This window comes from Antechinus flavipes, chromosome 2 (assembly GCF_016432865.1).
Source record: "Antechinus flavipes isolate AdamAnt ecotype Samford, QLD, Australia chromosome 2, AdamAnt_v2, whole genome shotgun sequence".
Taxonomy (NCBI): Eukaryota; Metazoa; Chordata; class Mammalia; order Dasyuromorphia; family Dasyuridae; genus Antechinus; species Antechinus flavipes.
In genome coordinates, this window is record NC_067399.1 from 451,777,444 (window position 1) to 451,880,958 (window position 103,515).

Genomic DNA, 103,515 nt, shown 5'->3' on the forward strand with positions numbered 1-103,515 from the left:
CTAGTGGGTTGAACTGATCCTAAAAGATCCTACAGATCTGTGTGTCTGAAGATCTGAAGGTCTGAAAAATCAACTTTTACATGGTTGTTTTGATAAATCACAGTCACTAGAAAGTAATCATATAAGTCTCATAATTGAAGACAAATGGTGGAAAGTAAAATTATCAAATGTGGGCCAAGGGTTTGAGAGAAGAGATCACTGATTTTCTAGTTTAGTAATGTAATATATTCTATATCATACACTTAGATGTATATGGACTCCAGGGACAAATCCCAGGCATCATGAAATAGTATAGCCCCATAAGCATTGGTGGCCAAGAGAAAAAGTATGAATTTATAAGCTGAATGGCCTATGGTGATTAGTGGGAGTAGCCCAGGCTTTTGAGAAGTCAGTGCATGAACACAAAACATTCTTTCTTTCTTTTTTTTTTTTCAGCACCCTGGACAACGCTTTTATTATCCTGATCTTTTTATAGTCTTTTTTTTTTTTTTTAATAACTTTTTATTGATAGAACCCATGCCTGGGTAATTTTTTTACGCATTATCCCTTGCACTCGCTTCTGTTCCGATTTTTCCCCTCCCTCCCTCCACCCCCTCCCCTAGATGACAAGCAATCCTATATATGTTAGATATGTTGCAGTATATCCTAGATACAATATATATGTGCAGAACTAAACAGTTCTCTTGTTGCACAGGGAGAATTGGATTCAGAAGGTAAAAAATAACCTGGGAAGAAAAAGAAAAATGCAAGCAGTTTACATTCATTTCCCAGTGTTCTTTCTTTGGAACACAAAACATTCTCAGAGGGAATAGCTTGGTTGTTAGAGCCAAAGTTGAGCCACCTCATGGCCCTATTCCCCCTTAGGCTAAGCCAGGTTTGACTCTTCATGACCCCATTGGGGGCTTTCTTGGCAAAGATAGCCTGGATTGTTTGCCACTTCCTTCTCCAGCTCATTATACAGATGAGCAACAGGATTAAGTGACTTGCCCAGGGTCACCCAGATAGTGTCTCCGGCTAGATTTGAACTCATGAAGAGTAGTCTTCCTAACTCTAGGCACAGTATTCCATGCATTAGCTGCCAGGGCTAATTGTCTGCTGATGAACTGACAGCCTGCTTTTCTGTCGTTTTCAGAGAGCAGGGGAAAGGAGACACGAGTGTATTCTTTTGCAGCACCGACATCAAGCCCAAACCACCCCTGGTGATGAAGCCTACCTCTATCTCCTTTGAATTTATACCTCCGTATTGGTACTAGTTTAGGATCAGAAAACGCAAGTCTAGAGAAGATTTCTTGTTACGTCTACTGAAAATAAGAATAATACATATTGAAGTTCAAAGACTGTAATTTTACCTTAGTTGATAAAAGTAAAATCATTCTTATAGCAGTCTTTTTTTCAATATACCAAACTATTTGTACCAGAAAAACTCCTAAAGCAACGAAAGTTAAAGATTTTATGTAGGGCTTTAAGCTTTACACAGCGCTTTGCGCGTGTTACCTCGTTCGGTCTTCGCAAGAGCCCTGGGAGTACCCATTTTACAGATAAAACGAGGCAGGAGACAAACTCATCCCGTCCCGAATCTAAATCTAACATAATACCGACCTTACCATCTAGTTGTTGAAATTAATAGGAAGTGATTCTCTGGAGAGCTTTACTTTTTGCACCTTTTACGGAGCTAATGATAACTCAGGTAGAGATGAGGGCTGCGGGATGCTCTTTGCTGCATCCCTCCCCAGGTGGCTGATGCTGCCTTGGGCACTAGTGACCGCTGGGGTCCTCTGCCAATTTACTTAACCAGGGCTCCGGGTGAGTCCTGGCTATCTGGGAGGAGGAGACAACCATTTTCGCCAGTGAGGATTTCAGCCTGATGGGGGCGCCGATGTACCTGCCTTTTTCCAGTTTACACTCCTTCGAGCCTGGAAGGCATCGTCACGTGGTCCCAAAGGCCGTCCCACATTTGTTCCCACCGCCCCGCCCCCAGGCGTGCGACCTGGCTTACGTGCACCACGTACGCCAGAAGCCGTTAGCTACTCGTAGCGTAGCTGCGGTGGTGGCGCGTGCGCACAGAGAAGCTGCTGGGCCGCACCATTGCCAGTCATGTTGGGGCCCGAATCCGAGCGCGTGTTGCGTTACCTGAGCGAGGTAGAGGAGCTGGCCGAGGCGGTGTTGGCCGACAAGCAGCAGGTCCCTGAAGGGCCCGAGTACGAGGGGAATGTGTTTTTTAATTCCTGCCCTCCTTATTCCTTTATTTTCCCCCTTCACTTTTCCCTTATCCGACTCTGAGCCGGAAGATTGGTCCTTATGCAGAGACGGAAACTGAGGTCTTGGGGTGGAGAGGGCGGGCTGGGCCAAAGTTGCCCCTCCGACACTTTCCCCTTTCTTGGCTCCACCGTGATGTCTGACTTTGGGGTTTTTTCCCTAGATAGTGGACTTGGACTTGAAAAGGAACCAGAACCGGGAAGCTCTGAGGGCTCTGCAGAGAGATCCTAGCCCGTCAGGTAAGTCGTGGCGGAGTGGGGTCAGGGGTCATGGACGGCATCGCCTGGCGTCAGCACGCTTTTCCAGGGGTGAGTCTGGAGTCCAGTACCAAGTAGAAGGTGCTTTCTCCTCTGGGTAGAAGCATTTGTTGGAAGCATTTCAGCCCCTTATATATAGTTCTATGCTGAGCTTTTAGGAATGTTGAGTATAAGCAAGCCTGGCTTTACTGTGACTTTTAGGATCAGTATCACTTAATTATCTTTAATTCCACATATAGCAGTGTAGTGAAGAGGGGAGGAAAAGAAAAAAATCAAATCAAGCAAATGATATTTACATCTAAAATTCACATCACTTTTTTATTGGGTCCAGAACATACTATCACAAATAAAAACAGGAAATATCTTTGAGGACATGGTTCCAGATTCTTCCAACTTTTCCTAACTGTATAGTTAAAATAGGAATTTAGGGCTTTTGTGTTTTGTTTTTTTGATAAATTTTTAAAAACAACTCCATAGAAGAAGAGATTAGAGGTCTCTTTTTTTGTTTGTTTGTTTGGCACCAAATTGGGTCTTATATTTTATCACCTTTCTCAGGGAATTAGGAATACGTGAAGTCTTAGAAGTATACTAATAAATAATAGCTGGCATATAGCACTTGAAGATTGTAAAGTGCTATACATGTTATCTCATTCAATTCTTATAATAACCCTGTAAGAGAAATACAATTATCTGACTTATAGATGAGGAAACCGGGGCTAAAAATAGCTAGGTTGATTTGCATAGGTCAAACAGCCAGTAAATATAGGGATGGATATGAGGCCAAGTCTTCCTGATTCCAGATCCAGAAATACTTAGTGTTTTATCAAGCTGACCATGGCACATTTACTATTTCAGATAAAGTGATGGTTTGTTTTGGAAACATGTTCATCAAGCTTCCCCGACCACGGACAAAGGATATGATTCAGAAAGGTAAGGAACCCTAAATTGTTCTGTGAACACTGTGGCTCTACCCCCCCAAATCAAATTTTACATAGTTTAGGCTTGGGTCTTAATTAAAGCTTATCACAAAGTCTCAGTCCCAGAAGTTTAATAGCCTTGATCCTAGAGATCTCATTTTGGAGAATATATCTCAAAAGAGATCAGAGACAGAAAGTTGATATACATATACACCAAAATATTCATACTACATTTTTTTTTATAATAGCAAAAAACTTGAAACAAAGTGGGTATGTGTTGGTTAAGGAATAGCTATAAGAAACAAGAGGAAAAATTCAAAGAAAGATAAGATTTGTTTGAATTGATGCAGAATAGTGAGATGGATCAGTAAAATCATAAACACAATGATTACAATGAAAAAGTCTTAGCCCTCAAAACCTTCTTGGAACCAGTTTTTTTAAGGGGGGGTTTGAGGGAAGAAGTTGTAGGGTATCAATGCAGAAGGATGAGGCCAAGAGCTGTATTCTTCACTGGAGAAGAAGGAATTGGACATCCTACCATCCTGATACAATGGGAAGAGTATTGACTGAATAGCCAGGATCTGGGGTTCCAGGCCTACAAAATTCTGCCTGAATCCGTAAAAAGATATTGCTGTCTGTGTGATCTTGGAGAAGACACAACTTTGTTGGGTCCCAATTTTTTCATTTTAAAAATAGACTAGATAATCTCTGATATTTCCTCCAACACCAACTTTCTAATCACTGCATAAAAGAAGCAGAATTATCAAACAGGGAAGAATAGTTTTGAAATTATTTGAAAACAAAGTAATTGACAGAGTTCTTGGTGTGTAGTCCTAAAAAAGAAATTTCACAGCCTGATCCAACCTCTCATCTCCACACTTGTATACCATCTCTTCATTTTAGCTAGGTCCATTTCTTAGATTTGTCTAGCACACTACAGGTCCTTCTCCTGTCATTGTTCTCTGTAAATTGTATATTTAAGTTGTATTCTTAAAGGTTAACTCTAGTCCTTACTTCTGCATCTTGTCACTTGGTGTGTTAATCTGTGCCACTCAATAGACATTTAAATATTTCCAGCCAGGTGCTCTTTGGATGTTCTCATTTCTTTAGGTACTACATACATAGAAAGTGTTCCTATAATTCTTTGTTAATGGTGACGCTCTTGACATCCTCTCATAAGAAGACATTTCAAAGCTACAAAGAATTTTATGTTGGTTTTTTTGTTTGTTCAGTTTTTGTGAGGCAGTTGGGTTTAAATGATTTGCTCAAGGTTACACAGCTAGGATTAAGTGTCTGAGGCAGGATTTGAACTCAGATCCTCCTGACTCCAGGGCTGGTGCTCTATCCACTGCACCATCTAACTCCCTCTCCACCCCTCCCCCCCCCCAGCTCCCCCAAGGGATTTTAGACAACATCTAGAACAATTTAATTGTTTTTCAAAGGTGGAGTCAGGGAAAGTCACTTACCTGTGATCACCTAGCAAGTTGTATGTAAGCTTTGTTTTATAAGTCTATGGCTTCCTCCATGTTCCAATCCAGTTGGCATTATGGTTCATACATTCTTAGTCTTAACTAACTCCTTTTCCTGTTACACAACAGTAAGCTTCATAAGGCTGATTCCAGCAACATTAGACTGCTTCCCCTCCCACTCCTCAAAACAACTGCCTTTTTTCTGCTATTCTTTGGGACCTTGGTAGAGTATAATAGACCTCCAATTCCCACTCCTCCAGAATATTCTGTTGACAGACACTGTGGTGTTGTGTGGAAAGGTTACACAACTTGTTAGGACACCTGGAGTTGTCATGATATTCACTAGCTGTGTGACTAGTGGACAAGTCATTTGGTCCCAGCTTCAGTTTCTTCCTCTCTAAGGATAATGCTTCTTGCACTGCCTGCTTCACAGAATAAAGTGTTTTTAAAATTGCAAAGTGTTCTGAAAATGTTAGCTGCTATAATTTTTTTGTTGTTTTTTCAGATCAGGAGCATCTGGATGAGGAGATAGAGAAACTCCGGAAACAGTTGAAAAAGAAGGTCAATCGTCTCTTGGAAGCCCAAGGTAAATAGTTCTTCAGTGGGGACTGAAAAGTGGGAAAAGTCAAAACCTAAATCCCAATTGAGCATGAATCTCAAAAGTTGAAGTAGAACAAATGAATGTAGGAATCTGGAAAGAAAACAAGGTGGGCATAGAGTTGGTACTATTTACCTACCTATTACCAATCATCTGTAGTTCCATTAAAATTTCCTCATAAAGTTGTGTTGTGTTCTCCATTTTGGTCACTTTGAATTAGTTCATGATAAAAATTGAATCTTGGAAAGAGAAAGTAGATGATCCAGGGAGATAGATCTTTATGATCTTGGGTGAGTCCCAAACTGGCTCCTCTTCCAAGGTAGTGATTGCAGTTTGAGTGGCCAGGAAAGCCCTTGAAATAAGAGTCTATGAACCCCCTAAGAATCCTTCCAAAATTCAAGCTGAGTGAGAGAATCACTGTTGCTTAGCGCAACAAAACTGTTTTTGCTTAGCTTTTCTTATTAGACCATTAGTCCTTCCCATGACAGTGTGTAGAAGCCAAGTAAGCTTTCTTTTGCCTAGCTAGAATGTGGTGGGACTAGCCAGCACCTCCTCCATATCACTCTTATATTCTCTCTGACTCATTGACTTGATTCTCCCCATAGGTAAACCGGAGTTGAGGGGATTTAACTTGAAGCCGTTGAGCCAAGAGGAGATGAGAGCCCTTAATGTCATCTTGAAAGGATGAAGTTCAGCAATCAAGGCCCAGCATGGAGGCTTAAATCATTCATTCCTAAATGTCCACAGAACTGCTTTACCACTATGCCAATAACGCATAGTAGGAACTAGCTTCAGAAATCTATCAGATTGCAGTTTGCTACTAAAGACTTTTTTGTTTACAAGATTTGGCTGCTTTATTAAGGCCAGGAACCTACAGCCTGTTATTATCCACCCAGGATACCACCAGGGTGGGCTGAAACACCAAGCCTATTGATAGTCCTTGGAGAAGATCCAAGATGAGAGGCTGGGGCAACAGCAGTGGGAGCATTAGAATGACTGCCACAGGCACTTCCAACAATGTCCTGCTGTCTGGGAGGGTGCGTTTTTCCTCTGCCTCAGACCCACAGCTTGACTATTGTTCTAGTTCTGGGGAAGGGAGTGGGAGAGTGTGAGCTCTTCATTCCAGCATAACCTCTCCACTGTGGAGAAAGAATGAAGAAAGATTTCACAGGCCAATGACTGAGTTTATAGCAGGTATGAGTAGAGCAGCAAAGTTCAGTGGTGGTTTTTGATAGACAGGAAACTTTTATTTGTGGTTCACCACACAGTTCATGCAACTAGCGCTAAAGACAGAGTTCACATTTCCCAACACAGCTCCCTCTTTTCAATTCTTTTTGCATTCTGATTACATCAGAGCTTTTAATAGACTCTTGTTAATACCTCATAGATCAGGCTTTGTTGAGGCTTTGTCTCAAAAGGAATTGCTCCGGCAGTTGTTTCTTCCGTAATTTCAGGGCTTAAGGAAAATTTACTATTGAACATTTCTCTGTCTATAGTTCTATAGCTTCATGGAATTTGCCAGAGTCTATTCCTTGAGGTGGAAATACCTCATGATTATACCAAATTAATTTCTAACGAGCCATAAAACAAACAAATTAAAAAAAAAACTGAGCAGAATAAAGTCCCTGGATGGAATTAATCTCCAGTGTCTGTGATTTGTTTGTTATGCTTGAAACAATTTCCAGTGCTTGCAAATGGCATACTCTTCTGCAGAGACATAATGGTCAATGTGATCAGTGGTATCCCATTGTTAGAGATTATTTACCTTGTATGTAAACTACTGCACTTCAAATATGAGATCACTTGGAAAAGGAAAAATACGTAATCATGTAGGAATGTACAATTAAAGAAGCTGAATTGTGGATTTCTATTAAGCCAGATTGGGAAGATAGGAAGGAAAGGCGAGGCCTAGAATGCAACTAGTGGCTCCTGATACTGATTAAATAATGCCCATACTTGCACTGATCTCTTATGACTCCTAGTTGGGGCCTTACCCTTCTCACTTAGGCTCTATTCTCCCCACTTTAGCATCATCATTGGCTGTGCTAGAGAGTGCGCCCCCTGACCTTGAGTCAGATGCTTGGCCTTTTACTGGCATGAGTGGGACTTGGAGCCAGTCACTTCTTTTCCTTAATTTCCTTTTCTGTAAGATAGTGATGATACTTCAACTGTCTTCCTCACAAGCTTGTGAAGAAAGTTCTTTACAAACTTTAAAGCTATATAAATGTATCTATAGCAGGTTTATAAAGTGCATTCTGGAAAGCTGATGCTATAGCATCATCCATGTAGAAAAGAGATTAAAATTGGCCTTTAAAGTTAGCAAAGAATTTTAAGTCCATTAGCATAGGCACATTGGATTACTGCTCTTTTATAGAGAAGGAAACACTTTCAGAAAGGGTAGGTGATACTTTGTCTTTGGATCATAAACATGACCTCCGTGAAACCTTTCCTGATCTCTAGCAGTTCTGATATTTTTTTCATGGACTTTACTTAATTAGTACTTTCTCAGCCCCTCTCAAAGCTTTTGGGTTCATGTTATATTACAATCTACATTCTTGGATTTCCCTTTGGGCTATAAAGAGCTTGAGATGAGACTGATCTATTTATCCCTAACCTTTGCATATATTTTTTTCCTTTGGTCTGGATTTGTGAGTGTGATGAAACAACTTCTGCAGTAAAAATCAATTACTATTTTGCACTTAGCTCCTCAGGAGGGATTGTATCACTGATAGTACTTCAGTCCCCAACATGCATCAATCACAGTGCTTCATATATATAAGGGCATAAAGTGGTGATTGAATAAATGACATGTTCAGGGTCACATAGCCAGTATGTGTTAGAAGTAGGACTGCTCTGCCCTTAGAAAGTGCATAATAAGTAGCTGGTTGGTTGTTGACCCCACTGGGTAGATGTGAAAAGAGGTAGCCTGACATTAAAGAGTTGACCTTGGAAGTCAGGAAAACTTGGGATCCTGCTGCACTTCTAATCCATGATGGCTGTGACTCTGAGCAAGTCAGTTATTCTTTCAAGGTGCCAGGCAAGCGCCTCAGACCATGAAGGAGCTGCCGAGTAGTCACGCTGTATTAGGAGAGGGACTTTCCTAAACAGATGGGAGTTGTTGACACCAGTGAAGTCACGTGTGGTCCATGTAATGGAGGTCCATGAGGAAACGAGTGACTTGTCTGAATTCTTTTACCAAAGCTGGACCTAGTCCTGTAACTGAAGTCTTCTGACTCTGAATTTACACCTTGGCAACCTGGTTGGAGGCAATGACTCCCTTGCCTCCCGGAGCATTTCCCACTTTCTAAAATGGGGAATACCTCCCCTGTCTGCCTGGAGCAAGGAAGAATGTCTTGTGAGTATGTATATAAGTGATATCCAGCACATCAGCCAATAAATCCCAGCCAGATCAGAAACAGAAGTCAAATGACGATTTGCTTTTATTAAGAAAAGTTCTTTTTACGGCTGTGAGGCTCGCTGAATTTCTCTCTATAGGTTAAATCCTTAGTTCCCGATCACAGACTAACCCCTGTCAAGGTCACAAACCCATCCAGTTTCCCAGACTGGCACTTCTCCTAAGCACGCTTCACGGGCAGTGCTCCTTGGAGCCAGCAAGTCCAGAGGCTGATGGTCGGTGACATGCTGAGCCAGCAAAACTGTTGGCAGGCCTGAGAGAAACTGGAGGCACTGCTCCAAAGTTGGGAGGGGTCACTGGGCACCTGCTTGGCTCAATTTCCCCGTGGTCCACCATGATTAGCTGGTAACTTTCTTCCGGTTGTGAAATGAACGGAAGAGCTGCCTCAGCTGTTTCTTTCTATCGTTATTGCAGCCTGAAATAAAAGCAAAAATGGGCAATACTTAAGAGCTGGTAAAGAGAAGAGCATGGCTGTGGACAAGCCTCAATGTTCTCATCTGTCAAATGGGAATATGAATAGCCCATATAGTACTTAAGAGTTTACAAACACACCTCACAAAATCTCCAGGGTAGAGTGTAATCATTACCACCCACATCTGATAGATGAGCCAATAGGCCTAATGTGTCCTGGGACCAAGACCAGCTCTTGTTCCCCCACTCCACCTCATACTATCTTCACAAGGTAATTTTCAGGAAAGCACATTGAAAAGAAAAACTAAGGAAATGTGAGCAGTTGACACCAAATCAAGTTCAAACTCTTACGTGGTTTTAAAGGCCCCTTTTGGTTCTTTTCTCACACTCCTTCCATCCATGGGCCTGTGCTCCAGCTCATTTACATTACCCTTTATCCCACATTTGCCCCATCCCAGGCACAAAAGGAAACCCCACCCAGACCCAATGAACCAGTCTAAACATCTCCAAGAAGCCTTCATTGGGTGTCCTAGTCTTCATGATCTTTCCCTTTCAGACTTCACCTGACTGGAAATACATGGAGACATCCCTACTTTAAAGAATTTAGAATGAAGAGAAAAACGGGCAGTTTGACATGGGTTTGGGAAGACTGCTACAAAGGGCTTCAGAGCAAGGCTAGGTAGGGTACCAGGACTAAGAACCTAGCAGAAGGAGCACACTCAAAAAGAAAAGTACAAAAATAACATTTCTGATGAGGACAAAGGAATGTTGTCTAGAGACACGTGTGTACAGAGAGCTCACGACTGATGGAGAAGAAATGCCCAAATCCAATGGTTTGACACACTTCCCCACTGTCCCCAGACCAGGCCAGGCTGGGAATACAACCCTCTGAGAAAGCCCTACGTACCCAGGTGGGTGTTGGCCACAAAGTTCCCAGTCCCTGATAGGTCGACGCCCTCTTCTCTGCTCACTGGTCCGTCATTCCACATGAGGTCAAAGCCGCCAACTCGCTTTTCTTTTCCCGTGAGCCTAGGGGACAGATGGTGCGGATGGGTAGCAAATCCCAGCATGGAAGCAGCCCTGGCAAGGGAAGCCGTGAGGAGGGGGCACTAGCCATAGACCTCAAGGACCAGTGCTGGCATAAACCACAGACCCAGGTGGTCAGCGGTGTGAGGACCTGGTGCCCATTTTAGAGAAGTCAGTCAAAGCTCAGACAATTTGCTCATACTTAGAAAGCAACATTAGGCCAAAACGTGGGCCTAGGTTTTCAGACTCAAGTGTACGTCCTCTTAACAGGGGAAAGCTATAGAAAAGCTGTAGCAGGGTAGAGTTTGAGGAGAAAGCACTGGGCTTGTAATTAACAGCCTTTAACTGACACCTCTATAGCACTTTAAGATTTCAAAGGCTCTCCATATCATTCCCTTTGGTCTTCATCATAATTCTATGCAATAGGGAGTAAACAAATTTTTTTCCCCAATGGCTGTGGAGTAGGGGCAGGAGGACCCCAATCTGTGATTCCATTGCTGTGTGACATAGGAAACTTACCATCTGAGAATTCCCTCTACCACCGTACCCTCATCTGTAACAAACAGCCTTAGAGAGCTACTGCAAGATTGCACAGCCACTATGTCAGAAGCAGCTTTGGAATCCAGGCTTCTAGTTGCCCATTTTACAGATGGAAAAAGAGGCTGAGTGAAGAAATGACTTGCCTACACAGCTAAGTCCGGCCTCAAACCCAGCCCCTCTGATTCTAGCTGCAGCGTTCTCTCACCGGGCACACTGCTCTCACTGTTGGCTTTGAGTGCCACATTCACCACCTGCCGGACATCACCTCCACGGACCTGTTTGCTTCATAAAGCCTGGGGAGGTGAGCCTTGCCCTCCCCCACTCCCGTGGCTGCTGTGTGTCCGTGCGTGTGGCAAGGCACTCTGTAAAGTGCATGGGATCATCCGTTTTGAGCATTCCTCTTACAGAGACCTCTCTCCTTCCCCAAGGACCTTTCGCCCCAGCTTGCCGCTTCCTTTTGTGTGTTGTCTCCCCCCAGTAGATTATAAGCTTCCTGAGAGCAGAAGCTGCCAGTGCCTGGCCCCCAAACTTCTCTGTGAAGTTATTCCTCCCCAACAATTACTCTTTCCCTAGGAGGAGGAAAAAAGAAGGATCAGTGCTTCTGACAACCTAGTTTTCTGTGCATGTTAGCATCTGTTGAGAAGCAGTGAGACATAATGGACAGGGAGCCTCCCTCGGAGTCAAGACCCCCTTGGCTGGAGTATCCAATACTTGCTGTGTTGGTATTAGGCAAGTCATTTAACCTTCCTCTCACCCTCCTCCTAAGTCTCTAAGACCATAAATTGCAGAGGAGGAGCTATCTTACCAAGAATTCTCTATACCAATGAAATCACAGCTGGGTCTGGTTAAAAAAAAAAAATAGCTCCAGTTGGCATTCCTGAGGGCAGGAGTACCTTGATTTACAAGACAACTGTGTTCTTGAAAAGTGAATAAATCACATTAAGAAAAAAAGAATTGTAAGTTAAAAATGCTAATTAAAACCATTGTGAAGTGCCATCATTCAATTGGCTAAGATAACAGAAAAGAAAAATGACAAATGCTGGAGGGGCTATAGGAGGACAGGCCCACCCAACACATTGTTGGTGGAACTGTGAACTGATCCAGAACAATTTGGAACTATATTCAAAAAGCTATTAGACTGTGTTTACATTTTCAATACTACTACTAGGTCTACATCCCAAAGAAAGACCCATTTGTACAAATATATTTTTAGCAACTTTTTGTAATGGCAAAGGATTGGAAACTGAGGGAATCTCTTTTGATAAACAGTGGAATGACTGAACATGTTAAGGTATATGAATGGAATGGAATACTATTGTGCTAATAAGAAGTCATGAAGGAGAGAGTTTTAGAGAAACCTGGGAAGATTTGAATGAAAGCATGTAAAGTGAAGTGGAAAGAACCAGGAAAACAATGTACTTAATAATAGCAATATTTTAAGATAATCACCGTGAAAGACTTAGCAACTCTGATCAACATAATGATCAAACAATTCCAAAGGACTCATGATGAAACATGTTGTCCACCTCGAGAGAGAGAGATCTGATGGACTCAGGAGGCTCATGGAAACATATTTTCTTTCCTTTTTTTTTTTTTTTTGGTAGTAGTGGGGAGAGGGCTGAAAACATGACTAATGGGAAATTTTTTTTGCATGATTTTACATATTCATAAGTTTTGTTTTTCTTTCCTCCCTAATGGATGAGGAGTAGGGGGAAGGAAAGAATTCAGAACTGAAAATCAAATAAAATTGAATTTTAAAAAATCAAAAATCAGCTGCATCAAGAAAAAATAATCAATCATAAATTTTAGGCACTCTAAGTAAAGTAGAAAGGGCACTGGGTTGGGGGGACTCAGGAGAACTAGATAATGATCCTGTCTCCTAAGAATTAAGACATTATTTTGTGTAAATCACGGTTTTCATATACTTAAACGAGGACCCCCCAGGGGTCTTTAGGTTAACATCAGTGTCCCCACCTGCCCTCCATGTCTACAATGTGCAGTGTGTCTTCCAGAAGGCAAGTCTTGAGTTGGTAGTCCTCCTGGCTGCTGGCAGCGAGGGATGGGGAAGCGTTGACCTCAAGAAGCCACCTGAATATTAGGTGAAAGGAGGTTTGGTGATCTCTCAGCCCTGGAGTAAGATACCAGATAACCCCATCTGGAACTCTTAGTTTACTCTCAACCTGGCCCACAGGAAGAAAATGAAAACCATTTACTTTGGGGTTTTTGCTTTGGGGGAAATCAGCACCATTAGTCATGATGATGATAACAGACCTTTTTATGGCTCTTTCAGCACTTTCAGTATCTATGAACATTTTATTCTCAGAATTCTTTAAAGCCCTGTGATCCTCATTTTAGTGAGGATTAAATTGAGGTGCATAGAAAAGAAAAGTACTTGTCTGAGATTACACAATAAATCAATGGCATCCAAGGCTAGAACCTACACCCAAACCCCTTCCACACTGTGTTGCCTTAATGGTACTCTGAGCTTCTAGATCTAAATTTTTAGATCTTTGAGATGTAGAATGTTGACTACCTTATCTATATGTTCTTTGTACCCCTTACTTAGCTCGTGACCCAGACCAGCTGTTTGCTCACCCTCTCTTGCCTGTGTGAATGGAGAAGGCTGTATTGCAGGGAGTTGTTAGGGACTGGTCTTGGGGATTCTCTGGGTTTGGGGACAATCGGAGCATATTGAGGAGCTTTCTCCAAACTGCATGACACATGCAGACACAAGTTGGGATGGAGCCAGACAGCTCTTACCTTTGGCTAGTAGTGGTTAGACATAGGCATCCTATAAGCTATAAAAGAGTCTGCCTTGTACAGAGGCCATTCTATAGGAAGGACCAATCTGTAAAACATCACTTAGCTCAGATTGAACTGTGGAACTGGCCATCTTCAGGAATGGCCCAATCTGTGGACAGAACACCCTGAGCAAGAGCCAGCCCACGGGATGGACCGTTGCACAGAATGGACTGTCCTTGCCCACACGAAGCCCCTTACGGTTTGAGGTTCTGGTCGATGAGAATGTCATAGCCATATAGCTCAAAGCAGTGCTTATCACTGATGATGACTTTCTGCACACTTTGCAGGCTTTTGATGAAGATGTTGTCCATGTCCTGGAAGAGCGTCTCCACAGCCTCAGGGCCATGCTTGGAAGTCAGGTATTGGCGAAATCGCTGGATCATCCATTTGCAGCCCTGCCACAGAATCAGAGGCTCAATAGAAGGAACCTCAGGCTGCAAAACCCTGCACCTAGCTCAGAGGGATCAGGGAAGATAGATTTCAACTTAATCCAACCCCACTCCACCCCTGTCATTTTATAGAGGTCCCGAGATGTAGAATGTTTGTCCTTTGTCAGATAGGTAACAATTAACAAAGTCTGGATTTGGACCTGGGGGCACTGACTCCCACTCTAGAGCTCTTTCCATTGAATCTTACTATCCTTCAATACCTGGGATAACTAGGGGGTCCTGAATTATCAGGCAGAAGAGCCAAATGATTGTTAAGTGAGCATATTAGGGTTTAACAAAACCAACTTTTAGGAGGTATCCTTGGTTCAAATCACATTTAGTCCCACCTACTAGTTCACAGTAACAGGGAAATCTCAGGTGTAGGGTTTCTGCTTAAACCCTCAACTAACCAGAAAATTCCATTTCATTTCTGTTGTACTAAATCACTGTCTAGTTCTCAGACATAGGCCCTATCTTCTGGGAGCTGATAGGAACAATGGAACCTTCCTTTTTGGTTCCATGGCAGATGAAGTCTCTTGGACTCTCATTTATTGGACTAGATAATCTCCATGGTCCTCATTCTTTTTCTCTTCTCAAGATTTGAGTAAGAAAAAAGTCCATCACCTAGACTCAGCATTTTAACACCCTTGTCTGTCCATCACTGGTGAAACTATAAAGCTGTTTACAGAGTTTGTACAGACTCTGAAAAAAATAACCCAGAGCACAGAATCTTGAATCTAAAGAAGAATGAAGATCATCCATTGTTTGACAGATAAGGAAAAGCAGGTTAGGGGGATGAAGTACTCTGCTTAAGCTTACACAGAAAAGTTAGAAGTAGAAATGAGAAGTGAACCCTTGCTTCTGAGACTCTTAACCTCTTCCTTTATTGTGGTAGGGAATTTTATGGCATATATCTTCATATGAGAATGGCTGGATATCACTGTGGCTACATGGCCCTGTGAGCCTCCTGACACTTACCTGGTTGGGAGAGGGTTCCTGAAGCCTTGCCAGTGGGAAGTCCTGTGTGGGAGGGCCTACGCAGCTCTGAATGGAAACGTCTAAAAGCCTAGGTAGTGAGCAGCTTTGTGTCCTGCAAGGTGACTCGGCCCTCCTGGGGCCATGTGCCAAGAAGCTGTGGCCTCTAGGGCCACATGACAAGTGCCTATGTCAGATTCACTGGCTCAGCCCCTCAGCAGTCAGAGGGATCGGTAAAACAGCTATAGATGTGGGGTTTTACTTGACTTCTTTTCAGTGCTGGTGAACTTTGGGGTTGAAACATGTGTGTGTGTGTGTGTGTGTGTGTGTGTGTGTGTGTGTGTGTGTGTGTGTGAATGAACTAAGGAGAAGAAGCATGGTACAACGGGAAAAGGAGAGAGAAGAGAGAGAGAAAGAGAGAGAGAGAGAGAGAGAGAGAGAGAGAGAGAGAGAGAGAGAGAGAGAGAGAGAGAGAAAGAGAAAGGAGATTTGGAGTCAGAGGACCTGGATACAAATGATCCCTCTGTCATTGCCTATGACCTTGGATTAGTCACAACTTCACTGGCCTTCAGTTTCATTTGTAAAATGAGAAGATTGGACTATACAGACTTAGAGGTGCTTTTAATTTCAAAATTTATGATCTTTCAAATGAATAAATCAACTTTCACCAAACCAGAGACCATCCAATGGCAGCAAGAGAGATAGAAGGTTTTTTTCTTCAATAATTCTTGGGCCAGTCAGGAAAGGACAAGTAAGTGAGAGCAGAAAATAAGTGGGTCAAAACCCCTGATAGGTCAGGAATCTACCTTTCCAGTCTTCGGGGTCAGAGTCCATCCCAATCAAGCCCTCCAGAAGAATGGACTTCTGGGTGGAATAGGCTTTCTTCCTTGTGGGAAATTGTCCCTTGCCCCAAGTCCCCCAAGGCTTCAGACACTGGTTATCAAGGATGTAATGAATTAAGAAGCCTTGCTCCCAGGACCCTGGCCTCCCAGGATGCTTGTCTTTGGTCCATGCCCTTGGATAAGAGCAGCAGTTTCTGATGCTCACTCACCTTCTCTGGATCATAGTCAGGGGATGTCTTCTGCACAGCAACGTTGGTGAGGTGAACATCTGACAGAGGTAAGCAGTCAAGGTCTAGGATTAGAAACTAAGAAATCCTCCCCTCCACAATTGGGTAGGGAGCTAACCATGTCCCCCAACCTCCCACACTTATCTTAGTGGCAAATTTTTCCATCCTCCATTCCAGGATGAAGCTAGGAAAGATACTGCATTTAGGATCTCAGAATCTTATAAGGCCAGAGCTTAGGGGCTTTAGATGGCCATTTTGTGCAATCTATATACTTAACAGATGGGGAAAAAATGGATGTCCAGAGAATGGAAATGGCCAAAGACTGCTGGACAAGATAGAAGTCACTTCTATTCTCTGGTCTCAGTTTCCTCATCTTAAATTGAGGGAATTGAACAAAATAATCTCAAGGGTCCTTTCTAGTTCTAAATTCTTCCCATTTCAAAGTTAACAATCACTATTGTCTTCCGATGATTAATGTGATGACTAATGATGTGACAAAAAAGAATCTAGCATTGTTAATGATCCTAAAGTTCTAGACTAAAAGCTAAAGGCTTTGTTGGTGCACAGGTAGGGTCTCCATTGCCACTGTCCGTTGGAGAATGGTGATTTATAAGAGAAAGACAAATTCTGAACTTCTGGACATGGCTTAAAATATAAGAATAGTGATGGAGCTGATGTCCAGGGATGGAACACACTGCCCAAAGGCCAGTAAAAATGTGAAAAAAAAAGACCTGATCAAGAAAAAATGGCAGGATCTGGGGGATGGGATGGGGGGAAGGAGAGGAAAAATTGGAACAAAAGGTTTGGCAAAATTGTCAATGCTATAAAATTACCCATGCATATAACTTCTAAATAAAAAGCTATAAATCTGGAATTATGCCCAAAAAGTTATCAAATTGTGCATACCCTTTGATCCAGCAGTGTTTCTATTGGGCTTATATCCCAAAGAGATACTAAAGAAGGGAAAGGGACCTGTATGTGCCAAAATGTTTGTAGCAGCCCTGTTTGTAGTGGCTAGAAACTGGAAAATGAATGGATGCCCATCAATTGGAGAATGGCTGGGTAAATTGTGGTATATGAATGTTATGGAATATTATTGTTCTGTAAGAAATGACCAGCAGGATGAATACAGAGAGGACTGGCGAGACTTACATGAACTGATGCTAAGTGAAATGAGCAGAACCAGAAGATCATTATACACTTCAACAACAATATTGTATGAGGACATATTTTGATGGAAGTGGATTTCTTTGACAAAGAGACCTGAGTTTCAATTGATAAATGATGGACAGAAGCAGCTACACCCAAAGAAAGAACACTGGGAAATGAATGTGAACTATCTGCATTTTTGTTTTTTTTCCTGGGTTATTTTTACCTTCTGAATCCAATTCTCCCTGTGCAACAAGAGAACTGTTCGGTTCTGCAAACATATATTTTATCTAGGATATACTGCAACATAACTAACATATATAAAACTGCTTGTCATCTAGGGGAGAGGGTGGAGGAAGGGAGGGGAAAAATCGGAACAGAAACGAGTGCAAGGGATAATGTTGTAAAAAAATTACCCTGGCATGGATTCTGTCAATATAAAGTATTATTAAATAAAAAATTTGAAAAATAAATAAATAAATAAAAAGCTAAAATAATAATAATAAAAAAGAAAGAATGGCAGGAAAGAGACTCAGCAAATCATAGACAAGAAGAGAACAAGCACAAGACTTCTGGCTCAAAATATAGTAGTTAACTTGGCCAACTAGAGATCCTTATATAAAGAGGCAAATTTGATTTCACTGATGTCAATGAAACTTGATAGGACAAGACTCATAACTGGTATATGACTCTGAAAAGATAGTGAATCAATAAAATAAATAATAATAGTGTAATAATAAATCAATAAAAAAGAGGTGGAATTTAGTAGCATTACATATTAAGAAAATAGATATACTCATGAAATTCAAGAACCAGAAGAGGGAATATGATGCAAAGCATTTGTGTTAGGATTAACTGCAGAGGAAGAAGAGCAATACTATAGTGGCTTATAGGCTTCCTTTAAAGAAGGAATTAAAAAGGAGTTTGGGAACAGGTGAAAAACTATGCATTCCAGATATGGTAATATAATATTACAGTTTTAAGGGACTTCAAGATATGCAATATATGCTAAAATTCTTTCTATGCCAAAAGCAGAGCTGCTGATAAATTTGTGATTTGTATTAATGATAATTATATCCTTCAAAAGATGAAGAAAGCAACTGCTGTTCTGAACTTGATTCTGATCAACAAAAAGGAACTGATTGCTGAAGATGAACCTTGAGAACAAGAGATCATAACATAAGAAAGATGGTGATGGAGAAGAAAGCTGGCCATAACCTATAGGCACCAGAGCAGATCCAAATGGGTTCAGGGAAAGGATGGCCTAAATGATATTGAGAGTAGTTGGCCTAAGAAAGATGGGAAATTGTCAAGAATAAGCAGAAATTATTCCATTAGGGGGTTAAAATGGTGCCTTAATGTGGATACACAGGGAATTTATCAATCATCTCAGATTACAAAAGGACAAGCACAGCAAATGAAAGCTATGACAAGTAATGAAGAATGAAAACAAAGCAGCATGGTTCCATAAGAATCAGCAAGTGTGCTAAAACTCTACAGGAAGCGCAAGTGGCAACCAAAAAGGACACAGTTATGTTGGAAGCAAAGGGAAGATCAAAGAAGAGTCCAAAGGGTGAGTAGAAGGATGATAATTGGTAACAGTGAGAAGGATGAACTTTTCAACTCTTATTTTGTTCCTTCATTTTCTTCCAATTAGACAAAATTTTGGATTGACTTAGTTAATGAAGAGTATGGGTAAGCACTAAGGAGCTATCAGACAAGCAAGTCACCGGACCCAGATGACCTAGAAAAAACTGATGTGACTGATGAGCCATTACTAGTGATTTTTAAAAGATCATGGGAGTTTACAACAGTACCTGGCACTTGAAGAAGAGCGAATATACCCATTAAAAAAGGGGAGGATGGAGAACAGTGTTTGCCAACATAGATAAGTAAGCTTGACAACAAAATTGTGGAACACACAATTAAATGTATTGAAGGTGAACATTTAATTCAACACCAATTAAAATTGTTGAGGGTCAACTATATGCAAAGCATCCAAGAATTAATTCTATTAAGGGAATACAATACACAAATGCATAATAAGCAAATACAATGTGCATGCATGGGAAGAAATTAAAAGGAAGGTTAAAGACAGAGAATACCACCATTGGAGAGATAAAGGAAAAGAGAATGAAGGTAAGCTCCTCTCACAGTAGAACTCTATTCATTCATCCCATTTGTATCTAACATAATTAGCACATGGTGTTTGATAATCAAGTCAAGTATTTCTTAATCTTAAAGCATTGTACTAAGCAGTGGGTTAAGAGGAAAGGTAAAGGACATTCTTGTGAAGGTACTAGTGAGCTAAAAAAGGAAACAATAGACAAGTGTGTATAATATATAAGATAAATTGGAGATATAATTGATTGGTCGAAAACTAAAAACCAACCTTGACTTCATCAAATCAAGCCACACCTACTTAAGTTCACTTCCTTTTTTGACAGAGAAACTTAACTGGTACTTCAAGAAAGTGTCATATTTTATTTGTGCTATTTATGCTGCTAGATTGAGTGCCTTGAGAGTAGACCTGTTTTACTTCTCTATTTGTCCCCCTGGTGCTTAGCACTGATGTCACAAATAGTAAGCACGTGGTACATTCTTAACTCATTCATTCTTTGATTTATTCATTTATAATATAATTAGATTTTAGCAAAGTATTTCACAAAGTACTTAAAGTTATGCTTATGGACAAAAAGGAAGATAATAGTACTGTTAGGAGTGTGAGATGGAGGTGATAGTACTATTAGGAGGAATCAAAACTAATTGAATGACTGGACTCTGGATCAATGTTACCTGAGAAAGAAAGTCTTAGTGGAATAATTCATGGATTGTCTGTAGAGTGCTACGGACAGTGGGAGAACTCTGGGTGAGATATAAGACCCTTCAGCCCAGAAGGAACTTACTGACAGTGTCTGGTTCAGCTCCCCATCTCCCCAAGGGCTCTCAGCCTTCCTGAGAAATCAGGGGGCAATGACAACCTGTGTTGTAATTGAACCAGAATGATACCAGGTGAAAGAGTGATACTAGTTGGCAAACTACATATAATGGCAAGTTGTTTATGTGGTCCCATGTGTGCAGTATATAGCACATGCCCAGTGTTTTTGTTACTTAAGGGTATGAGGGTATAAAAAGGGGAAAGAACTGGGAATAAATGGACTCCATATTTCCACCACCCTCAGGAGTCCCGCTTCATCACTTCTTCACTAGGACGGTATATTTTAATCACCCCAGCTTGGGGGCTTTAAAAAGCAGGACCCAACATTTGTCCTTGGCCTTGTTCTACTCATTATTTGTATCAATGATTTGGAGGAAGGCATCCAATTTGATTGTCAAATTTGCAGAGTATGATAGCTAAAACACTAGATGACAAAATACAAATCCAGAAATTCCCATATAGGTTATTACAACGAACCAAATTGATTAATAGGGATAAATAAATGTGAAGTTCTACCCTTGAGCCCAAATAATCAACTTCAAGAGTATAGAATGAGGAGCTTCTGGCAAAACAACATTCTTATGAAAGAGATCTGGTGGTTTTAGTGAGCCACTAGATCAATATGTAACACTAGTGTGACAAAGCAGTCAAGAGAACAAATGCTATTTCATTTAAAAGGTAACAGAACAAGGCAGGTAATAATTTCCTATGTTGTCTCTTTTAGAATAGATTTAAACCTCATAAGACATAAAAAATCTTTCCAGAGAAAAAATGGTAACTAATATAGGTGATAGAATTCTCAAATGTTCCATACAAGGATGATGAAGCAAGGGATGACTAGCCTAAAGAAAAGATAACTTGAGGACATAATCACTGTTTTGCATCAAAGGAAAGAACTAGGAACATTAAGTGGAAGTTGGAGAGGCAGATTTGGTTCAATTAGAGCTGTCCCAAACTGGATGGGTGCGTAAAGAAATAGTGGTCTCCTCTCAATCATTTCAATTCTACAAACATTAAATATATAAGCATTGTTTTAGGTGTCAGACGTCTCTAACAGAGGCTGGACAGCCTCAAAGATGTCACAGAACAGATTCTCAGTCTTGGATTAGATCGCTCCTGAGATCTGTCTAGTAAACTCTGAGATACTCTGATTCTGTGACCTTGGGGATGGGAAGAGGCTCATGGACTAGAATTTAAATGAGGAGAAGGAAAGAACACAGGCCAAGGAACACAGGGAATGGCAGAAAGTTGTCTGGGAAGAAATTCACCAGTCTGCTATACCCAATCCTAATCTCTCTCCTGAACACCAATGTTGCAACTCTAAAGGTCTGCTTCTATAGCCCTACCCTTGAGATTCCTCTGGCACCTCCAACTCAAGATGGATAAAATAGAAATGATCATCTTTCCCCCTAAATTCTTCTTCCAAACTTCCCTATTTCTGTTAAGGGCACTTTAATCTTCCCAATCATGTGGGTTCATAATTGCAGAGTTATCTGTAATTCTGCCATCTCCAATAGAGAATCTTTCATATACAATCAGTGGTTAGGTATTTCTTATTCTACACTTTCACAATATCTCTAGCATCTATCCCACTCTCTCTACTCATAGAGAATAGGCCATCATCTGGCCTTAAATTTGAACCACTGTAATGGAGTCTCCATATAGTCTTCCTATTTCTAGTCTTCCCTCTCTAAGCCATTTTCCACATACTTGAAAAGATGAACTTCCCATGATACAGGTCTAGCAATATCTTCTAGGCAAAAAAGCCTTCCATGGCTCTCTATTACTCCTATGATAAATATCACATTCTCAAGTCTGGTGTCTAAGGCCTCCACAACCTGGTTGTAAACTACATTTATAGCTTTATTTCATATCATTCCATCTCTATTCCAGCAAATCAGCCCTTGAGGAATGTTGAATTCTCCAAACTCAGAATTTCATACCCAACCTCTATGTAATTTAAAGCCATCTCAGATATGTGGGTTCATTTGCACAAATCTGGCCTTTCCTACCTCCATGCCCAAAATATATTCTCTCATATCCACTTCTCAGAATTTTTGAAGGTTCAGTTCATACATCATCTTCCCTATGAAACTTTTCTTCATCCTTTCTACCCCTAGTTGTTAATATTTCTCTTCAATTTTTGAATTTACTTGTGTGCATACATATATCCAGAGTAGAACATAAGCTTCTTGAGGACAAGGCCTCTGTCTTTGTCATAGTATTGCTGATACTCAGTGTTCCAAACAGGTACTTAACCAGTATTTGTTGAGGATACAGTGATCATCAATACTGCTCAGTGTGAAGCGGGTGTTGGAGAATCGAACAAAGCCATCTCGATACAACCAGGCCCGAAGGGGGAGGTACTGTTGAAGAGAAGAGAAGTCATAAAGAGAGGAAGACACAGAGAGGCAGGAGAAGGATTGAGGAAAGGGAGGGAAGGAAGAATGGAGAGACACAGAACAGATGAAGAGAAGAGACAGTTGAGGAGAGCCAGGAGAGGAAGAGACAGTGAAGGAAGGAGAGGAAAACAGTTGGGGTGAAGAAAATGATAGAGACAAGATAAAGAGAAATAATGTAGAAGAGAGTATCAGAGAACGATGGAAAGTGGAAGAAGGAAGAGAGTGGGTGGCAGAAGAATGGAGAGAAGTAAGGAAAGATACAGAGAAGAAAGCATGGGGGAAGAGACAGGAAGACTTGGGGCAAATAGAGGCAAAGGAGAGGGAGCAAAGAAAGGGGAGCCAGGTTTCAGGTCAGAGAAAATTTTGTTCCCATTACCTGGAAAATTTAAGAATGTGCCTCCCTCCAGCTTTTCAACTTACTTCCTTAGTTTACAATAAAACTGGACAAGAAAGTTCATGCTGGTCACCAGGCCTGATCCCCAAACTCACACCACTTCCTACAGCAGCCAATGAATTCAGTTACTTACAGACATCACCAGGACATACACTCGCAGGTCAAATTTGCGCCCTATGGAGCAGAGAATTAATGTTAGGTATATGTCACCTTTTTTATTCCATCCCCATCCCACGCCAATTAATGTCACACAGAGAGCTTCTTATGTTGTACCCCCTAACCCAAGTCAGCTGGCTCACAAGTATGATGCCCTTCTCACAAAGACACTGGACTAGCAGATATGGATGGTTCAATATCCCCCTTGCCACTGCTAAAGACACAACTCGAAGCACAAGTACTACTTACACATGACTTCTCGTTTTTATTTCTTTTAAAATTAGTTTCAATTATTGGTGCCATATTATATTATTCCTTTGCCCAGTGGATGAAGTTAGGATCTCAGAAAAAAGAACCTCAGGCAGGAGTCAGGTCACCAACCAGGGTGTGCCTTGTGCTCCTATCACATAGGGTTGCACCATTGATTGGTTTGGCTTAACTGTTTTTCTTGTTAGAAGGGAGGGCTCATTGGGAATGGGGGTGAGTATATCTGGAAAGAACTGCAAGGAAAAAACAAAAGGCCTTTTTTCAACCAATTTTAAAAAAATATTTTTTAAATTTAAATTTTTAAAAATCAGATAAAATTGTATCTAGGGGGAAAAAAGAAATCTGGCAACCAACTTACTCTTGATGCAATCAATGCAGAAGAGTACATAGACCTACAGAGGCAATAGGAAAAAGTAATCCTACCCTCCAAGAAGACAAGATAATTGATTCTCCATGAGGACAATGCAAGGATTGAGGTTTGTTCTACAGTAGGAGCTTAATAAAGTTTATTGTTGTTAGCACCAGGAGCTATCTCAGTGAAAGAGCAACACACACAGAACTCACACCTCCAATCAATTCCATTTAATTCCACAAACAATCCATCTGTGGGCTCCAAGCTGGAGAGACAAAGAGACAAAGACAAGCTGACCCAATCTCTTTCCTTAAAGAGCTTACATTCTACTAGCATAAGACTGACCGACACTGGGAAGAAAAGGTGGGTTACTATCTTAGGGCATACCAATAATATATTCCCAATATGCACCCAGCAAGAAACAACCTCTAAAAATAACTTTGAGGATAGATTAGTGTAAGCAGCCCATTAGAGTACGGGTTCTTAACTAGAGGGCCATAGAACGCTCACAGGGGGACCTGTGAACATGAATGAGAAAAAAAAATCACACCTTTATTTTCTCTAACCTCTAACTGAATTTTGGAGTTTTCTCCAATTTTTAATTTTGAATTGCTATTCAACTCCACATAAGCCTTTTAAATAGGGGGAAGGGGAGGAAAGGGGGGAATCTCAAAGTCAAAATTTAAAAAAATGTTTTACATGTAATTGGGGAAAAATTATTTTTAAAAGAATTTCAATTGTTTATTTTAAAAACCATCATTCTGAGAAGGGGCAAATGACAAAAAAAGGTTAAGAACTACTCTTGAGAGGAGAGTCAGAGAGAGAGAGAGAGAGAGACAGACAGACAGAGAAAGACAGAGAGAGACAAAGAGAGAAAGAGAAAGAGAGACATAGAGACAGAGACAGAGAGAGACAAAGAGACAGAGAGAGAGATAAAGAGAGAGAGAGGAGAGAGAAAGACAGAGAGAGAGAAAAGAGAGAGAAAGACAGAGAGAGAGAAAAGAGAGAGAGAAGAAGAAGAAGAAAAAGAAGAAGGAGGAGGAGGAGGAGGAAGAGGAGAAGGAGGAGGAGGAGGAGGAGGAAGAGGAGGGAGGGAGAGAGAGGAGGGGAAGTTTCTTCAGAGTTACACGGAGGGCAGAGTCATGGCTAAGTCCACATCTCAGCTCTTTGGAGACTAGTGCCCCTTTCACACAAGCAATACAACTAGTGTGACCAGAAATAAGTCTTTTTTTAAACACGGGTTTGTCTCTGGTCTCTTATTTTCCTTTTTTTATTAAGCTTTTTATTGACAGAACATATGCCTGGGTAATTTTTTACAACATTATCCCTTGCACTCATTTCTATTCCAACTTTTCCCTTCCCTCCCACCACCTCCTCCCCAGATGGCAAGCAGTCCTATACATGTTAAAGTATATCTTAAATTTAAATACAATATGTGTATACATATTTGTATAGTTCTTTTGTTGCACAAGAAGAATTGGATTCAGAAGGTAAAAATAACCTGGGAAGAAAAACAAAAATGCAAGTAGTCCACATTCATTTCCCAGTGTTCCTTTTCTGGGTGTAGCTGGTTCTGTTCATCATTAATCAATTGGAACTGAATTGGATCTTCTCGTTGTCTGGCCTCTTATTTTCTTTTAAAAAAAGTTTTATTTAAAAAAATTATTTTAAAAAGTGCTATTTGTTTAACATCATGTCATTCCTGGAAATAGACCTGCCACCCCCAACCTACCCCTCCAAACCTGGAATTAAACCTCTATTGTAACAAAGAAAAACAGTTGAAGGAAAACCTGCTACTATGACTTAGCTGGACCATCAGGTAGCAATGGGACCCAGTAAAAAAGAGAGAGAAAAAGAGTAGCCCATTTCATAATGCTCTTCTGAACTTTTGCTGGGTTCTGATCACTCAGCTCCTCATCATTTATAGTACTCTTTTCATTTACATTATTGTCATTGTGTGTATTGTTTTCCTGGTTCTACTGATTTCACTCTGAATTGGTTAGTTCATATACATCTTCTAGATTTCTCTGAATTCCTGCTATTCAGTACATTTTATTTTGCACAGTAATAATACATCATGTTTGTGATACCACAATTGGTGTAGCCACTGTAAAAAATACTGCTATAGTATTTAGGTCCATATTCTGATTCTTTGACTTTCTTTGGGTATATGTCCAATAGAAGAATAGTTAAATCAAAGTGCATGAACTGTTGGATCACTTTTCTTGCATAATTTCAAACTGATACCCAGAGTACCTGTATCCAGTCATCACTCTATGAATAGTAAACTACTATGCCTGTCTTCTCATAGGCGTTCCATCCTTGGCTTCCTTTTTTTTTTTTTTTTTTTTTTTTTTTTGTCATCTTTGCCAGTTTGCAGGATGGAAGATAAAACTTCAGAGTGGCTTTAATTTGCATATTTTTGGTAAATGATTTGAATTGTTCTCCTTTGGCCATATTTTGCATTTCTTCTTTTGAAAACTATTCATATTGACTCAAATTTATTAAGAATACAAGCCATTCTCCAACTGATAAATGGTCAAAGAATATGAATGGAAAATTTTCAGATGGAGAAATAAAAGCCATTTCTAGTCATATGAAAAGGTGCTCTAAATCATCAAATTAAGACAACTCTCCGATTGGCTAAAATGACAGGAAAAGATGATGATGAACGTTGGAGGGGATGTGGGAAAACTGGGACACTGATATATTGTTGGTGGAATTGTGAATACATCCAGTCATTCTGGAGAGCAATTTGGAACTATACCCAAAGGGCTATCAAATGGTGCATGCCCTTTGATTCAGCAGTGTTTCTACTAGGCTTATATCCCAAAGAGATTTTAAAGAAGGGAAAGGGACCTGTATGTGCAAGAATGTTTGTGGCAGCCCTGTTTGTGGTGGCCAGAAACTGGAAACTGAGTGGATGCCCATCAATTGGAGAATGGCTGAATAAATTGTGGTATGTGAATGTTATGGAATATTATTGTTTTGTAAGAAATGACCAGCAGGATGATTTCAGAAAGACTTGGAATGACTTACATGAACTGATGCTGAGTGAAATGAGCAGAACCAGGAGATCATTATTTACATCAACAACAATACTATATGATGATCAGTTCTGATGGACGTGGCCCTCTTTAACAATGAGATGAACCAAATCAATTCCAATAGAGCAGTAATGAATTGAACCAGCTAGATCCAGAGAAAAAAAACTCTGGGAGATGATTTTGAATCACCCCATAGAATTCCCAATCCCTTTATTTTTGTCCGCCTGCATTTTTTATTTCCTTCACAGGCTAATTGTACACTATTTCAAAGTCCGATTCTTTTTGTATAGCAAAATAACTTTTGGACATGTATACGTATATTGTATTTAACATATACTTCAACATACTTAACATGAATTGGTCAACCTGCCATCTGGGGGAGGGAGTGGGGGGAAGGAAGGGAAAAATTGGAACAAAAGGTTTTGCAATTGTCAATGCTGAAAAATTACCCATGCATATATCTTGTAAATAAAAAGCTATAATAAAAAAGATTATTGTGGTATATGCTATAAAATATTGGTTTAGGGTCAAATTGTGTCTGATTCTCATCAGGGCCCCTATAACTCTTCACTATCATCACTAAATGAATCTTAGTTCTCAGAACTAAGAAAAAGCTAAAATATTTCTTCAGTCAAATGGAAAGAGCTTCACTTAAGAATTCTACCCATTTCTAGCAGGAATGGGTCATATCCCTATTTTAAAAACCAACTCCACTGCTTGGAGAATCAAGGGCAAACTCTTCTGGCTGGCATTCAAGGCCCTTGGTAGCCTTCTCTCCCATGATCTCAAGCCAGGCTTCTCTCTTCAGCATCTCTTGCTCATGAAATGCTGGTCTTGATTCCTGTGCTTTTGCTAACACTGTGACATCCAGGAATGCCCTCCCTCCACTCCACCAATTTGATACCCACCAGGTTAAGCCATGGGAACAAAACTCATGTGAAAAACACTCAGCAAGTCTGTGCGCTACATTCTCCAGATTAGCCTATTGTGTGCCCTGGTACCCAGGATGAAGGGAGTCTTGTTGTCAGCCCTCTGCCCTGGCTGGACCACCCTAGAACCCTATGTTCAGTTCTCTCTGCCACATTTCAGGAAGGCTCCTGACAAGCCGGAGAGTTTAGAGGAGAATGCCTGAGGTAGGGAAGGAAGCTCTGAATCTGGGTCACATGGTCAACATTTGAAGGAACTGAGGGTGTTGAACCTGGAGAAGAAAAGACCACAGTCTTCAATTAGCTGATATTCTGCCATAGGGTAGGACACATGAAACTCCTCTGGCTTGACTGCAAAGGGCAAAAAGCCAATTCTGGCCCACACCAGAGCTGCACAATTTCCTGTCACTCATGATGATAAAGCAAAGGCCAGATGATATCTTGGGGATATTCTAGAAGGAATTCATGCATGATAGAGGGAGCTGGACCATATAAAATCTGAGGTCTCTTCCAACTCCAAGATTCAGAGGCTAAGACTCTGGCCAGCATATTCTTCCTCCAACTTTCCCTGAGTTTCATCCCACAAGTGACTTCTCCCTTCTCTGAGCTCCTATGGCATTACTGTAAATCATCAATCTACTTGTTTTGCATGGAATTCTGGGAAACTTTGTGTGTCTGTCTGCACTTTCTCTAAGAGAGGATCTAAATACTGTGAGTTCTCTGAGGGCAGAAACTAGGCTTTAAACCAGTCTGTCTTTCGGGAAAGTCCTAGTACCAGGCTGGACACAGAATGGGTCCCCAGTAAATGTCTGTTTCTTGACTAGTCAGAGAGAATGGGGGTGGGGCATAGGGAGCCACTCTACCTCCTATCAAATAAGGATTCTCGATGTAACGTTGGGCTACATAGTTCTCCACCGGAATGTCATCTTTCTGGTCATCGGAGCGGCCCACATCCTGACAGACATAAAGCCCCAACTTCCGTTTTCTTCATGACCAGCACAAGCTAGAAGAGATATGACGGGGAGCTCCCTGTCCCAGCCCGGGCTTCCCTCTCCAGTCCACCTGCCCCCTGCCATTCTCCTTAAACACATGGCTTCCATGGGTTTGCTGGCATTCCGTCTGGCTACAGCACTTGGCTGAGGCATTTCTTGGCAAGAGTGCCCTGTGTTGCCATGCTGGGAGTAAGGGGAACTCCCACACATATGGTGGCCCTCCTGTTCCTCCATGCCTCTGGCAATTGCCCTAGGATGCTAGGCCCTGATGGCTTTAGTTTCCACTGGTGCTCCCATATCCCACACCCTTAGAAAAGGGCCAAGAGGGCAGGTTTTCCAATATTAAGTCACAGGGTGGGAACTTTTGGAAGCAACCACTGTAACCTCTTCCTTTTACAGTGGGGAAGACTGAAACCCCTACAGATGGATGTTTACCAAAGGTCACACAGGATGTCAATGGAAGAGATGGGTACAATGGCAGTCTTCTGACCTAGGTCATATTGTCCCCAGTAGCAAACAATGAAGAATAAGCTGTCAGGGGCCCCAGAGATAAAGGGGAAAATTGTAGATCAAAAGACATAGTGGAGTCATCTCAAACCTAGGAACTAAGGGGAGAAATGTCCTTTCGTTTGGGGAGGGGGGAGCAAAGTTAGTGATAGGGGAGAAAGGAAGAAGGGAACCGTACCTTCCTCCAGTCCATTATGTCCTTGAGCTTCCGGAAAAGGAAAATGCCTTTTCCCTGGGACCTGGCCACCTGGAGCGGGGAAGAGGAGAGGAAAGCAAATAACAGAAAAGAGAATACTTGATTAAATCTTTAAGGAGAAAGATGTGGGAACACATGCTCTATGTACATGAGCATGTCAATGTGTATAAATGAGTGTATAAACAGGATGTCGCAAAGGTCTTTGTGGCTGTAAACTTTAATAAACTAAAAAATTGCAAGTATGTAGTACCAACCCTGCTTCCACCCTGGTTCCACTGCCATCCCAAGATAGCCCGGCCATCCTCATCATCACCCACAATTGCTGACCAACTGTCATTACTTAGCAGATAAGCTCAAGAACTCAAGTATCTCTCAGACCACTGGCTCTGATTCCAGTCTGATCTGAACATGCTATATGACAATTGGGGGAGCAATTCCTATAGGGAAGGTACCAATGGCCTTCACTAACTGCTAACCCACAAACAAGTAGACAGTCTAAGTGATTTGCCAAGCCACCCTCAGGGAGGGATATGCAGTATATTCCTGGCAAGTGTCACTCTCACCACTGCCATCCTGACCACTTTTGTTGTGGTGCAACTGTTTTCAGCTGTGTAGATCTCGGTGTCCACTTGTGTGCTCTTCTTGACAGAGATACTAGAGTGGTTTGCCATTTTCTTCCCTAGCTCAATTTTATAGATGAGGAAACTGAGGCAGAGTTAAATGATTTGCCAAGGGTCACACAATAAACATCTGCCTGATGCCAAATTTGAACTCAGGAAGATGAATCTTCCAGATTCCAACCCTGGCACTCTATCCATTGTACCACCTAGCTGCCACTACACTCTACATCTTGACCATCTCCCCTTAAAGTCTAATGAAACCGACTCAAGACTAAGCTCAAGAGTCCCAAGAACAGTAATGTCATCCCAAACCACCAGTCTTGCTTCTAGTCTATCCCCTGTAGTCATTATTCAGGGAATCAATCCTTGTACAGATGTGACCTGAAAGCTGCTTCTGCAACCCTTGCCTCCTCAACAACCATAGCTTCTGAAGACCAAGAAAATAAAGCTTTTGCCACCAATGCTGAAACCTAGGGTAGTCTTATCAAAGAGAGTTTTTCTGCCCTTTGGGGCAGGCAACAGGTACCATATAGTGGAATATGCTTTTAAAAATAGAGTATTCCCTGGACTACTATAACCTCACATTGGCCCATCAAGTCACTTATTAAGGTCCAACAATGTGCCAGGCACCTGGACAGGTGCTGGAGATAAAAAGATAAATCATGAAATAGTCCCTATCCTCAAGGACCTTCTATTCTGACAAAGAATATAATTTGTATATATGTGATCATATACAAAATACATGCAAAATGAAGACTTGTAGGATAGGAAAGTCAGGATAACCTTCATGCTACCACCTAGATAGCTGCATCTGGAAGAGGACCAGGAATTCCAACAAGTGAAAGTGAGGATAGAGTATCAAACTATCAGAGCAAAGGAATATGAAGTGCACAAGTAACCTCAGGTAAGCCATGGCCTAGTAAGTCAGGACAGTCAGGTGGTGATAAAGAGATCCAAGTATCCAGCAGATACATTTCTATGTGATCCTGGAGATGAGTTAATAGGGAAGTGATACCATTAGAGATATATTTCAAAAAAATTGCTTTGACAGATCTACAGAGAGTGAATTCGAATGAGAGAAGACTTAAAGGTGGGACATTCATGAGGATGCTATTATAATAACGGTTTAGGTGTGAGGTAATGAGGGCTTAAACTGGGAGGGGGATATGTGTGACTGGAGAAAAGAGGACATTCTGAGAAAATGTGGTGGAGAAAGAAATGACAAGATTAGGTAACTGATTTGGTATATGGGAGGATAGGAGTGAGGAAGTGAGAATGACACAGATTTTTGAACCTGAATGATGGAGAGGATGGTAATATCTTCAACAACAACACAGAAGTTCAGAAGATTGATGGATTTGGGGGTGGAAAGGGGGAAGACAGTGAATTCTGTTTGGGGCAAGTTAAGTCTGAGATTCCATTTGAAATGTCCAACAAGTAGTGGATGATGTGGGATTGGAGTTCAGGAGAGAGAATCAGGCTGATGAACCAGCGTGAGATGATAATTGAATCTGTGGGAACTCAGAGGTCAATAATTCACAGAGTCTGGAGAGACAAAATAAGGGGGCTCAGGGAAGAGGTTTGGAGAGCACCCACAGTGAGAGAACTTGGCATGGAGGCAGTAGGGGAGATTGAAAAGAAGTTGTTGGACACTGGGATAGAGCAGTGTGTCAAAAACTTCAGAGAAAAGAGTATCCTGGAAGAGACGATGGTTAATAGTCACCAGCAGTTTTAATTGCATGATAAAGTTAAAAGCCAGATTGCAGAGAAGTGTAATTTTAAAAAATAGCTAAAGAAAGGAGAGAAGCTATAGGATAATGCTTGGGGGAATGGAAGACTATAGGAGGGTTTGCTTTTAAGGATTAAGAAGATCTTGGTCTATTTGTATGATGCAAAGAAAGGTTGTAATAGGGAGAAATTAAAATTACAGAGAGTAGGGAAAATCTGCTAGAGAAGATCAGAGAGGATGGGATCAAAGACACCTCTTGAGAAGTTGGCCTTTTGAGCCTGGCCATCTCATCATTAGAGAATAAAGTAAGGAGGAAATTGGGACAGTGGCAGAATGATTTCAAGGCATGACAATGAGAGAGATGAGAAGAGGGAGCTCTAGGCAAATGATCTAAGTTTTCTTGGTAAAAGATGAGGTGAAGTGCTCAGCTGAGAGGGTGTGCTGTAGTGAGAGAAAAGAGAAGGTTTGGGACAGTGATTGTGGGAAGTAGAATAAAGAATCAATTATCTGAAAGGAATAAAAAGATTGCCTTGCTATACGATAAAGGACCCAGTCACCATGGTTGCATGGTTTCTATCAGTTTTGTTCAACAGCTTATGAGTAGAAGAGAGAAATTGGGCAAGGAATCCAGATTTGGGATTTGACAAAACACGAGCATTAATAAGACAAGGATACAAAGGGTCCACGAATATAAAATGGTGTAGAGTCGAGTTGGTTCATTAATAGAGATCTGTCTTAAAAAAGGAGGAGATGTCCAAAGTAGGAGTGATGAGGCACCGAGGGATGGAAGAATTGGTGGACCGAGTAAGGCATAGGGAGATCTGGATGATAAATTGTGACCAACCCTGAATTTCAGGCTTCTTGAGAGGGGGAGTAAAACACTCATGGGTGATGACAAGATGACCACTCTGGACTGTGGCTGAGGTGGACTGAGTAGAGAAGCTGGTCAAGGCAGTTGAACAAACTGATGAACTGGAATGTCAGAGCACTTGAGGGAACATCGGCAGGTATGCTGATAGCCTAATATGAAAGTAAGAGTTGAGATGGAGAGGAAAACAATGAGCCATATATCAAATTCATTAAGAAAAGAAAAGGAAGAAGGGTCATCCCAGGGGTTATCAATTAATAACCACAATGACCTGAATTGGGTGACAAATTTGGAGAGAGTGATCAGTAATGAATATTGATCAGAATGAAATAGAATGGATGGAAGCAGCTCTGCTAATAAAGATAGATGAGTGGAATATTTTAGATCTCTGATCAGATTCTATACTTTGATAACATTTCATAAAAATTTAAAACACAGAATGTCAGAGAAACCTTAGAGATTATCTAGAGCCAGTCTCTATTTTATGGGGTGGGGATGGGAGGGGCATGGTTGTGGGGAAAGACAGAGGGGAGGAGGAAGGGAGAGATTAGTGCTATCCCCTCCTCTCAACTGTGCATTCCTATGTTCATTCATATACACTCCCTTCTTAGATCTTCATAACAACCTGTGAGGTCAGCAGGATAGAGAGAATTAGTCCCATTTTGAAGATGAGAAAATAAATATCCAAAGAAAGAAATTTTTTGTCTAAAGTCACTTAACTAATAAGTAGAACTAGGATCAGAACTAAGTTCTTCTACTTCCGAGCCAGTGTTTTTCCCACTATCTGCCCCAGACTGTGGTTGGAGGTAGGGGACACAGCTTACCTCAGAGCTTGAGGTATGTCATTTACAAACCATAACTTTCTGGCTAAGAAGTGCAGGAAGGCTCTACTATAAACTTCTTCTTACAGACTAACTCCTCCTCTTAATGATAGTCCCTTTATTGTTGCTAATTGAGGTTCTGAGAATCAGTCTAATGCCAGGTTTCTAAGTTAACAATTAGCACAAATTACCCTTTGTCAATGTGGATAATAACTAGTTGGAATCCTCCAAGCCCCAGATTCCAGTCAGTGCTCATTTGCATAATTACCTACTGATTGTTCTGAACACAGAACCTTCCCTCTATTTCATTCCCGAAGGTCCAGTTTGAGGTCAAATTCTCCTCACCTTTCTTCTGACTATTGCAGCTCAACACCCAATTCCCAATCTTTTCCAATCTGATCATTCTTCTCCCTCACTAACCCAACTGCTTTTGTCACCTTTCTAATACACCAATTTGAACCTGACTCCTGAGAGTCTACAAATTAAAGTCTAAATTCTTTGGAGTTTGACACTCTTCTACCTTTCAGCCAAAGGTTTTGTGAGGTTCAAATGAGATTATAGGTATAAAGCACTTTGCAAATCTATATCAATGGCTAAGAGGAGCAGCAGCAGCATTCTCCAGTCATCAGGCCTCCCATTTAGTGATGATTTCATTCTCTAACCCTTCTACTGCACTCTGTTTATTAAGAAATTCTGGTGGGCACTGATAAATGTTTATCTAGGGGGAGAGGAATGTACGCATTTTTTGTTTAATTTGCAGTAACACTTTCTTATCTAGACAATAAACAAAACAATAAATGATGCCCTGATTTAGAAATTTCAGATTTCTGAAGTATAAATGCTTACACTGAAAATTTAGCAATCTGGCTTTGCAAAGTCAGTTAGATATATGCTTCCAGTCCCCTCTCCCATTACAGTATGTTCCATGCTCCTAAACAAACCAGACAGCTCAAGAGTTTTCTAAACACTATGGGATTTCCTTCTTCCCTACCTGGTGTTACATTATTCCCTTCATTTCTCCAATTCCTACCTATCTCTGAAATACAGCATGGTCCCAAACCGAAGCTCTGAGTTTATAAAGACTGGGTATTATCCTGGAGGGTTTATCGCAGAATTTCTGAATTAAAAGGGATCTTTCAGACATCATTTGATCTAATTAATAACTGAAAAAGAATCTGTACTACCCTCACCTGCAGGCATGTGGTCTTTTCTTGAAGATCTACAATGAGGGAAAATCCACTATTTTTAGTCCACTCCTCTTTGGGACAGCTCTAATTATTTTGCTTTTTTCTTTTTAAACTTTTTTTTTTAGTTTGAGTTCGAAATTCTCTCTCACTTCACTCTTCTACCCATTGAGAAGGCAAATACTATTATATCCATTATACAAGTTGTCATACAAAACATATTTCCATATTAGACATGTTGTTTAAAAAATAAAGAAAAATAAGTAAATTTTTAAAAAAAGTTTCAATCTATGGCTAAGATGACAGGAAAAAATAATGATGAATGTTGGAGGGGATGCGGGAAAACTGGGACACTGATGCATTGTTGGTGGAGCTGTGAACGAATCCAACCATTCTGGAGAACAATCTGGAATTATGCCCCAAAAGTTATCAAACTGTGCATACCCTTTGATCCAGCAGTGTTTCTATTGGGCTTATATCCCAAAGAAATACTAAAGAAGGGAAAGGGACCTGTATGTGCCAAAATGTTTATGGCAGCCCTGTTTGTAGTGGCTAGAAACTGGAAAATGAATGGATGCCCATCAATTGGAGAATGATTGGATAAATTGTGGTATATGAACGTTATGGAATATTATTGTTCTGTAAGAAATGACCAGCAGGATGAATACAGAGAGGCTTGGAGAGACCTACATGAACTGATGCTAAATGAAATGAGCAGAACCAGGAGATCATTATACACTTCGACAACGATACTGTATGAGGATGTATTCTGATGGAAGTGGATTTCATTGACAAAGAGACCTAACTCAGTTTCAATTGATTAATGATGGACAGAAGCAGCTACACCCAAAGAAAGAACACTGGGAAATGAATGTGAACTATTTGCATTTTTGTTTTTCTTCCCAGGTTATTTTTACCTTCTGAATCTAATTCTCTCTGTGCAACAAGAGAACTATTCGGTTCTGCAAACACATATTGTATCTAGGATATACTGTAACCTATTTAACATGTATAGGACTGCTTGCCATCTAGGGGAGGGGGTGGAGGGAGGGAGGGGAAAAATTGGAACAGAAGCAAGTACAAGGGATAATGTTGTAAAAAAAATTACCCTGGCATGGATTCTGTCAATAAAAAGTTATTATAAAATTAAAAAAAATTTAAAAAGTTTCAATCTACACTTAAAGTTCATCAGCTCTCTATCTGGATGTGGATAACGTTTTTCATGAGTTCTTTGCTACTGTCATAGATCATGGAATTGACCAGAGTAGTTAAGTCTTCCACAGATGATCAGCCTTACAATATTGCTGTTACTATGTTATAGCACATGATGTTTTTGTGGTTCTGCTCATTTCATCTTGTATCAATTCACATACATCTTCCCAAGTTTTTCTGAAACCATCCCCCTAATCATTTCTCATAGCATAATAGAATTTCCTCATAATCATATACCACAACTTGTTCAGCCATTACCTAATTGATGCGCATCCCCTCAGTTTCCTATTCTTGGCAACCACAAAAAAGAGTTGCTATAAATGGTTTTGTACATGTACAAATTTTGTTTTTGTCTTTGATCTCTTTGGGACACACAATCGTTGCAGTGGTTTTGCTGTGTCAGAGTATGCACGGTTTTATAGCCCTTTGGGCATAATTCCAAATTGCTTTCCAGAATGATTGGAACAATTCATAATCCCACCAAAAGTGTATTAGTATATCTTTTTTCCACATCTCCTCTAGTATTTGTCATTTTCCTCTTCAGACAGCTCTAACTGTGAAGAAGTTTTCCTTACATAAAGTCTAAATTTTCTTCTTTGCAACTCCCACCCGTCACTCCTACTTCTGTCTTCTGGGGCCAAGCAGAACAAGTCTAATCCCCCTTCCATATGACAATTTTTCAAGTAACTGAAGACATTATATCATATCCCAGCTGAACTTTCTCTGGCTGATGCCCCGTTTCTTTAATAACTTCTCATATGGCATTGACTCTGGGTTCTTCATCATGCCAGATACCCTGCATTGGATGGTCTCCAGCTTATCAATACCCTTCCAGAAATGCAGTGCCCCAATGGAATGCATCCCTTCCCTACTTCTGTTGAGGGTACTCCCACCCATATAGCCACCTGGGACTGCAGGCATTCCTGAAGGTCCCCTTTCTCCCTCAACCACCTCCACATCCAATGAGTTATCAAGTCTTGTTGATTCCACCCACAACATCTCTTACATCCTTCTCTTCACTCACATAGCTTTCACCATAGTTCAGATCCTCACCACATCTCTCCTGGACGATTATAATATCTTCCCAATTATTCTTCAGGCCTCTGCTCTCTCCCCTATCTAATCCATCATGTTTGTAAAACACAGGAATAATCTCATCATTCTATTCAAGAAATTCCAGGGCCTCCCAAGGGTTTCTCTGATCAAATACAGATTCTTTGGTTTGGCATTAAAAGTCTGTCATAATCTGGCTCCAGATGACCTTTCCAGCCCTGCTGAACAATCCTCCCTTTCATGGACTCTCCCTCCTAGCCAAACCAGCCTGGCTATTGTTCCTCATGTTCCACCTGCCAGATATCTCCATGCCTTTGGATGGAATTCACTCCTCCTTCCTAGGTTCCTCACAGAACCCTTTGCTTCTTCTGGTGCTAATTCTAATACAAGGACCAATAGCTGGTCCCCGCAATAATCCTTATGTACAGCAGGTCCTCTGTTCAGGCATTTCATCATGGATGACCTCTGATTAGGAAGACCTGGAGTAAAGTCCTATCTCCGGAATATACTGGCTTTGCCAGTCTGGTGCCAACCTCAGAAGTAGAGGGAGTTTCTTCATCTGGGAATTTTTTATACAAATGAAATCGCAAAACCAGTCTCTATGCCTAATTCTTTTGTACAGATTACATACTTATCTGCTTTTATGTTATTTCTCCCAACAGAATGCAAGATCCTGAAGGGCAGGGATGGTTTTTGGTTTTGTAGACCTAAAATCCAGAATACTGACTGATATCATTGTTATGAAACCAATTGTAGATTTATGTGAGATATTTTCTTTTTAAAATTATATTTCATTTTTTCCAAATTATGACTCTTCACAAGCCCATTTGAGTTTTTCTTGGCAAAGATCCTGATGTAGTTTGTCATTTCCTTACAGCTCATTTTATAGATGAGGAAATTGAGGCAAATTTGAGGCAAGTTGACTTGCCTAGCATCACCCAGCTAGGAAGTGTCTGAGTCTGGATTTGAATGCTGCATGAGGCATTTAATGATGTTTATGGAACAATGACTCTGGCTATGTTCTGCACAGGGTAGACTCTCATAAACCTCTCACCTCCTCCTGAAAATTCAATCTCTCAATGTAATTCACATTACATTTCCTGGATGACCTATCATTGATGACTTCTATTGCGCTTGCAGTCATAAACCATTCTATCAGGCTTAAGTCTTCACCCAGGCTTTTCCCATGAGAAAATCAGATTTTTTCTGCTTTTGCTGAGGTATCCCATGGAAACATCAACATATATAGGTCCTAAGTTTCCACAGAAAGGAAATGCAAGCACTTAGAGTATTACAATGCACACAAGACAAACTTTATTTCAAATTTAAAAAAAATTTAATCCAGCCAAGACAATTCTTTCCTCACTGATAAATCCTGTCAACCTCAGAATCCTAATACAGTTCTTCAGACTTAAAGATTTGTGGGTCCAAATCTCCCCAAAGGAAAACATAATGGGGACGCCTAGAGAATTGATTTTCCTTTCCTCATACCTGCTTAGTTCACAGAATTCAGTGTTCAAATAAAGGGCAAGAGCTGGATGTTCTCTCCACAATATGGTTCTATCTCTTGCTATGTCTTTTCTGGCTCCTGCTTATTAAAGGCATTCAAGTGTAACACTGACCTTTTCTTTCTGGGACCTTGGGCCAGCAGCTTTACTCTGTGCAGGGTCACATGGGTCTAGGAATTCCTCCCCTTAACTCCAGGAGGTTTCGTCCAGGAATCCCTGCTTTTTCACCATTGTTTTTGGCTGTTGTCATTTCTGGGGACCAAAGGGTCACTGGGATATATGCTCTAAAATGGTTTCTCTCTAACCATCTCTGGTTGTCTTAATTCTCTCCTGTCTCTCAAGTCAATTAAACTATCAGCCCAATCAATCATATCTCCTATGATATCACTTAGTCACCATTAATTGCAAGTCAACATTCCCAGAGAAGGGGTACATATCATCCAGGATACTTGAACTTGGACTTTATGTGAGATATTTTCTTTTTTTTTTTAAATTGTATTTTATTTTTCCAAATACACGTGAAGATAGTTCTCAACATTGATTTCTGCAAAACTCTGTGTTCCAAACTATTCTCTCTTTCTCTCCCTCTCCTCCCTCCCCAAGACAGCAAGCAATCTGATATAAGTTAAAAATGTGTAATTCTAAACTTATTTCTATATGTGTCATGCTATGCAAAGAAAAAAAAACAGACCAAAAGAGAAAAAAGCACAAAAATGAAAAAACAAACAAAAGTGAAAATAATATGCTTCAATACACCTTCAGTCTCCACAGTTCTATCTCTGTATTCGGATAGCATTCTCCAATACAAGTCTATGGGAATTAATTTAAATCACCTCATTGTTAAAAAGTACCAAGTCCATCTATGTGAGATATTTTCAACACAGTCCCCCCTTCTTCAACCTTATTAACTTTTATCAAGCTCCCTTTGGCCACTGCCTTTATAGAAATTTTTGCTGATATAATTAGGTTAAAGTGCTCTCCTTTCCTCTGCACTCAGACTACCAAAACTAGAAAGGCACCTTAGAATACAAAAATATAGGCTATCAGAGCTGAATGGAAAATCTTGGAGGCCATTGAGTTCAAACCTTTATTTTATAGAAAAATAAACTAAGATCCAGAGAGAGACACTTTCCTATATGATCTGGGAGTAGGACCAGGATAATCAATTGGCCCACACCACACTGTTTTATACATCTTGGTTTAACCACCAGATGGCAATAATGGCCACTATCCTGGTCCTGTTTAATAAGAAAGCCCTAGTAGTTAGATGGTGTCCCAAGCTTACCCTAATAGTTACATACATCTATCTCATTGCAAATATTGCAAAAGTACCAAGATTTTTATGGTTTTTATAGAACCTCTGAGCTTTTCTCCTGTAGTTTTATACCTATGTGCCAATTTGTCATCTAAGTGGCAAAGTTTAGTGTGCATTTGGTCAATAAAAAACCTCCATTCCACTGCAAAACTCTACCTCCTTCAGTTCAAAAATATTTCATCAAATGCTAGTAATGTGTCTTAGCAAAATGGATTTACCTCTCAACAGGAACAAACAAAACATGATGAGCAATATAATGTGAATTACTCTTGGCATGGAACCAATAAAAACCAAGAAACAATACATAATAAGACACCACCTTTTTAGCTACACCCATGTAGCAGCCTCTCCCATACTAGATCAAAGTTATTCTAACCACAGAAGTTCTAATAAGTGCACAATTTACTTTGCTTGGCCTCCATGGGCACTCCTCTTATAAGCAGGCAATAAAGACAATATAGTTTACAACTGATGTTAAATTCATCTATTCAGTGGGGCCAGTCTTGATATAAAAACTTGGAATTATGGAACTAGAAGTAAAATCTTAACTCCTCCTTAACTTCCTCTTTCTCGGCTGGCAGTGGCCATTATTCATGTATGGATAAATTAATATAGAAGTATTTTATCCTGCTATAGGAGAGTCAAATAGGAGTGTTTGACAAATCTTTTTATTTTCTTTGCTTAAGAGTAACCCTGATTCTTGGAAGGAAAAAAAAACTCCTTTTTGTAGTTGCATACCCCTGACCAATATATATATATATATATATGAATGTGTTTGCTATTTAGGAGTTTTGCAACTATAAATGCCAATATATATGAGAATGTGTTTGCTATTTAGGAGTTTTGCAACTATAAATGCCAACCTTCCATCCTGAATGTAAAAGAGTTTCTATTTCTTGCCAGAGAACATGTATAGTCAAGCAAAACAAATTTCCATATTAGCCATGTCAAAAAGGGAAGGAAGAAAAGAAGGGAGAAGGAAAGAGAAGAAAGAAAGAAAAAGGAAGGAAGAAAAGAAAGGGAAAGGAAAGGAAAGAAAGGGAAAGTAAAAGAAAGGAAAGGGAAGGGAAGGAAGGAGAGAGGAGAGGAGGAGAGAAAGAGAAGAAAGAAAGAAAGAAAAAAAAGGAAGGAAGAGAGGGAGAGGAGGAAGGGAAGAAGGAAGAAAGGAAAGGAGGAAAAAATGAAGGGGAGGGAGGGAAGGTGGGAAAGAGAGAGAGAGACAGAGAGAGAGAGAGAGAAAGAGAGAAGAAAGGAGGGAAAGAAGAAAGGGGGAAGGAAAGTAGAGAGAGAGGGAGGGAGAGAAGGAAGAGATGAAGGAATAAAGGAAGGAAGGAGAGAAGGAGGGATTCTGAGTTTATGGTCCTAAGCAGCTCTCTCCCAATCCCATCCACTTCATCCCAACCCCTTCCAATACCCAAACAGTCATCTATAGTTGAGCACCTGAAGTCTCGGGGGGGGGGGGTAGAGGAGGGTTTGGGGGTTACAAGTCTCTCTCCTTCCTCACTAGTTGAGTCTCTCTCCTTCCTCACTAGTTTATTGCTGAACTACTCCTCTTTCTCTTAAGCTAGCTACTTTCTTCTCCTGGACAATATGAGCCCTGCTATCTCAAACAGCTGGTGGCAATCCAATTCAAAGCAGGTCTGAGGAGCCTGTCACCTGAGATCTACTATCCTGAGACCACTATAGATTACAAAGAATACCCTTCATGAAAGATTTATGCATGTAGCCTTCCTCTTTCTCGGCTGGCAGTGGCCATTATTCATGTATGGATAAATTAATATAGAAGTATTTTATCCTGCTATAGGAGAGTCAAATAGGAGTGTTTGACAAATCTTTTTATTTTCTTTGCTTAAGAGTAACCCTGATTCTTGGAAGGAAAATAAGCATCCCCACCCCAGACAGAATGCCTCTGCTCTGTGTAGCAAGAGGATGAAGGGGAAGAACAGGAAAAGACACAGAGAAGGAAGGTACATTGTTCCTCTCTGCATCCTCCAGGTCATGTATGACCCTTCATGGCTGTCTGTGCTGCTGCAATGGCTGCCCACCTCCACCTACTCCCATGCCTGGAATGTAGTCCCTCCCTATCTCCAGCTTTTGCAAATCCATGGTTTTCTTCAAGACCCAGCACAAGCAACACCTCCTCCGTAAGGCCTTTCTTGCTCCTCCGGCTGCCAGTGCCTCCCCCTCTCCCATTAACTTCATATTTATTTTATGTCTATATATATGTATGCCTGTGCTAGATCCCCATTACATATATTCATGGTGTCTCCCAAAAGAATGGAAGCTCTTTGAGGATGGGGACTGTTTTATTTTTTTTATTTCCACCAAACACAATGCCCAGCACAAATGGAGCACTTAATCATTCTTTCTTTAACTCTGTCCCTGTCTTACTGTCTCTCACCTCTTCCTATCTACTGGCTCCTTCCCTACTGTCTTCAAACTTGCCCAAGTTTCCTCCATTATCATGAAGGGATCTTCAGCCTACCATCCTATATCACCTACTTCTTATTGGGAATTTTGAAAGGGAAGTACAAAAGAGAAGTGATTATTTCCTCTTTAAAACCCAATTCCTTCTATCTGCTGGAAGCACCACTGTTCTTCCAGTCTCTCAACTTTGTAACTTTGGTCTCACCCTCAACTCCTCCCTCATGCATCAGCCTGCATGGCCAATCAATTATTGACTTTTACCATTTCTACCTTCACAACATTTCTCATATCCAACCCCTCCCACTCAGCAGCATCTCGCCTAGGCTGCTGCACTGGTCTCCTGCATCACATCTTCCCACTCTAATCCATTCTCTTCACAGCTGCCAAAGTGGTTGTTAGTGATTTTCCTTAAACACAGATTTATGTTATTCCACTTTACAATGTAGAATCTTATTGCCACTTATGTCCCCTTCTACCAAAATCAGCTGGACCCTTGTAGGTCTTGGACCAAATCAAGTACTTCCAACCATATTCAAACTGAATCCATATTCCCCTAACTTCCAGTTTTCTATTATATGTTGCTTTCCCTAGTATAAATCTAAGATTCTTCAGGGTAGGGTCTTTTCAAAGTGTCTAGCCATTAATGAGCCTGTACTAAATGCTTTATTATTCATTCACTCACTCATTAATTCATTATAGCCTAGTTGAAGCAACAAGGTAGCCTGAGGGAGAGAGTAGGTAGCATATGCCAGTTGAATCAAACCAATATCACTGCTTCAACCACCACCTTCCTCCCTGCAGCCTGACGGAAACAAGATATCTAAGACCCTGCACTCAAGAATTCCAAGAATAGCAATATTATCCCCTTTCCTTCCCCCAGGTCGTAGGCTCTGCTTCTAGCCCAGCCCTCAAACAAATCATAGGAATCAACCCCTATAAAGATGTGGACTGGCAAATATCTCTGCAGGTGTTAAAAGTCTGAATACCTGACACTCAGAAAAGGAAGTTCTCAACATCAAAGTACTTGACACTGTAACATGATTCAAAATCAAAAACTGATAAGATTTTATTAGTGGAAGCAACATTAGAGAAGGTGTATTTGCCATCTGTTTTACTGCTGCCCCCTTCCCAGTTGAAACCTGCAGTTTGAACTGCAGTTGAAACCTCCTATGTAATGTCTCTCCCTCTAAAATAGGAGCTCTTTGTGAGCAAAGATCTGTCTGAGCTTTTCTATTTGTAACCTGAGCACTTATCACAATGCTTTGCATATGTATCTAATAACTGATCTTCTTGGCTTATTTATACTTTACTCCCTTCCCACATTTTTAGTCAAGAGAATCCTCTACCTTGATCCTCCAACACTGCCCTCCATTCCCATTTATCTCCCTGCTTCTGTATTAACTATGCCCATTCCTAGAATCTACTCTCTTCTGACCTCTGTCTTAAGAGAATATTTCACTTCCTTTGAGACTCCACTAAAGCATCAACTTCTCTTTAGGATGGTTTTATTGATCCCTCTCAACTGCTAATGTCCTTTCCCCTCCATAACTACCTAGTATTTATTTTGTATTTGTACTCCTCCCAAAGAACATAAGCTCCTTAACAACAGAAATAACTTCATTTTGTTACTGTTTTTATATCCTTGTCTACTAGCTCAGTGGCTGGCACATAATTAGGAACTTATAAAGTCTGTTGGTGACTGGCTTTTGATTAGAATGATTAAGATACTCATTCAATATAGCCTGCATTCTATTCAATTCTGTACTCACTTAAACAATTGGATTTACCATGTGTTATATGGAATTCAAACATTTAATAAGAACCACCAAAATTAGCAGAGAAGCTGCTAGAGAGGAGTTTCTCTGCAAACATACACTAGAAGGTGAAAGTGGATGGATTAAGGTCCTCTCACCAACCTGGGAGATAATCTCTGAAAGGACTTTCTATTTGGGATAAGTATAATAAGGTCCCTAGTATAGCCTGATGGAGGTCGGTCAGTTTCAGCTCCAAAACACCTGGATCTTCTAGAAGCATGTCTCCCATTTTGAAAAACTAGATATTTCTTTCTATTTCCCTACCAGTTTTCAGGAATTGATTAGACTTTAGTTTCTTGGATGCCACTTATGATAGCAATTAGCTGTGAAGTTTTCCCTCTTCCTCCCTCTCCCACTAGCTGAAAGTCTTTTCACTTCTAATCAGAGTCTGCACCTCTTCAAAGTTAGTTGAGCTCAGTCCTTCTATCTACAAGCCATATCCCAGAAAAGATCTTAGAGCTATCTTTTGTCACTTCTATTGTCTTCCAGCCCATTATTGTTTTCTCTGAACAATTAGGAGGCTGCCTTTGATACAATGATAGCAACATAGTTGCTATACAACTATATAGCAGCTATATAACAGATGATTTTTATCATGATTATTGTGGTTACACCAAGCAAATTGACAAAAATTACTAAAGATGGAAAGAAAAAACATTGGAGAAGCTACAAAAAGATACACACACAAAAAAAATACTATCAATAGAGCTGTGAATTAATCCTAAAATTCTAGAAACAATTTGAAGTTAGGCTAAAAATAAGTGACTAAAATGTCCAAATTTTTCAGCCCAGAGATTCCACTGCTAATCATATAGTCTAAGGAGGTCAAAATCAGTAAGGTCCTATAGACACTAAATATTCATAGCAGTACTCCTTTTGGTACCAAAGAACTAGAAACAAAGTAGATAATTATTGATTTGGGAATGGGATACATGAATGTAATGAATTTATGCAAAGAGCAAACCCAGAAAAATAATATGCACAATGATTACAGCTATGTAAATAGAAAGAATTATAAAACAAAACTGAATGTTGTAGTCATATTGATCAAGCTTGGTCCCAGAGAACAGATGAGAAAATGCAATCTTTTCTTTGTAGAGTTGGGTTACAGCGGGTGTGGCACAGAGGTTTGCTACAACTCCAACCAGCTTTAAAGAGTTAGTCATTAAATTTTCTGTGTGAGAATTTAAACCTCAAAAATTAGCAAATGCTAGAAATCAGGTATGATCTATTGTTTTGTTGATTTTTAAACTTTAGAAAGTGATGTACTAGCTACATATTGCTGGTTAAGTTAAAGATCTTTTACATTTTTTCAATGCTATGGGGATAACTAGGCAAATAATTATGTGTTAAGTTTGTGAAGCTAGACTATTCTGTTACCTAATTTGAGAACTGTTTGTTAAGGAAAAGAATAGATATCTTGTAGGAGATGTAACATATTTTTGTTAAGGAATCTATTCATTTAAACAGAGCTGGAAGTTAAATGGTTTTAATGTAAATAATATACTCATTGCTTTAAACTTTAAACTGGAATTTCTTTAAATTGTTAGTCAACACATTTATCTCTCCATCCCAGAACCTTTTGTTAACTTTAGATAAATCTGGCAATTTTAGATAAATTCATTTTTGTATTGGAATACATTTTTTAATACTGGCTTCTGATTTCTGTTGATAGATGTAAATAGGTGATATAGGTGATAGGTAAAACTGTGAATCTCCTGGTCTAATTAAAAACAGTAAGGTTTGAGCTAACTCTCACTATTTACCTGTTTATTGGCAAAGTTTATTGGCAAACTGGAAGTTTGTTTTGAGATCAATTTTATAAGAAATTTCTACAAGTGACCTGAGCTGGAGAGAAACAGACCAGAGCCACAGGACTGCATCAGATGTTTCTAGAGGATCTAGAGGATCTAGAGCTTCCTTTGCATCTTTTATCTGTAAGGTGTACATGTATATAATGAAGTATTTCTCCCTATTTCTAACATTTGATTACATGCTATCCTGAACCATTATGTCACTGTCTCATCGCCACCCACCGTCAACTATCCATGGAACTAGGAACTCCCAGAAGTAAAGGCCCCTTCTTTTTGTCTCCCTTCCAGAGTTAAGCAGAGGGCTGGGCAAACAGGAGTGCAAACTAAGACTGCTGAAAAAGACTTTAGGGACCGAGTATATACCTTCATTTTACATTAGAGTAAACTGAGGTCAGAGAACTTCAGAGGTAGTGAGCAGCAGAGCCTGCTTCAAGCCCAGGGACTCTTACTCCTCCAAACCTAGGTGAATTCCAAAGAAAATCAAATGAAAAGGAACAGGGGGCCCATTCATTATCTTTGTGTCCCACGGACTGATTTTTCTATCGCCCTAGAACCATGGCTTCCCACTACCTGTGGTTTGGGAATTGGGGGGAGGGGGGAGGGAAGAATGACTTCTTTGGACTCACTGGTTTCATGATCCAGGTAATACCGGGAGTTTTTCGAAACTCTTCTACAAAGAGATGATAATCAGAAGGCAGTTCAAAGGTCTTAGGAAAGAAGTCACACTTAGCTGCTTCTAGTTTGCCCATTTCTCTCTCCAGCTGCTTCCGAAAGCGTTTCAAGTTCTTCACCATGTAGTTCTTCCTTGTTAGCTGAGGGACCACATAGGAACAGGGTCAGCCAGACCCCTCTTCAGCCTCTCACCTCTAGCCCCCAAGGCTATCCAAACCCTTGTGCCCATGGGCCAGGCTAAGGCTCTGCCCATGTTCAGCTTATCCTGATGCCTGAAAAAAGCAATTCCCTTCAGCCTGGATATCCCAGAAATTCAAACAAGCTGAGAAGAGGAGACTTCCCAAAGACAACTCTAACCCTTCCAAGGGGAACCTGTGTCCTATTCACAAGGTATCTGTTACACTTCTTTGGGCCCCAGCCCCCAAATGCTTTACCTCGTAGTGATTTCGGAAGTGGCTGATTCGGACATGTTCATCCATATAAGTGTGGTCAAAATTTTCCCGAAGCCAGCTGACATCACACCAGTAGAAGTCCCATTCCCCCTCACTGTAGGGAATACAAGTTTGTCACCAAGGGATTCTGAAGGACTCTCTAGTCACTACAATTAAGAGTGGATGGGGAAAAGCCGGCAGCCCATCTTCCTTCTCTCTGATTATGGAGGGGACAGGGTCAGAGGCCCTGGTCAAGGTCAGAGAAGGTCAAGGGTAGCAGAGAAAGACATCTCTGGACAAGGAAATCAGGGGAACTGGATTTGGGTACTTTTCTAGGATTCAAAAACAGATCCTGTCACTCCAAATCCAGTCCTCTCTCCACTTTGGAACATTGCCTCTGTGCATTAGTACAGATAATGGAGAGTTAGCTGGGAAAGGAAACCCTCATTCCTTAACAATGGGAGAGAAAACAGGAAAAGGAAAATGGTCTGGAATTCAGTGAAAAGGTCTCTCACAAATGAATAAGTTCTCTGATGAGTGAATACTCAGACCTATATTCAAATGAGTTAGTTCTACAGGATACAAAGAAGCTTCTTGGAGGGTCCCTTTTGTCTCTATTCAGGAGACAGGGCTAAGATTTTCCAGCCAGATTTGCTTTTGGCTTGGAGGGGCAGGAGAGATGGGAGTTAGGGAATAGTAGGGAGGTGGGCTCTTGGATTTTTCCTATCTACTCTCAATAGGGAAATCACTGGTGACTCGGAAAAGAGATTACAGTATGTAGGCACTTCAGCCACTAAAATGGGGGCTATGCCAGAGATCATACAGGGAGCTTAAACGAAAAGACCCTTAAGCACAGTTGGGTTTGAGCAGATTGCTTTCTTTGTGGTGAATTCCAGTGTGTGGATGAACAAGAGTTACCCCCTCCACTCCTTAACCAAGGAAAAAATGGGAACCCTGAAAGTAGAGAAGAGAGGGTAGTGCTATCTTACTCCTTCACTTCCACCCATCCAGGCCGGCAGCGGAGGACATCCAAAAGAGTATTCATGACTGCGCACTTGAAACGGATACATAGTTTCTGGTCCCTAAGAGACAAATCCAAATCAAAAATATAAGAAAGTCAATAGTTTTCTAAGGAAATGCAGAATAAGGATATGAAAAGAAGGCTCTAAGTCTCTTTACTGGGATTCTACTTCCTTCCCTTGCCTACTCCAGTCTTCCAACTTTCTTTCAACCCTCTTCTATCTTCAGGATTTGGAATCCCAAGACCTCAAGTTTAGGATCCTGCAATTTTACAAATAAGAAATTTAAGGCCAAAAAAGTTTAAGCCACATGCCCAATCACAGAGATAAGAAGGGCACAGACAAGGTTTGAACCAGGTCTTCCTATTCTACCACCAATCTTTCTTTCACCAGTGTCAACTGGAATGACTTTGAAACAATTAGAAAATATATATAAAAAAAAAAAACATTTTTCCCTTCTAGTCTCCCAGTAACCTCAGATTGAACACTTTTGAGCCTGGGCTTCCCATTTATAAAATGAGAGCCACAGCCACTATTGCTGACCCTCCCAGAGGTTGGTAGGAAGATCAAATGAGATTATAGAAAAGGAACTGCTTTTTACAAATGTGTGGAGCCATGGATTATAGAACTGCTTCTGGAGTTGGAACTGGAAAATCAAAGTCCTCTCCTTCTCGCCTTCCTCCAAAGCCAGTCCACTCACCGCTCTTTCACCTTTAATACACCATGGCCCTTAGAACAGTGATTCTGGAAAAAAAAAAAAAAGGTGGCAAGAAATCAGCAGCAATTTCACCAGACAGGAGTTCAAGGCAGCAGGAGCTACTTGAGATCTTTCTACAGAGAACCTTTTTCTTAAAGTCGTACTAAAGGTCAGGAATGAACCTCACATATTCTACCAAAGATCAGAGGCTGGTCTCTGTACTTGCAAGGATATGGGACCATTTTTGTTCCTGGATCATAAACCATCACCTTGCTCTCTCTGTACCTCAATTTCTTTCTCCCCCTTTAAAACTGGAGAAGTTTTCGAAGTCCCAGGCTTAGATTAAACCAAATCTACCAAGCAATAAAAATATATTAATGATTTTCTGTGGTGAGGAAGGAATGTTTTCCAGATATGGGGGAAAAGGGAGAGGGAACAACAAGAAGCCAGTTTGGGCATAACAAATAATGCAGAGACAGGTAGGCTGGAGCCAGATAGTGAGGGGATTTAAGTACCAGAAGAGTTGTGTTTTAACCCGGCATCCACAAGGAGCCACAGGAAATTTCTAAATAGGCCACTGGCTGGGGCAGACCTGTCCTTTCAGAATATGGTTTTGGGAGCTAGTTAGAGAATGACCTGAGGCCTGGAGTAGGAGATGATGTGAATGGAGGACATTATGGGTACAAACGATACTGTAGAGATTGACAGGACTTGGCAGCTGCTTATGAAAGGTGAGGGAGAGTAAAGGGTTGAAGATGGCTTCTAAATTGTAAACTTAAGTGACCAGAAGGATTATGGTGTTATCAAGAGAAGTAGGGGAGTTAGGAAAAAGGTTTTGGGGAGAAAGCTAATGAGATCTATTTGGACATGGTAGGTTTTAGCAGTAGTTTATAGTGACATGGATCTGGGACTCAGGAGGGACTAAGGCTGTTTATGTCATCTATATATCCATAATAATGGAACTCATGGAAGTAGATATAATCACTGAGAGGTGTAGAGAAGAAAATTTGGAACAGAGCCTTTGGGGATATACACACACACACTCACACATGCTTGTACACACACATACATATACATTTATACACAATTTTAGGGGGTGTGCTATATATAAGGATCCAGCAAAGAAAAAGGAAAAGTAGCAGCCAGAGGGACCCAAGAACATTAACTTATATGGGAAATGACTCCCAATTTAATAAGCACTATTTTTGTTATTGTTTAGTTGTTTCAATCATGTTTCACTCTTCATGATCCCTCTGGGGTTTTCTTGACAAAGACACTGCCATTCCCTCCTCCAGCTCATTTGACATGTGAGGAAACTGAGGCAAATAGAGTTAAGTGATCTGCCCAGGGTCACAGAGTTACTAAGTTTCTGAGGCCAGATTTTAACTCAGACACGTGAGTCTTCCTAGCTCCACGCCCGGCACTTTACCACTGCACCAAGAACTATGAAGAAACCTGAAAAAGAGTTTGGCAGAAAATAGGCTTAGATCTGCATCATACACTATACATAACAGTTTCTTTATAAAAAATTTTTTTACAAAAAGTTTCAAATGGAATACCCAACTTAGATATAAATGATCACATAATTTTGTAAATATTAGAGAAGAATGGAAAGAAGTACCCTTTCCAGAGGTGATAATAGAAGTCACAGACAATTTTAAGTACATAAAATTTAAAACATTTCACACAAACAAAATCGAGACAATTAGGAAAGAAGGGGAAACATTCAACTGGAAAAATATCTTTATAACAGATATCTTTATAACAAAAAATCCTGAAAACATGAAATTCAAATATATGCCCAGGGGGCAGCTAGGTGGTGCAGTGGATAGAGCACCAGCCCTGAAGTCAGGAGGACCTGAGTTCAAATATGACCTCAGACACTTAATACTTCCTAACCATGTGACCCTGGGCAAGTCACTTAACCCCAATTGCCTCAGCTAAAAAAGGGGGGATGGGAGGGAAGAATTATTCCCTTAAAAACAAGAACAGTTTTTAAAAGAATTGCGAGCTATAAACAACTATATGAAAGAATACTACAAATTACTTTGATCTGAGTAGGTCTAATTCAGATAACCTGGATGCTTGCATCCCTACCATTTTTCCTCTAGGCTCTTTTCTAACAACTACTGTGGAAACTCTATGGAGTTCAGAGGGTGAAAATCCCAGTTTACCACATTGAAGATGCCATAAATTAAAGTGACATGAAGGGAAAGGGCCACCTTTACCCTATTCTTTTTTTATAACTCCAGCTCAAATGGGCCCTGATAGGTGTTTGAGCCATAGTACCCCTGAAACCAGGATTGAGGAGGAAAGGAATCCCAGAAGCCAGGGTGTCTAGGACTGGAGCCCAGGGTGGTTTTGGACTTGGAACTGGGACTGTGCTCTATAGTAGTGGCTCTCAAACTTTCATTCCAGTATTCATTTCTATTATTAAAATTTATTGAGGATCTGCCCAACGAATTTTTGCTTATGTGGGTAATATTTAGCTATTTATCATATAATAAACAAAACTAATTTTGTATTTGTGGACCCTTTAAGGGTTTCATTGATCCCCAGAATTCTCTGGACCACACTTTGAGAGCCACTGCTCTATAGGAACTAAATAAACTATCCACTTCTAGGAATATTACTACTAATAAAGAAAAGTACAAATTAATTATTGTAATGTAAAAACAAAAGACACGAATAAGATGTCATTTAAAAAATTTTTCCCCTTTGGGGAGGCAATTGGGGTTAAGTGACTTGCCCAGGGTCACACAGCCGGTAAGAGTTAAGTGTCTAAGGCTAAAATGTAATTTTTTGAAAAGAACGATTGAAAAATTAGTGAAAGAATTATATTAAACAATTTTGGGGATCCTTCCCAGTCTGGTAATATCTAAGTCTACATTGCAAGACATTGGGCCTCATCTTTAGTCAGCCCAGGAACTGAAAGGGGACTAGTGAGGCAGGCCGAAGGCAAGTTCAAGGATGATCCTGTAAGACCCTCCCGCCCCAGAAGGAGACGGAGCTGACCACCACTCTAGCCCTTAACTCTCCCTCCCCACTCCACTCCCCACGTGGTCTAGCTAACAGGCCACAAACAAGGCACGCCTTTGACTTGGCAGCTCGGATGCAAAGGGGGAGGATGGAAAAAAGGTTCCTAGAAAGTGACGGAAGCCAGGGAGTGAAGGTAATACTACAAATTCCGCCCCCTTTCTGTGAAGGACACTCCCACAACCACTAGAAGAAAGCCTCTTTCCTTTCCCCTTCCCCCCGACTCCAGGACAGCTTTAGCGGTCCAATGCATGCCGGGACTTGTAGTCTCTCGCCTTCTGTTTCTCGTCCCTCAGGGCGTTCAGAAACATACGCAGTCTAGGAGGAGCTCTTCCCCTCCATCCCCTACCGGGAGCCGATGCTGGCGTTCGTGGGCCTTCAGCAGCTTCGCCCTCCTCCGTGGGGAGAACGGCAACGCTGCTTTTGGCCTGGCCTTTTCTTACCTTTGATTTGGACATTGCATTGCTTTCCGGACTTGTGGGGAACCCCCCAGCCTGCCTTAAAACGACCACCGCGTTCTTCTCCCGCCTGTGCGTCGCGTTGCCGAAGCAACGCTACAGCCCACTTCCTCCCTCTTCCTCTTCCCCCACCCCCTTGCTCCATCCATCAGGGACTAAGCGTTAACGCGATAGGCGGAGCCCGGGGCGGGGGCGGGACACAAGCCCCAACGCAGTGCGCACCCTGGGGACTCTCCGGCGCTTTCCACGTGTTTGTACGGTGCTCTCCTGCCCACATCCGAGCATCCTTAGGCTAGTTGAGTGCTTCGCTTTATCCAGTGACGAAATTTATTTTCTGTAGGATTAGTGACTACCCTGCCAGAGAGGGAAAGGATCTATCTAAAGACACATTGCAAGAGAATGGCGGAGGCAGGGTTTATTGCCACCTAAGTCTGGGGAGTCTCCTAAGACTCCTTCCATTGCTTCCAACTGGATCCTGAAGATGACGTAACTTCCTGACGCCCCTCTTTTCTGCTCTGTGTGTATGTCTCCTTCACTCAGGGTAACCCCGGCGCCCAGGAAATGGCTCCTCTGTGGTCACTATCTGCCCTAAAAAAACACAGCTCCAAGAATTTATTAAGCAGCTGTAGTGTAAAAGGCACCGTGCCTTAGTCTGGTTATACAAAACAAAACATCTCTGGGCTGTCTGCACTCACCAATAGGCTGGGGAAAGATCAGGAATATCCTCCCCTAAATCGAATGATCCTGGGAAAAGATTCTTATTACTGCCTCCTCCACTAAAGAGTGCCCTTGTTTAGAAGTCAAGAAACCTGGGTTCTAGTTGAGGTTCTATTACCAACTCAATGTGTGCCCTTGAATAAATGACATCTCAGTAGACCTTATTGTCCCTGTAAAATAGTCCCTTCCAGCGCTGACATTCCCTGAGCCTCTGCATCTAAAACAAATATCCCCTCATCCCACTTCTCTCCCCCTCACTTAACGTCTCCTTTCCCGCACCCCAAGTACAGGGCTGTATCTTTAACCAAGCTCAGCAATGACAGGGATCCCACTCCGGAATCAGAATCCCTGAAAATAAAAGCCTTTCCCTCCCCCCGCCCCTTCCGCGTCTGCCCCCAACATGTCTCGCTTCCCACAGCCCCATGCATGGTGCCTGCTTGTGACAGCCCTGCCAGGGTTTGCCCGCCCCTCCAAGGTGCTCACGTCCCTGGGCATGGGCAGCGGGGGCCAGGCGGGAGCCAGCCTCCCACTGCAAGGTTGAAACAATCTCTCCTTGTCCCTAGAGGGGGTACAAAAGACAGCCCTTGGGGGTAAGGGACACTAAGGCTTTTGTTCATTTAGCTTAGCCTGGCCTCCAGTCAGCAGCCCAGCAGCCTGCACATGATTAGGGAATAGGTGGAGCCTTCCGGCTCTGCCATTGTCTCCCAGCCTGTGCTGCCCGGACCAGCTCGGGAAGAAGTAACACCTTTGGATCCTCAGAGCTGGACTAGGAGAGAGAGCCCCGCGCCTGCGCCTGGATCTGACCTCCCAGGCAGCCAGGGGCCCCGTCGGGCTGGAGCCTGACTGGGAACTGGAGGCAGGGGCAGCCGGCTGGCCCACAAGGACCATGGGGAATGGCATGAACAAGGTAAGGAGTCAGTGGGGATGGAGGGTGGGTTGGGCCTCAATGCAGACCCCCACGACTGGCCAATCCCACCATCCCCCATCCCCCATCCCCCCAAAGGAATTTCTTCTGAGACCAAATTGACTCCAATCTCTTCAGTCTACTGCAGAGGGGACTGGCTCTGTGTGTATTGTGTATTCTCTTTCTCTCGCCTTCCCTCCATTTCAGTTCTGTCCTTCATCTCTGTCATTGCATCTCCTCCTCATTGATGTGTGCTACCTCCCCTTTGGGGCTACTTACCCGGCTCTGTCCCTCTCTCTCTTCCTTGAATTCCATCCTTGGATCCCTCTATACATTTCTCTTTTTGTCCTATCAGTTCCTTTTTTTCTCTGCTCCCCTTGATCTCTGCGTCTCTGAATTTCTGCCTTTCTCACCTATTCTCCCTCCCTCTCCATCCCTCAAGGCCTTTTCAATATTTATCTCTCTAGATTCTTTTTATTCCTCTCTATCCCTTTCCATCCTTCTGTCGCCATCTAGCCTTCCTTGCATCCTCGGTATTTTTTTCTTATCTGTATCTCTCCCTCCCTGTTTCTCCATCTCCCAATTTCTCTTGCAAGTCTGTCTGTCCTTTTTTCATCTCTGTCTCTCTGTATAATTCTCCCTTTGTCCTCTTTCCCTCTTTCCATTCCTGAGTCTGCCTTTCTATTTTTCTCAGTGACTTTGCCTCTCTATTTCTGTCTGTTTTCTTTCTGAAGGTCTGACCCTGTTCTGTCCCTCCCTGACTTTCAAAGACCTTTTTAAGTCGGGGCCAGGATTTTAGTGTTTCCTTGAGTACTGCATGTCTTTTGTCAGTGTCTTGGGTTCTGAATTCCCTGTCCCCTGGAGGCACATTATGCTGTTGACCCAGGGAAGATCATTAAGATGCCAGCCAGACTGACAGGATGCTGGACTTTGCTCTGACCATCAGGATTCTTGGATTCCCTGTTTCGGGTTGGCCCCTCATTTCCTGGGTACAGATTGGGTCATTCAGAAAAAGGAAAGAGTGAGTCAGATGTGAGAGAGGTATCATGGGGACAGTTGCAGGGGTGGGGATAGGACCTAGGGGTTAGAGGAAGATGGAGAGAAGCTGTTTATCTTCAGCCAAGCACAGGGCACTCCTTGGGGAGTGTTTAGAGATCAGGATGTTTCTGATGTTAGTATTGGTATCATTAATGGAAAGAGGATTTGGTGTTTGCATCCCTGTTCTGCCCCTTATTATTCCATAAGCTCTTAGTGAATCGCTCTCCACTCTTTAAGTTTCATTTTCTTTACCTTCAAAGTTGAGGGGATTTGGGATCTCTAGCTCTAAACCCTATGATCCTATAATCATAACCCAGCAGCCTCAAGGGTTTGAGAAGCATGGGCAGCAAGGACCAGAAGACCTCTCTGTTTCAACATGTGGACAGCCCGGTGAGGGGAAAAGGTGCACCTCTCTCACCCCATTGTAGCCCAAATCTGACCTTCTTCCTTTCTGTGCTCCTACAGGTTCTTCCTGGACTCTATCTGGGAAACTTCATTGGTAAGCAGTGCCTTCTCCCACACCCCCAAAGTCCAAACACTGCCCAGCCCAACCCCAGCCCTGCCACCCACTCTATAATTCTATAGATCTAGCACCTGGATGGATGAAGCATCCCAGAGCTCTCCACAGCCTCCAATCAGGGGGCCTGGATTTGGTCCCCAAAGTCCTTGGCTACTACCTGGATATCTTGGTTTTCTTCACTAGAGCGCAAATTCCTCTGCCTCAGGAAAAGGCCATAGCTCGGAAATTCATTTAGCTGCTTTATCTTCCCCCTTCTTCAGAAAGAAATGAAGGTGAGGTGAGGAGAAAAACTAGCAAATAATTGACAGGTCTTCCCTTTGGTTATGTTACATTTTCTCAAAAAAGAGAGTTCCAATACTGAGGGAGCTTTTGACTCAGTGTGTGACCTTGGAAAAGATATTTTCTCTCACTAACTTGTCCTAGGGACAGTGGTGTGTAATGGCTCCAATGTAGTCACAGGACCTGGCTTTGAACCCAAGTTTTACCATTTAGTTCTTGTGCAACCTTGAACGAGTAGTAGCCTTTCTGAGCCTCAGTTTCCTCCTTTGTAAATTGAGGGGGGAAGAGGTAAACTCCATAATGTCCAATGTCTCTTCTAATGCTGCCATTCTGTATTTCTAACATCCTAAGCATAGACTGCTCAAGACAGGGGAGGAAGAAAGATGACTTTAAGGGGAAGGAATGAGACCCCCAAGAGCAAGGCTGTTAGCAGACAGACACTGGCACCAGTTAGCTTCCAGGAAGGCATCCTGCAAACCCTTTATCCCAGGGGCTAGAAAGACACTCTTTTAGTATCTCCTCTTGTTGGTGAGGGAGATGTGCAGGAAAATATCTGCAGGACACCGAACCCCAGGGCTCTAACCACAGACAGTGTGGTTTTAGGAAGGGGAAGAACCTGGATTCTGATTCTGCCTCTGCTATTAATTGGCCGCCTGACCTTGAGCAAACCCCTGCCTTTTCTTGGGTGAAAAAAAATAAGGTTAACAGATGGGATCCAGTTTGAAAATCTAAAGCTCTCGAGAGGAAAGTGATCGTGTTACTGCAACTGGCTTGGCCTGCTGATGCTGCTCCTAATCTGTCCTACTCTGGACCTGGTCCAGCACATGGAGGCACAGACACTGGGAAGACAATTCCCAGGGGAGCACTGTGGGGCACCTTTTTTTAACTTACTGTAAAAACTTGCACTTTCTTCAAGGAGGCTAATACTTACAAGACCTCCCTTTATTACAAGGTTGTTGGAGGGTCGTACTGCATAAATCTTAAAACACTCTAAAATAGAGATATAAGTTGTTGCTATTATCAATGGATAGGAGACAGTCCTATTATGCAGGGCTCACAGAGAGCAATATTGGCCAATCCAAGCTTAGGTTATGATGAGAAGGGCAGAGGTACAGGAGAAATAACACCGCATTTGGCGTCAGGCAACAAAGATCCACATCCTGACTGGGCCATAGTAACTATGTGGTCTTGGGCAAATAATTTCAGAATTGTCTCTGGCCTAGCTTTCACTTTCACTTGCTGCTAGGCAACTCAAAAGGTCTTTTGCCCTGTTCCAAAATGCTAAGTTTACCCACATGCTGTACCCAGCACATACCTGTCTCCTGTGGGAGACAATGGGCTGTTCTAGTGTTGAACTATGAAACCTCCCACTCTCCTCCTTTCACACACACACATATACACACAGACTTGCACTCATATACCCACACATACTCACATAATCCAGGAAATGGAATTAATTTTCTTTTTTTTTATGCTCAAATTCTATAATTCTGTTTATTGGCTATTAATACAAATACATATGTTTATATACATACACATATGAGTATAAAATATCCACCTAAATATGTGTATATGCATATATGTATATATGTAACTATATACAAGAATTTCTAAACTTGTTTACATCTTGCATTTATTGTGGTTCAGTCATTTCAGTCATGTCCAATTCTTTCTAACTCCATTTGAGCTTTTCTTTTTTTTTTTTGGAATTAATTTTCAGTGCTTACTGATGGGGAAGAGGGAGGGGTCCTTATGTGATTAAGGCAAAGCAGACTTTTAAAAAAATGTTTTATTGATGGTTTTTTCTTTCCATCACAATTATTCCTGGAAGCTATTTCCCCGCCCCATCCATCTTCTCCTCCGTTGTTAGGAAGAAAAACAATTAGGCAAAAACACCCAAGATACTGATTGTAACATGCTAGGAAAGACTTTCTGAGTTTTGGCCATAAATTATATGTCCTTTACCACCAATGGCCATACCCATTCTGTTTCTCCCACCATCTGGGGGGTGGAATTTAGGAAATTTTCTTTTCATTCCTTACCCTACCATGGCCCAGAGCTCCACCCTCCCCTTTTCTATGACTTCTCAATCTTTTCCCAATGCTTTCCCTTTATCCTAACCTTTCCTACTCCTCAACCCTAATATCCATCCCCTTTTTTCCTTTTCTTCAAGTCCCTGTTCCTTCTCTGGAAGGGCTTTCTGTTCTAAAATATATCCCTATCATAGAACCATGAGCAAAACACAGAACGTTAGTTCTAATAATGACCATGGAACATCAGATAATAGAGGCTGAAAGGAACCAAAGAACATAGAATGAAAGAGCTAGAAAGGACTTTCAGATTCAAAACTATCAAAATTGGAAGGGACCATATTGACCATCTAGGACTAGGGATTTGTCTTAGATAGATTTTCAAGGTATCATGAGCGTAGATGGTGAAAAAAAAAATGACCTCTTTATCTTCTGGTTTCCTTTGAAATCCCACACATTTGATCTATATCTAATTGTTTGCTGTCTTGAGGGAAAGGGAGGTAAGGGAGGCAGGGAGAAAAAAATTGGAACTCAAAAATATCATAAAAATGAATGTTGGAAATTATCTTTACATGTAATTGGAAAAATAAAATAGTATTGAGGGAAAAAAAGAAATCTTATATATTTAAAAGCATTCTTCTCAGAAAGGATCCATAGTCTATCAGACTGCTCAAAGTGCCCATTACACACACAAAAAGATTAAAAATCCCTAGTCTGGACCAACTTCTTTATTTTACAGAGGGGAAAGCTAGTTGACCAAGGCCACACAGGTGGGTCTGGCAGAATAAGACTTGTGATCTGTTCCTCCTGACTCCAAATTCTATACTTTTTCTATTGCTGCTTCTGGGTGCCTGATATTCCCACATTCGTTTCTTCCTTCCTTTTTTTTGAGGTTTGACATGCTTGGTTAAAATGCAAATATGTCCCAGGGAAGAGTGACCCTTAAAGACACAAACAGCTTTTAATACCTTAGCAAAAATTAGTTTATCTAAAGCCTAGTAGACATAGCCTTGGACTGATAATTAAGAAACCTGCCTGGAAGTTTTGGCCCTTGCTAAGTTATATGGCCCCCAGGTCTGACCTGTGGTGGAAAGAGAAAGAAAGGGGAGGGAAGGGGCCTCTTAGCCTGCGCAGCCAGGTTCTAAGGGCTATAAATAAACCCACCAAATCAGCACTGGTTTTTTCCTCCTTCTCAGATGCCAAAGACCCAGACCAGCTGAGCAAGAATAAAATCACGCACATCATCTCTATCCACGAGTCTCCCCAGCCCTTGCTGCAGGTATTGCCATCACTTCCCCCAGAGCTCCACCACCCCACTGACACCTCCTGTAGCCAGTGCCCTGCCTGAAAATGTGACTAGGGTGGCCCCAAACTCGGGATCATGCTCAGAGCAAGGGTAAAAGGGTTTGATTTATTTCTTTTTCTAAAATGGGACTATTTAAGCAATTTACTTCCTCCTCTGATAATCTGGGAAACCTATATTTTTGGAGGTAGTCATCCATTTCGCTTAGCTTATCAAATTTATTGGCATAAAGTTGGGCAAAGTAACTCCTTATTATTTCTCTAATTTCCTCTTCATTGGTGGAAAGTTCTCCCTGTAAAAGGGAATCTGTTGTTGCCCTGTTGAGAACTCCTTGGGGCTAGGGGAGAGGGGGGAATCTAAATCCTAGGATGGAAAATTGATTGAGAAGCTTAGAATGGAAGTCTAGAGACAAGGGTTCTAGTCCCAGGCTTGACTTATTCAGGGATGGGTAGAATAAGAAGGGCAAGTCCAAGATCCAAGTGATTTTATCAGTAAGGGGAATTTCCAGTATGGGAATTAGTAGCCATCAAAGACAAGATTTGGATCCTAACTTCAAGCCCAACTATATCTTGTCCTATCATCTCTCATCTTGATGCTGAATAAGTAAATGCCTTTGTATCTTAATTTATTTTCTGGAAAATGTAGAATTAAATGGTCTCTAAGGTCCCTGTTAAATCTAACATCAATGTTTTAAGGTCCCTTATAATTCTGATATGCTGTGTCCTGTGTTCTAAGCTCCCTTTTTAGCTCCAATATCCTTGGTTCTAAGGTACTTTCTAGCTGACATTCAGCATTCTATATTCTAGCGTCCATAACAACCTATATTCTAGGTGACCTGAGAACTCTAAAAATCATTTGCTCTATTGATGTGATCTGTTCCCAACCTGATTTTCCCCCTTCTCTCCAAAGCTAGGACTGAAGGTGGCCAAAGTAGGCACCTACTTAGGGCATATCTATTTTTTTAGGCAAAAGGACATGTTTTAATACGACTTCTTATAAATGTATATATTTTTAATGCCAGAAAATCCTGTTCTCGGGACACAGGGAGATTTATTTTGAGATGTCACTTTTGTTACAGTGAATGCCAAAGACTTTGAGGCCCACGAGAAGCCATACCTCTCTTAGCTCTGCTGGCTATTAATTCCCATGATTTCCCTTTTGTCTTCATAGTTGTAACCTACAAAGAATTCAGAACTGGAAGTCACTCAACCACAGGTCTAACCTTTTGCTTTGTAACTATTTTATGATGTGACTTTCCCCCCTCTGGATCTCAGCTCCATTGACTCACAGAATAACAAAGCGGAGAAAGACTTTAGAGGCCATGTAGTTTTAAGGTTTGCAAAACAGAGGCTTAGAGTGGAGAAATAACTGACCCAGAAATGAATCTGGGACTGAGCATTGGGTCTGGGAAAGCAAAAGCTGGCATTGGACATTTTCTAGCTTCCTGAGCTTGTATTCTTCTTTTAGGATATTACCTATCTTCGGATCCCAGTGCCTGACACCCCTGAAGTCCCTATGTAAGTATTATACTAAAGTAATTGCAGGGGCAGGGGGCTTGGAGGGCAGGGATAGTAAAGATCCTCTACTACAAGGGAGCCTACAGACTTCCATTTGAATCAATCATGTGTGAAATGTCATGGGGCATACTAGAAGGTAACCCTAAACATGTTAGAAGGCATGGGAATTATTGAACAATTTGTTCAAGAAATTATATTTCAGCACCAGATTTTTAGAGCCAGAAGAGGTTATTTAAACTAACTTTGTTGTATTTATTTTAAATGTTTTATTGAGTCTTTTTGCTTTTATATCACATTTATTTTCTAATATAAGCTCCATACTCACTCTACCAAATGAGCTTTCCTTTGTAACATAAAGAAGTTATTGTTATTGGAGGAGTCAAGTCCTGTCTGACTCTTCATGACCTCATTTGGAGTCTCCTTGGTGAAGACACCAGAGTGATTTGCCACTTCCTTCTCCAGCTTATTTTACAGATGAGGAAACTGAGGCAAACAGGGGAAGGAGCTTGCTCAGGGTCACACAGCTAGGAAGTATCTGAGACCAGATTTGAACTCAGGGAGATGAATCCCCCTAACTCCTATAAGGAAGAGTACAGTTCAATAAAACTAACCAACATAGAAACATTGAGTGACAGTATGTATATACCATATTCCATACCACTTTAGGGAGAGGATTGAAGTTCAATTCCTCATCTCTCCTCTTAGGCAAAGCTTAGTCATTAAAATTATACATGGTTAGGTTTTATTATCCTTTCCATTTCCATTGTATTCACTATGGAGACTGTTTTCTTGATTTTGCTTTTCCATGTTTCTCTGAATTCTTCAAAATCATTGTTTCCTATAGCATACTAATGTTCCATTACATATATATTGACCCTTTTGGACTATCTTCAGAGAGAATTACTACTACTTTCAAGTTCAAGGGTATAATCTGGGTCCACACTCCTAAAATTATATTATAAGCCTCCATCAATGAGCATATCTTCAAAAAATAAAAGCAAAGACATTTATTAAAATGGCATGGTAAGGACAGTAGCTTAAAAAAAACATAACCCTGGGACACATATTCCTGATAATTCACATAAGAGTCTTTGGGGGAAATGGGCATAAATTTATAGTACACTGGTGTGAGTCACAGAAAGGGAATACACATGACCAAGGCAACTCACACCTCTGGTATTATCAGCCCTGGGGTCCTTTATTTTCCTTGTAGAATCAGCATCTCGGTTGATGGTGATTCACCTGGGTACTCAGGGTTCAGCCCTCTCAGAAACTCAACTCTTGGTTGCCAGGGCCAGTTCTCTCTTTTGTTCGGTGTCTGCTCTTTTTGCTTCCAGCTTTCACCACTTACAGGCCCTTCCTCAAGTGTTTCGACCTGATTCTGTGTCTATATATATGCAGCTCTGCTCCCCACTAGGAATAGTGTCTGTTGCTGTGGCCCTTCCATGGGGTAGAGGAAAGATATCTCCTATCTCTGCTTCTGGCTTTTCCTGCACAACTCTTTGAACTGGGCAAGTCCCTCCATTTCCATGCATATAGTTGATGGGAAGTCAGGTATGGAAAAGAGAGAAATCTTTCTCCCCATTAAGAAGTTCCCTCTCAGGTTAGGTTCTTCTTTAGCTGATGGCCTAGGATAGCTGCAGAGCTAGCAAGCTAACTCTTCCCCGCTTCTTCCCCAAGTGATTGAGATTAGCTGACTTGCCCAGTTTACACAGTAAATTGATCAAGTACCTGAGGATGGATTTAAATTCAAGTCCTCCTGACTCCAGAACTGATGCTCTATCTCCCTAGCTGCCCCACAAGCTAACTTTTTAAGAGCTAGCCAGGGCAAAGGAGCGCGTGGGGGAGAGAGGAAAGGAGGGAGAGAGTGAGGGAAGGAGGGAGGGAGAGAGAGAGGAAGGGAGAGAAAGATGGAGGGAGAGACAGAGGGAGGGAGAGAGAGGGAGAGAAGGAGGGAAGGAGAGAGGGGGGGAGGGAGGGAGGGAGGAAGATAGCAAGGGAGAGAGGAGGAGAGGCAAAGAGGGGGAGAGAGAGAGAGGGAGGGAGGGAGAGAGAGATAGAGGGAGGGAGGAAAAGACAGAGGGAGGGAGAGAAAGATGGAGGAAGGGAGGGAGGAGGGAGGGAGAGAGGGAGGAAGAGATTGAGGGAGGGAGGGAGCAAGGGAGGGAAGGAAGGAGCGAGGGAGAGAGAAGGAGAAACTCAGGTCTTTATTCTAAGTTTAATATACTCCTACTTTTTTTTTTAAATATCTTAAGCTGGAAAATTTATATATCATAGGGTTTTTTTTTAGCCAGTCTTCAATCAATGGACATCCACTTTGTTTCCAGTTTTTTGCTACCAGAAAAGTGCTACCAAAACCCCTTGATTTACAGAATTGTTTTTCTAGCATCGTGGCTGTAGAGTCAAAACACCTGAGTCCTAATCTTACCTATACCTCTAACTCGTTGTGTAACTTCTGTCTTTCTTCCTACATTAAATGGGAAAGTTGTAATCAGGCATTTTTAACATTTTTTGTACCATGGAACTCTTTATCAGACTGATAAATCACCCTATTCAGAATAGTGTTTTTAAATGCATAAAATAAAATGCATAGGCATGATAATTGTGGAAATATATATAAAAAATTTTATTTGTTTAACATATGTATTGGATTATTTGCTGTTTAGGGGAGGGAGTGGGGAGAAGGAAGGGAGAAAAAATTGGAACACAAAGTTTTGCAAGGATGAATGTTGAAAATAAAAAAGCTATTATTTAAAAAAATAATAAAATGTATAGGATTACAAAAGAAATCAATTATGTTGTAATAGAGTAGATCCTGGATAAAAAAAAAATTTGACCTGGATGATCCCCATAATATCTTCTAGCTCTAACATGCTATAATACACACATATATGTGTATATATGCATATGTATGTATATACATGTATGTGCTATACCATATTTCCTATTTCTGTCATGATGTAATGTTTGCAAAGCAATTTCCCCACCAAGATAAAATAACTTGCTTCATATAATTAGTAAGTGTTGGAGCCAAGACTCAAATGTGAAAAATCTAATTTTAAAGTCCAGCTCTCTTTCTACTTCAGTCCATGAAGGTTCCCTGTTTTCTGTGTTCTAAAATCCCTTTCAGCCCTTATATTTTGTGTTTGTAGGATTATAATTTGGGATAGAGGAGGCTTTAAATGATCTCTAATCTTATTTTATAGATGGGGAAACCGAGTTTCAGTGACTTACCCAATATCACAAAGGCAGAATTCTAACCCACGTTCTTTGGATATAGCTGTAATGCTTTTTTATTTAAAAAAAAATCTTGATCTTTTTTTTTCTACATCACTTTTATTTCTGAATATATCCCTTCTCTGGGGCACCTATGTGGTGCAATGGAGAGAACACTAGTCCTGAAGTCAAGAGAACCTCAATTCAAATCTAACCTCAAACAGTTAACTAGCTGGGCATGTCATTTAACTCCCATTGCCTCCAAACAACAACAGCAAATATATCCCTTCTCTTCCCCTGCAAAGAAAGTCATTCTCCATGATAAAGAAATTTTTAAAAAGAGAGGGAAAAAAGCAACATGTCAGCCTGACTAATGAACTTATCGGCAGAGTGTGACAGAGTAGGCAATCTGTAATGCCCTCTGCAAAGGGAAGAAGGAGAGAACTGCATTTTCTTGTTTCTTTGGGGGGACTAAGCATGGTCAGTACCCAGCATTCAATCTTGAGACTTGGTATTTTATTCTTTCCACTTACCCAGTTATAGTCATTGTGTGTATTTTCCTGATATGGCTGGTGCTCTTTGCATCACACCACAGATGGTCTCTTCCAAAGCTCCTCCCTGCTCTGACATTTTAAATTCCAAGATCCGTTACAGCTCCAGCAACCTGTGATTCATCTTACCCCAGCACTTCAAAATACCTTATTCAGTGGATAAGGAAAGAAAAAGGGTGTGTGATAAACACAGGCACAAAATGAACTTTTTTTTCCTTTTTTTTTTCTTTTGCTAGGTAGTTGGGTTTAGGCGGCTTGCCCAGGGTCATATAGCTAGGGAGTGTGTGAGGCTAATTTGAACTCAGGTCCTCCTGACTCCAGCATCAGTGCTCTGCCCACCTGTCTACCCCAACCCAGGTACAAAATGGAGAAGTGGCTGGACCAGAGCCTCAGTCAGCCTGGAGCAGAGAGCTCAGGAACACCCTCCCCCTCCCCACCCCTGCTGTGTTAGCCATTAGCCTGTGTCTCTTTCTCCCCTAGTAAGAAGCACTTCAAAGAATGCATCAACTTCATCCACTACTGTCGCCTCAGTGGAGGGACCTGCCTTGTACACTGGTGAGCCCCCCCTACCCCAGAGTCCTAGCCCCTGGGAGTTCCGAGTGGCATTTTTAGCTCAATAAAATGCCCTCCCCTCCCTCTGCCCCGTCCTTCTACCCCCTTGTTCAAAAGACACTTTCCTGAAGGATCTTTTCAGGGATCTGGAATTCCATCCTTTCTGACTCATCCCTTTGGAGATAGCAGAACGGAGTGGAAACAGCACTGGGCTGGGAATGAGGGGAAGCCCAGGTCCTACTCCTAGGTCTGATAATGATTGATTATGCCCTTTTCCTTTTTGACACCTGGCTCCCTGATTTGTGAAATGAAAGGATTGAGCTACAGGGTTTCCACTCTGTTAAAACCTCAATTTTCTTTGCGAGTGTAATATCATTAATACCCAAGAAGGAGTTTATTTATTCCTTAGACTTCCCCCACCACTCAGGAGCTCCCTACTTGGAAATTTTGTTGGCTAGGTAGAAGAGAGGCTCTTCAGCTTTAAGTCCTTCCAGGGGAGAGTCAGCCTGGCTGAGGGATCATGGTTAGCAAGAGATCTGAGAGTTATACAAGGGGCCTTTAAGGAGAAAGGAAATATTGCAACTATACCAACCTCAGCACTGGACTGAGCTCTAGCTCTGCCCTACCTCTTCTCCTCCCACCCCACCTAGGGGCCTAGGGAGCCGCCAAGGTTACTGCTGAGCGCCGAGGATGATGGGGTCCAATGATCTGCCCCAGTGGGGCAGTTACAAAATCATGCAATCCTAGAGCATCCAAATTGGAAGGGACCTTAGCACAGAAGATGTGCAAAGTCAGAGTAGGAGGGATCTTTGTAGATCTTATCAAACTCTCCCACTTTATAGATGGGAAAACTAAGGCTCAGAGAAAGGAAGAAGGAGGTCACCCAGGAAACTACTACCGGAACTCAGATTTCGCGACTCTCCTTCCTGTGTCCTCTCCACTAAGCAACAGTTCTAGATGAGGGGGCTCAGAGACCAGAGGGCAAGAGCCACTCAACTACTTCAGCTCCTGGGAACAGGGAGAAAATCCCCAGACTGAAATGCAGCCAGAAAGACTTGCTCTTTGAAGGGGAGGGTGGGCTCCCAGAGAGGCTCAGCATATAATAAACTCTTGGGTTCTGTCATCATAAGTTCTATCATCTGTGAGCTGCCCTCTGAGGACCCCCGGCCCAGGGACTCCCCTCCCCTGCAAGCCTTCCCTTGGTCCGAGCCCTTCTCGGGGGCCCTTAGGGGGCTGGGCCAGGAGAGGAGCCGCCGCGGGGGTGGGTCTCGTTGCCCAGGCAGCAGTGCCGTTAACAAAAGGTTGGGCATCCTCAGCTTTGCGGGCATCTCCCGAAGTGCCACCATTGTGACAGCCTACGTGATGACGGTGACAGGACTGGGCTGGCGAGAGGTCCTGGAGGCAGTCAAAGCGGTCCGACCCATCGCCAACCCCAACCCAGGCTTCAAGCAGCAGCTGGAAGAGTACGGCTGGGGCAATGCCCGGAAGGTATGGGCCTGACTACAGGGCAGGGGCTGCCCCTGAGAGCCGGCGGTGGGGAAGGGGAGGGAGGCTCTAAGCACGGCCCCAGCTGGAGTCTGCAGGGAGGGGAGGAGCTGTGAGCCCGGAGCTGGGCCAAGGGCTTTTACAGGTATTATCTCATCTGAGCACAATCTACCAGCTTCACAGCCCTGGCGAATCAGATCCAGCCCTTAATCAGCCCTCCCAAGCGCCCTCCCTGTGGGCCACCCTGGAGCACAAAGTCAGGGGCTGCCTCAGGGCGGAGGGACCTCCCTGCAGGGATGTTAATGGAGTGCATGGGAGCCGGCACGACCCCTCGGGCGAGATCGCTTAACTTGCTGCAGGGTCAGAGGCCTGGGGGGCAGGCTCCGGGGTGGGGTCCCTGCCCACAATCAGAACGTCTCCCCGGGAAAAGAGGGCAGCACTGAGTGCGCACCGGGTCCCCAGAGCCCATCAGCAATGGGGAAACCATAATTCTAACCCTAGGAGTCTCAGGCATTTGCTGTAGTACCTTGCACTAATGTGGACTGTGCCATTCTCATAAGCACGGTCCCTGCCAGGAGCAGGGGATGCCCTGCCCTGAGTCCTTTCTAAGAGGGGAGGGGGCAGCAAGGGTTTGCGCTCTGGAGCTGGAAGAGCATTTAGAGGAGCTCTCATTTTATGACCTGTCCCTCCCCTCCCTGACCTCAAGCTTCAGTGCAGGGGCTCAGGCTCCCATAAGAGATGGGGTGGGGAGGAAGGACTGGGCTGCCTTGGTTTTGTGCCTCTGTCTTTGATCCCTCAAATGCTTTCCCCATTTCCCATTTACACCCTTCTCTGACCCTCCCTTCCCCTCACCCCCCTTCCACCCTCCGGCCGTAGCTGCGCAGGCAACTAGAGGAGAAGTATGGAGAGAGTCCGTTCAACGATGAAGAGGAGATCCGGGCCTTGCTGCCCCTGTGCAAGCGCTGCCGGGAGGCGTCCCCCTCGGGCAGCGCTGAGGGTACCCTGCAGAGACTGGTCCCCAGACCCCCGAGAGAGGTCCGGAGACCTCTCCCTCTCCTCGCCCGAGTCAAGCAGACTTTCTCCTGCATCCCCAGGTGTCTGTCCCGGAAAGGGGGGAAGTGATGGCCGCGAGTTACGTCCAGGCCCTTATTTGCAGAGCTGAGTTGGGGGGGAGTCAGGCTCAGGACCCAGGAGCACAAGGCAGATGACTGGAAGGATGGACGAGACCAGGCTGCAGCAGACACAGCGGCTGGGAGCAGCCTGATGGTCGGGGTGGTGCCCTGCCTGCCCTGCAGAAGAACAGAACCCCTCCCGGGCTGGAACTGGCTAGGCTTCTCCCTGCTAATGGGTTCTCCCTCCCACCTGTTTGTGTCTCTCCCCTGTCTTGTCTCCCTCCTGTCTCCATGTCTCTGTTGGTTGCCTCGGTACTAGAGGGTCAAAGGAAGGTCCTAGTCTCCTCACCCCATAAAAGATAGTCCCAGATCTGAGCTTCTGGGCCATGGCGCCTAATTCCCTGGGTCCCGCCCGTCTGGGTCTGGTGTCTGTGAGTCTGTCTGCTGTCTGCGTCTGTCTCTGTGTCCGGTCTCCCAAGGCCCTGCTGCAGTAACTGGTGCCTTAGCTCTTGGGGAACCCCAGTCTGCCTGGACTGAGCCCCTGCCTTACCAAGGAAAGGAGCTCGGGGATGAGGAGCTGCTCCCACCTGGGAGATGGATCATCCAGCCCCACCTCCTTATTTTACAAATAGGGAGCCTGAATCCCAGAGAAGAAAAGCCAGATGTCCAAATAGTAAGGGCAGAGGCAAATCCCAGTGCAGCCCCCGACTCCAGAGTTAGATTTCGGAGACAAAGTCCTGGGGGAGGTGGAGCAGAGTGGGCTGGGTCTAAGGGCCCAGGGGAAACAAGGAGGATGGGCCGAGAGAGACTGAAAATGGGGGGTGTGAGGAGGTGGTAAGGTTAAAAATAAGATTGAAAATGTGCAGGCCTTTGCTTGGTACTGCAGGCATTATTCCCATGTTATATCGGAGAAAATAGACCAAAAGAGATTCAGTTCCTCACTTATAAGTAGACAGTGTCAGAGGGGAGACTTGAGTACTCCCCTCACTGGGCTCCAAGTCTGACACTCTTACCACTATACTACCCTGCCTCATTTCACAGAAGGGGAAACTGAGGCTAGAAAAAGGAAGGGACTTGCCTGAAGTTGAATCCTTTTTCTGACTTCAGTTTAGAGCCCTGGAGACTTCTAAAAACACCAGCCTGGTCTCCAACCTCTTTGCAATCTCAGCTGGAAGCTGGGATCCTAGACAATGCTTGAACAAATTAGATTTTGTTGGGACTCTTTTAGGGAGAGGATTTCCTACAACCATGGCTAATTTAGCAGCCCGTGGAGCCCCAGATTGTGCCCCAGAGTGGTCTTGGATTCTTGAACAGCCCCCATTCCACTGAAACTAGGCCAATTCATGACAGTGAGCCCCCAACACCCTCATAGCCCTCATTCCCCTGAGCAATCACCCTCATTGAACCTCAGTCACAGAGTCACTTTTCCCTGCTCAAAAACCTTATCATTTCACCACACACCTTAATTTATTTAATTTTTTAAAAAAAAAAAACAAGGCAGGTTGATGCTTTTGCCATCATAGTCATTTTGCTCTATCATAGCTTTCTTCATTCCTTCCTATCTTCTCATTGAATATATTCTCTCATATGAAAAAGAAAAACAGATAAACAAACACAACCAATACAGTGACTTTGTCTGGCAGTGTATGCAGCATTCTTCCTGGAGAGTCCCCTTTGTGACTACAGAAAAGAGGGAGTTTCTGCCTCATTTATTTTGGAGACCAAGATTGGTCATTACAATTACATAGAATTGGTGAGGATTTTGTTTGTTTGTTTACATGGGTATAGTCATTGTATATTATTTTCCTATTATTTCTTTCTGCATCAATTCGTACAAGTCATCCTATGTTCTCCAAATTTTTCAAATTGGTTATTTTTTACATTGCAATAATGTTTATTACTTTACACACATGTACCACAATTTATTTGTCTCTTCCCCAATGTCCATACATTTATTTCTATTTTGTTTTTTTTTTTATACCACAAAAAATGCTGCTTTAAATTTTTGGCATCTATGGGGACCTCATAAATTTGATCTCCTTGGAGTATATGCCAAGTAATGGAATGCTTGGGTCAAAGCGTATGAAGAATTTAGGGACTTTTCTCACATAATTGTAAATTATTTTCCATAATGACCAACGCACAATTCCATCAATAGTGTATTAATGTGCCTGACCTCTCACAGTCCCTCCAATATTGACTTTCTATCTTTTGTCATCTTTGGCAATTTCCTGAGTGTGAGATAAAACCTTAGAGCTGTTTTGATTTACATTTTTCTTATTGGTGAGTTGGAACAATATTTTATATGGCTGTTGTTAGTTTGCAATCCTCTTTAAAAATTTCTTCTTATCCTTTGGCCCCCTGTTTATTGGAAAATGGCTCTTTGAGCACTTTCGCTTAGCTACTGTTACCCTCACAGAATTCCTCAGACCCTCAAGAAACCTGTGTTCCTCTCACCAAGTTACCATTACTCTGGTAATTTGGGCCCCATTTCCCCATGGAGCCTTCATCTCCCTTCTCAAACCCCACACCGAATCCCTCTCCCCCTTTTTAAGTACTCATCCTCTAAGCCCCCATCCCCACTCACTGAACCTCTAATACTCCATCACAGAATCACATTCTCTCAGAAGTCATACAGTCCAACCCTTACCTAAACAAGAATCCTCTCCTCAGACTGACGTTAAACCTTTGGATGAAGATTTTTACCGACATAGAGACAATCCACTATTTCCTGAAAGGCTGTTCCATTTTTGGATAATTCTAATTGTAAGGAAAGTTTTTTTTTTTCCTTATATCCCCTGAGCCTTCCATCCCTCTCACTCGGTTTCCCATCTTTTTTCTCATCCCCTAAGCCTTTCTCCCACTCAGTCCATTCAGTCTAGTCCCACTCCATCTCCTCACTCAGGCTTTGTTCTCTTTACTGAGTTCCCTGTGCCTTCATTGAGTCATCTGTGTTCTTTCATGAGCGCCCCTCTCATGAATTACCATCCCCTCACCCAGTCTCCATTCTGTCAGTGAGGTTTTATCCTCCCATTGAGCCCCTGCATCAATCCCTAAATCTCCATTCTCTCAATGAACCCCCATCCCACTTCTGAAGCCTTAATTACCCTCTGAGCCTACCATCACTGTTTCTTCATCTTCCATGCTCTTCCTCCATGACAGCCCTTCCTCCCTGTCCTTTTAAATCATCTTTGAAATCCCTCTAGATGTCACAAGGAGGATTTTTGTGAGAAATCCCCAGCCCTCATGTAGCCTGGGACTGTGGTCACATCTACCTCAGCTTCTTCACATCCCTGTCCCTTCTGTATACAGTAGCCTGTAGGTTTTCTTACAGCCTTGGCATTGGATCACTTCCCAAGAGGAAGAACTCATACTGGATTCACTGGTTCACTCACAACATCCACTACCTCAAACCCCTCCTGAGCTCTTAGGATAAGCCAAATGGGGAGACTGCATCCCCACTGAGCCCCTCTATCTGCTTCCCCTAACTGTCCTTAATATGGAGAAATCACTTCTCCATTGAACCTCCATGTCTCAGCCAACACTGATTGTGGGGACTCAGAAAGGGGAATCATGGACCCTCACAAAGGCGTAGCCAACATGAACATCCCCACAACTCAAAGGTGACTAATCCCAATGGTCATAAAATTCATGAGTGGGATAAGGAAGTAGCCTTTCTAAATCCCCTGAAGAACAATAAGGAAAGTAACTACAATTCCTTCTCTGGGAATTAAGACTTATAATTTTGCAAAGAAGCATTTACCTCCCTATTATAGAAGAAGATGTCAAATGTTGTCCATGTTTACAAAGGAGATTGAGATGCCAGCAGTAGAAAAATGCTCACTCAAGGTCACAAAGATGGTAGTCACAGGAACTAAAATTCGGTTCCTGAACTTCCATGGAGGCTCTTCCTCCCACACCATTTTCTGGGTTGGAAAGGATCATCATTTTGTAGCTAAAGATTTGAGAGACTGATTAGTCCAATACCTCATTTTACCCTGCAAACCAAGGAGTCACACTGGCAGCATGCAGCCAAATAGGATTTGAAACACAGTTCTCTTGACTGCAGAGGCAGTGCTTTTTCACTGTGTCAAGCAATGAGCACTTCCTAGGCACCTACAATAAGCCCAACATTCATTCAACAAACATTTCCTGAGCATCTCCTGGGTGCAAGCTGGTAGTCAGTTAAACAGATGAAAAACATCTAACCTTAGAGGGTCAGTAAGCTACATGGAAGAATGGGACATCCTTAGTTAAAACTATCCTTGGTGGCCTCTTATCTAGTGAATAATGTATAAAATGATCCACAATCTGGCTCCAAATCACCCTTCTAGCCTTATCTACCCCATATTTTAGCCAAATTAGACTGCAGTCCTATGCCATTCTCTCCCATCTCCTATGCCTAGACTGCTTTCTCCTCCATACCAACTCTTCCACCTCCATCTGTTGGAATCCCTCTCTTTGAACCTAGTTCATGTGCCTTTACTCCATGAAGCTATACCTGGTACCCCTCTATCCCTGCTCCAGATGGAAGGGAGCTCTCCCTCTTAAACTTCTTACAGTACTTTGCCTGGATTTCTCCATTGCATTTATCTCATAGGAATTTTTCGTTGGAAAGGAAGCCAAAAGGTATCTCGCTTAAACTTTATCTAAACTACATCAGAGGTAACCTGGAATTCTTGAATGCTACGCCATTGAAGTACAAGATCTGCTGTACACTACTACAAAACCTAGTATGGTCCTGGCTACAGACTCTTTCCAAAGGATTAACAGCAGTTCAGTGCCGGAGACTCAGTGGTAGCAGCTGATACTTGGGGATGAATTCTTTGGACTACTGAAATCCTTATACAAAGAATACAATGCAGTGCAGAACCTTCCATGTTGAATTTCCCTTCACTCCCTTCCAGCTCTGTAGTGATATGGAGAGGGATAGAAAAGAGGGCAGAGGGTGCTGGGAATCCCACACATTTAGACCATCTATAACACTCAATGTGAATCATTGTCTAGTATGAGAACCAAGAAGTGGGAATATACTCCCTGGGGAAAGTGACACATTCTGGTTCTGATATTCTCTTAATAAAGAGTACCAGAAGACAAAAAGAAGTCATGGCTAAATTTGAGGCTCCTGGGTTCTCTCTGGAGAGACAAATACAAAATATGATTTGATTATTCAGCTTCAGTTCATTAAGACACATCCTTTCATGGAATGTTGGGTCAATTCATGAAATGCTCATGCTTTGTATAGTCAGTCGACAAGCATTTATTGAATGCTCCCTAGGTGCCAGGTGCTATGCCAAGTTCTGACAATACAAAGAAGGGGAAAAAACATTACCTGCTCTCAAGGAACTTGAATTCTAAAGGGGAAGACTATAAATAACTGCACATACAAGAGATGTACAGTGTAAATGGCAGAGGATCCCAGGAGGAAAGGAAGGAAAGACCAGGAAAAGGCTTCCTATAGAAGGTGGGCTTTGGTCTAAGTTTTCAGGGAAGACAGGACAGAGATGGGGGACAGCAAGAAAAAAGATCACAATCAAGAGATAGAGTGTCATATATGACGGACAGTAATCAGATCATTGTAGCTGGATTGTAGAGTGCTAGAGCTGAGTAAGACTAGAAAGATAGGAAGGGACTGGGTTGTGAGGGGCTTTAAATGCCAAATGAAGAACTATTTTAATCACTGAGGTAGTAGTAAGCCACCCAAGTTTATTGAGTGATGTGATCAGAGATGCACTTTAGGTAAATTATTTTGGCAGTTTGGAGAATAGGTTGGAATAGTGGACAGAGAGACCACTTAATTAGAAGATTATTGCAACTGTCTGAACAAAACTTGACAAAGATCTTTGCGAAACTAGTGACCATGTGAGTGGAGAGAAGAGGATGTGCATAAGAGATATTGTGATGGTTAAAAAAAATCACAAGATTTGGCAACAGATTTGCTATATAGAATGAGTATGAGCCAAGAATAATACCAAACCTGTGGGAGTGGAAGGATGGTGGTGAGCTCAAAAGGAACAGTGAAGTTGGAAAAAGGAATAGGTTGAGGAAAAAGGAAATGAAGGAAGTATCCTTATCTACCATGAGGATAACTACAATTTAAAGTAACAATTGACAGTCATGTAACACTAAAGTTTATAAAGTGTTTTATGTATATTGTCTCCTTTGAGTCAAATAATAGAAGGAAGGAAAGAAGAAAAGCACTTCCAATGTGCCAGGCAGTATGCTGTAGAGATATAAATACAAGCAGAATGGCAATCCCTGTCTTCCAAAAGCTTATGTTCTAATAGATCAAAACAATTCACAAAAGAGAGCTGAAAAGAGGATGGGTTGGGGTGGAGAGTGGGAAAGAAGGAAGGGCTGGAAACTAAAGAACTCTATATAGGGAGTGTGGGTTTTTTTTTTTTGGGGGGGGGGTAAGTTCAGAAAATCAGAAACAAGGCCCAGGAGTGTATGAAGACTGGCTGGTTGGGGATGAACTCCATAAATGGAGCTTTAGGAAGAATTCATCTTTGGGAGAAGGGAGCCAGGCTTTGGGATATATCGGGATGTAGAGGCCACAAGGAAGAGAAGATCTAGGCACTGAAGAAATTTCTAGTACAAATCAGCCATAGATAGAACATGGTTTTGAAGTTCAGAAAAAAAGGAGCAGAATTGAGAAGGTAATGAAAGATAGATTGGGGATTTGTTTTTGTATAAATTTGTGATTTATCATAGTAGAGAATACCACATGAGGGATATTCCCAATGCAAATCAGCAACTGTATTGCAATCTATAACAGAGTGTTGCTGGAATTCCCAGGAGTTGTATGACTTGTCCATGATTACCTAGTCAGTATGTTTCAGAATCAGAACTTTAATAATAAATGGGCATTATCTATTGTACATAATATCTTCTGGTTTATAAGCCAACATCTGCCACAAAAGATAAGGTAGAAAAATTCTATAAAGACTTTGAGTAAAAACCTCTAGATTAAGTCACATAACTTTTTAAAATTAATATTTTTTCAATTAATGTAAAATAATTTTTAATATTTGATTTAAATTTTTTTTGAGTTCCAAATTTTCTCCCTTTCTCCCTTCCCCCTCATTGAGAAGATAAGCAATTTGATATAGGTTTATATATCAAAATATACTTCAATGTGTGGCAACTTCAGGGCAAATGCAGACATGAGAAATATGGTGGAAAATGTGTTGATGATATGCCTCAGGAGTAAAATGGAAAGAACTCAAAATCTTATATATCATGAGCACTTTCTGAGGAAGAGAGGACATTCTTTTCATGGTGAATTTCAAATTATTTACCAAAAAAAAAGTAAAATTTAAAGTTAGGAAATTTATAAATTTCTTACCAATTTCTGAATCACCTACCTGGGTACTTATTAGGACACCAATCAGAATAAAAACTATGTTTGAAAAAAATTAGAAGGCATGGTGAACAATTTTAAAAGTTTCAAACTATCCCATTTAAACAAGCTATTGATGCCCCCAAATAATGAGAGAAGACAGAGAATGAAAGAAAAAGAAAAGTGGTCATTACTGACTAACCATTCCTTAAGAAGCTTCAACAATATAAACCAGTCTCCAAGTGAAAACAATCTGGATACTGTTTCAGCTAAGAGACCCTCGATTTTCTTACCCACTGGGAAGGCATGGCAGCCAGTGACAACAAGAGTTTAATGATGTAACAGATTATTTGTAAAATCTTATATCAGAGGATTTTGGAGGATCACGACTTCTCTTATAAAAGAGGAAAAAGCATCAAAGGAGGAAAAAAAATATTGTTTACAAAAACTTAGCAAGAAACCCAATTAAGTCAGAGTAACTTGAGTTACTCTGAGTTGTAACTGTATTGTAAATTTTTATTCTGATTTACAACTAAGCTGTAAGACTGAAACTGGAAAGAGAGCAAGTGGGAAAAAAAGGGAAAAGATGCAGATCTTTTATTTACAGTTTGATATTTGATGATATTTACAGTTATAGTGGAGACTCCATATTGAATTATGATGTCACAAACCTTAATGTGTTTTAGGAAGGCATAAAAAAAGCAAAATGAAAGTGGGAATTCTAATTAACTGGCATATATAGAAGTCCATGCTATAGACAAAAATTCTGAGGCCATTAAGGGATCAAGTCTTAGGAATTTGAAAGAGAGAAAAGTACCAAAATGGCTGGGGGGAAAAAGCAATCAAGAAAATATTAATAACTATAACCAAATGCCTACTTTCTTATCTCTGCTGTCTTTTTTCCTTACTAAATACTGATGCAAATAATTTGTATATCAAAGATATCCTTGATGAAGTTATAAGAAGGGAAAGGGCAGATTTTCATAAGTTATTCTACCGTAGACCACAACAGCATCTGTCATGCTGTTAACTGAACAATTCATAAAATACTCATTGTGCTTATTCTTTTTGTTAACTATTACAATACATTTGATCTGGGAGACTAAGTTGTTATCTTAAAGGCTTTCTTCCAACAAGATGCTTCCGTATATCAAAAACTCTATAAGAATCCTTGAAAGAGTCAACAGAGCTAACTTTATGTAAGACAGTTAGATCCCAATTAGTACAAAGAATGAATCCCATGAAGTGGTTACATTATTCTAATTAGCATAACATATTCTAATGAACTGGAATTAATATCTATATTTTACCAAAAAAAACACATAGATTTTTCATATATGTGACTGCTTTAGAAGATTCATTATTTACATTAATCTGGACCAAACTGAAATATGATCTAAAAATGCAATAAGAGATCATCAGTAAACAACTTTTGGATTCCATTAGTATCTACTAATTGTCAAGTGATTTAATTAAGTGAAGTGTCTTTAGCACACCAGATGAATGTCTTGTGAGGATAAAGTTTGCAATCTGCACCACTGAAGGAAGTTCCTCACATTGTTGAGATAAGAGATTCATTAAAGCAGCAATAATATCAAAAGTACATTTATGAGTAGTTTACAAAATACTTTATATACATTATCATATTTGATTCCTTTTACACCATAGGCAAAGGATCATTGATTTACCTCAAAGCCTTCTAATGATGGAGGGACCCACTCTTTCCTGAAATAGGGAGTTCCATCTTTGGAATTGGATACCTGTTTGGACAATTCAAATTATTAGGCAGTTTTTTCTTACCTGAATCCAAAAATTTCCCCTTTTGGATATTAGAACTAAGCAGAGTAAGTTTATGTGTAAGGGTCCTGAAAAAAACAGCCACACTTTATGGCAGCTTAAAGACTGCAGAGAATAGGAGAGGTACTGCAGGACTGAAGAAGGATATGAAATATTTTCCTCATCTTTGTTTAAAAAGGAAGAAAGTAAAGCCTGAAAACTATGGGTCAGGGAACTAGACAAATTCTACAACTATATTGGTTTTCTGAAAAAAGCAGACAGTGATCATCAAGAACCAGCAAGGCTTCCCCAAGAATAGATTTTGGTCATAGATTATTAATGATTTAAGGTCAACTTGGAAGATCTCCATTGGAGTACCCAGTGGTTTGGGGTTGGCTCTGTGTTGTATAATATTTTTTACCAATGTCCTGGTTAAAGTCACAAATGGCAAATTGCCAATTTGTAGGTAACAAAAAGCTAGAAAGCATTCCTAATATATTGGATGATAGAATCATGATGCAAAAAGAGCTTGATGTGCTAATAAGTATTATAATAATACAAACTTTAATACAAATAAGTATAAAATCTTACACTTGAGCTAAGAATTTCCAGATGCAAAAATCCAAGATGGACGAAGACATGGCTAGACAGCAGTTCATCTGAAAAAAAAAAAAAGATTTTGTGATTTCAGTGCACTGCAAATTGATGTCAGATAACAGTAAACTATACCAGACAAAAAGGAAGCAGGTGGTACAATGGAACCTCTTCTTGGGTTCAAATCCAGCCTCAGACACTTATTAGCTATGTGACCATGGACAAGTCACTCAATCCTGTTTGTTTTCTTACCTATAAAATAAGCTGGAGAAGTATACTCCAGGATCTTTGCCAAAAAAGTCCCAAATGAGGTCACAAAGAATTAGATACAGTTGAACACTAAACAACTAGCATAGTGCCTGGCACATAGTAGGCATTATAAAAATGCTAGCTATCATCATCATCATCGTCATTTTAAAAGCTAATAAACTCTTAAAGGGCATTAAGAGAGGCATAGTATTCAGTTCTAAATAGGGGAGAGGACTACTCTGATCTAACCACTTCTGGATTCTTGTATTCAGTTCTGGGTAGCACATTTCTGGACAGACATTCCTAAATTAGAAAGCACTCAAAGCAAAGTGCCTCGGATGATTGTAAGATTAGAAGATATTCCACACAAAGATCAGTTGGAAGGCTAGGATATGTAGCTTATATAAGGAAAGAGCCAAGGGAACATTATAGCTGTGATCAAGTATTTGAAGGGATGAAATGTGGAAGAGGAATTAGCCTTGCCCTGTGCAGCCCTAGAACCAGAAGCAGTGGGTAGAAGTTACAGAGGAACTGATTTAAACTTGTGTAGAAAAACTTTGGAGTAGAGCAATCCAGAAGTGGAGAGGGGGTAAAGAGAAAGAGATAGAGAGCACCTACTATGTGCCAGGCACTGTGCTAAGCACTTTATAACTATCTCATTTGATCCTCACATCACCCTGAAATGTAGATGCTATTATCATTTCCATTTTCAGTTGAGGAAATCAAGGCAAATCGAAGTTGATTGATTTGCCCAGAATCACACAGTAAGTGTCTAAGGCTGGATTTGAATTCAGTACTTCCTGATTCCACCCCAGTATTCTGTCCACATTACCAGGCAGTTGATTGCCTGGATTCTAAAGTCACTTGTAACTTTGAGATTCTCTGATTCTATTTTATTGGGTTATAGATTTATAACTGAATGGAGACTTAGTGACCATCTATCTAACCTCATTTTCCTGTTTTATAAAAGAAGAAACAGGGAGGGGCAGCTAGGTGGCACAGTGGATTGAGCACCTCAGGAGGACCTGAGTTCAAATCTGACCTCAGATACTTAACAGTGCCTAGCTGTGTGACCTTGGGCAAGTCACTTAACCCCAATTGCCTGGGAGGGGGGAGGGAAGAAAAGAAGAAGAAGAAGAAACAGGTGAAAAAAGTTTAGAACTGAGATGGAGGGGAGAGTATTGTATGTGACTCCTATTAGGTATCTGAGGTAGAATTTGAACACTGGGCTTTCTGACTCCAGGCCCAGCCCCTTCTTTTTTTTTAATTGAAGCTTTTTATTTTAAAAACATATGCAAGGATAATTTTTCACCATTGATCCTTGTGTTCCAATTCCCCCTTTCCTCCTACCTCCTCTCCTAGATGGCAAGTAATCCAATATATGTTAAATATGGTAAATATATATGCAAATTGAATATAGGCATACATATTTATATAACTATCTTGCTGCACAAGAAAAATCAGATCAAAAAAGGAAAAAATGAGAAAGAAAATAACATCAAGCAAACAACAACAAAAAGAGTAAAAATGCTATGTTGTGATCCATACTCAGTCCCCACAGTCCTCTTTCTAGGTATAGATGGCTCTCACCATCACTAGATCATTGAAACTGCCCAGCCCCTGCTTGATCTGAATCTATCCACTACACCATGCCCTTCTATAACTACTATTTTCCTCATTAAGCCTATCCTTCTCTAGGCTAAATATCAACAACATCTTTTTTTTTCAATAAAAGCTTTTTTATTTTCAAAATATATGCACAGATAATTTTTCAACATTGACCCTTGCATAGCCTTGTGTTCCAAATTTTCTCCTCCTTCCCCCCATCCCCTCCCCAGATGACAAGCAATTCAATATATGTTATACATGTTAAAAATATATGTAAACATATTTATACAATTCCTTTGATGAACAAGAAAAATCAGATCAAAAAGGGAAAGAAAATGAGTAAGAAAACAAAATGCAAGCAAATAACAAGAAAAAGAATGAGAATGCTCTGTTGTGTTCCACGCTCAGTTCCCACTGTCCTTTCTCTAGGTACAGATGGCTCTCTCCATCACAAGATTGTTGAAACGAACCTCAATCATTTCATTGTTGGAAAGACATTGATCAGAATTGATCATTATATAATATTGCTGTTGCTGTGTACAATGATCTTCTCATTCTACTCATTTCACTTAGCATCACTTCATGTAAATCTCTCCAGGCCTCTCTAAAATCATGCTGCTGATTGTTTCTTACAAAACAATAATATTCCATAACATTCATATACCACAATTTATTCAGCCATTCTCCAACTGATGGGCAACCACTTAGTTTCCAGTTTCTTGCCACTATGAAAAGGCTGCCACAAACATTTTTGCACATGTGAGTTCTTTTCCCTCCTTTAAGATCTCCAGTAGTAGCACTGCTAGATCAAAGGGTATGCACAGTTTGATAACTTTTGGGGCATAATTCCACATTGCTCTCCAGAATGGCTGGCTCCGTTCACAACTCCACCAATAATGCATCAGTGTCCCAGTTTTCCTGCATCCCCTCCAACATTTATCATTATCTTTTCCTGTTATATTAGCCAATCCGAGAGGCATGTAATGGTACCTCAGAATTGTCTTAATTTGCATTTCTTTGATCAATAATGATTTAGAGTATCTTTTCACATGATTAGAAATGGCTTAAATTTCTTCATCTGAAAACTGTCTTCAACAACATCTTCAACAGATTCTCCTTTTACCTGGCCTCCAGGTCTTTCACTCTTCTGCTTGTCTTCCTCTGCACACACTTATGCTGCCCAATGTCCTTCCTAAATTGTGTTACTCACAGGCAATGCTCCAGATGAAGCTTGGTGATAGGGCAAATGACAGTGGAGTGGGCCCTCAGCTCCCTTGTTATGGATTCTGGTCTCTCAGCTTCTGCAGGGACTTCTTCCTTTTCTGGCTTTTGACTCATGCAGGGAATAAGACTTTATGGTGTGGGGGATAAAGGTGAGGATAATAATTGTAATGATAGTAAAATGTATATTCCACTTAAAAATTTATACAAAGTATTACAAAAGTTTTAGTTCAATTTTATATCATTAAAACTACACTAAGAATTTTGGGACACCCTGCATACATGGTTTCATTAAAGTTCTGTGAGGCAAGTACCATAGGTATTATTATCCCCATTTTACAGATGAGGAAAAGCAAGACTATATAAAGATTAAGTCATTTGCCTTTAGTGTTGAATGCAAACTCAGGTCTCTCAATTCCAAATCTAGCATTCTTACTATGCCATACTGATTTTATTTGTCCTGATTACGTTTCATCTAAGTAGATTCAACTTCTCATTCCAGCCTGTTGAGATCCTTTTAGATCCTGAGTTAATGTATTAATTATCCCTCCCAAGTCATCTATGCCTTTAACCAAATACTGACTAGGTCATGGACACAAGCCAATCCCTTGGACACTCCACTAGAGATCTCGCTTCAGTTATCCAAACATTTTTTAATTGCCAGATATGCATAAGGCATATATATGAAAGCCATTCTCTACTTTCAAAGAGCTCACATGGTAGGTAGGGTGAAGGAGTGGGATACAACATGGAAATAGAAAATAGAGTAAATGCCTATTTGAGAATAGAGAGCTCTGGGGAGAGCAATAAAGGTAGCTGTAAGAGCTGGCAGCTTAGCTGAGCCTTGAAGGAAGACTAAGATTTTAAAGAAGCAGGGATAGGAGGAAGGGAATCTAGAATAAAGGGAAAGTCAAAGAAATAGGAAATGAAATGTCAGGTTTGGGGTACAAAGTTATCTGGTTTCCCTGAAAAGGATTAATGTGAAATAAATTTGGAAAGAAAAAGGGGAAGGAACCAGTGTGTATAAAGCGGTAAAGGCCAGAATGAGGAGACTGTACTTTTAATCACAAAGGCTGCTGAAGATTCTCAAGATGACATGGATATATTAATATCTGATCTAGGGGGTTAGTCATGCAAAAATATGTTGACCCAAATTTTTCAAACACTATTTTCCCTCCCTTGTAGCACAGTTATTTGGGAACTTATCCTTTCTATTCGATTTTGTTACTTTCTGAAGGCAGGGAGTAGAATTGTTTTTTATATTTCATTCCCAGCAACTGCCTAGCACAATTACCTGCCCATGGTGTTTTAACTTGATTAATTTATTGGAAAAAAATTCTGATAAATTAATGCAAGTTTAGTTCAGGAGAAGGAAAATAGATAGCATTATGGATGTTATTAGAGGATGGGATGAATGTTAAAGCTAGAGACAAACTTTAAAAGTCACTTAGTCAACACTTTCATTTTGAGGATGGTAAACTGAAGCAAAGAAAAAAGAACTTAATTGCATGGAATTAAGATTGTATTAGAATCTATTATTTCTTTCTACTGCAATAAGTAAGATGTGTACAAAGTGAGTGGTGGGAGACATCCCTGTGGACTAAAATAGGGATAGGAGTTAGGAGACCTGGGTTCTAGCTCTTGGCTCTGCCATCAATTCCTTGTGTGACCTTGAGTGTGACTATTTCCTTCTCTGGGTTTCAGTTTCTCCTTGTGGGAAATAAAGGGGTTGGACTGTATGTTCTTTCAGCTTCTATCTTGAAGGAGGGAAGGAATTGGAGATGTGATTTACCCAGAAGAGTCACATTTGAACTTCCAAATTTCCTTGGCATTTGGATTCAGGTAGGGATAGGGATCATGGGGTGGGGACTCATTGGGGACCAGATAAAGTTATAGGCAGTCTCCCTTCAGTCTTCTGAGATCCTAAGAACAAGGTACCCTTAGGAATATGAGAGGAAAGAAAAAGAAAGCAGGAGGAAGGGAAGTAAGAGGAAAGTAGGAGGGAAGGTAGAAAGAGGGAAGAGAGAACAAGAAGAAGGTGACAGAACCACAAACATTTAAGCTCCATTGTGTGCTGAGCAATGATAAAGACAAAGTTTAGATAAGATACCTTTCCTTCCCTCAACAAGTTCATTGTTCAGGGAGTAAGATACAAAACCTCATAAACCATATTACATGATAAGTTATAGCAACGAATCAAAGCAACAAATATTTATTAAGTCTTTACAATGTGCCAGGCATTGTGCTAAGCCCTGAGACTACCAAAAAAAAAATTAGCTGCCTTTAAAGAATTTGCATTGTGTATAAGGCAAAACGAGTATTATTTGAGGGGCAAGGAGGAAGACTGTTATTGGGTATAAGGAAAGAGAGGAAAGAAAGAGGGATAGAAGAAGAAAAAGATGGTGGAAAAGAGATGGAATAGAGAGGAAGAGGGGGGGAAAGGGGAAAGAGAAAATGGGGGGAGAGGATTAGGGGGTCAAGGGACTTGAGGAGAGGAAGATAGAAGGGGTGGAAGAGAGAGAAAGGAGAAGTCAGGAAGAGAGGGAGGGGAAAGGAGGAGAGTGAGAGAGAGAAGGTAATAGGAGGGACAAAGGATGGGAGCCGAGTGCACATGTCGTGGCAGAAAGGGAAAGCGAAAGCTCCCTGACACTTTCGCTTTCTTTACCTCTGCAGAACCTCCGAGCCCCCCGAAACCCCAGACAGCCCTTCCTATCCGGTGCAATTTCATCGCCCTGCTCCTCGTTCCTCCTAGACTGCGCGGTCCCTGCGAATGTAGCTCTGGGCCGTGTCCGTTGCGCCGGGAGCTGTCCCGGGGAACTGCGCTTGGCTGGCTCCCAGGGTGCTGAATCCCGAAGGTGCAAGGTCATGGCAGAGCCAGGCGGTCCCCTGCGTTTGAGGGACTGGCTGGTGGCTCAGATTGAAAGCGGTAGCTACCCCGGACTCCGCTGGGAAAACCGGGAAAAGACTATGTTCCGCATCCCCTGGAAGCACGCGGCCAAGCAGGACTACAGGGAGCAGCAGGACGCCGCGCTCTTTCGGGTAAAGCGGACGCCACAAGGGAGTCTCGGGAGCCGTGGAGCCAGGACAGCTTGACCACACACGTGGGGAGAAGTGGGGCGAGGGCTAGTGTAGGGCGGGTGGGGGGCAGCCCTCGAGTTCCATGCTAGTCAATCTAGCCCCTCTCCCTAGGCGGCAGACAAGGTAGGGTAGGGGCACGGAGAGCGAGAGATCCGAGTTCCAGTCCCTCTATAATACCGGGAACCTCAGTCCCAGGTTTCGGTTTCGCTGGAATTGGACTGCATGATTTCTGGAATCCTCTCTCTGGCTCTCTTTGTCTGCAAAGCATCGTAGGTTCATAATTTTTGAATTGGAAGAGATCTTAGAGGCCATCTAATAAATACAGTTGGTCATGCATTTTACAGATGAGGATATTGAGTCTCAGAGTTAAGTGACTTGACCAGGGATCCACACAGTTATTGAATGTCAAAGATGGATTTTCCCATATCCTCCAGACAGTAAATCCAGACCTGTTTCAGAGACTTGGTTCCTGCTCTCAGGAGGCCTCACTTAAGATGAAGAGGCACATTTACTCAGGAGACTTAGGGGTACAGACAATACAGTGTGGAAACAGGTCCTATGTACAGACCCTGAGAGCATTAGGGTCTGCACATAGGACCTGTTTCCACGCTATGTTGTATTTCCACATAGGACCTGAGAGCATTAGGCCCTTCAAGGTAGAGGAGAGATTAATATGGTTTGAGCCAGTGAGGTGAGTAGCAGCAAAGTGATACAGTGAACTTGAGTTTAAATATGCCTCAAAGCACTGGCAAGTAATTTATCCTTTCTTTGAAATTTTAAAATTTATTTTGAACTTAAATATGTAAAGACTAAAAAAAGAGAGAACATTTCCATATACACAGCACAACACAGAAGACTGAATATAAAACCATGAATCTCCACTTCACGTTGTTTTCTTTAAAAAAAAAAATTGTACTAAGTACTACACATTTGCCAAAACTATCCTGCTTTTCTGTGTTTCCTTTTAAGTTTTCTTTTGTCCTCTGCTGTGCATTTTTTAATCTCCCTCTCTCCCCACCTCTTCCTAGAGAAGGCTACCATTAGACACAAATAGTTATACATATGTGTATGTACATACATATATATATTACACATACTTCTATTTATCAGTTCTTTCTGGAGGTGGACCATATCTTCCTCCATAGGTCCTTTTTAGTTTAAGTATTTATAATATTCAAAATGACTTAATCATTCAAAGATGTTCTTAGAATAATGTTGATACTGTATACAATGTTCTCTTGGTTCTGTGTATTTCATTTTTCATTACTTCATACAAGTCTGCCCATGTTTTTTTTTAATCAACCAGCTCATCATTAGTAGTATTCCATCATAATTATATATCACAGTTTATTTAGCTTTTCCCCAATTGATAGACATTCCTTCAATTTCCAGTTCTTTGCCATCACAAAGTTCTTTTCTTTTTTCCCTAATACTTGAGAAATAGACCAAATAGTGGTATTGCTTGATCAAAGGGTTTTATAAATCTTTGGTTATAATTCTAAATTGCTCTCCAAAATGGTTAGGTAAGTTCAGAATTTCACCAACAGTGAATTGATGTCTCAATTTTTCCATATCTCCTCCAATATTTATTGCTTTATTGCTTTCCTCTGCTATAATTTTAGCCAATCTGCTAAGTACAGAAGGCTATCTCAAAGTTGTTTTAATTTTCATTTCTCTAATCAAAATGATTTAGAGCATTTTTTCATATGATTATATAGAGTTTTTGGACTCTTCACTGAAAAACTGCCTGTTCACATCCTTTGACTACAATTGGGGAATGATTTGACAAAAAATTTTATTTATTTGAGATATGAGACCTTCATCTGAGAAATTGTCTATAAAATTTCCACTCCCCCCAATTTTTTGCTTTTCTTCTGATCTCATCTACATTAGTTTTACTTGCACAAAAACTTTTGAAAATTTAACTTAATCAAAATTATCTATTTTACACTTTACAATGCCTTTATGATGCCCAATTTTTGCCAACTGCTTTCCAGTTTTCCAAACAAATTTCTTTTTTTTTAAATCAAATTATGAATTCTTATCCCCAAAATTTAAATCTTTATAATTGTCAAACACAAGGTTATAATAATAATTTGCTACAACATCCTAGGTGCTGCCAAAAGATTCTAGTGAAAGAAATTTTCAGAGGGATGCTGGATGCTGAGACTTAATGTGTTCTCTCTCTCTCTCTCTCTCTCTCTTTCTCTCTCTCTCTCTCTCTCTCTCTCTCTCTCTCTCTCTCTCTCTCTTTTTCTCTCTCTCTCTCTCCTCTTTCCTCCCCTCCTCTTTCCCTTCCTTCTTCCTTCCTCTTCCCTCCCCCATCCCTACTTCCTTTCTTCCTTTTCTTCTTTTTCTTCCTTCCTTCCTCCTTTCTTCTTTCCTTCCCTTCCTCCCTCCCTCCTGCCTTCTTTCTGATCTTCTATCCTTCTCTCTTTCTTTCCTTTCCACCTTCCTTTCTTTCTCCTTCCTTCCATCCCTCTCCCTTCTTCCTTTCCCTCTTTCTTTCTTCCCTCCTTCCTTCTCTCCTTCCTTCCTTCCCTCTCTACCCATTTTTTCTTCCAGCTTTCCCTTCTTCCTTTCTTCCTTCTCTCCTTCCTTCTTTCCCTCTCTTCCTTCCTTCCCCATTTCCTTCTCTCAGTCCTTTCTTCCTTCCCTCCCTTTTTTCTTTTCCCCTTTATTCCCTCTATCCTTCCTTCTTTTTCTCCTTTCTTCTCTCCCTTTCTTCCTACCCTCCCTCCTTTCTTTCTTCCCTCTTGTCATTCCTTCCTCCCTTCCTTCCCTCCCTCTTCCCTTTTTTCCCTTACCAACTCCTAGATTTAAATCTATATCTAGCTACTTATTAACTGTGTGATTGTCACTTTGTGTCACTTAGGTCACTGTATCACTTTGTCACATAAGTAACAATTCACTTAATCTCTGTGCTTCAAGTTCCTTATATAAAATGTAGCATTTTACAAAATGACTCATGAGACCTACCATCTAGCTGCCCCAGGAGTTAGTTTTGCAAGAGAAGATCCTTTCCATCATCAAATTCCTTACCCTGTGATTTCCCACAATATCCTTCATTAGAATTTTCTGACCAGGGTGCCTTCAAATTTCCTCCCCACATAGCGAGGGTCATCAGAGCTAAATGCCAGAAGAATCAAGAGAATTCCACAGAGCTCAGAGGTTTGAGACCTGAGCCTTATTCTTTTTCCCTAGGCCTGGGCCATTTACAAAGGTAAGTATCAGGAAGGCACAGACAAAGCTGATCCATCTGTCTGGAAGACCCGTCTGCGCTGTGCCCTCAACAAGAGCACATCCTTCCAAGAAGTGATTGATCGCAGCCAACTGTACATCTCTGAACCCTACAAGGTCTACCAGATCACCTCCAAGGGAACCTGCAACCTGGGTATTGACACATTTAAAGCATGGGTTTGGGGGGCAGGAGATCCAGGTTCTGGTCCTCAGGGCATCAAAGATCCTTAGCCTCACTGCTGAGAAGTTTTGGAGGACTTTGGGGACTATTAGAGGCAGAAGGGAACAAGGATTTCCCAGGGCCTTAAATCAGAACCTAATGTACTCGCTTTCCCTGCAGAGGATGAGGGGCAGAAGGGCCATCTGAAAACCCACAAAGATCTATTAACTGAGCCTCTCCAGCAGCCAGATCAGGTCAGTGTACTGACACTTCCTCTACCTCTATCCCTGACCTCAAGTTTCTTTTACCTCCCTCATCCCTCCATACTTGCCAGACTTGTCCCTTCTAGCCCCACATCCCTATCCTCCTCCTATCCTGGGATACTGAGAGTTGGGAAGTTGCCCTTCTTATAGCATATCCACATCTGATTTTATTCCCTCCCACTTTGGGTTGTGCTGTCCATGATCTAGACCCCAAAGCACTTGAGCTGCATCTAACAAGAACCAGGTGCAAGTGTGTGATTATGTGATTGGTTGGTGAGCCCATCTGTTTAGCAATGATTTTTCACCATCTTCTTTCCCCACTGAGACTTTATTTCTTCCTAGAAGGCCACAATAAACCAGTGGCTAGGCTCTAGTCTCTCAACCCCCCCCCCCCAAAAAAAAAAAAGCCTTGAGCCCTCATAAGCTGTCTCTCCCACTACCTAGGCTGACTCAGACTCAGATGAGGAAACTGGCAAAGAAAGGATTTCCAAGGGCTGCCATCAGGTTTCCCCAGCCTCCTGCTTCACTAGCCCAAAGGCTGAGTCTGGTAAGGGAGGGACCTCTGTGGGCTTGGGTCTTTCTATGCTCTTCTGCCCTCCTTATCATGTAATTCTTCCCTCTCTTTCCACTTCCTTTCTCTTGTTTCCCAGAGGTGTCCTCACCTCTGAACTTTGAAGGGAGAGAGCTGATCAAGAAAATGGCTCTACACACTTGGGTACACCAGTATCTTTTCTATTTCCCTCTCCCCCTGCCCAGATTACCAGGTGACAGGCACGTTTTACAGTTGGGACCCTTCGCAGAGTCACCTTCCTCTAAGCCTGACCTCCTATGAGAATGTCAGCACTTCTGGTAAGGATTATCAACTTGTAAGATTTCTCTGATCTTTTTTTCTCTCAGTAGTATTTTATTTTTCCAGATACATGTAGTTTTCAACATTCCTATTTGTAAGATTTTGTGTTCCAAATTTTTTCTTTCCCTCCTTTACCTTTCCCCTCCCCAAGACAGCAAGCAATCTGATATAGGTTATAGATATACAATACTTTTGAACATATTCCATATTTGTCATATTTTACAAGAAAAAAATCAGACCAAAAAGGAAAAAAAAACAGAGAAAGAAAAAGCAAGCAAACAAAAAAGATGAAAAGTTGGTGCTTCTATCCACATTCAGTCTCCACAGTCCTCTCTCTGGATGCAGATGGCATTTTCCATCTCAAGCATGAGCTTTTATTTCATTTTGCATACCTAAAAATGTTTTTCTGAGGAGTCTAAGGAATAGTCTTCATCAGATTGCTAAAGGGAACCGTAATATGAAAAAGATTAAGAACCCCTGGCCTAAACACAACTATCCAGCCACAGGGGTCCTCAAACTTTTTAAATAGGGGGCCAGTTCACTGTCCCTCAGACTGTTGGAGGGCTGGACTATAGTAAAAAGAAAAACTTTGTTTTGTGGGCCTTTAAATAAAGAAACTTCATAGCTCTGAGTGAGGGGATAAACATTCTCAGCTGCTGCATCTGGCCCACGGGCTATAATTTGAGGACCCCTGGCTCAGAGACACACAAAAACCCCATAAATGCATGTACCTGTTGACTGGATACACCAAGGCCACAATTAACACAGGTGCTGATGTGAGCATTATACATTCAAAGCATCCAGATGTGCATGGACCCACATTCATACTGTGCTGGCACCATACCTAGATTAGCCTTCTCTTTTCCTATTGAGTTTGGTGTCTGGTTTACTTTCTCTCAACTCTAACTCCTATTCTCACAACAGGGAACCTGAATATGCATATTGCTAATCTCTAAAATACTCTAATTCCCATTTCTTCAATGTACTCACTTCAAATAATCTTTTCCTCCACTTGACCTCAGATATACACAATCTTGCCAGCATCTATATGTATTGTTTCTATGTTACTAGTAGCTAGCATCGATATATAATAGTTTAGGATTTTCCAGACACTTTGCAAATATTATGTCATTAGATTCTTGATATAAAAAGCTATTATAAAAATGACTATTAAATTACAGAGAAAGTGTTGCCCTTCACTGATAAAAGTTTCTTCATGTGGGAGTTTCCTATACTTATGAAATCCCAAGTCCATTTACTATTCCTATTTCTGTCTTTTCCTATGCCTTAAAACTGCTAACCCTATTCTTTGTCCCTGGAACTTCCAATCATTCCCCTCACCACTTTTCCCAGGCTGTACTCCTACACTTGTCTTCCCAATCTCAAACCACTGACAAACCAGTTCAATGCTGCTCAATCTCTGCTCCTGATTCCCTTGCTCCTTTTGTCCTACCATCTTGCCATTTGACTTCCAAAGCAATTCTCCTAAAGCACAGATCTGACAAGAGACTCCCTATTACCTCCACAATCAAAGACAAAATCTTTTGTTTGGCATTTAAAGCTCTTCATAATCTGGTCTTTTCCAACTTTTCCAATCATCTTATACTTTATTTCCTTCTGAAAACTCTATGACCCAGCTTCAGTGATCTATTTATTGGTTGCTCTTCATTCCTCCATTTCCTGACTCTTCTTGGCAGTTCTGTCTCAATACTCATCTCAAGTGTTGCCTTTTTATATCACCCCAAACACAGGTTTCTTTCTATCTGTTTTATATGTATCTTATATGTACCTATATATTTACATATTGTTTCACCATTGGAACACAAGCTCCTTGAGGACATGAATTATTTTTTTGCTTTTCTTATATGTCCAGTGCTTGGCCTGTTATCTGGTATTCAGTATATTCTTAAGAAATGCTTATTGAGGTGTGGCTAAATGGTGCAGTGGATAGAGCATTGACTCTTGAGTGAGAAGGGCCTGAGTTCGAATTCAGTCTCAGACACTCAATACTTACTAGCTGTGTGACTCCAACAAGTCACTTAATCCCAAAGGCCTCACCAAAAGAAGAAAAAAAGGAAAGGAAAGAACTGCTTATTGACTGCTCTATGTCTTTCCACTTTTTATTCATGCAATAAATATATGCCTAAAACTGTGTTCAACTATTTTGTGACAGAGCACACAGGTATGAAACACCCACTGCCTTCTTGGGGTTCTCCATCTAGTCAGGGAGGCCAGCAGAGTATGAAATGAGGGGCTAGATCTAATCCTGTTTCCTTCAGGAGTGTTTCCCAACTCCTTTCAGCTCAGAAGGGAAAATTTTCTCTCTCCTCTTCAACCCTGTCTGTCCCACTTACTGCGTGGGCCCTGACCAGTCTGCCTGGGTTTGTCCCCTAGACACTTCCTAGGAATGAGTCCTGTGTATTACTTGAGGACTTGACTTAGCACCTATCAACTTTGTCTCCATCTCCTCCTCAGTACCCTGGAAAGGGCTGGGAGTTTAGCCAATGCTCAGGAAATGATTGTAGATGATTTGATGTATTACCTACCCACTTCAGACTGCTGGCTCCACATCCGTCTGTACTACCGAGATATCCTGGTGAAGGAGGCCATTGCTCACACTGCTGAGGGCTGCCGCTTGACAACCCAGCCTGTGCCCATGGACAGCCCACACCTCTATGGCCCTGCCAGACTGGAGCAGATCCAGTTCCCATCACCTAAAGCTCTGCCAGGGACCAGCCCACTTGTCACCCAGATTCTGGAACGCCTTTTGCCTCACCTGGACAGGGGAGTCCTGCTCTGGGTAGCACCTGAGGGAGTCTTTGCTAAGAGGCAGTGCCAGGGTCGGGTTTACTGGCGAGGCCCCCTGGCACCTCATTGTAACCAGCCCAACAAATTGGAAAGAGAGAAGACCTATAAGCTGTTGGATACTCAGCAGTTCCTGGATCGTAAGCACCTGGTGGGGAGAGGGGACTGGCAAGGTCCAGTTTGGGAGGTAAAGGAGGGTTACTGTTGTGGAAAGGAGTACAAAAAGCTGAGGATACCCTCTTGGGTGTAGTATTCAGTATCAGTAAGTAAGTATCAGTATTCAGTCAAGAGACATGGTTTGAGTACTAGTTCTGGCATTTACTACCTGTATATCTCCTGGGTAAGAAACTGAATTTCAGTTTCTTCATCTGTAAAAAAAAGGAAGTCACATTTTTACTTCCTATTGAATAGTGCCATTGTGAAGGAAGCATCTTATAAAACTCAAAGTGACACAAAAGTGTAAGTCTATTAATGCCATATCACCCATAAAATCTCAGAGGAGAGGGAGAGAAAGAGAGAATTGCAGAGACAGAGAGAGAGGCAGAGGGAGAGAGTAAAAGGAGAGAGGGAGAGGGAGGAGGAGGAAGGAAGAAAGAAAGAGCAACTGGGAAGAGGAAGGAAAGATAGCGAAAGTAAGGGATAGAAAGAATAAGGAAAGAAGAAAGGAAAGGAGGGAGAGAAAGGAAGGAAGGGAAAGAGTAAGGAGAAAAGGGAAGGAGCAAGAAAAGAAAGGAAAAGAAAGGATCCAATCATCAGGGGTTCTTGATCTATGTCCATGAACTTGTTTGTTTTTTTAATATTTTAATAATTGTATTTCAATATAATTTACTTCCTTTGTAATCCTATGCACATTATTTTATGCTTTTACAAACATTACTCTGAAAGGGGGCTCATAGGTTTTACCAGACTTCCATTCATGAAAGTTTAAAATCAGAGAGAGAGAGATACAGATAGACAGACAGATAGATGGCACATTAAGCTGTTATTATATGCCCTAAAGAATCTTACATTCAAATGTGGAGGAAGACAATACATAAAGGAGGTGAGGAGGAGGTTATTAAGGAGACTACAAGCAAAATAAGGTGAAAGCTCACTTGTCATAGGTGGAATACCCAGGGATAGGGCTCTAGTAGGAGAAGGAAAAGGACAACGAGAGAAGATAGGACATCGATCCTTCTGGGAAGTTGTACGGAAACCTAGGCCTCAGGAGAAACCTTGGCCTTAGAGAGAGGGAATAACTGTGGGGCAGAATCTCATATTCCAATGGGAGGAATATGAAGATGATGGGTTGAGAGCCAGCCATGAAGCCAGAAAGATCTAGGTTCAAGTCTTACCTCTAACACACATACACTGGCTATATAATCCTAGATGAAGTCATTTGACCTCTCAGCTCTTTAGGTAGCTCTCTAAGATATTAAGTTTCAAAGAAAGAGTCTACCTGTATTAGTAGAAAGGATTTTCTTATGTGAGAAGGAAGAAAGGAAGGAAGGAAGGAAGGAAGGAAGGAAGGAAGGAAGGAAGGAAGGAAGGAAGGAAGGAAGGAAGGAAGAAAGGAAGGAAGGAAGGAAAGAGGGAAGGAGAGAAGGAGGGAAGAAAAAAGGGGAAAGAAAGGGGAAAGGAAAAAGAGAGGAAATGAGGAGAAGAGAAAGTAAAAGGAAGGAAAAAGGAAAAGAAAGGAAAAAGAGAAGGAAAGGGATGGGGATAAGGAAAGGAAAAGGAAAGGGAAAAGGGAAGGGGGAAAATATTACTTTGGTTGCCAACCTTATCTTAATGACCTGCTTCACACTTAGATTAGTCAGTAGAAGGCAAAAACAGTCTCTCTAGACCTGTATTTAAAGCCTTTTAAGTTTGGCAGAACTTGCCAGTGCTTGTGTGCTGTTTGCAGGACCTTCAAGAACATGAGATTCTGTTCTCTTCCTGCCACAGCAGGGAATGGAAAGAGAAGGGAATAAGCATTTATTGTGTTCTATGTGTTAAGAACAGCACTAAATGCTTTACAGATATCTCACTTGATTCTTACCACAACTGTGGGAGATAGGTGCTTTTATCCATTTTACAATATAGGAAACTAAGGCAGATAGAGGTAAAGTGACTTGCCTAGAATGGAAAGAGGAATTTAACAGAATAAAAAGAAGAAAGTGCCTAAATACTCAGCACTATTGAATGGTCAAGTCAGGATTCAAACCTGGGTCTATTGGGGTTGAAATGGAAACTCTTCTTTCACAGTCCTGGGCTATTTCAGTGGGTATAATATTGCCCCTTGGACCACCTCCCTCACTGGAAAGGTACTTTATAAACTGCTAAATTCTATAGAAATGTGAGCTGTTACTACTAAATTCAAAAGTGAAAAATGAGTATCTGAGGGTATCTGTAGGATAAAATGGCTCAAGACTACCTAAGCCCACTTTCCCCAAAAAAGTAGGCAGGGAAAGTGTTAAAGACCTTTAGTGCATTCTGATTGGACCATTACTGGAAGATAGGCAACATTCCTTCTTACTTGGGTTTGGGATCCTGACACAGACCAAGAATTAGCATTAGAGACCACCACCATTCACCCGTTCCTTTGTGCCTTGCAGAGCTACGTCGACACCTATGTCTTGGGGAGCCTGCACCCCAGTACCAAATCCAACTGTGCTTTGGAGAGGAGTACCCAGGTCCAGCTGGCCAGTCCCGAGGGAGACTCATCATGGCTCACGTAAGTTTGGGGAGGAGGGAACTTATTACATCCAGTGCTCTTCTCCCACCCTAGCCTGTGTTTGCCCAAGAGCTCTTCTTGCACTCTAAGTGTCTCAGTCCCCAAGATCCTCCACCTTCCCAGCCCAATGCTCCAGAGAGTGTGGCCCATGTTCTGATCCAGCCATACCAACCCTGACTGCAGTCTCACTCCATCCCCAAAGCACTGCCCCATCTTCCGAGTACCGCTCCATTATAGCACATCTTTGACCAAGCTGAGCCAATATCCCTGGGGCTAAGGGTCTTCACCTTGCCTCCTCTCAGACTCATGTCACCCTTGTTTTAAAACACAACATGATCATACCCTCCGATCTTGGACAAGTGACTTCTCTTACAGCCTCAGTTTCTTCCTCTATAAGACCAGCAAATTGGACTAGATCATCTCTAACATTCCTTCCAGTTATAACATTAGTGTTCTGTGTTCTCAGATGGCCCCCTCTAGCTTTCATTTCACGAACTCTCTGCAAGCCCTCGTTGAAGTCTTTCTTTCCAGCTTCCTTCCCTTCCAGTCTTTGGGGAGGACTTGTGGGAGCTCCTGAGCCTGGCCTAGCTTGGGAATAAAGAAGATAGAAAGATTAGGGGATAACTGGGGGAAAGAGGAGGACGGTCAACCCCCATCCTTGGATGGATTTATCCTTGAAGGACCTCAGAGTTCACTCCTCCTGAAATATATAATAATATTTATATAGAGCTTTAAGCTTAGCAAAGTGCTATACATATGTTAGTCTCATTTGATCTTCACAATAATCCAATTATACAGAAGCTATTATTCTCACTTTAGAGATGAGGAAATTGAGGCTGAGAGAGGTTAAGTGAATTGCCAGGGCTAACCCAGTTTGTAAATATATGTGGCAGAATTAGTCTAAGGTCTTCTGGACCAGCACTGGATCACCAGAGCTGTTCCTCCCCCCTCCTCTTAGGCCTATGATTTCTCAGAGGACGCCCCCTCCTCGAATTTCAAATTTCACCCCTCCTTCAGTTTCAGTTCTTAAGGCATTGAGGGAGGGGGCCGGGAAGTGGGGTATTCTAAGAGAATGAGATAGGTGAAGCCAGTATTGGGATACCTGAAGAGTAGCCAGGAGAGTAGGAAAGAAAAAGTACCCCCTACTTACGGGGTAAGTAGTCCCTTACCCCAGGACTCTGCTCTTTGCCTTTCTTCCCAGGTAGAGCCTGTGTTTGCCCGAGAACTCTTCTTGCGCTCTAGGCGTCTCAGTCCCCAAGGCCCTCCAGGCTCCCAGCCTAGTGCGCCAGAGAACGTGGCCCGCATTCGGAACCAGCCGAGCCAACCCTGACCGTAGCCTCCTGCCATCGCCATTTCCGGAGCATCACCCTATCATAGCACATCTTTGATCAACCTGAGCCAGTGTACTTGGGGCTAAGGGTCTTCACCTTGCCTTGGAACAGATTTATGTCCGCCTGTTGAGTGGGTGGGGACACGGTGTATATGTAGAAACTAAACTTCCATGTGCTTTAGGAGTTATTCATAAGAGGACCCCCCTAGTATTCCTAGAGGAACTCCCTAGGACATCTCAGGTAATTCTTTGTCAGTCTGCTTTTTTTTAAGGTATGTCCCAGAGTGTGGAGAGCTGACGAGGAGCCATCCACATTCTTGCCTGCCCTGAAATGTGTCAGAGGGAAGCAGGGTTTGTCTGGGATGAGGCGACTTAACATAATTTGCAAAGCATTTTTTAATCTAGTGGGAAGAGCCTTGAATTTGGAGTCGGGAGAGATCACCGTTCTATGCTCCCAGCCACATTCTGTGCTTGTGAAAAGTCACATAAACCCTGAGAATGAGCAAAAGGGTGATTGGTTGGTCATTGTCCTTCGTTCTCAAGGAGGACCACAATGACATCCCTATGTTAGAGTCGAGGGGAAGTATGTCTGACGGTGGCTGATCAGACCAACACGGAGCTTGGGATGCTGGGCCACGGGTCGGACACAAATAAGAACTTTGGGACGGCTTCTCCCACTCCGTGCACCTCACGTTTCTTCTGAGCTGATTCGGGTCTGCTTTGCTTATAGAGCACAGCACCCTCTCTGATGGGGGCACCCATGCTGGGGCGTCCTGTGCCAGTGTCACCCTGCCACACAATCATGATCACCCCTGTAGTACCTGCCTACCTCACTCACAGAGCTGTGGTGAAGATGAAATAATGTACAAAAAGCATTTTGCAAAATTTTTAAATGCCTTCATGAATGAATACCAGCTGTCATTGTTTCCTCATTTGAATTTCACATTTGAAATTCACGGGGTGAGTGGGTTCTAAGTGAACAAACTGAGGCTTGGACAAGGGAAGAGACTTCTCTCTGATCCCACAGTTGCAGGGCTAGGGTTTGAAATCAGATCGACTTCTGATCCCCAGCCCAGGACTCCTGTCCCTATATTCACTATTACCCTCCTTAGCATCCAGTCCAAAGGGCTTCACTGACTAGGTCAAAAATCTTTCCTCCCCTGCCACTTATTTGAATGGGAGAAATTGAGTGTGTGTGTGTGGTGAGGGGGGGGGTCAACAAGTCTCCTGGAGGCTGCCCTGCCCTGTCCCTCCCCTTATTCCCTTCCTGCTCATCCCCGCCCCAGGGGACCCTTGTGATCATAAAGGATCCTGCTCCTCCTTCTGTAGTGACCCAGAGGTAAGGTAAGGAGGGGCTTCCTGGAGGAAGGAAAGGGGCTTGCCCAAGTTCACACAAGGCAGTAACAGAACTGAGATGCAGGCCAGTCCTCTGGCTTTCTTCTCTGTCCAATGATCCCTATTTTCTGGGTTTCGGAGCAGGAAGTCTGACTCAGAACCAAGGGTCAGCCTTAAAGGTGAACAGGCTCTTCCTCTCCCTGCATTCTCCAACTGAGATCTAGGGCAGGTTGAAAGGAGAAAATGTGACTCAGCCCAGCAAAACAGACTTTTCTTCAAAGCTCAGCAGAGGGAGCTAGGGTCAAGGAGCTACAGTACTTACTGAAGTCTCACCCCACATCCTTCCTCTGCTAGGGCCAGGGGCTTCCCCATGCCCATCCCTTCTCCTGCTCCCTCCCCACATCCCCGTTCTCCTCTCCAGGCTCACAGAGCCCTTCTCCCTCCGATTCCCACCTCTCCTACCTTCCTCCCTGGCTCTTGGCCCTTATTCACCCTCCTCCTTTCACACCACCTTGTTCTCCCCTCTCAGCCTCATGGCCCTCACTCCTCTCTCCCTTTCCCCACCTCCCCTGTTCTCCCCTTTCTGCCTCATGGCCCTCACTCCTCCTTCCTTGTTCTCATTCTTTTTTCCTTCCCAACAACTCTCCCAGAGATCCCTTCATCTCCTGTCCCCTGGGTTTATTCTCCATTCATCTTAACAATTTTGTCTTCTCACAAGGGAGAACAATCTGGTCCTTGTTTGGAAAGGGGAAAGGAGGAGAATACAAAAGGAAAAGTGGGAGGATTGGAAAAGAAACATAAAGAGAAGGGAGATAGTGAGACAGAGTAGAAAAAAGGAAGATGAAAAGGAAGAGCTCGAGAGAGAAAAGAAGAGAGAAGAGAAACAGGGAAATGACTAGAGGAAGGATAGATAAGTACAGGAGGAAAAAAGAAGGGAAACAGGAGAGCACTAAGCAGAGCAAAGATTTAATGGCAAGAGAAGCGCTGAGACATATGGAGGTGGAGGAGAGGCTGGAGGAAGGAGAGAAAGAATCTCTAGTCCAACTCTCCATTCTTTTTTCAGTTCTGCCCGGCCAACCGAGCCTCTGCCTCATCCTCCTGCTCTCCTTCCCCCGGGACCCTCAGCCCTGAAGCCTGTGGGGGCTGGGCCAGAGCTTGGCCCCTCCCCAGGCCCCCACAAGCAGGACGGCCTCCGGCTGGGACTGGCAGCTGGGTGGGAAAGGGGTGGGAGGAGGAAGGCCTGATCCCTCCCCTCTAGCCTGTCCAAGCCACAGGGGCTGGGCTGGCCGAGGGCTTTTAACCAGCTGGAGGAGCCTCCTGACCGGCTTTTGGCGGCGAAGGCCTCTGGGAAAGGAAAGAGATGCAGCCTGGCTGTCCCACTCCACGGGGCCCTGGGAATGGCCAGGACCGGGACTCAGCTCCCAGCCGGCAGGGCCAGGACCCAGGCCCCAGCCGGCCCGGGGAGCTGGCCAAGCCCCCCTACAGCTACATCGCCCTCATCACCATGGCCATCCAGAGCTCCCCGGGCCAGAGAGCCACCCTCAGTGCCATCTACCACTACATCATGGGCCGCTTTGCCTTTTATCGAGACAACCGTCCTGGTTGGCAGAACAGCATCCGACACAACTTGTCCCTCAATGAGTGCTTTGTCAAGGTGCCCCGGGACGACCGCAGACCTGGCAAGGGCAGCTACTGGACCCTGGACCCCGACAGCTACAACATGTTTGAGAATGGCAGCTTCCTGCGACGGAGGCGCCGCTTCACCCGCAAGAGGGGCTCCGAGCCTGAGACGCAGACCCAGAGGAAGACCAAGAGCAGGGCCCGGTCTGGGTCAGCTCGCGGGGGCTACCGGGCCTCTGGGGTGCCAGAGCCTCAGGGGGATGCCCGGGAGCAGGAGGCTGGCCAGACCAAGGCTGCCCCCGCACCCTGCCTAGGCCCTGCGCTGGAGCTGCCTGAGTCCCAGGGCCTCTGCCACGCTCACCCGGCCCCATCACCCAGCGAGAGCCTCTTTGGGGGACTTGCAGATGCCCTCCCCGCCGCCCCAGCCGGTCTGTACCTTTCCACTTCCGAGCCATTGGCCCTGCCAGCCTCCCAGATGCTGATAGACCTGAAGGAGCCTCCTGAGCTGGCCAGGTCTCCCGGACAGAGGGTGGACCCTCGAGAGCTGCCACTCGCCTCCTCCTCCTCCTCCTCCTCCTCCTCCTCCTCTTCCTCCTCCTCTGCCTCTCCCTGCCCAGCATTCAGCCTGCCCCAAGTCTTCCCTGGCCCTCAGGGCCCTCAGCCCTCCCCAGCCCGATTCCCTGAGGCTGAGGCCTATAGCAAGGCAGGGCTGCCCATCTTTGGCAGCTTTGGTGGGGCTGAAGCTCTGGGTGGCAGCTACCAGTGCCGTGTGCAAGCCCTGAGCTTCCGCATGGATGAGCGGGGCTGTGGCCCGGCCCTGGATCATCTGCTTGCACCCACCCCAGCTTCCCCAGCCACCCCAACTCAGTCACCCCCCTTCCAGTCCCCACTGCCGCTCCGGGGGAACCAGAAGGAGCCCTGGACTGGGGGGCCTTTCCCCCTCCAGGGAGGAGGAAGCTACCAGCTAGGGCTGCCCCACTGCCTCTATCGGACCCCGGGAATGCTCTTCTTTGAATGAAGATTCCCTTCTGGTCCTTCTCTTCTTCCCTTGTCCCCAGAGGGGCTCCCCACCAATTCATTCAAAGACATGCTACAGAATGGACTCAGCCTGAGGGCTGGAGCCATTTGATACTCTCTGGGAGAAGATGCTCTACTCAGCTCACTGGGCCTCTGAGGGAAAGGGTGCCGGGGGTGGCAGCGGGGAAGGTACTCCCTTGGATGAAGACGGGTTACAGAAAAGTCTGGGCCCAGGAGAAGGATGGGTCCCAAAGCCGGATGAAAAACTAAGCATAAATCAGAGGCCATTAGAACTGGAAGGGACTTCTAAGTTCATCTAATCCGACACTCTCGTTTTACAAAGAAAGAAACTGAGAGATTCCCAAGAAGGAAAATGACTTTTCTAAGTTAATTCAGCTAGTAGTTAGGAGAGCCAGGCCCCCAAGCCACTGAACAGAGCTGAAGAAAAAACAGAAAGAGGAGATCTCTGTCTTCCTTGAATGATACAGGGCTCTCTCTGCCTGACCACGATTCCAGAGTTTGGCGTAATGACCTCATGCCCTGGCCCCTCCATGGACAAATTTGGGGAATGTGGGGAAGGAGGTGTGAGGCTGGACCTATGTCAGATTTTACTCGACACTCTACTTAATAAAGCAAGTGAGTCTTGAAAGACACCATAAGCCTGGCCTGGTGGATGGGGTCCAGGACTCCTGGGTTCTTCCAGGACTGCCTCTGGGTAGCTGTCTCCCCACGGGGATAGGAATGGGGAAGGGGTTGGGTTGAATTTCTTGGTCCCATGAGAATCACTCTGCAAGGGGACTTTTGGTGGGAGTTTCCTGACACTCAGAGAGGAGATAGAGGAAGATTGGAGTGGGAGTGGGAGGAGGAAACAAAACAGGAGGGAAAAAAGGGGAGAGTCCAGAGAGAATGCAATGAGGAAAAGGAGTCTATTCCTTGTTCTTTCCAGATGCTCTCCCTTCTTCCCCTGCAATTCACAGGGACTCTGAAGTGACCAAGACTCCTTGGGGTTAGACAGTGAGGGAGATGGACTCCTTAGAACCCCCACCATCTGCTTCCTCCACTCCAATCCAGGAATTTGTCCCTTCATCTTCTAGACTCAGTCTTTCCATAATCCTCATATCAGACACTCCCACCTCGCCCCCACTCCCAGTTGTTCTTGCTATTTGGGAGGTCAGATCAGAGCTGACCCAGGGCAGAGGCACCCTTGTTAGAGATGAGGAGGAAAGACTTGTAGCATCATAGTAGGCAAGTCTCAGAACTAGAAGCACCTGTAGACATTCTCTAATCTTGCTTTCTTATTTTATGTAAGAGGGAGCTGGGAAGTGATTTGCCTCAAGTCACAGAGTGAGCTTAAGGGACCCACCAAGATTTGAACCCCAATTTACCGGTTTTCAGGTCATTATTCTTTTCTACTAGAATAGTGTTATATTCTGCTTTTGTTGCATCCAGCACCTCCAGCCACTGGGGAACAGGTTCCAAAGAGTCCAGCCCTTCCTGAAATGTGGTTTTTCTGGCCTCCTGCACTTTCCCACATCCCTAGTCTGGGGAAGAGTGAACTTGAGGCCCTGAGAGTTTGGTGTCTGTTTCCTTCCCTTCCTTGGCCCTTCCTCCTTTCTGGAAGTCGTCTGGGTCTCCTTGTTGTGATCAAGGCAGTTAGGAGGTTAGGGTAAGGATCTTTCAGCCTGCCTCTAGGCCGGTGAAATCTGTAAGATTAGGATCCTTTGGAGCCCCCCTCCCCACCTCCACAACTCCCCATTGTGAATCACAACTCTTGTGAATCAAGGAGAGAGTGTTTTGTAGGTTAAGAGATACCAGACATTGATGATTAGAATGTGGGATTTGGAAGCAGAAGGCACTTGTCCCAAGGATAATGAATTCTCCTAAAAACCCTTCCTTCTTCTGATCCCTGGAATGAAAAAAGACCACAGGGCTGAAGGCCAGGATTGCTGGGTTGTGTTTCCCCACACACCCTATCCTACTGGGATGGCCTTAGCAAGTGAATTCCTTTTTCAGAGCCCTTAGTCTTCCCATCTGGACCCTGGGAAGCTGGATCCTCAGGGCTGCTGGAGGAAGGGAGAGGGATGGTCATCTCTCCCTAATCTGGCCTGGAGTCAGACAAGGAGGGACTCGATGTTGCTTCTGTGGTTTGGTCTCTGCCAATGATCCTGAATGATCTCTGTACATAGGTTTCCTGTCATTCTTTTAGACCAACGGACTGTGCGGTAATGGCTGGTGACAGACAGATACCTGGATGATGGATTCTTGGGATACATGCCCTGAGGCAGGGGCTGGGAGGGTCCAGGGCCTGGGTAGGGGAGTATGAAGGAGGATAAAGCACAGGTCCACTCCTGAGGCCAGAGCCGGAGGTGGAGAGGGAGGGACACATTGAGGAGGATCCCTCAACATCAGGGGGGCGGGGGAGAGAGCACTGGGCTACACTGACTTCATCCCCCCTTTCTCAGCCTCTCCTAAACCTTCATTCTTCCTCTTCGGTTTTCTCTTTTCATCTCCTCCTCTCCTCTCTCAGCCCCTCGCCTCCAGGAAGGCCCTGGCCCACTGGCCCAGCTACGTATGTCTGGGCTGGCTGATCAACCTAACTGACCTCTGTCTCCTCCCTCCCTCCTCCCTTCGCCTCGCAGACTCCCTCCCTCCCTTCCCGGGCTCCCCAGGGGCCTGGGAGGAAACGAGCCCGGGGAGCAGTGCCCTAAGCTGTCTGGTTCCCACAGACTCGCCCCTGCTGTGGGCAGCCCCTCACGGGGGCCAGGCCGGGTCTCAAAGACCGGGAGCTAGGCTGGGAAAGCGTTCCCAAGGCCAGCTGCATTCCCCCTGCAGACACACACACTCCCACACTCCCACACTTCCCTCCTCTCTCTCCCCTCAGCTCCCCCTCTCAGAGAAGAGTCGGCCCCAAACTTGAGGACCCCGACGAGCGGGGGAGGGCGGAGGGGACGGCAGGAAAGGGGGTTTCTGCGGCTGACGGGGCGCTGCTGCGCTGAGGGAGCGGCGACCTGCGTGTGCTGGGGAAGGCTTAGGCGGGAGGAGTGCGCAATGAGGGCAAGGGGGTGGGAATGGTGGGGCAGCAGCTACAGACCCACAGAGGCGTCTTAAATGCTATTTTAAAGTCATAGACCTTAAATCGCTCGAACCTTAAATGCTGTTTAAATCAGAATTATCGCCGCAATGTCGGGGTGTATGAAGGTGTGATTGTGAAGCGCACACGTGTGTTTCAGAGAACTAGGGGGGGGAGGGATGTGAGGAGGTGAGGGGGGGGATGTGTGTGTGTGGCAGGTACGCGTGTTAAAGCCACACAACGTGCAGAGGACGCGTTTCTGGGCTGGCTGTCCGGGATGCACGTATCAGGAGTACATACGACACAAGCGTGTGTTTGAACGGAGAATGGGTCGATACTATTGGGGTCTGTATTTCTGCGGGGCATTGGGAGGAGGGGAGGCAATTGGAGTCACGTGACTTGCCCAGCCGTGTCCGAGGCTGGATTCGCACTCGGCTCTGACTTCAGGACTTACACTCTATCCACCGCGCCGCCAGCTTCTCCGGGTGTATGAATTTCTATGGGTATACGCGGAGTGGCCCGTTACAAACATCCTTGACATACTACTCCAACTGACTCACCGTCAAAAAAGCCTACATTCAGATCCAGACTTACCCACTCATCACCTGCGTGATGTGGGCAAGTCACTGAACCGGTTTGCCTCGGCTTCCACAACTGTAAAATGGGGATTAAAATAGTCCTCATTTCCCAGGGACGTGTAAGGTGATGTTTGTAAAGCACTTAATCCTCGTATTATTACTACGTTTGTGCATGTGCGGAGGAGAGTGTGGGGGGATGTGTAGGGGGATGATAGCATCTGTGTGTGTTAAGGGTGTTTGTGTGGGGCGGGTATCTGAGTCCGGACTGGTAAATCGGGGGCTGGGTGCGTATGCGGGTGCATTAGAGTGTTCTTTATCTGTGTGTGGCTGTGAACACGCATGTGATGGGAGTAAGTGTATATGGGAAATGTGTGTGTGGGGGGGTTGTATGTTCTTTATCTGATGGCTCAGAGGGAGGCCTTTCCTTCCCCTGCCTGGAGCCCTTCCCAGGCTCATTCTTGCGGGGACCTTGTGACCCCAGTTCCTGTGCTCTCCCGTGCTGTCCCCTGAGCCCAAGCGGGGAGGGAACAGGGAAGGGAGGGAACTAGCAGCAGACTTCAGACTGGGGGATGGTGAAGGTCATCCCAGCCTCTCACTCCTTTCTCCTGGAAGCCCCCAGCCCATGGCTGGCCCCTCCCCAGGACTCTCCTTCCCTGCTTAGCCTCGGGCCTCTCCCACACAGAGCCAGGGCTCCTTGCTGAGCCGGGGCCCCTCTGCCAACCTCTCCTCCCCGGGCTCAGTTCCCACCGGCTCCCTGGGTGGTGTTGGGAATGCTGGGGTGGAGAGGGGAGAGGGGATCCAGGGAGAGGATTTATAGCTGGAAGGGACCTTAGCAATCATGCAGTCATTGGCTTGTAGAATCTGAGGTTTTAGAGCTAGAGGAGAACTTAGAATGAAAAGTGTTATGGCTGGAATGGTCCTTAGAGATCATTTGTTCCAATCTCATCCTACAGGGATGGAAATTGAACCCCAGCATGACAAAATGATTTGAAGAAAGGGAGAGATCCTTCACAGGTCATGGGCCAGATGGTCAACTGTGGGGAAACTGTCCCATGTCCCTTTCTGGGGGAAGGAGCAAAGAGCACCGGGATCAATACACTCCCTAAATCCCCTATATCTCCTGTCTGGGAGCAGACAGTCCTAAGCAACCAACCTCTCTTGTCCTAAGCTTCCTCTTCACCTCACCCAAGGAGTTTCACCAAGTAATGGAAAATGGGCTAGCCTCAGAGTCAGAGACTGGATTTTTGAATCACCATTCTGGTACTTGGTAGCCAAGAAATCCCAAACAAATCA

General features: G+C 42.7%; 5 protein-coding genes across 10 annotated transcripts; 4 read left to right on the plus strand and 1 right to left on the minus strand.

The window, feature by feature from the left end:
- Positions 1-2,044: 2,044 nt before the first annotated feature.
- Positions 2,045-7,136, plus strand: PDRG1 (p53 and DNA damage regulated 1). Its single transcript, XM_051979449.1, has 5 exons — positions 2,045-2,181; positions 2,420-2,495; positions 3,369-3,443; positions 5,405-5,485; positions 6,103-7,136. The coding sequence occupies exons 1-5, from the start codon at positions 2,095-2,097 to the stop codon at positions 6,183-6,185; spliced, it is 402 nt and encodes a 133-aa protein (XP_051835409.1). The 5' UTR covers positions 2,045-2,094; the 3' UTR covers positions 6,186-7,136.
- A 1,783-nt stretch (positions 7,137-8,919) lies between these two features.
- TTLL9 (tubulin tyrosine ligase like 9) lies at positions 8,920-52,284 on the minus strand. Of its 4 annotated transcripts, XM_051979393.1 has the most exons (14): positions 52,153-52,284; positions 48,677-48,720; positions 47,947-48,039; positions 46,961-47,072; positions 46,481-46,666; positions 29,472-29,540; positions 28,658-28,748; positions 23,180-23,220; positions 22,529-22,616; positions 16,146-16,204; positions 13,890-14,086; positions 12,864-12,977; positions 10,231-10,352; positions 8,920-9,327 (listed from the first exon to the last, which is right to left on the minus strand). In XM_051979393.1, the coding sequence occupies exons 1-14, from the start codon at positions 52,165-52,167 to the stop codon at positions 9,251-9,253; spliced, it is 1,308 nt and encodes a 435-aa protein (XP_051835353.1). In that variant the 5' UTR covers positions 52,168-52,284; the 3' UTR covers positions 8,920-9,250. The 4 variants fall into 4 exon arrangements, with proteins under 4 accessions (XP_051835353.1, XP_051835354.1, XP_051835356.1 ...); XM_051979394.1 differs by lacking the exon at positions 48,677-48,720; XM_051979396.1 differs by lacking the exon at positions 46,481-46,666.
- Positions 52,285-53,338: 1,054 nt separating this feature from the next.
- Positions 53,339-69,740, plus strand: DUSP15 (dual specificity phosphatase 15). 2 transcript variants are annotated; one of them, XM_051979438.1, is made up of 7 exons: positions 53,339-53,791; positions 55,292-55,325; positions 58,852-58,934; positions 60,426-60,475; positions 64,723-64,797; positions 66,111-66,282; positions 67,374-69,740. In XM_051979438.1, exons 1-7 carry the CDS (start codon positions 53,771-53,773, stop codon positions 67,485-67,487), a joined length of 549 nt encoding a protein of 182 aa, XP_051835398.1. In that variant the 5' UTR covers positions 53,339-53,770; the 3' UTR covers positions 67,488-69,740. The 2 variants fall into 2 exon arrangements, with proteins under 2 accessions (XP_051835398.1, XP_051835397.1); XM_051979437.1 differs by having other exon boundaries at positions 53,343-53,791; positions 67,156-69,740.
- A 9,568-nt stretch (positions 69,741-79,308) lies between these two features.
- Positions 79,309-95,511, plus strand: LOC127550446 (interferon regulatory factor 4-like). Of its 2 annotated transcripts, XM_051979399.1 has the most exons (9): positions 81,502-82,023; positions 82,855-83,220; positions 86,464-86,653; positions 86,840-86,913; positions 87,367-87,469; positions 87,679-87,771; positions 90,328-90,717; positions 93,154-93,272; positions 94,474-95,511. In XM_051979399.1, the coding sequence occupies exons 2-9, from the start codon at positions 83,047-83,049 to the stop codon at positions 94,600-94,602; spliced, it is 1,272 nt and encodes a 423-aa protein (XP_051835359.1). In that variant the 5' UTR covers positions 81,502-82,023; positions 82,855-83,046; the 3' UTR covers positions 94,603-95,511. The 2 variants fall into 2 exon arrangements, with proteins under 2 accessions (XP_051835360.1, XP_051835359.1); XM_051979400.1 differs by lacking the exon at positions 90,328-90,717 and having other exon boundaries at positions 79,309-82,023.
- A 427-nt stretch (positions 95,512-95,938) lies between these two features.
- FOXS1 (forkhead box S1) lies at positions 95,939-99,227 on the plus strand. Its single transcript, XM_051979398.1, has one exon. It carries the CDS (start codon positions 97,298-97,300, stop codon positions 98,573-98,575), a length of 1,278 nt encoding a protein of 425 aa, XP_051835358.1. The 5' UTR covers positions 95,939-97,297; the 3' UTR covers positions 98,576-99,227.
- Positions 99,228-103,515: the final 4,288 nt, after the last annotated feature.

Excerpts from the sequence above, each read along its gene's own strand:
- PDRG1 (XM_051979449.1), top strand. The coding sequence starts at position 2,095 with ATGTTGGGGCCCGAATCCGAGCGCGTGTTGCGTTACCTGAGCGAGGTA. Across the intron at positions 2,182-2,419 it reads TGTTGGCCGACAAGCAGCAG|ATAGTGGACTTGGACTTGAA; the intron begins GTCCCTGAAGGG and ends TTTTTTCCCTAG. Across the intron at positions 2,496-3,368 it reads GAGAGATCCTAGCCCGTCAG|ATAAAGTGATGGTTTGTTTT; the intron begins GTAAGTCGTGGC and ends TTACTATTTCAG.
- TTLL9 (XM_051979393.1), bottom strand. Across the intron at positions 29,541-46,480 it reads TTACCTGGATCATGAAACCA|GTGGCCAGGTCCCAGGGAAA; the intron begins GTGAGTCCAAAG and ends TCCCCGCTCCAG. Across the intron at positions 16,205-22,528 it reads GAGCAGTATTGATGATCACT|ATGTTCACCTCACCAACGTT; the intron begins GTATCCTCAACA and ends TACCTCTGTCAG.
- DUSP15 (XM_051979437.1), top strand. The coding sequence starts at position 53,771 with ATGGGGAATGGCATGAACAAG. Across the intron at positions 55,326-58,851 it reads CTATCTGGGAAACTTCATTG|ATGCCAAAGACCCAGACCAG; the intron begins GTAAGCAGTGCC and ends CCTCCTTCTCAG. Across the intron at positions 66,283-67,155 it reads GCTGGGGCAATGCCCGGAAG|CTGCGCAGGCAACTAGAGGA; the intron begins GTATGGGCCTGA and ends CTCCGGCCGTAG.
- LOC127550446 (XM_051979399.1), top strand. The coding sequence starts at position 83,047 with ATGGCAGAGCCAGGCGGTCCCCTGCGTTTGAGGGACTGGCTGGTGGCT. Across the intron at positions 87,470-87,678 it reads TAGCCCAAAGGCTGAGTCTG|ATTACCAGGTGACAGGCACG; the intron begins GTAAGGGAGGGA and ends CCCCCTGCCCAG. Across the intron at positions 93,273-94,473 it reads GGAGACTCATCATGGCTCAC|GTAGAGCCTGTGTTTGCCCG; the intron begins GTAAGTTTGGGG and ends CTTTCTTCCCAG.
- FOXS1 (XM_051979398.1), top strand. The coding sequence starts at position 97,298 with ATGCAGCCTGGCTGTCCCACTCCACGGGGCCCTGGGAATGGCCAGGAC.